Source organism: Aethalodelphis obliquidens, unplaced genomic scaffold, assembly GCF_003676395.1.
Source record: "Aethalodelphis obliquidens isolate GAN/ISIS:26980383/991018 unplaced genomic scaffold, ASM367639v1 scaffold1, whole genome shotgun sequence".
In the NCBI taxonomy this organism is placed as follows: Eukaryota; Metazoa; Chordata; class Mammalia; order Artiodactyla; family Delphinidae; genus Aethalodelphis; species Aethalodelphis obliquidens.
This window is the reverse complement of record NW_020837945.1, coordinates 5,515,716-5,645,768: the sequence shown is the minus strand read 5'-3', so window position 1 is coordinate 5,645,768 and position 130,053 is coordinate 5,515,716. Positions and strand designations below refer to the sequence as shown.

At 44.2% G+C, this 130,053-nt stretch overlaps 1 protein-coding gene across 1 annotated transcript; it reads left to right on the top strand.

Annotated features, from left to right (window-relative positions):
• Positions 1-53,677: 53,677 nt before the first annotated feature.
• Positions 53,678-109,538, top strand: PCP4 (Purkinje cell protein 4). The gene is made up of 3 exons (XM_027123769.1): positions 53,678-53,739; positions 80,251-80,302; positions 109,134-109,538. Exons 1-3 carry the CDS (start codon positions 53,731-53,733, stop codon positions 109,259-109,261), a joined length of 189 nt encoding a protein of 62 aa, XP_026979570.1. The 5' UTR covers positions 53,678-53,730; the 3' UTR covers positions 109,262-109,538.
• Positions 109,539-130,053: the final 20,515 nt, after the last annotated feature.

Below are 130,053 nucleotides of genomic sequence, written 5' to 3'. Positions count from 1 at the left end.
AAAATTGGATGTGGGTTCCACTCCTGCCTAGGATGGAGAAAGCTGGAAAGAACATCACCCAGACGTCCATGAGAAGAAGCCAGATAAGCTACAAAATCATAGCTTTTCCTGAACCCATCAGAGGGGTAATCGAGTAGCCTGAATTCCCAGGGGGCAGAGTCTCTCCCCTGAGAATAGTCAGGACACAAGTGCTGCATCAGAACAGAGAGAAAGTCACCTCTGCCATAAAAGTGTTTCAAAGAAATCAGCAAAATTTTGACTAGTCGTTACAGGCCTAGTGTGGACTAGCATGGCAGCAGAGAGACCCCCAGACATCATGGAGCTCACACTCACCCCCAGACTCTCTCCTATGGAGCTCTACCTGGGACTCTCCAGGTAGATTGGGTGTGAGGCTGGAAAGAGCCTCCTTGGTGATGCAGGCCTGCAGACAATCTAGGTATCATTGCAAGGGTAGAGTGGGCAAGAAGTTGGGGGGAGGGTCAGGAAACCCCACCCTAAGGCCTGATCCTTCACTCAAAGCCTTAAGCTTCTGGAAGAAGAGGCAGTGGGATCTGTAGCCTCCAAGGTGAATGTACATACCCACTGCTGCTGAGGAAAGGGGAGAAGACAGACCCTCTACCCGGGAGAGGGGCAGAGAAAGCCGTGGGCCTGGAATCCTACACAGGCTACTAGGTGGGTAGGGAGTGCTCTTGTGTAGGACTCCCTGAAGATACAGAGCAGCTTGACCTTCATGGGAAGAAGGCTCAGGGATACCCAAAAAGCTCCACCCTCAAGTCCCAAGCACAGAGGACCATCTGAGGCTGATGTTGGGCTGGGTGACAGAGATGCCGGGCACATCCTCCTGCCAGCCTGACAAGTACTGAGCAGCCAACAGCAGGCTGCAGGGGAGGGAGTGAGAGCCCCCAGAAGCTCAGGAAACTCAGAGAGGCAGCTGCACAGGGCTGGGTGAAAGCTGAGGATGGGGCATGAACACAGAGGAGAACCTTTCTGCACTCCAGCCCCCACCTGAACACAGAGCATCTTAGGGAAGTCAAGCCTTTGGTTCCATGAAAGTAACTGGATCAGTCAGCTTGGGCTGCCATAACAAAGGGCCACCGACTTGGGGGTTTGGAACAACAGAAGTCATTTTCTCACAGTTCTGGAGGCTGGAAGTCTGAGATCAATGTGTCAGCAGGGTTGGTTTCTCCTGAATCCTCTCTCCTTGGCTTGTGGACGATGGCTGTCTTCTCACTGTGTCCTCACATGGTTTTTCCTCTGTGAACATGCATCCCTGGTGTCTCTTCCTCTTCTTATAAGGACATCAGTCAGGTTGGATCAGAGTTCACTCTTTTGACTTCATTTAACATTTATTACCTCTTTAACTGTCCATCTCCAAATGCAGTCATGTTCTGAGTTACTGGGGGTTAGGACTTCAACATCTGGATTTTGGGGTGAGCAATTCAATCTACAACAGTAACAATAAAAAAAAAAAAACAAAAACTGAAACCCAGTTCGATCCTAACTAGATTTACTCAATTCCTCACACTTTTAAAAAATCACCTGTCATTATATTATAAATTCTTTCCCTGTTGCTGTACAATCTTTGTAGTTACCATGTTTAATGGCTACATAATATTTTTCTTCATGTGGTTTTGTCATCCTTATGCTCCTTACTGTTTTTGCACATTTTAAGTTAGTGCTGTATTTTTTTCCTGCAAGTAAAAATCTTTATGCACATGTTTTTCCATGTGCATAAATGATGATTTTAGAATCATCCCTTAGTATAGATTCTAAAAAGAGACATTATTGCATCAAAGGGCATGACCCCTCTCATGGGCTAAATTGTGTCTCCCATTAAATTCATGGGCTGAAGCCCCTAACCCTAATATGATAGTATTTGGTGGTGGGGCCTTTGGGAAGTAATAGGGTTAAACAAGGTCATAAGGGTGGGGCCCTAATCCAAAGGGGTTGGTGTCCTTATAAGAAGAGGAGGAGACACCAGAGAGCTCTCTCTCTCTCTCTGAGCAAACGCCCACAGAGGAAAGGTCATACAAGCACACAGTGAGACGACAGCCTTCTGCAAGCCAGGAGGAAACATCACCAGGAATCAAATTTCCTGGCACTTTGATCTTGGATTTACAGCCTCTAGAACTGGGAGAAAAAAATTTCTGTAGTTGGAGCCATCCCTTCTGTGGTATATTGCATGGCAGACTGAGCAGAATATTACAACCCATTTCCACACATGCATTACTTATCTATAAATGCCCATATTAAAAGTCAGCTGCTTTTCTTCTGGCTGTTTACATAAACTTCTCTGTGCCTACCCCTTCTGAATGGACTTTTCTGTCATCTGTAAACTTAAGATATTCAAATGCACTTCTCTCACTTAAATAGTTTTTGAAAATCTATGTCAGATCCTAACACTGATATCCCATAATTCAAAAGTGTATATTTTGTAACTTTAAGCTTATCAGTAACAAAGTGGTACCCTAATTCTGACATTTATTTTCTCTTTTTTTTTAGATCATCCCTTTCATGTACCAGGAAACAAACACATGAGCAAATGAACAAATAAGCAAAACAAAACCAAAAACACCCAAACACCCCCCAAACCAAAACACTCTAGAATTATAGAAATTCATGCCTAAAGCTTATAAATATTTTTTAATATAGAGATTTTTCCAAAGTATATTTTTATATGTTAATACATAAAGACTGTTATTTAAATACTTGTTGTTATGACATGATTCGTGTTCGTTTAAAAAATAGAGGAAAACTTTAATAAAACATTTTTCTATCATGTGAGTCAGCAAACACTGTGAGTGAGAGTTATATAAAAATTACAAATGAATAACTGAGGAGAGATTTACCACTGCTGGATGATCTGACTTTTAAGATAAACCCTTGATTTGCTCTGGGACATAGCTCTTCTGGGACTACAGATGTATCCTGCCAAATTTGCTTCAGAACCTTTATTTTGCTATCTTCAGTTGAAGAGTCAGTCAATAAACATTCATTGATTTTCCAAGGTTCCTTAGGACACAAAGAATAAGATACAGTGCACATCCAATTTTCAAGTCATTTGTTTGTTAAAGTCTTGTTTTAAGGCTGGCTGCTACTTGCCATGGTCTCCCTGTAGACTTGTGTTTGGGTTCTCACATGAGCTAATATTGTCTGAGAGAGAGAGACATCTTTGCTTCTTGGGTCTGTCTACTTTGTGTTTCTTCAAAGACTGGCTATTTTGCAGCCAATGTACAGGCCAGAACTTTCTGAGGAATTAGGGAAATTTTCAGATGATCCAAAACTGTCACTTAACAAAATTGGCTCCTAAATTCAGTTACCTCCTCACCCAGTTTCTTGACGACACACATAGCAAAATTGATGGGGTAGGGGGAGAGTTTTAGTGTGAGTCTCCTCCCCTACCAAAGGCCAAATAAGGTGATTCCACGAGGCGGGAGTTAGGGAGTGAGAGAGGGAAGCAGGGAAGGGGTGAGCCAATGTGCAGGCATGGATGTCACCAGTCTCATCTATAAAGCCAGCGGGGATGCTGTTGACCCAGTGAGGGCTCCTTGAGGAAGGGTACGGGAGTCCCCCGAAAGAACCCCCTGAAGGACAATAGGCTGCAGCACCTGTCACCTGCTCCATCCCAACTGATGGGGACATTAATTTCCTTCTCCTTTTCTCTCAGCTTCTGAGAAGACCCTGCAGCACAAACGGGAAAGACTAAAGGTGGCTGCCTGAGTCGGGAGTGGAAGGGGGCTGCAAAGTGCAAGATGAGTCTGAGGGCTCCCCTAACTCCTCACATCAGTGGACAGTGGGTCGAGGAGGTGGTACTCAGGGCACCAGAAAGCATCTGCCTCAGGGAGCCTCATCTCCCTTTTCCTTTTCCTATTGATCGATTGACTCCACAATCAAACAAGAGAAGATAGAGGAGGAGGAGAAGAGGAGGACTTGAAAAAGCTTAGATTTGATGAATATAACTTCGGTACCCAGATTTGAAGACTAAGTCTTTCTGCTTTATTGGCAAACCGCTGAGAAATTGTGCAGAGCTTGCAGCTGCTCTTTGATTGTGATAATTATAAGGAAATGAATGAATGAAGAAGCCCAGGGGTATAGATGAGCATGTGTCCCTTGTCACTGATATGCAAGTTGTCCTCTCCATGGTCTATGGGAGTAACTAGACCTAAAAATGAATGAGTGTAACCGGCTCTCAACTCATGCATCTTTTCAGGGCCAATGTGGGCAGGTGCAAGGGAAACCTGAAAAATGCAAAATTTAGATCTGTTCTCTGGAAAATGCATGACTCTAGGCTTCAATGACCAATGGAAGATCGTGGTGAGAGTGCGTTGGCTACAGTTGGTCATGTGTTCGGTTAGCATCAACGTACCCTTGACTTTTATTTCATCACTAAGATAAAAATACTTAACGTCTGTCTGAATGTGACATGCCATGATATAAAGATGTAATTGATACCTACTTAAAGGATTAAAACATAGAACAGATGGCTGAAGTAAGAGACTAGATAATGTACCATCAACTGTGTAAATGTTTGAATGAATGTTTTGAAAAGTGAGCTGTTAGCCTCATTACCAAGTAGCAAGTTTGTGATTGAGGACAGTTGACTTCAGGGAGTGGAGTCTGGGAGATTTTGCTGTTGTTTTCATATAGCAGTGAGTTATTTGGAAAAAATGCATCTCAAGGACTTTTCACATTTAGGAAGAGATAATGCTAAGGATAGCGAGACTGGGACCCCAAAGATGACCCAGAGATGGGACTGTGGTCAGCAGTCCATCATACATGTTTTCCAGAGAAGAACACATCCTTTAGGCAATTTAGAAAGAGTTGTTTTCAGAGGGCAGGCTGTTAATAATGTTGAATGAATGAGTAGAGAAGATGGTGTGTGAAGCAAGGAAGCCCAGGAAAGGTTGTACAAAGATAGTGATGTGGTGGATTGTGTACTGATTCACGGTGTGAGGGAGGGAGGTCTCCAAGGGGAGAGAAGTCCTTAGAAGAGGAAGGAACATTACCAGTGGGCTCGAGTGTAGCCCAAGAGATGTTCAGGCAGCAGAGAGGTGGTCTAGGGAGGAGCAGGTTCCAACGAGGAGCAGGGTGGAGCCCAGAGCAGAGAAGGTGGGAAACATTACAAAGGACCTGCCCTTGGGCTGGGTTTTCCATGATTCATGGGGGATGGGTTACTGAAGATCTTCTCAGGGAGAGTGTTTGTACGGCCAGGGTCTCCTCACATGACATTGACCACAAATCATCTTCCAGTCTGTAACCAAAGTCCTGAGTTTCACCTCCTGTTTTCTTGGTAGTAAGAGCTAGTCACTGGTGACCTGAGCAGAGTCTGCCTGGTCAGAGTCCCTACAGCCCCCTCCAAGGGCACAGCCAGTGATTCCTGCAGGAGGAGCTGCCTCTCTTGGGCTCATGTGTCATTGAAATATTTAAGGGGACCTCCCTCCCCCAGCCTCCCTGCCTGAGGATGGAATTAGAGCTGCTTAGTCACTTTCTTCTAAAAGGCCATCAGAAATCATCTCATCACTCTGTATGTACATCTCATTTAGGTCAGTCTCCATCAGAATGCCAAGCCTTTAAAGTGGTCTTTTTCAACCCTTATTTGTGCCCCATAAATTTCTTTATATCCCTTAATAGGATTCAGTCTCCCATCCCTTCCTTACCACTCAAAACCTTCCAGTGTATCTTCTGCAATCGATTCTGTCATCCTCAAAATCCCCTGAACCTTCAGTCTCTTCTCAGAAAGCTCCCTTCTTTCCCAGAATGAGATCTGCTCTCCCCTGAGGACACTGCCGTCCTTTTGAGTGGTGGCTGTTTCTTCTCCCATTCCCCATGGAGCACAGGTTGGGAGCTGGGGTAGCATCCTTTCTGCTTCATGTGGTTTCTCCCTGACCATTTTCTCCCTGCTTTCCTCGAAGATTCTGGCCTTTTGAGGTAATTGCCATTACCATATGAATTAGTCTTGGATTTTCCAGAGAAACAGAATCGGTAGAATATATTTGTATATTTATATCTATATCTATTTATATCTCCTATAATAGGATATATTATTATAATACAATATAATGTTTTGTATATATTATATGTTTTATTTTAAATATATAGTATATATTTCTCTCTCTATATATATACACTAAAATTTACTATATATATATTCTAAAATATGTATATATATTTACTCTAAGGAATTGGCTTACACCATTATGGAGGCTGAGAAGCTCCAGTATCTGCAGTTGACAAGCTGCAGACCCAGGAGAGCTGATGGTAAAGTTCTAGTCTAAGTTCAAAGGCCTGAGAACCAGCAGAGCTGATTTGTGCAAGGTCCCATCTGGATCCGAGTCTGAAGGTAGGAGTAGATGGCTGTTCCAGCTTAAAGACAATAAGGCAGAGAGAAAGGATTCTTTCTTACTCAGCCTTTTGTTCTATTCAGACCCTCAACAGATTAGACAAGGCCACCCATACTGGAAGGGCAACCTTCTTTACTCCCATCTACTGATTCAAAAATTTTTTCATTTTCTCACATATACCTTTACTTCTCCTGTCCTATATTTTTTTATTGGAGTATTGTTGATTTACAATGTTGTTTTAATTTCTGCTGTACAGCAAATTGATTCAGTTATATACATATATGTACATTCTTTTTTTTTTTTAATCTCACCAAGAAACACCCTTGCAGATACACTCAGAATGATGTTTAACGACATGTCTGGGTGCCCTGTGGCCCAGGCAAGTTGACACATAGAATCAGCCATCACACCACACTTACTTGTCACCATCCTCAGCTCATCTTTTGGTCACTTCTCCTTGCTCATTGAAGGTTTGAATACTTAGTTCATTCTTATTATCTGGGCAACTGTAGAGAAGATATTTTTATGTTTCTGTACAGTTAGGGTTTTCTGAGCAAATTTTATTGAAACTCGGGACCTGGGCTAAAAGAACAAGGCTTGGAAGATGAAGGGTGGTGAGACAGCGAGAGGCTTTCCTGAGAGATCTACCTGCCTGGAGGTGTGTGTTTACATTTCAAGGTGGGAATGGGACTCAGCACCTTTGCATGTCCCTGGGTTCTCAAGCTGGAGACACTCACTTCCTCTCCTTCTTAGAGTAATTTATTTACATTCCAAATGGTAAGAACCCAGGATCCTTTCCAAGGGGAATTTTTTTCCCAAGGGAGTGACAAAAATCCTTTCCTTGACCAATTTCAGTTGGGCTCCTGCACATTCTCCTAGACTCATCTGTGTACTTCCTTCTAGAAGCCAGTTTTGGCAAGACTCTTGCTAAGTCAGTTTAGCCAGAAGCCCCATCCTTGATATCTGAACAGGTTCCTCATCCTCCACCATCCCCCAGATGATGTCTGATAACTCTGTGCTGCCTCTAGCAAGAGTCTTGATAGGTTAGTTTACCCAGAACTCTCCCTTACCCCTGATGTTTCCTTTCAGTAATTTCACCTCCACTGTACCCACCCTGCTCCTTGGCTGTGATTCCCAATTGCCCACTCTGTACTCGGAGTTGAACCTGGTCTATACTGAGGCCTCTTTTTCCCTTTTGCAATAGTTCTGAATAAAATCTTTTTTTTACCACTTTCTTGTCCAACTCTGTTTTTTCTTAAATAGGAGATGAGTTTTAATTTTCTTTTTTAAGGGGAGGAGGGCTACGATACAACCATCCTATTAAACTACTCAGATGCATATTTCCATTTGCAACTGCAGTACGTGTATGGGAATATCTGATGTAGCCTTCATTGCATCACCCCAGGGGCAAGAATTGGAGTGTGGGATGGGGAGGGGTGTGATTATGATAAGTGAGTAAAATTAATTTATTCTTTCTCAGGGGACTCATATCTACCTCCAACTTCATATGAGAAAATATAGATACTGAACACTTCACATTGTCTTCAACGCTGTTCTAGGTTCTCAGTGATTCAACATTCATGACAAACCTACATGCAGCTCCTTCTCAGCTCCTTCCTTTCCTCACTGCTCACACACAGGTTTTCTCTGTTTCACCTCAAGCACTTGCTCTTTTGGTCATTCTTTAGACCTCCGTAATTTTAATTCTAAATATATTCATCTCAAACTCCTCACTTCTTATCTTTACGTACTTAAGTCCTGTGTCCCCACAATGCGTAGTCTACACCGGGACCACTAGTTAGGGTTAGGTCCTCCTTTTTCACTGAGCATTACTCCTTTTTTTTTTTTTTTTTTTTTAACACAGTTTAGAGTTCCTTGTCCTTACCTATAATCACTCCCTTGTGAACGCCCTCAGCTCTTTGCCCTTCTTAGATTTGCTTGGCAACTTCAGCCACGGCTGAAGTAAATTTTCTGACTATTTCACACCTGCTTCCAAGCAACCGAATGTGCTAGAAACAATTGCCAGCAGTGCTGACTGGTCCCACTTTGAATTCTTTACATCACCTCACGTAGTTCCTCAGCACTGCCCAGCTATCTTGTCACTTCCTCCATTCAATTCTTTCTATTACATCCAGAAAGAACTACTTCACAGTTTCTCCTCTCTCCTTGGAACTGCCAATATCCTTTTGCATCAGTCAGTTTTTGCTGTGTAACAAGCAAGTACAAAAATCCCTGTACTTGCATACAACAGTAAGAATTTGTGATCGTGCCTATCGATCTATGGATCAGCAGGTTTGCTTGTTCCATGTGTTCCTTCTTATTCTGGAGGTCAGAGAAACATTCTTCTCATGACAGTGGGAGAAATAAAGAGACGAGGCCCAGCTGGGCAAGGTCATTTCAATTCTCTGTTCATCTCACATTCACTCACATTCCACTGGCCAAACTAAGTCATAAGACCAAACCCCACATCAACATGGAGATGTTGGGGGAAGGAAGCAAGTATTTGCTGAATGATGATCACTCTCAATTGATGATCATGTTTTATTTCAATTGCCAGCCCAACAAGAGTCTCTGTCTGACTCGTGCCCTCTGCCTTCTCTCTTGTGATAAAGGATCTGCTGTGTCTAAACCCCACCCTCCAGAGTGCCCTGGATCCTCTCTCTTCTGGCTACTGCAGGTGGCTTCCCTGCACCATCAATTTTTCCTTCTCTCCTGGGTCACCCATCAGCAGACATGCTGACCAGCTCCCACACCAAAACATTGTCCTTCTTTGATTTTTCATCTCACTCTTGTCCCCAACTCAACCTGCTGTTCTTTATAGCAAAATTCCTCAAAAGAGTTGCCCCAAATTACAGTCCACTGTCTCACCTCCAAATTTCAACAAGCTTTTATCCTCCCGTTAGGATCACAGTGGTCAAGGTAACCAACAACCACCATGTTATCAAATCCAATGGATATTCTGGCATTCATCTTGCTTGACCCATTGGTGAGATTTGGTAGAGTTGCTCACTTCCTCCTTAAAATCTCTCATTTGGTTTCCATGAGGCTCCCTTCTCCCCCTCCTACTTTACTAACTTCTCTTCCCGTGTTTTTTTCTTGTTGTTTGTTTAGGCTTCTTCTCTTCTTGTCATGTCTAAATGTTGATTCATTTTGGACTGAGTCTTTGATTTTCTTCTCTATCTACAATCTCTATCTATAATCTCTCCATAGGTCTCAGGCTTTAAAAACCAGGTGTAAGCTGATAGTTCCACATTTTTATATTTGTCCTTGACTTTCCCCCTAAGCTTCAGACTTGTTATCCAAATTACTACTTGGCTTCTCACTTAGATGTTGAATAGACACCTCAAATCTACCTATCAGTGCTAAATTTCTCCCCAAGCCCACTGTTTCCCATGTCAGTAAGTGATGTCACTTGGAGTCAGGCCATCTGGTTTTGGTTCTCCTTTTCACATCTTTCATCCATTGTCTTTTTGGAAATATCCTTCAAATACATCTGGAATCCAACTATTGTCACCACTTCTGTAGTTGACAGCATAATGGCCCCCCAAAAATGTCCATGCTCTAATCTCTAGAACCTATGACTGTTATCTTACATGGCAAGAGGGACTGTGCAGATGTAATTAAGGTTGCAGACCTTGGATGGGAGATTATTTTAGATTATCTGGTGGCCCAATCTAGTTACATGAGCCCTTCAAAGTGGAAGCAGAAGGCAAAAGGTGAGTAAGAAAGATAAGATGTAAGAAGGACTCAACCACTGTTGCTGGCTTTGAAGATGGAGAAAAGAGGCCATGGGCTAAAGAATGTAGCAGCTTCTAGAAGCTTGGCACAGCCCTCATTTTAGAGCCTGAAAGGAAACAGAGGCCTTTCAGGTTCTGTACCCACAAGGAACTGAATTCTGACAACTCGAATGAACAGGAAGTAAGTTCTTCCCTACAGCCTCCAGAGAGGAATGAAACGTTGCCAACACCTTCATTTTAGCATCATGAGACTGTATGGGACTTCTGACCTAAGGAATTGTAAGGTAATAAATCAGTGTAGTTTTAAGGCACTGAGTTTATGGTAACTCATAACAGCAGCAATAGAAAACTAATACAACCTCCATTACTATCACCCTGTAGAAGGCACCATCGTCTCTCGGCAATAGTCTTCCCGTTGCTTCTACTTTACAAAATAACCAAAGTGATATTTAAAAATATAAACTAGATCATTGCCATTATCCTGTTTCAAAGCTATTCTTCTGCTCTAAAATCTTCTCAGCACATTTAGAAAAAAATTCCAAAATTTTTTATCATGACACACAAATCTCTACATGTCTGATGTCTATGTAACTTTATAATGCTGAATTCTTTCATGTGTCTTCTCTCTCATTTTGCTTCAAAGACACTGATCTTGTAAGTTCTAGAACATACCAAGCTCATCCCTGCCCCAGGGCTTTTATCTTTGCAGTAACTTTTCCCTTGAATCCTTGCTGTTTTTCCAGATATTCACCAGGTTTGTCCCCTCATTTCATCCAGTTCAATGGTAACACAGCACCTCCATGGACAGGACTCTTGGTCGGCCATATCTGCAATCATCCCATGTCCCACTCCTGCCACCTCTATTCCTTCATCTGTTATACTATTTTTGATAGCATTTATTAGTATTCAAAATGGGCATTATAGTCTCTTTCCTTTGCTAGTTTATTGTCTGTCTCTGCCACTAGAAAATAAGCTTCATGAGGGCCCCTAAAATTTTGCCTTGTGTGTTGCTGTTTTGTACATTGTTGGCTAGAACAGCTTCTGGCCAGTAATAGGGTTTTAATATATTTTTGTTGAATGAGTGAGGAAGCGCAGAATGTAGCTAGAGTATCTGAGTCTTTGAGTCAATGTATCCATCTCTTCTGCACTTCAAGGGCTTGGAGAGGGAATGGAGAGAGATGCTCTCCATTTTCCACATGATTACTTCTTTATCAGACATATCGACACACCAGTTGGCTCACTGGGTGAAGTATCTCTGCAGAGCTTGGAAAGAAGTGGGACTAGGTTGGGCTAGCACGTTGCTCATGTCCCAGCACAGCAGATTCAGAGCCCAAGGGGCAAGGAAAACAGGGGGAGCATCTGACAGTGTTGATCAGCTGCTGTCTCAGAAATCTGGGGCTCAGAGATGCAAGAGGCCATGGCATTTTGCTTGCTTCTTTGTTTTTTGGCTGAACTCACATGCTCTATGAATATAATGATGGCAAGAAGAAGGTTCTCCTCTCCTCCCATGTACAGGATGCTCTGGTACCATGCTGTTACAGCCTGTGGGAGAAGTCACTGAGTGTGATCTTCCAATTAAGTCACACATCTAGCATCTCTCATTTCTTTTCATTTTTTTAAAAAAACATCTTTATTGGAGTATAATTGCTTTACAATGGTGTGTTAGTTTTTGCTTTATAACAAAGTGAATCAGCTATACATATACATATGTTCCCATATCTCTTCCTTCTTGCATCTCCCTCCCTGCCACCCTCCCTATCTCACCCCTCTGAGTGGTCACAAAGCACCGAGCTGATCTCCCTGTGTTATGCGGCTGCTTCCCACTAGCTATCTATTTTACGTTTGGTAGCGTATATATGTCCATGCCACTCTCTCACTTTGTCACAGTTTACCATTCCCCCTCCCCATATCCTCAAGTCCATTCTCTAGTAGGTCTGTGTCTTTATTCCCGTCTTACACCTAGATTCTTGATGACTTTTTTTTCCCTTAGATTCCATATATACGTGTTAGCATACGGTATTTGTTTTTCTCTTTCTGACTTACTTCACTTGGTATGACAGACTCTAGGTCCATCCACCTCACTACAAATAACTCAATTTTGTTTCCTTTTATGGCTGAGTAATATTCCATTGTATATATGTGCCACATATTCTTTATCCATTCATCTGATGATGGACATTTAGGTTGCTTCCATGTCCTGGCTATTGTAAATAGAGCTACAGTGAATATTTTGGTACATGACCCTTTTTGAATTATGGTTTTCTCAGGGTATATGCCCAGTAGTGGGATTGCTGGGTCGTATGGTAGTTCTATTTGTAGTTTTTTAAGGAACCTCCATACTGTTCTCCATAGTGGCTGTATCAATTCACATTCCCACCAGGAGTGCAAGAGTGTCCCCTTTTCTCCACACCCTCTCCAGCATTTATTGTTTCTAGATTTTTTGATGATGGCCATTCAGACAGGTGTGAAATGATATCTTATTGTAGTTTTTATTTGCATTTCTCTAATGATTAATGATGTTGAGCATTCTTTCGTGTGTTTGTTGGCAATCTGTATATCTTCTTTGGAGAAATGTCTACTTAGGTCTTCTGCCCATTTTTGGGTTGGGTTATTTGTTTTTTTGTTAGCTGCTTGTAAATTTTGGAGATTAATCCTTTGTCAGTTGCTTCATTTGCAAATATTTTCCCCCATTCTGAGGGTTGTCTTTTGGTCTTGTTTATGGTTTCCTTTGCTGTGCAAAAGCTTTGAAGTTTCATTAGGTCCCATTTGTTTATTTATTTTTTTAAATTCCATTTCTCTAGGAGGTGGGTCAAAAAGGATCTTGCTGTGATTTATGTCATAGAGTGCTCTGCCTATGTTTTCCTCTAAGAGTTTGATAGTGCCTGGCCTTACATTTAGGTATGTAATCCATTTTGAGCCTATTTTTGTGTATGGTGTTAGGGAGTGTTCTAATCTCATACTTTTACATGTGCCTGTCCAGTTTTTCCAGCACCACTTATTGAAGAGGCTGTCTTTTCTCCCTTGTATATTCTTGCCTCCTTTATCAAAGATAAGGTGACAATATGTGTGTGGGTTTATCTCTGGGCTTTCTATCCTGTTCCATTGATCTATCTTTCTGTTTTTGTGCCAGTATCATACTGTCTTGATTACTGTAGCTTTGTAGTATAGTTTGAAGTCAGGGAGCCTGATTTCTCCAGCTCCATTTTTCTTTCTCAAGATTGCTTTGGCTATTCGGGGTCTTTTGTGTTTCCATACACATTGTGAAATATTTTGTTCTAGTTCTGTGAAAAATGCCAGTGATAGTTTGATAGGGTTTGCATTGAATCTGTAGATTGCTTTGGGTAGTAGAGTCATTTTCACAATGTTGATTCTTCCAGTCCAAGAACATGGTATATCTCTCCATCTATTTGTATCATCTTTAATTTTTTTCATCTGTGTCTTATAATTTTCTGCATACAGGCCTTTTGTTTCCTTAGGTAGGTTTATTCCTAGATATTTTATTCTTTTTGTTGCAGTGGTAAATGGGAGTGTTTTCTTAATTTCACTTTCAGATTTTTCATCATTAGTGTATAGGTATGCCAGAGATTTCTGTGCATTAATTTTGTATCCTGCTACTTTACCAAATTCATTGATTAGCTCTAGTAGTTTTCTGGTAGCATCTTTAGGATTCTCTATGTAGAGTAGCATGTCATCTGCAAACAGTGACAGCTTTACTTCTTCTTTTCTGATTTGGATTCCTTTTCTTCTCTGATTGCTGTGGCTAAACCTTCCAAAACTATGTTGAATAATAGTGGTGAGAGTGGGTAACCTTGTCTTCTTCCTGATCTTAGTGGAAATGGTTTCAGTTTTTCACCATTGAGAATGATGTTGACTGTGGGTTTGTCATATATGACCTTTATTATGTTGAGGAAAGTTCCCTCTATGCCTACTTTCTGCAGGGTTGTTTTTTTTTTTATCATAAATGGGTGTTGAATTTTGTCAAAAGCTTTATCTGCATCTATTGACATAATCATATGGTTTTTCTCCTTCTATTCGTTAATATGGTGTATCACGTTGATTGATTTGCGTATATTGAAGAATCTTTGCATTCCTGGAATAAACCCCACTTGATCATGGTGTATGATCCTTTTAATGTGCTGTTGGATTCTTTTTGCTAGTATTTTGTTGAGGATTTTTGCATCTATGTTCATCAGTGATATTGGCCTGTAGTTTTCTTTGTGACATCTTTGTCTGGTTTTGGTATCAGGGTGATGGTGGCCTCATAGAGTGAGTTTGGGAGTGTTCCTCCCTCTGCTGTATTTTGGAAGAGTTCGAGAAGGACAGGTTTTAGCTCTTCTCTAAAGGTTTGATAGAATTCGCCTGTGAAGCCATCTGGTCCTTGGCTTTTGTTTGTTGGAAGATTTTTAACCACAGTTTCAATTTCAGTGCTTGTGATTGGTCTATTCATATTTTCTATTTCTTCCTGGTGCAGTCTTGGCAGGTCGAACATTTGTAAGAATTTGTCCATTTCTTCCAGGTTGTCTATTTTATTGGCATAGAATTGCTTGTAGTAATCTCTCATGATCCTTTGTATTTCTGCAGTTTCAATTTTTACTTCTCCTTTTCCATTTCTAATTCTATCAGCTTGAGTCCTCTCCCTCTTTTTCTTGATGAGTCTGGCTAATGGTTTATCAATCTTGTTTATCTTCTCAAAGAACCAGCTTTTAGTTTTATTGATCTTTGCTGTCATTTCCTTCATTTCTTTTTCATTTATTTCTGATCTGATCTTTATGATTTCTTTCCTTCTGCTAACTTTGGGTGTTTTTTTTTTTTGTTGTTCTTTTTTCTCTAATTGATTTTGGTGTAAGGTAGGATTGTATTGCTATGAACTTCCCTCTTATAACTGCTTTTGCTGCATCACATAGGTTTTGGTTGTTGTGTCTCCATTGTCTTTTGTTTCTAGGTATTTTTTGAATTCCTCTTTGATTTCTTCAGTGATCACTTCGTTATCAAGTAGTGTATTGTTTAGCCTCCATGTGTTTGTATTTTTTACAGATCTTTTCCTGTAATTGATGTCTAGTCTCATAGTGTTGTGGTCTGAAAAGATACTTGACACAATTTCAATTTTCTTAAATTTACCAAGGCTTGATTTGTGACCCAAGATATGATCTATCCTGGAGAATGTTCCATGAGCACTTGAGAAAAATGTGTTCTGTTGTTTTTGGATGGAATGTCCTACAAATATCAATTAAGTCCATCTTGTTTAATGTATCATTCAAAGCTTGTGTTTCCTTATTCATTTTCATTGTGGATGATTGGTCCATTTGTGAAAGTGGGGTGTTAAAGTCCCCCAATATGATTGTGTTACTGTCAATTTCCCCTTTTATGCCTGTTAGCATTTTCCTTATGTATTGTGGTGCTCCATGTTGGGTGCATAAATATTTACAATTGTTATATCTTCTTCTTGGATCGATCCCTTGATCATTATGTAGTGTCCTTCTTTGTGTGTTGTAATAGTCTTTATTTTAAGGTCTATTTTGTCTAATATGAGAATAGCTACTCCAGCTTTCTTTTGATTTCCATTTGCATGGAGTATCTTTTTCCATCCCCTCACTTTCAGTTTGTATGTGTCCCTAGGTGTGAAGTGGGTCTCCTTTAGACAGCATATATATGGGTCTTGTTTTTGTATACATTCAGCCAATCTATGTCTTTTGGTGGGAGCATTTAATCCATTTACATTTAAGGTAATTATCGATATGTATGTTCCTATTCCCATTTTCTTAATTGTTTTGTGTTTGTTATTGTAGGTCTTTTCCTTCTCTTGTGTTTCTTGCCAAGAGAAGTTCCTTTAGCATTTGTTGTAAAGCTAGTTTGGTGGTGCTGAACTCTCTCAGCTTTTGCTTGTCTGTAAAGGTTCTAATGTTTCCATCAAATCTGAATGAGATCCTTGCTGGGTAGTGTAATCTTGGTAGTAGGTTTTTCCCTTTCATCACTTTAAATATGTCTTGACACTCCCTTCTGGCTTGCAGAGTTTCTGATGAAAGATTTTCTGTTAACCTTATGGGGATTCCCTTGTGTGTTATTTGTTGTTTTTACCTTGCTGCTTTTAATATATTTTCTTTGTATTTAATTTTTGACAGTTTGATTAATATGTGTCTTGGTGTGTTTCTCCTTGGATTTATCCTGTATGGGACTCTGTGTGCTTCCTGGACTTGATTAACTATTTACTTTCCCATATTAGGGAAGTTTTCAACTCTAATCTCTTCAAATATTTTCTCAGTCCCTTTCTTTTTCTCTTCTTCTTCTGGGTCCCTGATAATTCACATGTTGGTGCATTTCATTTTGTCCCAGAGGTCCCTGAGACTGTCCTCAGTTCTTTTCATTCTTTTTTCTTTATTCTGCTCTGCAGTAGTTATTTCCACTATTTTATCTTCCAGGTCACTTATCCGTTCTTCTGCCTCAGTTATTCTGCTATTGATCCCTTCTAGAGTATTTTTAATTTCATTTATTGTGTTGTTCATTGTTGCTTGTAACCTCTTTAGTTCTTCTAGGTCCTTGTTAAACGTTTCTTGTATTTTCTCTATTCTATTTCCAAAATTTTGGATCATCTTTACTATCATTATTCTGAATTCTTTTTTCAGGTAGACTGTCTATTTCCTCTTCATTTGTTTGGTCTGGTGGGTTTTACCTTGCTCCTTCATCTGCTTTGTGTTTTTCTGTCTTCTCATTTTGCTTACCTTACTGTGTTTGGGTCTCTCCTTTTTTCAGGCTGCAGGTTTGTAGTTCCTGTTGTTTTTGGCATCTGTCCCTGGTGGCTGAAGTTGGTTTAGTGGGTTGTGTAGGCTTCCTGGCGGAGGTGACTAGTGCCTGTGTTCTGGTGGGTGAGGCTGGATCTTGTCTTTCTGGTGGGCAGGTCCACATCTGGTAGTGTGTTTTGGGGTGTCTGTGGCCTTATTATGATTTTAGACAGCCTCTCTGCTAATGGATGGGGCTGTGTTCCTGTCTTGCTAGTTGTTTGGCATAGGGTGTCCAGCACTGTAGCTTGCTCGTCGTTGAGTGAAGCTGGGTGTTGGTGTTGAGATGGAGATCTCTGGGAGATTTTCACCATTTGATATTCCGTGGACTGAGAGGTCTCTTGTAGACCAGTGTCCTGAACTTGGCTCTCCCATCTCAGAGGCACAGCACTGACTCCTGTCTGCAGCACCAAGAGACTTTCATCCACAAGGCTCAGTATCAAAGGGAGAAAAAGTAGAAAGAAAGAAAGAAAGAGGATAAAAGAAAATAAAGTCAAGTAAGATAAAATAAAATAAAGTTATTAAAATAAAAAATAATTATTAAGAAAAAAATTTTTTTAAAGCAAAAAAACAAACGGATGGACAGAACCCTAGGACAAATGGTGAAAACAAAACTGTACAGACAAAATCTCACACAGGAGCAAACACATACACACTCAGAAAAAGAGGAAAAGGGGAAAAAATAATAAATCTTGCTCTCATAGTCCACCTCCTCAATTTGGGATAATTCGTTTTCTATTCAGGTATTCCACAGATGCAGGGTACATCAAGTTGATTGTGGGGATTTAATCCGCTGCTCCTGAGGCTGCTGGGAGAGATTTCCCTTTCTCTTCTTTGTTTGCACAGCTCCCGGGGTTCAGCTTTGGATGTGGCCCCGCCTTGTGTGTAGGTCGCCTGAGGTTGTCTGTTGTTTGCTCAGAGAGGACGGAGTTAAAGGAGCTGCTGATTCGGGGGCTCTGGCTCACTCAGGCCAGGGGGAGGGAGGGGCACGGATGCTGCGGGGCGAGCCTGCTGTGGCAGAGGCCGGCGTGACGTTGCACCAGCCTGAGGCGCGCCGTGCGTTCTCCTGGGGAAGTTGTCCCTGGATCCCGGGACCCTGGCAGTGGCGGGCTGCACCGGCTCCCCACAAGGGAGGTGTGGATAGTGACCTGTTCTTGCACACAGGCTTCTTGGTGGCTGCAGCAGCAGCCTTAGCGTCTCATGCCCATCCTTGGGGTCCACGCTGATAGCCGCGGCTCACGCCTATCTCTGGAGCTCATTTAGGCGGTGTTCTGAATCCCCTCTCCTTGTGCGCCCTGAAACAATGGTCTCTTGCCTCTTTGGCAGGTTCAGACTTTTTCCCGGACTCCCTCCCGGCCAGCTGTGGTGCACTAACCCCCTGCAGGCTGTGTTCACGCTGCCAACCCCAGTCCTCTCCCTGGGATCCGACCAAAGCCAGAGCCTCAGCTCCCAGCCCTGCCCTCCCCGGCGGTTGAGCAGACAAGCCTCTCGGTCTTGTGAGTGCTGGTCGGCACCAATCCTCTGTGTGGGAATCTCTCTGCTGTGCCCTCCGCACCCCTGTGGCTGTGCTGTCCTCCGTGGTGCCAAAGCTTCCTCCTCCGCCACCCGCAGTCTCCGCCCGTGAAGGGGCTCCTAGTGTATGGAAACCTTTCCTCCTTCACAGCTCCCTCCCACTGGTGCAGATCCCATCCCTATTCTTTTGTTTCTGTTTTTCCCTTTTTCTTTTGCCCTACCCAGGTACGTGGGGAGTTTCTTGCCTTTTTGGAAGTCTGAGGTCTTCTGCCAGCGTTCAGCAGGTGTTCTGTAGGAGTTGTTCCACGTGTAGATGTATTTCGGATGTATCTGTGGGGAAGAAGGTGATCTCTGCGTCTTACTCTTCCGCCATCTTCCTCAACTTCCGCATCTCTCATTTCTGATGACATTGCTGAAGTGCTGAGACATCAGGGGATGCGATGTTAAAAAAAAAAAAAAAAGAAAAAACCTATTCACAGAACAACTCCTTCATCTAGGGAGGTGTGGACTTGGGTCTACATGAGCAGCACAACTCCTCCAAATCACTGTGCGCTCCCCCCACCCATGTTTCAGGACCCAGTTGGCACTTTAGGTCTCAAGCTTCTGTTGCTTCTTCATTTACATCATGTATTTTCTAGGTTTTTTTTGTTTTTTTTTTGCGGTACAGGTTCCAGGCTCTGGACGCGAAGGCTCAGCGACCATGGTTCACCGGCCCAGCCACTCTGCAGCATGTGGGATCTTCCTGGACCAGGGCACGAACCCGTGTCCCCTGCATCGGCAGGTGGACTCTCAAGCACTGTACCACTGGGGAAGCCCTTTCTAGTAGTTTTGATCATCAGTTTTTTACTATGATTGGGTAATAGAAATTTACTTTTTTTTTTTTTTGTGCGTTATGCGGGCCTCTCACGGCTGTGGCCTCTCCCGTTGCGGAGCACAGGCTCCGGACGCGCAGGCTCAGCGGCCATGGCTCACGGGCCCAGCTGCTCTGCGGCATGTAGGATCTTCCCCGACTGGAGCATGAACCCGTGTCCCCAGCATCGGCAGGCGGACTCTCAACCACTGCGTCACGAGGGAAGCCCTAGAAATTTACATTTTTTTAAATTAAAAAAATACTTTGTCCTGGTCAAGTTCCTCTGCTGGTACGCTTTTCCTGGGTGATGTAGCATCTTGGAGAGCATGTTAACTTTAGAATTTCTATCTGTAGCAACCTACAGCTTAGGAGTCACGTGGGGCTGCAGAGGAGCCATGCCCTGTGATGCCTAGTGATACATCCTATCATTCATTGGAGCTTACTCTGTGCCAGGCTCTGTGCTAAGAACAGCACTTTATATGCACAATTCCTCCTCCTCCATTCTCTTTTTGATTGAGTCCAGCTTCTGCCCCCAGCACAGTATGGAATCAGCTCATGTCAAGGTCACCAATGACTACCATTTTGTCAGTATCAAAGACATCCACATGGGTTACCTCACAGGTCCTCTTGGAAGTGTTAGATCAAGTTGACCACTTCCTTCTCTTGGAAGACTTTCTTCTTTGGTTTTCAAGTTGATTCATTTTCTTGATTTTCTTCCTCCCTCAAACTGCCTTCATTATTGCTTGTTTTTACCAGATGACATGTTGGAAAACTCCTGGTGGTTGACTGTCCTTCTTTCTTCATTTATGTTTTCCCCTCAGGAGGTTTTTTATGGTCTCATGACTTTGAATAACTAAGTGCTGATGACTTCCAAATTGATGTTCATCCCTGACTTCTTCCCTGAGCTCTAATCTCATATATGCAACCACCCCCTTGGCATCTCCATTTCAAGGTCTAATAGGCTGCTGAACCAAAAAGTTTAAAACAGAACTTTTGATCCCTCACTATAAAATGAAAAAAATAATCTAGAAGTAATAAAATGAAAAAAATAATCTAGAAGTAATCCTTGCTTCTTCTCTTTCCATTATGCTGCTTCTCTTTTCATAAATGCATCAGCAAGTCCTGCTAGCTCTCCCTCCACAAGGTACTTCCCCAACCCATCCACTTGGCTCATCCCCACAGCTCCCAAGCTGGTCCAAGCCATCATCACCGCCTCTCTAGACAACTGCCCTAGCCTCTTCACTGGTCTTCTTGCTTTCACTCTAGCTCCAGGACACGTCATTCTCCAAATAGCAAGGAGAGTCTTTAGAAATGTAAATCAGATAATACTTTTTCCTTTGTTAAAACTATCCAATGACTTCTTATGAAATGGAGCAGGACCCTATGGGGCCTTCCTGGGACAAACCCCTGGCCCCCCTGCCCCATGTCTTCTGCCTGCCTCTTGTCTGTAGAAAACTTTAGCCAAAGAATACATTTAGAGAAGTGAGAAAATGCAGAAGTGAAGGAAAATAGTCAAACAGGACAAAATAATAATAGCTTAGTCATTACACAAAGTGAAGGAGTTTTAGTTCCTCCTCAAGGGCTATAGATAATATTCTGAGCCATATCCTTTGAGCTGTTTTGTAGATACTGAAACCTCCACCAGGTGGAAGAAGTTAACTACATGATGACCAGACTGTAGCCATGACATAGCTGCTCCACCTTACACAATTTCAAGAACTGGCCTCAAGGAAATGGGAAAAAACCAACCCTGAAACTAAAGATTAACTGTAGTTAAAACAATCAAGATGACACTGATCAGAACATCACATGACCAATTTCAAGATGACTGTCAGAGCTGACTGTGATGCTGTGCATGTAGCCCCCTACTTCTACCTATACACCCCTGAAACTCCCCTTTAATAACTCTTGTACCCTAATCAGCAGTGGGGAGTTGGCTATTGGACATGAGTCCAGCTTCTTTCCAGGTTGCCAACCTCTGGAATAAAGCAAACTTTCCTTTCCTACCAACACTTTTCTCTTGAGTATTGGCTTTCGAGCAGTGAGCAGCTGGACCTGAGTAAAGTAACAATTATACTTAAGAAAAAAATCCTCCAAGCTCTCTTAATCTGGCTCTACCTTACTTTTCTGACTTCAGTTGGCACCCCTACCCCTTCATCATGCATCGACATACTTATGCACTGTAATACCATGCTGCCAACTCCCCTGCCTACTTGTCTTCACTGGTCAATTTTGTTTCTATCTCAGGGCCTTTGTACTTGCTGATCCTCTGCCTTGAACACTGTTTCCGTACATCTTCACATCACTCAAGTCTCAGATTCATATCACCTCCTCAGAGAGGACTTCCTTGCCAGCTGATGCTCAGAGAAGTCCAGTAACTTGTGTGAGGCTGCTCCTCTAGTAAGTAACATGTTTGAGATCTGAGCCCAGGTAATTGAAATCCACATCCTGTGTCTTGACCACCATCTTCTCTGTCTTTATTCTTTCATAGTAGGGGCCAGAGAACACAGTATGATGCAGGGCTTGTTGCAGAAGATACAAGGGATGAAGGGAAGCAAAGGAGATGAATAAGGAAGAAGTGGTTCTGTGAGCATTTTTGGCAACAGCAGCAGAACTCAGTAACAGAATAATTGGATGTTGAGTAAAATGAAGAGTAAGACTGTTAACTCCTCAGTACAGCCAAGAATAAGATGCTAGATCATAATTCATAGATTACAGGATCAGGACTACAAAACTAAACTGCTGTTCTCAACTAGAGAATATTATTTATTTCCTAGGAAAGTAAAATACAGGTAAGAACCTAACTCATATTTGTATTGTGGTTAGCGCCTTATACTTAGTTTAACAACTTAGTAAATACCCTCAGCAATTTATCACAGTGTGGTGGTTATTCTCAAGTAAGTCCTTTAGTTTAACCTTACTATTAAAATAATCCCAGTGGGGACTGGTTTGAGTAGAAATACCTAAAACTGGTGACCAACATTGTCACAGGATTGGAATTGGAAAAGACCAGGGGAATAATAATAGGACCAGTGAATGTATCAACTCTTGTGTTAGATCATTTAGGTGTTCCTTATGGGTGCATCTCTACCCCAACCTTCCTGGGAGAGAGAAAGACATGAGGTTTCTATGATGGGGCCAAGAAAGATGGTAATTATATAAACACTCTGAAACACCAGCCATGATCTTTAGAGCATGTCCTGAGTTTAATAGTGTCTTCCCCAAATTCATATCCATCCAGAACCTGTGAATGTGACTTGGTTTGGAAATAGTATCTTTGCAAATATAATAAACTTAAAATTATTTGGTCTTAAGTCCAATATGACTAGTGTCCTTACAAAAGGGAAAATTTGGACACAGAGCCATACACATAGGGAGAAATCCCTGTGAAGACAGAGGAAGAGATTGGAGTGATGCATCTGAAAGTCAAGGAACACCAAGGATTGCTGGCAACCACCAGAAACTAGAAGAGCTGGAGGGATCCTCCCCTAGGGTCTCCAGAGAGCATGGCTCTATCAATACTTAGATTTCAGAGGTCTGGGCTCTAGAACTGTGAGGGAATCTTCCTTTATATACATCTAGTTTGTAGTAATTTGTTATGGGAGCCTCAAGAAAATAATACAGTGCATCTAAATAATTAGACATCATCAGATGCTCAATATAAGTAAAGATACCCCATAATCACTTTTTTGTGGGGTTATTGTTGAACCAGCTTATTCTTATTTTAAAACGTGATTTCTAGCAATCTATATGAACAGATGGTGCATTCACAGGGTTGTCAATAAAAACTTAAACAGGAATACGTGAAAAGCCTCCCTCCTTTCCCTGCTCCATTTCCCTTCTCCCAGGCAATATTTTTCATTTCTTTCTTGTGTAATCTTCCAGGAGAGTTTTATGCATATACAAATCATTCAAGGGCATATTCTCCCCCCATTTTTAAAGGAAATCATAGCATACTATATACTCTGCTTTGTACCTTGCTTTTTTTTCATTCAACTATTTATCTTGGGAAATTTTCCATATGAGTATATAAAGAACATCTTGATTTATTCTTACAGTTGCAAAAGTTTCCATTGTATGCTTGGAAAGATGATTTATTTAGCTGGTGCTCTCATGATGGCCATTTAGATAGCTTCCAATATTTTGCTATTATAAATGAGGCTGCAACAAATAACTGTATACATATGTAGTTTCATGTGTTTGTGACTATATATGTAGGATAAACTCCACAAAAGTAAAATGACATAATCCTAAGGGCATGTGCACTTATTGTTTATAAAAATTGTTTCATTGTGGTAAAATATACGTACCATAAAAGATACCATTTAAATGATTTTTAAGTGGCACTAAATAGAGTGTACATTTCAGTGGCATTTAAGTACATTCACATTGCTGTGCAACCATCACCACCATCCATCTCTAGAAATTTTCATTTTCCCAAACTGAAACTCTGTACTCATTAAACACTAACCCCTCATTTCCCCCTTTCTCTAGCTTGGGAAACCACCATTCTACTTATGAATTTGACCACACTTGTTACCTCATACAAGTGGAATCATATAATATTGTCTTTTTGAGCCTGATGGATTTCATTTAGCATAATGTCTTCAAGGTTTTCTCCATGTTAGAGTATGTGTCAGAATTTCTTTCCTTTTTAAGGCTGAAAAATATTGCATCGTATGTATATACCACATTTTGTTTATCCATTCATCCATCAAAGGACCCTTGGGTCATTTCCCCCTTTTGGTTATTGTAAATAATGGTGCTGTGAACACTGGCATACAAATATGTGTTCGAGTCCCTGCTTTCAATTCTTTTGGGTCTACACTCAGAATCAGAATTGCTGGATCATATGATACTTCCTTGTTTAATTTTTTGAGGAAATACTATACTGTTTTCACAGAAGCTGCACCATTTTACGTTCCCACCAACAGTGCACAAGGGTTCCAATTTCTCCACATCCTAAGATACATGGTATCTTACTGTGATTTTGATTTTTTTCATTTCACTGATCATTAGTGATATTGAACATCTCTTCAAGTGCTTATTAGCCATTTGAATATCTTCTTTGGAGAAATGTATTTTCAAGTTTTTTACCCACTTTTTAATTTGTTTGTTTATTTTCTTGTTGTTGAGTTCCTTATAATTGCATTTATATATTTAAAAAATCATAATATTTTTGTAATATTTTTGTCAAAAAATATATAACCGGCAGTAGTTATATCATTCCACTTTCCAGTTCATTAATTTAATTAAAATTTAATAAGAACCTGCTATGTAGCAGTTACTATTCCCGGGTTGATGAAACAAAAATGAATTAGAAATCATCATTGTCTTTGCAGAAGTGGCAGATGAATAAATAAATGATCATAACAGTGTTCAGTAAGGGCTGCCTGTCATGGGGGAACACAAGGAATCTTCTTGGGCATAAATTAAATCAGGAATGTCTTGGGCTCTATTGCATGAGTCCAATAGAAGAATGTTACTCTATTAGATAGTCATATATGAGAACCATAAGAAACGTTATTTGCAATGTCTCCATCCTAAAGTTATCACTTTCCCATAAACTCTTCAGCTACAAAATGGTACAGAAAGTGTGGCATGAATCTCACCAAGTGAACATTACTAGAGTAGAGACTAATTAATCTAATTAAATTTTTCTTGAGCACTTACTATATGCCCAATACTGGGCTAAGGCAGGGTCAGAAAAAAGCTCCTCTGATCTTCTCCATGTCTGCCTTGTACTAATGTCCACCTCCTAGGGCAGGACTGACAAAAATATGGCATGTGGCACCCATGGTGTCTGTTGCATCGCTAATTGATGGTGGTCTTTTCCCACTTTGCATATGGCACCTGTGACTCCAGGCAGACACTACCAGCCAATAGGAGTAGGCTTTGGAGACTAACCCCATTTTCTATTTGGCTGTTGATGGTCTCTGTGTATAGGAAATTTAGGGGTTCTCTATTAATGTCTGCTGTTTCGAGGAGAGAAAAACTGGGGGCTACCAGAAGTGAAATCAGAGAGCCTGTCCTCTCTGGGCCTAGATACTGGTAAGTCAAGATTGCCACCTCTTTTGTTTCTCTTCCTAAATTTATAATTTCTGTTTTCATATTGCATTTTTTTCATATAAATGTATAATTTTATTTTTTTCTTCTAGTTTTATTGAGATATAATTGACATACAGCACAGTATAAGTTTAAGGTATACAGCATAATGATTTGACTTACACATGTCAGGAAATGATCACCACAGTACATTTAGCGAATATCCATCTCATATAGATACAAAATTAAAGAAATAGGAAAAAAAATTTTTCCCTATGATGAGAACGTGAGGATTTGCTCTCTTAACAACTTTCAAGTATAACATACAGCAGTGTGAATTATACTTATCATGTTGTTAAAGGTATTTCTTTTTCCTACAGGTCTTTCAGAGTTTTTATTTTATTTTTATTTTTTTTGCATTTTAAGAGTGAAAAATTCAATGTACTTACCACTGGAAAAAAAAACTATTGGAAGGCAAGCTTTGATCTGATTGATGAGTTCACACATTTCTTTGCGTCTTGTTCATCTTTCTATTCTCAGCACCTGGGACGTGATAGGACCTCAGAGAACATGAGCTGGATGAATGACAATTTACAGGAAGCTGGAGTCTGGAGCCTCCCCCTTTGGTGAAATAACGGATGTCCAGGCAAGGAGGAAAACTGAGACTCAATGACTGCTCCTTGGGAAGTATAATTCATTCATGCATTCATTCAGCAAATGTTCGCCCTTTAGACTAGCAGCACAATCCCCAGCCTCTTGGAGCTTCCAGTCTAGGAGGGGAGACAGACCTTAGACACATAAACACGTAACTACAAACTGATCAATCAGGAAGGATGCAGTTTAGATGGTTCCAGAATTGGCTGGTGCAGAGGTGGGTGGGGCTCTGTGCTCAGTCACTTACTTTGCCGTCCTCTGAGCCCTGACGTAGGTCCCCTGTGGGAAGGACCAAGGGCACAGTGATCAACTGTCCAGGCTGCCTTAGAGGCCACGGGTTTTTAAGTGTGAATGGCTCTCCTCCACAAGTGAGAGGTCTGTTATCCAACACCCTCCACAGACACAGCCAGAGGTGAGACCGGAGTGTGCTTTCTAACACCATTAAAATTTTATCCGCTGAGACTCCAGTTCCAAAGAGGCAATAAACTAAATATTTAAGAGCGCCTGAATTAAAATTGACAGACGGACCCAAAGAAGTCTCCTACTTTGTAATTATAAAAATGAGCATAGCTTCCACTTCATGAAAACGTGCACTGACAGGCTTTATTGGTTTTCATTTTATGGTGGCTTAGGTAAATCTGAGCCCTTAGAGTTTGGATTTTTAAAAATTTCATGAATATAGTGACTCCATTCTCTTCTTTTTTTTTTAAACATCTTTATTGGAGTATAATTGCTTTACAATGGTGTGTTAGTTTCTGCTTTATAACAAAGTGAATCAGTTATACATTCTCTTCTTTTTAAAGCTTCAATTTCTTTTCTCCTTTTTATGAAATGATGGGCCAGTTTCCAAATCCTCCTAAGATTTTGAGATGCTTATTCTATTCGATTGGTTTCCTTTTTTGAGTGCTCTGTTTCTCTTTCTTTCTCTCTCTCTGCAAAATATAAAATTTGAACCCTACAATAAAATCCCTAAAATTAAACGCTTAAAAAAAGTTAGGGGCTTCCCTGGTGGCGCAGTGGTTGGGAGTCCGCCTGCCGAGGCAGGGGACACGGGTTCGTGCCCCGGTCCGGGAAGATCCCACATGCCGCGGAGCGGCTGGGCCCGTGAGCCATGGCCGCTGAGCCTGCGCGTCTGGAGCCTGTGCTCCACAACAGGAGAGGACACAGCAGTGAGAGGCCCGCGTACCGCAAAAAAAAAAAAAAAAAAAAATTTAGAACCTGTATTTTCTTTACTAACACATTCCATGAAGTATTTGGAGGATAAGACAAAGGAGACCAACTAAAGCCCTCTCTACCAGTAAGGATGTTATGAAGATCAAAATGTTTAAACATTTAGTTGTTAGTAATCTTCCTGTCACGTGACCGCAATATTGATTTCAAGGAAGTCAATACTCTTAGTTTCCCACTTGCTGTTGTACAGTCGAGTTTACCCCTTGTGTATTTTTCCTGCCTGATCGCTGATGTTTGTGGTCTCTCATTGCTTCATTGGCTTTGGACAGTGTTTCCCAAATGTTTCTCTCAGCATTCTCCTTGCAGAAGAGAGAGATGTGTGTCCCTGCAGTTCTGGGGGATAACCCAGAATGACTTACCAAAAGCACAACATTTTTGTGTAATTTTCTATTTCAGTTTCCCACTTACCCCTATGATTTACATTCTTATCACATTCCCACTTGTTTTAACATAAAAATGTCTATTTCCCCAAACCCTCAAGTCACACTGATGCTTTGGGATGCTGTGTTGAGCAGGTGTGCCCTACAGGGGTGTGTCTGAGGGACGGGGGGTACTTGACCCAGCTGAGCTGCACAGTGTCTGGGGATGGGATTCAGCATGAGGTGTATTGAGCTTTCCATGCGGCAGGGTAAGGAACAGACCCTGACCTTCTCTTGTGGCCCCAAGAGCCTAGCAACTGATTGTCCTGATGGCTTTTTCAATCTCCTTCTGCATTTCCAAATGCCTAGTCCTTCCTAAGGTTTTCTTTATTATCCCAGCTAGAGGCAGAATCTCCCCTTCCTTAAAATCCACGTGGCAAAAGCAAAGCAGAACAAAATGAAAGGAGGAGACAGAATTAGATGGAAAAGGATGGAATTAGAAAATCCTTATTTTGCAATCATGACTATAATGGAGTCAGGTAAAGGTCATGGGATGAAAAATTGTTGGGGAACAGGATAGACACATGGTCTCAGAGTAACACTCCCTGGGTTATTCATTAATTACAAGGGGAAACATCCCTTCCCAGCCCAGCCATCTGTCAGCATCAGGGTCATGGGAAAAGCTGACTTCACCGGCTCTTGCTCTGATGCAAGATGAAGGGCGCAGCATCAAATATTTAGCATTCTGGCCCAAGTTGTTTTAACCTGAATCTAACATTGAGGACACAATCAGACTCAATCAGACTGTAGGGCATTCAACAAAGCAACCGGCCTGGCCTCTTAAAAAGGATGTTGCAAACGAAACAAAAATAAAAAAATACATTGCATGATCCTTGAAAAGGTCTCTGATGGCTGGGACATTTGAATACGGACAGTATATTTGATAATATCATTTATCGGTGTTAAATTTCTTGGATGTGACAACGAGATTCAAGCTATGTAGAAAAATATCCTTTTCCTTAGAAGAAATATTTGGGGATAAAAGATTTGGGAATGAAGTGTTATGATGACTTCAACTTACTTTCAAATGATAAACAAATAGGGAGGGGGTGGACTCAAATGTTGGGAGGATTTAATTGGTGAATTGGGGTCAAACATACATAGGTGTTTGTTGTAATCTTTGACTTTTTCTGTAAGTTTGAAGTTTTTCAAGCTACTGCAGGAAAAACAAACCCACATATCAACATAACCATCTACAACTCTCATTTGGCGATTTTAACCTTGTATTCCAGTTGTTTGTGGGTGTTCTACTGTCCCTAATGAGATGTTGACTTTTCTAAGATGAAGTCCCATCTTGTACATTCCATAGGCACCCACAGAGGCTAATTCATGGCTTTTCACACTATATGTGTTCAATAAGTGTTACTTACATGAGTGCCAGAGTACTAATCCCTTGTACACTGAATGAATGAATGAACCTCTCTGCTACTCACCCTAGGGCAGTAAAATGCTCAGTCTCTGTTGCAAAGGGTAAGGAATTTTAACCTTCGAGGGTCATGAGCATCTCGTGAGTGCTTCTGGTATGCAAGCCTCACATTTAGAATGCCGGACTTCTTGGCCTTGAAAGCCTGACCTTCATCTGTACAAGACAATGGGATTTGTGTGTGTGTGCGCACGTGTGCGTGTCTTGTGTGACGGTGCTGCCCAAATAAGTTGAGAGCTCTGCAATAACAATGCTTTTATAATAGAGGAGAATGGTACAAAAAGTTTCATATAATAAAGCTTTTACGAAGTGATGTTTTAAGGATATTGGGCATGAACGATAGGAAAGAAATGCACATTGAAGTTAGAGCAATCATATTTTTCAGAATTACATATTTATACAAGGTTCAGAGTGCTGTGTATTTTTCTCATGTTCATTTGATTTGGGAAGCACTGGTTTATCTTCTAGAGGGGCTCGGTGATGGAGAGGAGGGGCTTTAAATCTTCACATGGCTTTAACTATGTTTTACTGAACTCATCATGGATGGGGATGGAGGCATAGTTTCTTCACTGAAGGGTCAGGTTGATTTCGGGAGACTGCTCCTCTCCCCTTAAGAGGACAGACTTTCTTCAGTGTGGTTCCTTCATGAGGCTTGGATGCTGAGAGCTTCCAGGTTGGTCTGGATGCTGGTGGAGAAGGTTACTGCTGCTGAGACCCCAAGGGGAAGGGTCAGCATTGTCCAGGGGGTGCTCAGGAAAGCAGACTCCCCACCTCTAGTTTGGTCCAACCACCAGCCACATGGGCAGTTGACCGCCTTCCTAGCTCACCTGCAAAGCCAGCACCTTCCCAAGGTGAGTGCTATTTCTACTTGGTGACAACGTAGTTGGTCTCACCCAATGAAAGTATGTCATTCCCATTACACGACCTTTCATTGCCCCATGCAAAACAATGAGCCCTGGCATCACTGTGTCCAGGAGTGTCTGGCTTCTTCCCAGGACCAGCTTCCATTACAGGCGCCTCCTCGCTGGCTGTGAATGGGTCTCTCTTTGCCCACAGGGAGGAGGACACTGCTCTAATGAGATTGCTTTACTTCCAAATCTTCCCCAGTGATTGCGCAGTGGCAGCTACACAGGATACCATAAAGCAAGACCACAGTTCTACACTATGTATCACTCTTTCTTGTTGTTTTTCCATTTTGATTCCATTTTGATGTGTTGATTCTACTCTGGGGCATGTAGAGATTCTTCCCTTCTCTGCCCCTTTTGTGGACCAATGGGGCAGGGGAGGAGCAGATGGGTGTAATTCCTCTCTCATTCTGGGTCCCACTGTGTCCCAGTGATTGACTTCCTTGAATATTTAAATTTTCCTTTATATTCATTTATTTGAACAGGAACCCCATTTGCATGACTTGAATATGAAAGCAATACAAAAGTGTACACTGAGATGTCTCGAACTTGCCCTCAATGACCATTCTCCACCACACTCTTCCTGCCTGCTCAGCCTGGAAACTGCCCCATGGAGCACACTGACCAGGCCTCTTGACTCCGTTAAGTCAGAGGGAGATGCTGACAGAGTTTCCTGAAGTTATTCGTCCTGGGTGGTTAACTTCCTCTGCTGCTTTGTTAATCCTGCCTACACTTGGGTACACAGTCTCGACAGTAAACTCTTTTCTGTTAAACCCATCTGAGTGGACCAACAGCTTGTGGTCAGACCCAGGTTGACTGAAGGGTGAGAAAGCAGGGCTCAGAGAGGTCACTCGGCTCTCTCAAAGTCCCGCAGCTCACTTGTGGAGCAGAGCTCTGCTATGGACTGGATGCTTGTGTCTTTCCCCATCCCCAAGTCACATATTGAAGCCCTAATCCACAATGGGATGGTGTTGGGAGGTGGGGCCTTTGGGAGGTGATTAGGGTTAGAAGAGGTCATGAGGGTGGGGTCCGTGATGGGATTAGTGCCCTTATAAGAAGAGAGAGAGACATGAGAGCTCTCCCTCCACAGGCATGCACTTAATAAAGGGCATATAAGGATGTAAGAAGGAGGTGGCCCGTGCAAGCCAGGAAGCAGGTTCTCACCAGCACCTGATCTTGGAATTCCAGCCTCCAAAACTGTGAGAAATCAATGTCTGCTGTTTAAGCCACCCATTCTGTGGTATTTTGTGGCCCTAGTAACTAAAACAACCCCAAAAGCCAGGAAGTCATGTGTTTTTGCCTGACTTAGGACACTCTGACTTCCTGAGGAGGGCATTGGGGTCAGCAGGGTTTTAGGTTTCACCATGAGATGGTCTAGAATCAGGAAGAAGCCTTCGCCCTGAGGTGGCTCCGTGGAGATGCGAGGCCATCAGCAGGAGGCTGTAGGGCAGATTCTCAGAGGGGGCAGCAATGGGGGAGGTGGAGGGGACACCTGGGCAGGGCTTGAGGACAGCTGGCCCACGTTGGGGGCAGACTCCAGGCTGAGGGACCCGCTCATGGGCACAGAGGGGAAGATCTGTTTGGGCACATTTCCCCTCCTTCTGAGAATGAGTGTCTTTGAACGCAGTGGGTGGCTGCACTCTGGCTTCACCTTTGCAAATCTTTCTCCTCTGCCCTTTGGTCTGTAAGGCTCGAGCCCTGGGGAGTCCTCAGTTCTGTGACCTCAAAATGTGCTGGGGGTCCAGCGGAGCAGCTAAAAACTGACCTACATTGAGGTCTATCAAGTGAAAGAGGATGTTTTTGCTATATTCGACCCAGGTTCTAATTTATTCATGGGGTGGGTGGCCTCTCAGCATGTTGCCATCTGATACGGCTTCACCAGAGGAGCTGAAAGCCTTTGACCTCCCTGCAACCCCCATTTTCCATTCTCAGTGGCTGACTTACTCTTATCAAATAAACGTTACCAGTTCAATTTTCCATCCAAGGAAAGAAAGGAAGGAAAGAAAAGACTGGTTCTGAAAAAAGTGAAGAATGTCTCAGAAGGAGAGTTTGGAGAGAAAAAAATCACAAAGTATAAATAACACAGGAAGAGGGGTAGAGAAGCATTTCTCTCCACTGGCCAGCTCTGCAACATGAGATCTGTTAAGGTGATGAGGGGAGAGGTTGCCTTGTTTTCCTACCTGGGAACATTTTTCTTTGAGCTCTAGCAACCTCTGAATGTGGAGAAAATCCTTCCTGACTTTGTGGTATTCCTACCTGCATTTAGAAAGCCAAGCTCTGTGGGGGGCAAAGCAGGAATAAACTTAAGAAAAGAATGATCTGGAAGGGAGTCTAGTGCAGGACCAGCTTCCTAAGGTGACCAGCCTGCCAACAGCTTCCCTTTCCACTGGGGGACGTGCCCCACCTCCTGAAGTTTTCTATAAAGGGGCCTTTAAATCTTGAATGCTCCAACAGGAGTTGGGTATGGCTGCCCTGACATTCAAGCTTCTTGAAACCCGAAGGGGAGAGTAGGGGCAGAGGAATACTTTTATCATCACCCCTTTTCTAAACTGCAAGAAATAATTATCGAGATCTTTTTAAGACACATTAATTCCCTTGTCTGAATAGAGATTGAAATTTGTTAACCAATAATTAATGTCTCTTTTACCTTTTAATTAAAAGTTAACTGCAAGTGGAAAAGTGCCAAGGAACTTTCTCCCGCTGTACCCAGGCAATTCACACACTCTGGGCTTTCCTGACCTGCTGGCCAGTTGAAGGGCCAGAAGGTGGCCTTTGTATGCAAGTGATGAGGACCTTGGGAAGCTTGAAAGAAAAGCTATTTCTTTTATGCAAAATGATGCAAAAGGTAAGGCTGAAACAAGAAAAATGAAAATCATCTCCAAGTCCACAATCCCTTCAGCTACCAATCGCAGCCCCACTTCCTTGCTTCTGGAGAGGAGAGGAAGGCTTTGTTTTGTCTTCCTGGGGATGACTGTTGAGTCATCACAGATGACTTTCTCTAGCTTTCTCCAGCATCTCCTATAAAGGGAAGACAGCTGGCCACCATGCTCTAAGGCTCCACTGGGAAGGTGCCTCCTTTTCGCTCTTCTGGTTGTCACGAGCTGTCACAGATAGCATTTAACTAAAATTTCCCCAAAGGATACTGTCTTCCCATCATTGTTTATACCTTAGTTCATGGCATGTGCTATATATTCTGTCCAAGGTTGGAGGATGGGACACAAAGTCCTTACCTAGAAATTATTTTTTTTATTGTATTTTGCACAATACAAGTTTAACTTACGTCCTTGTAGGGTTCATATTTACCATTTATTGAGCTCTTCTTAGGTTCCAGGCGCAGTGCTAAAGCCCTGGGGTGTCAGTCTGAGCCCTATGAAATTGCAGATATTCAACTGCAATTGACCTACGAAACCAGACGCTTCCCATGGTTTAACCTAATACCTAATTTCACTTAATCCTCACAATACGTTTATAGGGCAAGTGTCACTTAATTAATTTTTTAGGTGGTGAGGAGCCACAGTTCAGGGAGGTTAGGGTATTTGCTTAATCTCGCAGAGCCGGTAGGCTGGCAGAGACAGCTGTCTTATACTAAATAGCTTGCAGTATTTTGCACCTTACTTAAGGGCTTGGGAGCCCTCCCTGTGTGTTTCAAGAAGTTTGGACTGAAAATAAGTGCTTTTCAACAGGATGCAGTGCTGTGCTCTGAGGAAGTACTTAAAGCAAAGTGGGCAGGTTCAGGGTCACAGTGACCAGGAGGGGCCCCTTTGGCATTTACTGGGTGGGCCAGGGGTGCTAAGCATCCTGTACAGTGTGGCGTGGTCGTGACCCAGGATCAGTCATTTTGCTCCAGGGCCAGTTGCTTCCTCTTTAGGAACTTGGGCTCCACAGGGCGTCAACCCCAGGTTTCCTTGGCGTTAGAATCCAGTCACTCTGAGGCTTCAAAGGGGGCGTTTATTTCTGTGAGTAGCTGACGGGCTGTCTGACCAGCCCCCTTTTAAGGACGTGCTGGTCCTGCCAGGCTCAGGGAGGGCTCCTGGGGAACATGATTCTGGTACGTGACCACATCCCAGGCATAGCTGATTTATCCAGGGGTGTACCCCACACTGGGCTGATTTCTGGGAAATCTGACCACACGTACACACAGAGACCAAATGTGGCTGGAATCACTACACGTGAACTTGGGCTTGCAATGGTCATCTTCCATCCACGTGGGCCTTGAGTAGCCGAGAAGCCCAGTTTGCAGTGAAAGAGGGTAGAAGCCAATCACTAGTGCTTCCTGGTTCCCTAGCAGCCTCCACCCCCCACCCCCAGCCTTCTGTGTTCATCCTCATCTTGCCCTTGACTTCTAGGAGGCGGGATGCTTCCCTGCCATCAATCCTCTCGGGCTTAAGCGAGCTGGATATGGTTGTTACTTTTCAAAACCAAAATAAGCCTGAGCAAGAGGACTCTCTCTGCTCTACCTCTGCACACACAGGGGGATGTAAAAATGAGCATGCTTCAGACTCCCTCTTTAGAAAATACAGTTAAACCTCACGCAAACGTGAAGATGCTCATCTAAATTTGACTCCACAGGAGGTTAATATTTTTAGAGTAGAAAAACTTAGCTTTCATGGATCAAGGTGAATTTTCCATACTTAAAAAGGCAAATTACTTGTGACACTGAAAGCTGTTATTAATTAAAACAATTTATAAAGGAAAAATTCTTGGTTTCCCAACTTAAACACATTTTTTTTTCTTGAAATCCTTCTTTGAAATCGGTGTTGTTATTTAACTGGAAGTGGATCCAATATTCACCTGTTTATTGTGTGGCTGATTTTAATAAAATGGACAAGCATTATTATAGTTGAGCTACAGTTCAAAGTAAGAACATGGGTGCATTCCACATTGAATAACTATGACCTGGGAATGTTTTTCATCCCACTGATCTTTTTGTGGGCATGGGGAGCAGCTACTTTCCTTGCATTTAGATTGTTACCACTTAAGTATTCTAGCTTAATTATTTTCAACGTTTCATCTTCATAAAAATGACAAAACTACTTGGAAGTAAGAGTTTCAACATCGACTAACAGAATTATATGTGAAAAAGTTCCATCCTCAGATGCTGAAAGGAATGATGACAGCAGGAGACATCTATACTACACTTCTTTTCTTTTTTTAATTGTAAATATCAGATCTCATTGTTATGAAAAAATAATGTACTTAATTTATTTAAAAAATGGATTGTACCTGTTACACAATGGGAATCAAATTCTCAGCTCATCAGGCACTTAGGGAAATTCTTTGAGATGTGAGAATTTTCTGGAACTTTTCTTCTGGAGTTGACTTTCGAAGTGAATCATCAGGAGTATATGATGGCATTTATGCATTTTTAAGCTTCCTTCTTCGTAATTATGTCTTAGTCAGAATACCTCATCTATGAGCTTAGTAACTCTGCAGCCACTGTGGGGAGAACATTGCATTCGTCCTCCCCACCCGGCCAGCTGCTTAATTAGGGAATTAAATTTTTCTAAAGACTTTATTTCACTGAATTGAACTGACTGAGATTTTTTTCTAATTTTTACTATATTGGTAATAGGTTCTTTGGTGGGATTTAGTATTTGGAATTATTTAAAGCAAGTGTTCATATTAAATGGAGTGAACTTACTTTTTATGCTAATGCTTTACTGTCTTGAAATGACTAAAATGACAGGAAGGTTTTGCAGGAGATCAAATGTGGACAATTTTGCTTTCATCTTGCAAGATTCTAGCACAATTTCCCAGCATCTATTGACATATGCATTAGGTCCAGAGAGTGGGCACCATATATAATTCTTTCATGACCCATTTAAATGCTGTTTGACTTAGAAGGTGCCACTGGGAATACGTTATGATTGCTTACTTTCTGTCTGCCCCTTTCTCCAGCCCTTGGGACACACACACGCGTACACACCGCCCGCCCCCCACTCCAGATCTTTGTCCTGAACAACACTTGGTACAAGGAAAGGGCTCTATTAAGGGGTTTGACGGAATGAGACAGTGGTATCCATCAGGTTATACACCCAAGAAGAAATTTGATCAAATTTTAAAATTTTACTACCATATAAACTATTTTTTTTTTTCTCTTGAGGGAAAACAGGTGGATTGTCTGAACTCAGGGAATTGAAAGTTATATCGTGGGTGAGTAACAACAACTAAACCACCTGTTCCCTGGTATTTTTATTTCCGGATCACTTGGGGTTTCTCACATAGACACTGTCTGAGATGCAAGACTCATTTCATCCCACATGACCCCGAGGACTTCTCCTGGGTGCTCTCGTGATCACGGGCTGAGCGTTTGTAGTATTTACGAATCCTCCTAAGCCTTCTCTAGCCTCTGACGGACACTTCCCCCGATACCAGTGCGTCCAGGCATGTTATCATTACAGGCTGCCATGCAGGCAGCACACACATTTTGGAGTCATGCTGCTTGTTTCTAAAAACAAACCTTTACAGTTACTAACTGTGGGACTTCAGGCGAATTACCAATTTCTCTGAACCACAGGTTCTTTATCTGAAAAAACGAGCTTACTAGAATTCCCTACCTTATTCAGTTTTGTGAGCGCTAACTGTAATGAGGCGCCTAAGGGGCTATCCAGGCGGGCTTCATCAGGAGGCAGAAATCACACCAGTTTTTGCTCAGATTGGAGTTGGTATAAAAATTGATAATGAGTAGAGTTGTTGACTAGGGACCAAAGGAGCAAAAAGAAAACCTTAAGGTGTCCTAGAGGAAGCAAGTGTGGGAAGCAGCTCCCACCCTTGGGGCTGAGGGAACAAAGGGAAGAATTGGGATTATTAACACTTAGAAGCTTTAGAGGAAGGGCCTCGCGGAGCTGAGCTTCAGACCTCTGAGGATGGGGGTGCAGCGTGGCTCGGGCTGGTGTGTCTGGAAGGAGCCCGGTGAGGCTTGTTCTGCAAACATAGGCAAAACCACCAGGGAGATCCAGCCAGGAGGAGTTGCGCTGCTGGGGTGAAGAGGTGCTGCCACCGACAGGAACAGGAATCAAGCAGGAAGAGCAAGAAAGAAACGGGAAGGAACACATCTCTCCTTCCTCCTCCATCCTTGAAGCATCCCTCCCGTGCTCCCTCGTGGCTGACTCTGGAAACGAGTGGCTGGCCAAGCTGAAGTGTGCATTGCAGAGTCCCACATAAAGGATCGTGGAGCAGAGACATAGGAGGGAGAGCCTACTAATTCCATCCCCTTTGCGATCAGTTTCTACGAAGTGAACTAATTGTATTTTCCTGTGTTTTTGGTATATGCCAGGTGAGTTTTTGATGCCAGACGCTATGAATACCAGATTGCCGGGTGCCGGGCTTTACTGCATTCTTCCAAAGAGCGTTGGGTTATTTTTCCGGCACACGAGTAGGTCACCTGTGGATCGGTGTGAGTCTTCTGAGCCTTGCTGTCAGGCTTTGTTATGTGAGCCAAGAACAGTCTTTACTCTGGGACTGGTTTAACGCTGTCACTAAGGCATGGGCCGTTGAGGCCTTGACCCCATGCCCAAGATTGCTCCTCTTTGCCTGGTGGGAACGGGCACGGTTTCCAGTTCCGTGGGACCTCCAGGGATTCTTCAGGGGCTCTTCCCCAGTGCTGGGAGGTTTCTTCCACTTTGGCATCAGGGAGTGACTTTTGCATAGATCACTGTTCCGTCCAAGATTCAAGGGAAACTGCAGATCTCTGCAGCTCTCTCCCTGCTGCAGCCTCTTTTCTGCTTTGCGGTCTTGCGAACCTCAGTCTCCCCGGTGCCCTTGGCTTCACACTTAGTCTTCAATTCCTAATTAATCACCCAGCCTTGCCTTATTTTTCTCCAATCCTTGATTTCCTCAGCAACAGCCAACACATTCTGCTGTCAATATGGTTACGCTTTCCTACCTACGTCTTGAAAGCCTGACATGCATCTCCTTACCCTGCATGCTCGCTTCTGCAGGGGTAGCACCCCATCTCACCAGGGTGAATGCTTCAGCCACCGTGTGGCTGCACCCCAGGGGCCTCCGCGCTCCACCTGCTGCCGTTGGGGGTTCTCCTGGCCAGCTGGCCAGCAGGTGGTCCAGCTCCCAACCCCAGGTCAGGGTCTGCTTTCTCCCGTCACAACTGTCTGTGTCAGGTTGTACCTGTAAGTAGACTCTGAGGTGGAGGTTAAAATATTCTCAGGGTGATCGAGGGGGTGTCCTGTCATCATAGCCATGTGGGAGTTGTGAGTGAGAAAGGGCTGCCTGGCATATCAGTAAACAAAGGATGTCGCAGCCATCACACTACTACAGCCACCCCCTCGGTGAGCCCTGAGGGAACTCAGGAGGGAGACAAATGGACTGCCCACTGCCCAGCTCTCAGCCACTGCAGCCGCCCCCAGCTGTGCACTGTGAGGGGATTCAGGATAGAGAAAAGCAGGATACTGGCCCTAGATGGTTAAGGTGCATATCAAAGGAGTGATTTCAATGAGCCCAGACTCTTGCATCTCCCCATACATAGAAAAGCGCTAAAGTCATTAACTTGAGATATCTGGTTTTCTTTAATTAACAGTAATCTTTTGATGTTCTGACTACCTGGTCTTTGTTGCAAAAACTCCTGTATATCCTGGATCCTCCCTGACCTCTTCAGAGCAGTCTTTCAGAGTGATCTGAGATGCTGCGTCCCAGGCTTAAATCCTCAGCTTTGCCTGCCAAATAAAATGTCATTCTCAATTTTTAGGTTGTGCTTTTCTTTTTTCCAGTCGACAGAGTGAAGGCCAGGGTGGAGCAGAGGGGGCATGTGGGCTGTGATTCCAGCAGATCCCACAGAAAGCTTCAGAGCTGGGATGGGTAACCCTGCAGAATTGTCCTGAATTGCGACAAGGGGGCCAGGCCCTTGTTGGATGTGGCTGTGTCTCCGGCATGGCATAGCGGCTTTGGGTGAGGCAGCTCCCTTGGGTTGAGAGCAGGCTCCCCGGGGGACTGAGTACAGGGCTGAGTCCATCACGACCACCGACACTCAGCAGCCGGGGAATCAAGCTTCCGTCCTGGGAGGGCGAGGGTCTGGGGTGCCCACTGGAGCGTCCTCCGTAGAAAGAACCTCAGCCATGGTCCAGTGTCCAAGTCTGCTTGAGCTTCCATAACACAGGACCACACACTGGGTGGCTTAAACAACTGACATTTATTATCTCACCGTCTGGAGGCTGGAAGTCCAAGGTCAAAGTGTCAGCAGGGTTGGTCTCCTGGGACCTCTCTCTTTGGATGTAGATGCCATTTCCTCCCTGTGTCCTCACGAGGTCATCCCTCTGTGTGTGTCTGTGTCCTAATCTCCTCTTCTCATAAGGACTCCAGCCATATTAGATTAGGGTCCATCCATATGACTTTATTTCACCTTGATTACGTCATTAAAAGCCCCATCTGCAAGTACAGTCACATGGGTGTTAGGACTTCAATGTATGAATTGGGGTTTGGGGCGGGGAATGGGGGCCACAATTCAGCCTGTAACGCCGGACAAGTGGCATGGCTCTGCAGAATCACTGATTTGAAAATTTGAGTACAGTTGTTGGAGAGTGAATTGGAGGAGTTCACCTGTGTAGGAAGGAAAGACAGGGAGAATAATTAAGGACGCAACAAAGCACGATTCTGAATGCTGTCACAGCTGCCGAGATGGGACAGCCCTCCCAGCAGGCCCCAACGTTGGCCTTCTGAGAAGGGGCTCTTTGAATACAAACACCCACTGACCTTTCCATCAAAGAGCACGCTGCAGGGTGTGGCACGGTGGCTCTGGGAGCTGTCCAGGAGGTCTCATCCCGGGGACCGACTTGGACATTTAATTGGGCTAAAAGGGACCACAGGTGGTAAGATGACCTTTTCATCTATAAGCAGGGAGTGATTTAAAAATCTTTTTTATTTTAAAGATTTTTTTTGATGTGGACCACTTTTAAAGTCTTTATTGAATTTGTTACAATATTGCTTCTGTTTTATGTTTTAGTGTTTTGGCCATGAGGCATGTGGGATCTTAGCTCCCTGACTAGGGATCGAACCCTCAGCCCCTGCACTGGAAAGTGAAGTCTTAACCACCGGACCATCAAGGAAGTCCCTAAACTGGGAGTGATTTAAACCTTGAGAACAGTAGCAGCTTCAGGTAAGACTGTTGCACTTGAAATTAGAAGAAGAGACAAGAGAGAGGGTCCACAGAATCGTGGCAGAGGGGTTTGACCCGTATGTGTCCGTCTCCCATATAATCCCCCTTTCTCTTCTGCTGGTGGAGCCTTTTGAAATAAAGAGTGACCTCACCACGGGTCAAGGTGGGGTGGAAGGTTGGGTAAGTAAACTCAAGTTATTTTAGCTGAGACAGAGAGATATGGGGTGGGTGGGAGAGAAGAGAAAGCTCAAAGATAACAAACTTGCAATGCCTTCCAGAAATAATAAAATGTACACATATATCATCCAGAGTGGCCAGTTAAGGGTGACCTCTAGAGCAGGGGTCCCGAACCCCCGGGCTGCGGACCAGTACCAGTCCACGGCCTGTTAGGAACCGGGCCGCACAGCAGGAAGTGAGCAGCGAGCGAGTGAAGCTTCACTGCCTCTCCCCACCGCTCGCATTACCGCCTGAACCATCCCTGCCCCGTGCTCCTCTCCCACCCCACCACCAGTCCTTAGAAAAATTGTCTTCCACTAAACTGGCCCCTGGTACCAAAAGGGTTGGGGACCGTTGCTCTAGAGCACAGAAGGTGGGGAACCCACATGTTGGGCAGGGGCGAAGTAGCAGGGGCACGACGGCAGGTGTGCGATATTTACTAAAACCTTGGAAGGCCATTACCGAATATTTCTATTAATCTATGTTTTTCTTTAAAAAGGCAGTAAAACACAGTCATGGAGGTTTACCACAAGTCAATCTCTTGCCAGCAATTAATTAATTAATTAATTAATTTACAGTAGGTCCTTGTTGGTTATTTATTTTAAATATAGCAGTGTGTACATGTCAAGCCCAAACTCCCTAATTATCCCTACCCACCTCACCTTCCACCATTCTCCCCTGGTAACCATAAGGTCATTCTCTAAGTCTGTGAGTCTGTTTCTGTTTTGTAAAAAAGTTCATTTGTATCATTCTTTTAGATTCTGCACATGTGATATCATATGATATTTTTCTTTCTCTGTCTGACTTACTTCACTTAGTATGATAATCTCCAGGTCCACCCATGTTGCTGCATATGGTATTATTTCATTCTTTGTAATGGCCAGCAATTTTTTGAAATGTTTTAAAAAGTTGTCTTAATAGCATAGAGATTTTTGAAATATCCTCTTTTCTCCTTTTCAAAAGAGAAAATTCTTACACATTAGCTTTGGAAAGTGAATCTAATTTTATAGAAAAAAAAGGAGTTTTCTTTATATAGCAACATTCACACTCAGTGACCAATAGGATACTTATTTGTTGGAAAGTAGTGTTGGGAGCTGACGCCATGCTGGGCGGGGTCAGTGGAAGAGTGTGCTGGGTGGGATGGTGTCATTCTCTTTCAAGAGACTTAAAATCAAGGAGAGACTAGATTTGTGTAAACAGCAAACACATGAATGAACCATTGTGATAAAGAAATGTTTCTAGGAACGGTTTGTAGAATTAGGTTGCATTTGCACTTTTGTAGATACAACCAGGGTAGCCTCCCAGCTCTGGACCATGTGACATCCAGAGGTTGGCAGAGGGCTGGGATCTGGAGGAGGGATAAGAATTCAAGGCAGCAGGAAACAAGGTGGGGGATCAAAGACAGGAGCCCGCTGGGTCTGCCCATTAGGGTGGGGATGCTGAGACTTGGGGGTGGGGACCTATATTCCCCAAGGGACCAGTGTTGACTTCTGGTTGGGGAGCAGTAAAGGCAGAAGGGAGGGGGAAAACCAGCCACTGATGCTGAGCTGACGAATCCTCCATCACGGGAGGATGGCCACATTCTCTGCCCTGAAGCCTTTCATGTTCAGGGATTAGGACGGCACTGCGGTTGCACATGGAGTTCACAAAAAGCCACAAAAGATGAAGTGGTAGAGAAGCAAAGGTGGAGAAATGAAAGAGGAGGTGGATATTTTTAAAACTCCCACATCTCCTGCCATTGTACGCAAGTGATGCATTGGGTCTGAAAGTCTGAGGAAAAGCCTTAGGTCATCAGTATATAGTATCCCTCTAAGTAAGCCCAAAGGAAGATTTGAAAGACCGCCTGGTCCAAATTTGCACCTTCAGGCAGGATCATGCTTCCAAGAAGATGAAAATAATCTATCCATATTGTATAGTTTTTCATAAATTATAGAACCACATGTCTGTATTTTAATTCAGCAGGGCTGAAGGATTCCCCCAGGTCTAATATAGGAAGCTGTAGATCTAATCCTCCTGAAGTTCCTTCAAAATTTATTTCCCAGCTCAATATATTTAGTGTATATATTTTTGCTTATGTTGGCAGATGTGAGGTTTTAATACTTCTATATTACCAGTGAAGGAAATGAGACACTGAGGAATGCAGAGGTGTGGCCAAGGTCATAGGGAAAACGATTGCTCCTGTCAAGGATTAAAGTTCTAAGCTTCTGGTTCCTGGCTTCATCTATCATGTAATATGGTGTTTGGCTGATCTGACGAGGGTCATAGGATAGGGTTGTGTTGAAGCTGTTTAAATAAGACTGGTCCATGTAAGAGTCAGCAATGTCTGTGCACATCCTAACAGGAGGTAAGGGGAGTGGGGGTAGGTGGCAAGACGGAGCCTGGGAAGTTTGGAAGGAGTGAGTAAGTGATGTGTGTGTGTGTGTGTGTGTGTGTGCGTGTGTGTGTGTGTGTGTGTGTGCGTCCTATCACTGCTTCAAGCAGTGATTCTCAAACATGACTGCGTATCAGAACGACATGGCAAGGTTTATTGTTTATTACCCTTGTCCTTGGGGAGTCCAAGAGGAGGACCTTTGCCATCCGTGGTCTCATGGCTGGTTGGGGCACCAGTGCCCCAAGTGCATGGATGGGGCTGGCTGAGATTTGTGGTCCAAGAGCCCACCTGGGCACGTGAGAGAGGAGCACTCTGTGTCAGGGTGCCCGTGGAACTGGCCGCGAGCATCGTGGAGATGTGTGGGGTGCACACACAGATGCGTCCTGTGTCACCCGTGGGCACTGATTTCCCACGGGCAGCTTACTTCGCCCTCTGTGGACACACTCGGCATTGCCTTGTGTTTTCTTTCTTTTTTTTTTTTTTTAACATTTTTATTGGAGTTTAACTGCTTTACAATGGTGTGTTAGTTTCTGCTTTGTAACAAAGTGAATCAGTTACACATAAACATATGTTCCCATATCTCTTCCCTCTTGTGTCACCCTCCCTCCCACCCTCCCTATTCCACCCCTCTAGGTGGTCACAAAGCACTGAGCTGATCTCCCTGTGCTATGCGGCTGCTTCCCACTAGCTAGCTATTTTAGGTTTGGTAGTGTATATATGTCCATGCCACTCTCTCACTTTGTCCCAGCTTAAGCTTCCCCCTCCTCGTATCCTCAAGTCCATTCTCTAGTAGGTCTGTGCCTTTATTCTCGTTTTGATCTTAGGTTCTTCATGATCCATTTAAAAAAAAATTTTTTTTAAGATTCCATATATATGGGTTAGCATACAGTATTTGTTTTCCTCTTTCTGACTTACTTCACTCTGTATGACAGATCCTAGGTCCATCCATCTCACTACAAATAACTCAATTTCACTTCTTTTATGGCTCAGTAATATTCCATTGTATATATGTGCCACATCTTCTTTATCCATTCATCTGTTAATGGACAATTTGGTTGCTTCCATGTCCTGGCTATTGTAAGTACAGCTGCAATGAAAAATTTTGTACATGAATCTTTTTGAATTATGGTTTTCTCAGGGTATATGCCCAGTAGTGGGATTGCTGGGTCGTATGGTAGTTCTATTTGTAGCTTTTTAAAGAACCTCCATACTGTTCTCCATAGTGACTGTATCAATTTACATTCCCACCAACAGTGCAAGAGGGTTCCCTTTTCTCCATACCCTCTCCAGCATTTATTGTTTGTAGATTGTTTGATGATGGCCATTCTGACCGGTGTGAGATGATATCTCATTGTAGTTTTGACTTGCATTTCTCTAATGATTAATGATGTTTAGCATTCTTTCATGTGTTTGTTGGCAATCTGTATATCTTCTTTGGAGAAATGTCTATTTAGGTCTTCTGCCCATTTTTGGATTGGGTTGTTTGTTTTTTAGTTATTGAGCTGCATGAGCAGCTTGTAAATCTTGGAGATTAATCCTTTGTCAGTTGCTTCATTTGCAAATATTTTCTCCCATTCTGAGGGTTGTCTTTTCATCTTGTTTATAGTTTCCTTTGCCGTGCAAAAGCTTTGAAGTTTCATTAGGTGCCATTTCTTTATTTTTGTTTTTATTTCCATTTCTCTAGGAGGTGGGTCAAAAAGGATCTTGCTGTGATTTATGTCTTAGAGTGTTCTGCTTATGTTTACTTCTAAGAGTTTGATAGTGTCTGGCCTTACATTTAGGTCTTTAATCCATTTTCAGTTTATTTTTATGTATGGTGTTAGGGAGTGTTCTAATTTCATTCTTTTACATGTAGCTGTCTAGTTTTCCCAGCACCACTTATTGAAGAGGCTGTTTGTTCCCCACTGTATATTCTTGCCTCCTTTATCAAAGATAAGGTGACCATATGTGCGTGGGTTTATCTCTGGGCTTTTTATCCTGTTCCATTGGTCTATATTTCTGTTTTTGTCAGAACCATACTGTCTTGATTACTGTAGCTTTGTAGTATAGTCTGAAGTCAGGGAGCCTGATTCCTCCAGCTCCATTTTTCTTGCTCAAGATTGATTTGGTTATTTGGGGTCCTTTGTGTTTCCATACAGATTGTGAAATTTTTGGTTCTAGTTCTGTGAAAAATGCCATTGGTAGTTTGATAGAGATTGTATTGAATCTGTAGATTGCTTTGGGTAGTATAGTCATTTTCACAATGTTGATTCTTCCAATCCAAGAACATGGTAGATCTCTCCATCTATTTGTATCATCTTTAATTTCTTTCATCAGTGTCTTATAATTTTCTGCATACAGGCCTTTTGTCTCCTTAGGTAGGTTTATTCCTAGATATTTTATTCTTTTTGTTGCAATGGTAAATGGGAGTGTTTTCTTAATGGGAGTGTTTTCACTTTCAGATTTTTCATCATTAGTGTATAGGAATGCAAGAGGTTTCTATGCATTAATTTTGTATCCTGCTACTTTACCAAAGTCATTGATTAGCTCTAGTAGCTTTCTGGTAGCATCTTTAGGATTCTCTATGTAGAGTAGCATGTCATCTGCAAACAGTGAGAGATTTACTTCTTCTTTTCCGATTTGGATTCCTTTTATTTCCTTTTCTTCTCTAATTGCTGTGGTTAATACTTCCAAAACTATGTTGAATAATCGTGCTGACAGTGGGCAACCTTGTCTTGTTCCTGATCTTAGTGGAAGTGTTTTCAGTTTTTCACCATTGAGAATGATGTTGCCTGTGGGTTTGTCATTTATGGCCTTTATTATGTTGAGGAAAGTTCCCTCTATGCCTACTTTCTGGAGAGGTTTTATCATAAATGGATGTTGAATTTTGTCAAAAGCTTTCTCTGCATCTATTGAGATCATATGGTTTTTCTCCTTCAATTTGTTAATATGGTGTGTCACATTGATTGATTTACGTATATTGAAGAATCCTTGCATCCCTGGGATAAACCCCACTTGATCATGGTGTATGATCCTTTTAATGTGCTGTTGGAGTCTGTTTGTTAGTATTTTGTTGAAGATTTTTGCATTTATGTTCATCAGTGATAATGGCCTGTAGTTTTCTTTCTTTGTGACATCCTTTTCTGGTTTTGGTATCAGGGTGATGGTGGTCTCGTAAATGACTTTGGGAGTGTTCCTCCCTCTGCTCTATTTTGGAAGAGTTTGAGAAGCATAGGTGTTAGCTCTTCTCTAAATGTTTGATAGAATTCGCCTGTGAAGCCATCTGGTCCTGGGTTTTTGTTTGTTGGAAGATTTTTAATCACACTTTCAATTTCGGTGCTGGTGATTGGTCTGTTCATATTTTCTATTTCTTCCTGGTTCAGTCTTAGAGAGTTGTGCTTTTCTAAGAATTTGTCCATTTCTTCCGGGTTGTCCATTTTATTGGCATATAGTTGCTTGTAGTAATCTCTCATGATCCTTTGTATTTCTGCAGTGTCAGTTGTTACTTCTCCATTTCTAATTCTATTGATTTGAGTCTTCTCCCTTTTTTTCTTGATGAATCTGGCTAATCAATTTTGTTTCTCTTCTCAAAGTACCAACTTTTAGTTTTATTGAAATTTGCTATTGTTTCCTTCATTTCTTTTTCATTTATTTCTGACCTGATCTTTGTGATTTCTTTCCTTCTGCTAACTTTGGGGTTTTTTGGCTCTTGTTTCCCTAATTGCTTTAGGTGTAATGTTAGGTTGTTTATTTGAGATGTTTCTTGTTTCTTAAAGTAGGATTGTATTGCTATAAACTTCCTCCTTAGAACTGCTTTTGCTGCATCCTATAGGTTTTGGGTCATTGTGTTTTCATTGTCATTTTTTTCTAGGTATATTTTGATTTCCTCTTTGATTTCTTCAGTGATCTCTTGGGTATTAAGTAGTGTATTGTTTAGCCTCCATGTGTTTGTAATTTTACAGATCTTTTCCTGTAATTGATATCTAGTCTCATAGCGTTGTGGTTGGAAAAGTTACTTGATACAATTTCAATTTTCTTAAATTTACCAAGGCTTGATTTGTGACTCAAGATATGATCTATCCTGGAGAATGTTCCATGAGCACTTGAGAAGAATGTGTATTCTGTTGTTTTTGGATGGAATGTCCTATAAATATCAATTAAGTCCATCTTGTTTAATGTATCATTTAAAGCTTATGTTTCCTTATTTATTTTCATTTTGGATGTCTGTCCATTGGTGAAAGTGGTGTGTTAAAGTCCCCTACTATAAGGGTGTTACTGTCGATTTCCCCTTTTATGGCTGTTAGTATTTGCCTTATGTATTGAGGTGCTCCTATGTTGGGTGCATAAATATGTACAATAGTTATATCTTCTTCTTGGATTGATCCCTTGATCATTATGTATTGTCCTTCTTTGTCTCTTGTAATAGACTTTGTTTTAAAGTCTATTTATTCTGATATGAGAATTGCTACTCCAGCTTTCTTTTGATTTCTACTTTCATGGAATATCTTTTTCCATTCCCTCACTTTCAGTCTATATGTGTCCCTAGGTCTGAAGTGGGTCTCTTTTAGACAGCATATATATGGGTCTTGTTTTTGTATCCATTCAGCCAGTCTGTCTTTTGGTTGGAGGATTTAATACACTTACATTTAAGGTAATTATCGATATGTATGTTCCTATTACCATTTTCTTAATTGTTTTGGGTTTGTTTTTGTAGGTCCTTTTCTTCTCTTGTGTTTCCCACTTAGAGAAGTTCCTTTGGCATTTGTTGTAGAGCTGGTTTGGTGGTGCTGAATTCTCTTAGCTTTTGCTTGTCTGTAAAGGTTTTAATTTCTCCATCGAATCGGAATGAGATCCTTGCTGGGTAGAGTAATCTTGGTTGTAGTTTCTTCCCTTTAATCATGTTAAATATGTCTTGCCACTCCCTTCTGGCTTGCAGAGTTTCTGCTGAGAGATCAGCTGTTAACCTTATGGGGATTCCCTTGTGTGTTATTTGTTGTTTTTCCCTTGCTGCTTTTAATATTTATCCTTTGTATTTAATTTTTGATAGTTTGATGAATATGTGTCTTGGCTTGTTTCTCCTTGGATTTATCGTGTATGGGACTCTGTGTACTTCCTGGACTTGATTAACTATTTCCTTTCCCATATTAGGGAAGTTTTCAACTCTAATCTCTTCAAATATTTTCTCAGTCCCTTTATTTTTCTCTTCTTCTTCTGGGAAACCTATAATTCGAATGTTGGTACGTTAAATGTTGTCCCAGAATTCTCTGAGACTGTGCTCAATCCTTTTCATTCTTTTTTCTTTATTCTGCTCTGCAGTAGTTATTACCACTATTTTATCTTCCATGTCACTTATCCGTTCTTCTGCCTCAGTTATTCTGCTATTGATTCCTTCTAGGGAATTTTTATTTTCATTCATTGTGTTGTTCATCACTGTTTGTTTGCTCTTTAGTTCTTCTAGGTCCTTGTTAAACGTTTCTTATGTTTTCTCCATCTATTTCCAAGATTTTGGATCATCTTTACTATCCTTATTCTGAATTCTTTTTCAGGTAGACTGCCTATTTCCTCTTCATCTGGTAGGTCTGGTGGGTTTTTGCGTTGCTCCTTCATCTGCTGTGTGTTTCTCTGTCTTCTCATTTTGCTTAACTTACTGTGTTTGGGGTCTCCTTTTCACAGGCTGCAGGTTCGTAGTTCCCGTTGTTTTTGGTGTCTGTACCCAGTGGCTAAGGTTGGTTGAGTGTGTTGTGTAGGTTTCCTGGTGGAGGGGACTAGTGCCTGTGTTCTGGTGGCTGAGGCTGTATCTTGTCTGTCTGGTGGACAGGTCCATGTCTGGTGGTGTGTTTTGGGGTGTCTGTGACCTTATTATTATTTTAGGCAGCCTCTCTGCTAATGGGTGGGGTTGTGTCCTGTTTTGCTAGTTGTTTGGCATAGGGTGTCCTGCACTGTAGCTTGCTGGTCGTTGAGTGGAGCTGGGTCTTGGTGTTGAGATGGAGATCTCTGGGAAATATTTGCTGTTTGATATTACTTGGAACTGGGAGGTCTCTTGTGGGCCTGTGTCCTTAACTTGGCTCTCCCACCTCAGAGGCACACCCGTGATGCCTGGCTGGAGCACCCAGAGCCTGTCATCCACATGGCTCAGAATAAAAGGGAGAAGAAAAAGAAGGAAAGAAAGAAGAAGACAACATGAAATAAAGTAAAATAAAATAAAGTTATTAAAATAAAAAATAATTATTAAAAATATTTTTTAAATAGTAAAAAAAAAAAAAAAGAAACAAGAGAGCCACCAAACCAAAAAACAAATCCACCAATAACAAGATAACAAGCACTAAAAACTATACTAAAAAAACAAACAAACACCAAAAAACTGGACAGACAGAACCCTAGGACAAATGGTAGAAGCAAAGCTATACAGACAAAATCACACACAGAAGCATACACATACAAACTCACAAAAAGGGGAAAAGGGGAAAAAATTATATATCGTTGCTCGCAAAGTCCACCTCCTCAATTTGGGACGATTTGTTATCTATTCAGGTATTCCACAGATACAGGTACATCAAGTTGATTGTGGAGATTTAATCCGCTGCTCCTCAGGCTATTGGGAGAGATTTCCCTTTCTCTTCTTTGTTCAAACAGCTCCCGGGGTTCAGCTTTGGATTTGGCCCCGCCTCTGCATGTAGGTTGCAGGAGGGTGTCTGTTCACGCCCAGATGGGATGGGGTTAAAGGAGCCGCTGATTCGGGGGCTCTGACTCACTCAGGCCGGGGGTAGGGAGGGGTCCGGAGTGCGGGGCGAGCCTGCGGCAGCAGAGGCCGGCATGATGTTGCACCAGCCTGAGGCACACCGTGTGTTCTTCCGGGGAAATTTTCCCTGGATCCCGGGACCCTGGCAGTGGCAGGCTGCACAGGCTCCGGTAGGGGAGGTGTGGATAGTGACCTGTGCTCGCACACAGGCTTCTTGGTGGCGGCAGCAGCAGCCTTAGCGTCTCATGCCCGTCTCTGGGGTCCGTGCTGATAGCCACAGCTCGTGCCCATGTCTGGAGCTCATTTAGGCGGTGCTCTGAATCCCCTCTCCTCGCGCACCCCGAAAAATGGTCTCTTGCCTCTTAGGCAGCTCCAGACTTTTTCCCAGACTCCCTCCCAGCCAGCCGTGGCGTACTAGCCCCCTTCAGGCTGTGTTCACCCAGCAACGCCAGTCCTCTCCCTGGGATCCAACCGAAGCCCGAGCCTCAGCTCCCAGCCCCGCCCACCCCAGCGGCTGAGCAGACAAGCCTCTCGGGCTGGTGAGTGCCGGTCGGCACCGATCCTCTGTGCGGGAATCTCTCTGCTTTGCCTTCCGCACCCCTGTGGCTGCGCTCTCCTCCACGGTCCGAAGCTCCCCCGCTCCGCCACCCGCAGTCTCTGTCCGCAAAGGGGCTCCTAGTGTGTGGAAACCTTTCATCCTTCACAGCTCCCTCCCACTGGTGCAGATCCCATCCCTATTCTTTCGTCTCTGTTTTTTCTTTTTTCTTTTGCCCTACCCAGGTACGTGGGGAGTTTCTTGCCTTTTGGGAGGTCTGAGGTCTTCTGCCAGCCTTCAGTAGGTGTTCTGTAGGAGTTGTTCCCATGTAGATGTATTTCTGGTGTATCTGTGGGGAGGAAGGTGATCTCCATATCTTACTCTTCGGCCATCTTGAAGCTGTCTCTGCCTTGTGTTTTCTAAAACAGACACAACCTCACAACTTATTAACAAGAGATAACTGCTTTACTAAAGATGCCCTGGGGAATGAATAGTGTTAAACTGTGGGGGACATGGCAAACACTGATGAAATCCCCTTTAAGGTCCTTCTAGCCTTTCCCCAAAGGTCCTCTCCAAGTGCTTGCTAGGTTTTCTATATGTTTGCTTGAGTCACCATAACAAAGCACTGCAGGATGGGAGGCTTAACCAATAGAAAGTTACTTCCTCTCAGTTCTGGGGGCTGGAAGTCCAGTATCAAGGTGTTGGCAGGGTTGGTTTCTCCTGAGGCCTTTCTCCTTGTCTTGTAGGCCATCTTCTCTCTGTGTCTCCACATCTTCCCTCTGTAATGGGACTGTGTCCAAATTTCCTCTTCTTATAAGACACCAGTCCTATTGGACTTGGGACTACCCATATGACCTCATTTTACCTTAATTACCTCTTTTGAGACCCTATCTCCAAGTACAGTCACATTTGGAGTTATGATGGGTTCAAACCTTGATACATGAATTTTGTGGGGGACACAATTCAGCCTATATCATCATCCATCCATAACCTTTATACCCCCCCCCCCCAGTTTGTCCCAATCAATTGCATGCTCTACTCAGTAAAGCCACAGCCCACACTCTGTACACCACCAATCCTGGCCCCTCCCCTTGGGAACATCCGCTAAAGTGTACTTACTGATCCCTAAATCTCAAGCTGTTGCAATTCTATACGTGTGTCTGTGGGAGGAGAAAATCCGTGTCTGCACCAGAGCCAGGGCAGCAGAGCACAGGCTGGTTCTTGGTGTCCCTTCTCTTGTGCCCTCTGCCCTAGCACAGCCTGCAAAACCATGGGACGCCGCCAAGGTTGCCGCTGCGAGAGCTCCCCCGCTCCCTCAAGCCACCGGGTGCTCACAATTCCCAGCCACACAGGCTCCCCTTCGGAGGGTGTGGTTCTGCTTCTCAAGGGCAGGATGGAGCCCTGCTCTCCCTCCTCTGGTCTGTGGTGCATTTGCGGGTAGCACTGCAGTCCCATTTCTCCACCTTGACCTTCCTCTTCCCAACTCTAACTTTCTAACCCGCTGGGGAGTCCTAAAAGCATCCCACCTGGGCCCTCCCACGTGTGAAATTGGGAACAGGGGGCGGGAGGAAGGAGGGTGAGAATTTAAGGAGCACGCTGTCAGGATGTGCCAGCAGGCAGATGCTTTGATAGCTTGCAAATGATTTGTGTGGTTAGGATATGTGCATGTATGCATAATTTATATATTAAGTCCATTTCTGTTGCTCTGTGAAATAGGATTTATTATAATGAATGCACCAATCTTCCCATTGAAAGGGGCCTTTCTACAGACACAATTCCTACCTAAAGTGGCTATAAATTAAGAAGATGGGTTCCCACAAGCCATAGGGGACTCGTGTTTCTTGCTGCTTCGTGGTTCTGCTCACGTGTGCTCACAGGGCACAGATGAGGGCTCGGACCCAGCGCTTCTGCCTCAGCCTCCTCGGGCAGCCTGTGCTCACAGGTTTTGAAGTTTCCATCCGGTGCTCGTGCTGTTGATTGTATTTACCTGTTCTGGTTCCATCTTGAAATGTACATTCTGGTTCGAACACTCCCCAAAGAACCATGTTCAAGCCTCTTCTTTGATGGCGTCCAGAGGGGTTCTGTTCTCTCCTTTCACTGTGCTTTTATTCTTTGGTATGAAGCTCATCAACCCCCTCCTGGGAACTGGGGAGCTGCCAGCAGGGCCAGGACCAGGCTGGCACAATTCCGGCACCCAGGGCGCACAATTTAAGGAGGCGCTGATTCTCGGGTTTGAGCAAGTGCAGCGTCAGCATGTGCATGGACCTGAGAGTGAGTGCCTCCTTAAATCTTGCACCTGCCCTGCGGTCACCACTTCTTACTTTCTCCTCCAAACTCAGGAAGTAGCTTCTGTGGATCCAACAGGTCGGGTTTCAAACAGTAGGTCACCCAAATATTCCCAGGTCCCACCAGGGCATCTGCATCCCAGGGTGGCTGCGAGGCAGAGATGGTGGGACTCCACCCCGGAGCAGTCACCGTGGGCCATTCCCAGGCAGTAAGGACAATCAGGAAAGTACAGGGAATGGGGAGAGAATTAAGATTTGCCATGATTGTTGGGGTACAGAGCTGGGGGTGCCCACTGGCAACAGAAAGCCTGGACAAGGAGGGCATGGAGGTGGCCTGAAAACCCCCTGGGGCGTGAAGTGAGGGAGGAAGGAGCCTTGGAGGAGGAAGTTGAAGGGAGATGCTACTGAGGTGATGGAGGTGATGGAAGCCAATGCAGGAGAGTCAGAGATAGGGCTGTGACTAGCATTGATTCCAAGAGCAGCTGCTGATTGAATGTCTGTGTTCTGGGTGAAAGGTGAGGCCCGTGGGGCATCTGAGGATCATATAGCTGTACCCAGGTCCTCCTTTATTTATCTATATGAGCTATTCCATAGTCACCACTAGGGTATGTTTGTATTTCCGGTAGGTCCTCGGCACGTGAGAAGTTACTGTTATCCTTCGGAGGATCTGCCATGAGAAGGCATCGTTGTTACCACTCTGAGGCTCCTGTGCTTGAATCTGGCCCAGCTGAAGCCGGCAAGTTGCAGGAAGGACCAAGGAGACAGGCAGTCACACGCCTCTCAGTTCTGTGCATCAGCCACATTCTCATCTGTGACGTCTGCCTTGTGAAAATCAAGGGCCCACTCGGATGCTTCTCAGGGTCTTAGGAGTCCAGACCTGGGCAAAAGGATCTTCACAGCCAGGTTGGACGGGCAGATTCCAGGGTCAAAGCCATTTTCCTCCTGGCTCTTGTGAGGCTATGACACCCAATAGGCAAAGCTGGGGGAGCTGCTCTCCTCTGAGGTCCCAGCGTGACTCTCCAGGTCCATGACCCCACTAGAGGATGAGTTTCTGGGGTGCAAGCAGGCTGGCAGGTTTGGGGCTGGAGGAGGAGTGGGGCATGTTCAACTCTGAAGGCTGAGACTGTGCTACAGAGGATGAGGAAATGGCAGCTCCTGAGAAAACCAGGAGGGGTGTGGAACGGCCGGCACCGGCATTTTCAGAACTGGTCTTCCTTTGAAAAAAAAATCCCTTCTGTTCACCCACATTGAAAGTGCATTTTCCACATGTCTAAATCCTGTACCCCTTGAAATTATGTTCAATGGCAAACCTGTGATGATCCGTGTGCCTCTGACTTTGACTATTTTGTCATCTGTGGTTTCCTTCCCTCCCTGGCAGGACTTGGAGATGTGACCGAGCCCGCCTTCTTCCTTTGCTCCACTAGGTGGCCCTGGGAGCCCTCAGATATCTGCCAGGCGTTCAGACAGGTGAATGAATCTCATTGGTTCATGGGAGGCATGATGCCACTGGGCAGCCCTTTTTAAGAGAAAAGCCAGGACCGGGGAGCTGCGACCCCTGAGCAGTGCTCTCCGTGTGGCTGGTAGAGATATCGGAGCTGCTGTTACAGCATCATGAGTGAGGTGAGTGGGGCTTTGACTCCTGGAGGGAAACCTGGGGGTGAGAAGGGGCTCAGTTAGGCTCAGAAAATGTAGAACACTTCGACCCTGGACCCATTTGCTTGGGAGACTGACTCTGTTCATATGTGGGTTTGCATGGCAAGTGCAGACATTGGTTAAGTTTGCAACTTTTAAAAATTCACCTTAGGTAGAGAAAGGGATTCATTGTTTTGCTTGTGATTTAATTGTGACTTTGGAAAGTGCTTTGGGGTCTAGACCTCAGGAGAGAAAGCTGAGTGTTTTTAGTCCCTTGTGAAGATTTGCACTCTTGCAGCGTGTGTGTCTTCACGTGTTTTCCTTGGTGGGTACCTGTCAGAATGTGAGCAGGCAGGCCAGCTGGCGAAAGTCAGCCTCAGAAGAGAAGTGAGGGAAGGATTGCATTGCACGGCCATGTGGAAGCATTGCCTGTACAAACTACATCTGCAGTTAATCAGAGTAAAACCAGTAGAGAAATGCAAATTGTATGAACCACAAAAAATCTGCGCGTATGGCCGTGTGGGTCTAAGACGGGAGAAACTCTGGCTCCAATCTTCAATTGAAAGTCACTGCTCTGTATCTGTTTATCCAGAAGAGTTTGTTGGGGCAAACTGACAGCTCATTGTATTTTTTAAAAGATCCTATTCTCTGTCTTTCTTTCCAAAAAGGCAGTTTTGGGGTTGTACACCAACACCTTCTAATTCCACTTGGTAGCTGAGATAAATCCACTTTCATATCGTTTTGGCCAGCACTTAAATCATTATTTTAAAAAATCTTTTATTTTGCCTTTTTTTTTTTGACAGATGGGTGATCCTCTTTTTTTTTGAAATCTACAGTAAAATTAACAACTTCAGAAATAAAATGCCTCTTCCCTGCTTTCATCTCTCTGATGGGTGACTTTTGATATAAACATGACATGAAGACGGAGCAGGCAAAGCGTTATAAAATTTAGGAACAGGGTTTGGGCTGGAGCCAAGGGATCGGGCAAGAAAGAGTGTGAGCGTGGATGGAGGATGGGGAGGCAGAAACCTTCCAGCAGCAGCAAACCTTCCACCACAGCAGCTCCTGTTTGCCCAGTGTCCCCAGTACCAAGCATCCAGTAACCTTATTTGAACTTCCCCACGAGCCTGTGAAGTAGGTGCTATTATGATTCCCAATTGATGGATGAGGAAACTGAGGTTCAGAGAAGTTCAAGGTCAGCTGGCTCAAAGCCACCAGCTAGTGAAGGGCAGATCCAGGACGTGGGTGGGTCTTGATGTCCAAATTGCGTATGGAATTTTCTGATCCGTAGGAACAATGCATGCCAGAGAAAGCGAAAGAGGTGGAGAGTGGGGAGCTGAGGCCAGGAAGCTGGGGCTCTGAAACAGAGACAGGGCAATGAGAGCCAGGCCTTCTTTTCCTGAACGCTCAGGTGAGGGGCTTTCTGTAGACTGGACAGAGATTTCAGTATATTCTCTGTTTGCATCGGCTCACCATACTTGCAAGTAGAAGGGATGGCCGTGTGGGGTAGGTTTTTTTATACAACTTAATAGTTTCAGATAGAAGAAGGGCTTAGAAGCCTGTGTAGCCCAGGGGGCTCCCCCTCTTCGATCAAGTTAGCTAAAGGGGACTCTTCGGGAGTGGGGATCCCCCCGTTGGCTCTCCCCTCTGGCTGTCACCCATCTTCAGCAGAGGCTCCTTGTCCCATGCCACACTCATGAGCTTTCGAGAATGCCTCAGCTTGGCAGTGTCACTTAACTGTGGGTCCCCAGGGAGACAGCAAACTTCCCAGAGCTCACCCATCATGAGGATCACAACCTCGTTTCTGCTGAACATGTAATTAGGGCAGCTCTGCAGCCGCAGCCCCGCCCCCCAGCATTCCGTCAGAGGCCTTTGCGGGCTCTTCCAAGAACTCTGCCCTCTTCCTTAAATGTTGATAAAATCCCACAACATGAACATCTCACACCTTTGCCCCCCTTTGCTTCCCTTCCAGCTCTCTCCGCCTTTCTCCCTCCTGCACCCATCCCCCCCCCCAAGTCACGTGCAGCCCCCGTGACCAGGTCTGCAGCTCATCTCCAAGTTTCTGGGAGCGTGCCCCTCGGAGGGCAGGAATTTGTCCCTTGACTCAAACTTAAATCTGCTTAAAACATTTAATAAAGTTGAACAGAAGCTCCTTTTCCGGGTAGAGGACGGGATCTCTCCCCCCTTCCCCCTAAGCTTTTCTTTAGTTGGATGACTTCCATGTGACTTCTAATTTTAATAATTCTCAGGCGGGGATGGATTTCAGATGATCGTTTACTTACCCCAGAGGGCCAAAGCAATGGATTTTTTCAGACTTTCCCCTGACCTCAGGATTTATTTGGGTCTGATGGGCACAGAGTTGCTGCTCCAGCTGTCAGGGTATAGTGCCCGCTGCAGAAATTCCCTAGCTCACAGCTGGGCTGGGAGGAGAGGTCCCGAAAGGGCCACAGGCTCCCTGGGGTGAGCTCTCTCTTTGAGTTCTTGCAGCCTTTGGTGGGGGGACTGAGCCTGGAGCTGGTTTTAAACTGGGTGACTTTACGACCACACATCTTTTTCCCCTTTGACAACGCTTTTTAGGGGTAAGTGGCATGTGATTGAAAAGAGCAGCTCAAGTATAGCAAGGAAAGTAAAGTCCAAATCTAGGGTAACGTGAGAGAGTGGAGGTGGTTTGCAGGGGTGTCTAACTGGCATTTCAGTATTAAAGTGTGTCAGATGCGCCTGGAACAATCTATGAAATGAGCTGGAAGACAATTTAGCCGGGATCAGGATACAGGCTTCGGTACGTTCACTGGATCAAAAATCCTAAACACCAAGGTTGAAGTTTACAAAATGTGTTCTCACCTCTTCCCTGCCCAAGAAAGAGAAAGGCTCCTTTTTTTTAGTGACCTAATAATACCATTTGAAAAAAAGTTCCACCAACAATGACAATCAGTTCCATCTTCTCATTCAGGTGTCTGTTTTTAAGTTGCTTTTTAAAAGAACTTATTTAGGAGAGCCAGGAGCAAGATATTAATGCATAAAGGCACACATTTGGAGAGTGGATTTAAAAAATGACACACACCATCGCCCTGTTTGTGAGAGGATGGGGGAGTTCCCGGTTGCATAATGCATCCGTTGACAGCTGTGAATTAGACTTGAGACTCCTTTGGGAAAGCGCTCTCCTGACGCTTCCCTGTTGCTGTCCACAGTCTCTTTTCTTGCATCGGCTTGGATGGGATGTTGCAATTTGGTGCCAGGTTTCTGGGCCTTTCTCGCATCCAGACATTGGCCACGACAAAAGGACCACACCTGTCAAGGCATGGTTTGAACACACCGAGGAATTTTGTGGGTCAAATCTTTAGACCCACATGTGTATCCTTAGCACAGAATCAGAAGCTACTTGCCTGATACATTAAATCTCTAAAGCAAGAAGAAAGCAGTGAACAGTGTTGCTCTGGACAGAGATTGCAAGGGAAAGCTATGCCCACTTATATTGGGGGGCGGGGGATGGAAAAGACTTGATTTTTTTCCCGGAAGTAGCCATTGGTTTAAAAATCACGTATGACACGGGTTTAGGGCTCATCTACTCAGCTCTCAGGGTAACCCTTTGGTGAGAGAAATAGTAAGATGAAACAGGCCTAAAATGAAAATTAGTATAGTTGTGTGCTTCCTATGATGTAATAGTGAACTGAAACAGATGCTGACGGGTGAGTAATAGGTTTGCAAGGAACAGTATAATTTAGACCAGTTAAGCACGGATTCTGAGGGTAACTGTGCACAGTGTAGATTTTGCAACTGGCCCCAAAGGCTTAGCAAGAGAAGGTCAAATGAAAATGCAATTCCTTATGTAATTTTAACCTCATTTGGGGATATGCCTGAGAGGAGATATAGGAAGATCCAGCAAAATCCATATGGTTTTGCTGGATCACACATCGATAGATGCTCTCTCTACTCTAATTGGGAACAATAGGTCTAGAAAGACACCAATTGCAACTTGGGTTCGAGTTTCAACATTTCCTAAGTGGGAAGAGGCCACAGTGAAGCAAGAAAATGTGTTTGCTGGGCTGGTGATGGTAATGGATTATTATAAGATTGATTTCCCCCATCCTGCATTTCATTAACGAATGCTGTGGGATTAAGTCTCACCGTTTTTCTCTTTTGAATTCTAAGAGTGACAGAATGCAAGATGTATTTTTTTTTAGAGAGAAAAATTGAATAAATGACTCACAATTGATTTTATTAGGGGTTTAGTAGAATAGTGTGATCAAGATGAAGAGGAAACATGAGCTTTTGTAATGGGAAGTGCCTCGAATTTATGATGAACACATTCTCTGCATTATTTTTTAAAATTCTAATTTCTGCTCTCAGTGCTTTATCAGAGGTGTTGTCATAGGTGGAAAGAATTCACAATTTGTTTGGGGTCTTTCTGTTCTTGGTCCACTGGGCACTCTGAACTATTTGAACACCTGAATGGTATCATGAACCCAAGCCTGGGGCTTTCCATTAATTTAGAATGACTTTCCAGAAAGGGCTTCATAGAGGGGGAAAAGAAAGATTTTATGGGATGCATATGCACAGGTATATATTATATTTGATTGATATTTTTATAAAACACTGCAGTAAAGATCACGCTGTTAAAGTATTATCTTGATTTGTCTGGGCTGCTGTAACAAAGTACCACAGACTGAGTGACTTATAAACAATAGAAATTTATTGCTCACGGTTCTGGAGGCTGGCCGTCTGATACCAGGGTGTCAGCATCCTTGGGTGAAGGATCTCTTCCGGTTGCAGACTTCCCACTGTATCCTCACCTGGTGGAAGGGGTGAAGGAGCCTTCTGGGGTCTCTTTTATAAAGGCACTAATCCCATCCATGAGGGCTCCACCCTCATGACTTAATCACCTCCCAAAGACCCCACCTCCTAATGCCATCACCTTTGGGTGTTAGGATTTCAGCATGTGAATTTTGGGGGACACAAACATCCAGACCATAGCAAGTATTATGGGTTGCATTTTATTTATTAGAATTATCCTACCTAGACTTTGAACTTCCTGAGTCATCCACAGACCTGGCTCCTGGCTTGGCACTTTGTAATGTTCAGTAGATTAATCTACTGGATGAATCAGTAGATTTCAGGTTGTGGATTTATCAGTTACTGTGACCAACAGACCAGCACCCTCTTCTCTAAATGTTGAGATTTGTGGTCCAGGTGAGTTTGGAGAGCAAAAAATTCTCTCTTTTGTTGTTTATGGGTTTGAAACCTGTGTTTGCCATTTAAATCCTTTTAAATTGGAAATGGGTGCATTGTTATACATGCAAAATAAATACCTTCACGGCAGGCAAAGAAAAGGAGAAAAACTTAGAAGAATCTCAATAGAAAGAACTCTTGACATTTGGGAAAATGTCAAGGAAAATAGGGAGCTGAGGGAGGGATGGAGAATTCTAATATCCTTCAGTTTGGGGTTATTCTACATTGAGATTATTTTGATTCAGACAAGTTCTGTGAAATTCAAACAAAAAGGGGTGGTAACCTGAGGGGCAGAACCCGTGACTACCTTGAAAAATGGCTGATGTATTGAAATAGAAAACCAATTTGACTGGGATTAGAGGCGAATAAGAACTAGTCCAAACTGATCTTTAGCAAGTTAGCTCCATATGCCCAATCGTCATCAGCCAAACTGTGAATTCTGGAGTATTGTTGCAGGCGCAATATATCTAGCATACAGGAGGCAAGTTGCATATTTAAATATTTTAATTAATACTTAAAAATGAAGCACCAATGTTAGTACTAATTAAAACAAATATTTTAATTATAGGTGCATATTTAAATATTTCAAATTAATTTATATTTGAAATAGGAATACAGGACAATTCATATGCTAAAAGACATCAATTCATATTTGTCCTCCTGGGAAGTAGGACATTGAATTGTGCATCCAGGCTGCTGTGCAGTCTCGTGGGGTCTGTCTCCACTCTTTTATTGTCCCCAGGCACAAACTACTTACCGTTCTTCCAGTCTTTGGAATGAAGTGAGGTATAAATAAGGAATGGGGAAACATTTTCCATTCGATTTGGTACAGGTGCCCTTTGGGTACAGATAGGAGAATGTTCTATAGCTCATTGCTTTGTGTCATAGGCCAAGCAAGCTTGCCACATCTGGCAACGGCCCAAACCCATAAATCCAACATCCATTTCTGGGCTGTTTTACATGAACCATTCAGTATAAGTTACATATTCCAGGCATCAATCTGCTTGAATATTGTTTGTGCCTTGCAAATAGCCCTAAATTTATGCTTCAGAATCTCACTAAATGACTTCTTGTTCCATATCTGAAAGGGAAATGCTTGGCCATATTTATAACATTGCCAGTGGAAAAGTCAAGCACCCACTAAATGCCATTATTTTATATTTTACTCTTAATCTGCCACTTTTTAAATAAAAGGAAGACAAATTAGAATCATAAAGCAAGAAGGTAATCATCCACACATTGAAAACGCTCCTGCAGGACATCTAAAGGGAAGAAGCCCCAAAGTGTGAACTGCCCCACTCAAATAGGGCAATTTTCATATCATGATGGAGCTATAAGGAAGAACAGGGAGTCCTTTGCTCTGGGAGGTTTCAGCCTCCAGTTTGAGGACACTGGTGGATTTCCTAAGACTGAAATATCTCAAGTCATCCATATTGCAGTCCTTCATCAAATGGCCTGGAATGTCTTTTGAATGTTAGTTTTCAGATACTTGCTTATGGAGATTTGATAACTGAGTTTCTTTCTGGATTGACGTGAGATTACACTTTGCTGGCTATTACGATCCAAAACTGTTGTGGAGTGGCACGGTGAAAGAAATGGTCATCTGTCCCCATAACACTGCACTTGTATCGTGGCCAAGGTTCTAGCAAAGTGACTAGTTATTTTAATTTTATACGATGCATGAGAAGAGGACCCCAGAGACTGACAATACTCATTAACATTGGTCTTAACCAAACAAGAGAGTAAAAATATAGCGAGGAAATACGTTCTTTCTTTTTCCCAAGATCTTTTTGAAATTTTTTTTTTAGCCAATACACTTTTCTGTCAGTCATGTGGTTAAATTCCAATATTTAAAAACTAATTAAGAAATTACACTTGTTTTAAAGATTAAGATTCCTTTTTTTTTTTTCGGTACGCGGGCCTCTCACTGTTGTGGCCTCTCCCGTTGCGGAGCACAGTCTCTGGACGCGCAGGCTCAGCGGCCATGGCTCACGGGCCCAGCTGCTCTGTGGCACGTGGGATCTTCCCGGACCGGGGCATGAACCCATGTCCCCTGCATCGGCAGGCGGACTCTCAACCACTGTGCCACCAGGGAAGCCCTAAGATTCTTACATAAATAATTTCCTTACTAAGTATTATCCACTGTTTCCTCAGGGGTTGTTAGAAAAATATCACTTTATTTTCTTGAGCCTGGCAAAATGGATAATTGTGCCTAGGCTTTTCTTTTCCACATTTCCGCACGCTTGTTTGATGTGCAGAAGAATCCCTGAGGCCGTGAAGTGGTCAAATTCTGAGCCTGAGAGCATCCACTGTGATGGTCTCCTCATTTGGGAGGGTTGAGAGGTCATCAGTAGACACAGGTGTTGACACAAACCTGCCCACGTTCAAGGTGGCAGAGTGTGTTGAACCCTCTATAAAGATCCTCTCTCTTCATGAGTCTCAAAGAGCTGTAGATGGAGATGCAACAAGCAAAACTTCAAACTATTATGCCATGGGAACACATCCCTGAAACAATTCAAGGTGGTTTGAAATGATTCTGGTCTCTCCCTAGTGAAACCATCGCTATCCTGCCCCTTGCTTTCTTTGATTTTTCACCATTAGCTGTGGTAATTCTAATAATAAACATCCACAAGTACTTAAAAACTAACATTCAAAGCTTATCAGCTTTTGGGGAACCATTTCCTCAGTCATCCTGCAGATCCGTGACAGAGCAATGGAATGGTGTACACAGTGACCGTGGGTATCAATTCTCAAGAAGAGTGAACCCTCTCAGGGAAAAAATTGGAGCATGCGTGCACAATAATTTTTTATTAACTTATTTTAAAATTATTTATTCATGCTAATGTGCTCATCTCTTAAGTGCAGTTATGAAACATACCAAAAATAAGCATTGAAAAGAATGACAGAATGATGAAATAAGCTATACTTTAGATATCTTGCTAATTGTGATGGCTTTATTAATCTTAGTCAAAATTTCAAGGCACCGTATATACTTGTGAGAGATAATTGGTGATGGAAAACGTGGAAATCTATAGTTCAAATAGTCTTGGTAACTAATAGTCTTGGTAACTGCACTTCTTTTTTTTTAAAAAATAATTATTTATTTATTTTATTTTGTTTATTTTTGGCTGTGTTGGGTCTTTGTTGCTGTGCGCGGTCTTTCTCTAGTTGCGACGAGCAGGGGCTACTCTTCATTGTGGTGCACGGACTTCTCATTGCGGTGGCTTCTCGTTGCGGAGCACGTGCTCTAGTAGATGTGGCACATGGGCTCATTAGTTGTGGCTCATGGGCTCTAGAGCACAGGCTCAGTAGTTGTGGCACACAGGCTTAGTTGCTCTGCGGCATGTGGGATCTTCCTGGACCAGGGCTCAAACCCTTGTCTCCTGCATTGGCAGGCGGATTCTTAACCACTGCGCCACCAGGGAAGCCCTGCGCTTCTTTTTGAGCTGAATTTGTTGAGTGTGATTTTTAAGCTTGTATTGGCACTTGTGAAGATATTCTAATAGGAGAAGTGTTAGGTAGCATTTCCATTGTTTCCCTGTTGCTTTTGCTGGAAGTATTAATATCTGTGAAAATTTTATGCAGGAATTTTTTTATTCCTGTAAAAAACAGAAAATTTACCATCTTTCTCATTTTTAAGTGTGTACTTCAATCGTATGGTTTATTTACTTCGTTGTGAAACAGATCTCCAGAATTTTTCATCTTGTAAAACTGAAATTCTACCCATTAAACAACTCCCTGTTCTCCTTGCTCTATCCTCTGTTAACCACCTTTCTATTTTCTGTCTCTATGAATTTGACTACTTTAAGTACCTCATATAAGTGGAATTATACAATATTTGTCTTTTTTTTTTTTTGTAACGGACTTGTATTACTTAGCTTCACGTCCTCAAGGTTCATCCATGTTGTAGCATGTGACTATGCAGGAATTTTTTAAAGCCACTTACCTACTGTGGTGCGATTAGGTTGGTTAAATGTAGGTGTATAAATATAAATCCTCTTACTGGAGCACAAGGAACTGCAGTGCAGCATGTGGTGATATTCCAAGAGCAACTTAAGAGTGAGGGAGTCATAGAAATCAAAGTCATGGTTACCAAAGGGGAAAGTGGTGGGAGGAGGATTAATGGATACATACCACTATATATAAAAGAGATAAGCAACAAGGTCCAACTGTATAGCACAGGGAACTATATTCAGTATCTTGTAAAAACCTATAATGGAAAAGAATCTGAAATAGTATATATATATATATATATTATATATAATATGTATATATAAAACTGAATCATTTTGCTGTACACCTGAAACTAACACAACATTGTAAATCACTATACTTCAATTAAAAAAAAAAGGGAAAAAAAGAGGGAGGGTGTTCTGGACAATCCTCAGTCGTAGGATTTCCACTGTTTCCCACCCACCAAATGATGATGTCGATATCAATCCAGATAATAGCTACTGGTAACATCTAATTTCTTTCTTACTGATCTTAGATCCTAAACTGATATACATAGACATTCTGAAATTCTCTTCACCACGCATAGTTGTAAGAGTTGAGCACCTTGCAGCCCCTGAGGTGCCATCCATTCTGCAGTCTGTGTCAGTGGTGCCCTCTGAAGTTGTGCAGTGCACAACCTGTGCAGCTGAACGTGGTGGCCCTGCCCCTTCCTGGGGCGCAGCTGGCCTGCTTAAAGACCATTGACCCAGAGAAAGAAGGTTGTTTCTACCGTCCTGCTTAGAATTAAAGGAGGCCCTATTGTCATTTCATTCCAGGTAGTCATTTAAAATAGGGAACTGAGTGCCCCAAGGCTAATCCTGTTCAAAATCACAGAGATTCTTGAGCAAAAGTCAGGCTAGGTTTCACTTACACATTTCCTATCCTATTAAATTTCTCATTTTCTGACATATCCTGGATACAGCCCAATTTCTTTTGTACCTGTCCCAATTCCATTTAGGACTTGGACATGAAACATATTAAAACTAATATTGTCCTGGATTATTTTTTTCCGAGTCAAAAAAGAACAACCACAGAAATCTTGACAAAGTTATTCTTTCCTTCACCAGGGCTTCCACTTTGTTTCTAGAGGTTCACGTATCCAAGCCGACCCCCTCACCCTCCCACCCCAATCACACCTGAAGTTGGTAAATGTCAGTATTGCTACTCTTGTACAATATCTCGTAAAGATCTCTGTTCACAAAGTTTCCTTCTGCACCGTCCAGCAGAGTTTCCTTGACTTTGAGTTTACACCAGTGGCCTTCATTCCTTGCCTTACCCTCCTTGGCTCTGTTTGAAAGTGCAAGACCATTCTAAACCCCCAAAATCAAACTCTTAGAAAATGTTTGCTCAGGCAACAGAGTCCTTTTCTATGGCAAAACCATTGCACGTACAGGCAGACCTTGGAGATATTTTGGGTTCAGTTCCAGACCACTGGAACTGAAATAAAGTGAATATCTCAATAAAGGGACTCACGCACATGTTTTTGTTTCCCAGTGCGTACGAAATTTACATTTACACTGCACTGTAGTCTATTATTAAGTGTGCAATAGCATTATGTCTAAGAAAAAGTACCTACCTTAATTAAAAATGCTGTATTGCTGAAAAGATGCTATCATCTGAGCCTTCAGTGAGTCATACTCATTTTGCACAGGCACATCAAAGATGACTGATCAGAGATCACCATAACAAATATAATAACGAAAAAGTTTGAAACATTGTGAGAATTACCAAAATGTGACAGAGACACAAGGTGAGTAAATGCTTTTGGAAAAATGGCGCCAGTAGAGTTGCTTGACACACTGTTGCCACAAACCTTCAATTTGTAAAAAATGCAATATTTGCAAAGTGCAGTAAAACGAGATATGCCTGTTATTGGTATTTACTTACCCTCTCAAATTTGTTTGCCTTCTAGATTATGAACATTTAAAAGACAGAGACTGTGTCTTTGACACTCTTTCATCTCCCCAGCACATACCATTCAACCCACATTGATGGAGAATCCATTATATGTCGGACATTGTGCTGGGTGAACGGACCCCTCCCCTCAAAGAGCTTATAGGCTACTGGGGGAGACAGAGTTCACATAAAATTAACTGGACGACAGGGTCCATACAGGGTACGGGGCTACTCATTGTATAGACCAAGTGCCAGGGAAGCATTGGTTAACATCATTGTGCAGACCTGGAAAGGGGAAGAAGGATGTGACCTGCAAAACCTTCCCAAAGAGTCAATGCTTACAAAAGTAGGGGCTCAGTACGTGTTGGCTGAAGAATAACCACCATAACTAATGGTTAATCTTAAAAGTCATCTATGTTAGAACCTCACGCGGATTTAGCAATCTTCAGGTCCAATGAATGGATACACGTCTATTAGGATACTATTCAGTTATCCCTTGGTATCCTAGGGGGATTGGTTGGTTCCAGGACCACCCTGCCCACGGATGGATACCAATCCAAAGATGCTCAAGTCCCTTATATAAAATGGCATAATATTTGCATGTAACCTACACACATCCTCCCATATACTTTAAATCATCTCCAGATTACTTATAATGCCTAATACAATGTAAATTATGTCAATAGTTGTAAATACAATGTAAGTGCTAAGTAAATAGTTGCTAGCATGCAGCAAATTCAAGTTTTGCTTTTTGGAACTTTCTGGAATTTTTAAAAAATATTTTAAATCTGCAGTTGCTTGAATCTCAGATTCAGAACTGTCGGATACGGAGGGCTGACAGTAGTTGATTTCTAACTCCTGCTTAGTGATGTAAATTGCTTTAAACATGCTGGACATTTTCTTCATCCTTATTAATGAATAGTTGGGTTCTACTGACTTGTCATATCTTTCTTTAAAAGTGTTAAGTGAAAATAAATCTGTTCAGTACTTTGGAAGCAGATTACATGAGGACAGTCAATACGATTTTTGGAATTGTGCATATTGTGTTATTTTAAAAGTTCCATATTCTGATTGTGAGAAATGCCTAAGTGAATTTAGATATGCCTGTAATCTATCTTCTGTGAGGGTATTAACATTTGTCCATGGCAGAATATCATTGCACGCTTTGTATCTCAGAGCCCCGGGGGGCTTCTTACTCATTATTATTACTTTCTTGTCTTTGGAGTTCATTCAGGGCGTGGGCTCATCCCTGTATTTATAGCTCAGTTCTCACATATGCATAAGTCCTGTTCAAAATACCAAGATAATACAGTGTCACATCACAAATATTATTTCTGGCAATGTTCTCTACCTCCAAAATGTGGGCCATTTTACTTCCTCTTGATGTCGTCTTAAAATAGATGTAGCCATTTGTCAATCTGTACTTCCACCAAATACCTCTTGCAAGTTCACTGTTATTTTTTCATCTAGATTTTGTCTTTCCCAACTTCAGAGCAGATTCAGTTCATTTGCGGGGCACTGTTTTGTGAATTTCCACATCACCCTTTTTATGCTGAGTTCTTGCTGAGAGCCAGATTTGACTGAAATGCATGCAAGAGCTTCCCCACAGTTGAATTTTGGATGAGGATTTGGAATTCTCACCTGACACAAATATATATGCCGTGTGATATAACTGTAGGGTCACAAGCAGGGGCCTCAGGGGACCTTGCTCTGCTCCTGTGTCCCTTCAGTATTACAACAAGGAAGCAGGACAGGGGCTGAAGAGTAGAGCAGATTCCCATCAGAAACGAGGCCACTTAAAAACAAGCCACAGCTCTGTCATCTTTTGCTCCAGTCCACCTCTACCATAAACCTCTTTCCAGGTGACAGGAGCTCAGAGCTGGGCAGTCTAAGTGAGCCTGTCACTGGGTGGTGGGGAGAAGACCAGTGACACGATTTGGGGGGGCAGTGAAAAATAGAAATGTGGTGCTCCATGTTGAACATGATGAAGAATTTCGAGAACGTGATGCCAAGTGTGGGCCCTTTAAGTGAGGGACCCTGTAAGGGACTGCAAGTGTCACAGGGCCACAGGGCTGGCCCTGTGAGGTGGGGGAAGGAAGGGAGGTGTGGAAATGGGGGCTGCTGATTGCCTTTTAGTGAAAAAAACAAAACTAAAAATAGAACTACTATATGATCCAGCAACCCACTACTGGGCATATACCCTGAGAAAACCATAATTTGAAAAGAGTCACGTACCAAAATGTTCATTGCAGCTCTATTTACAATAGCCAGGACATGGAAGCAACCTAAGTGTCCATCGACAGATGAATGGATAAAGAAGATGTGGCACATATATACAATGGAATATTACTCAGCCATAAAAGGAAATGAAACTGAGTCATTTGTAGTGAGGTGGATGGGCCTAGAGTCTGTCAAATAGAGTGAAGTAAGTCAGAAAGAGAAAAACAAATACCGTATGCTAACACATATATATGGAATCTAAGAAAAAAAAAGTTCTGAAGAACCTAGGGGCAGGACAGGAATAAAGACACAGACATAGAGAATGGACTCGAGGACATGGGGAGGGGGAAGCTGGGACGAAGTGAGAGAGTGGCATGGACTTACAAATACTACCAAATGTAAAATAGATAGCTAGTGGGAAGCAGCCGCATAGCACAGGGAGATCAGCTCAGTGCTTTATGACCACCTAGAGGGTGGGATAGGGAGGGTGGGAGGGAGACGCAGGAAGGAGGATATACGGGGATATATGTATATGTATAGCTGATTCACTTTGTTACAAAGCAGAAACTAACACATCATTGTAAAGCAATTATACGCCAATAAAGATGTTAAAAAAAAAACAAATCAGAGAGACAGAGTGCTGCAACATAATTCCCTTATCTCTTTGCCGTGCTTGGAGCTTTTTATATATGGTTTTCCCCTCTCCAAGTGGAAGCTTCCGGAATGGCCCACACCTGACCATGGAAGCAAGGTGGCTTGAGGGTCTTAGCTACAAATCAGATGCAGCTTTCATGCCAGCTTGGAGGAACCCCACCCAGGGACATGCTTGAACAAGGAATCGATGATGCTGTCTGACCCCGTGGGACTGTCATGAGGTTGGAGCCATAAAACTGATTCAAAAACACTTGGAAAGCATATATTTTTTAAAGACCATATAAATGCTAAGCTATAACCTCAATGTGAAAAATTCCCCTGAGTCGGATTCCAAACGTCTTTACTGAGTGAGGTTGCTGGCTCTGAGGGGCCTGTTTCGTCCTGAGACTTTTCCTGCACTTAAGCCTTCCGTCCTCACCCTTTTCTCCTTGTGTGTGTGATGTCAGGGGACACAGAGGGCAGGTGTGTTATGCTTGTCCAATTAAGGGAACATTTTTGGGCTTGGGAAGTACAAAGCTCTAACCATAGTAAGAACCAGGTGGGCGGGTATGAGACAGGTTGGTGGCGTGAGCTTCCTTCATTTTTAACAGCCCCGTCCCTGGAAGGCAACCTTCAACTAAATTACAGCTGGGTTTTGTTTTCCAGCAAATTAAATTGTTCTGGATTTCGGAGGGATTTGAAAATAAAATTTGGAGCAATATTGCTTGTGAAGAAGGCAGAGACGTTAGACTGAGCTGGTCAGTGCTTCTGGGTGGGTGGGGCCTGTGTATGTTTTGTTTTAAGTGGAGAGAGTGCTAGAAGTTTCACCTCCCCAGGGGGCAGCTGATTCAATGGCCCATGTAGCTTTTTTCTTTTCTCATTTTATTTATTTATTTTTGAAGCACAGTTGATTTACAGTGTTGTGTTAGTTTCAGGTGTACAGCAAAGTGAGTCATTTATACAGACATATATATATATATATATTCTTTTTCAGATTCTTTTCCCTTACAGGTTATTACAAAATATAGAGTTCCCTGTGCTCTACGGAAGGTCCTTGTTGTTTATCTATTTTATATATAGTATAGCTTTTCTGCTGTCTTCTAATTTCTAATTCACTTCTTGAGCTGTGACAGCTGATTTAGGACAAAGCCTTCCCCTCTCTTCCAAAAGTATAAAACCTCAGACTTTTACCATGTTCTGAAGCTATTTTTGTTTTACTTGAGTGGGGAAAACATCCCTGGCTGCTTCTTTATTACCAAGAAAGAAAGACACTAGCTTCTGAAGCCTGGAACAGCCCCCTTTTGGAGAAGCCCACGGAGTAGCGAGTGGGGCTGGGTCAACGTCTGCGCTCCGTCACGACAAGTCAACGTACAGGGACCGAGCTTTGGCTTTTTCTTAGGACGAGTGTCCAGGCAAGAGTTTATGAAGCTAGTTGAACGTGTGAAAATAAACCGGGACCCCCAGACAGAGTGAATTACGGAGAGAGAGCTGTCTGCAGGGTCCTGGAGCCCTGTTCTAGCATCTTACAGATCCTTGGGGCTTCCAGAGATGGCCCAGGCAGGTTGAGTTGACTGTGGCTGTATGTGGACCCCCACGTCCTTTTATTCAAGCTCAGACTTGGGGAGAGTCTGCCGATTGGGTGAGAGGCACACACGATGTAAGGGGGTCACTAGGTCCTTCCAGCTTCCTTCCACCTTCCTTCTCTGGTCATCGTCTACCCTCCTCCTGCATCTTCTCTTTCTAGAAAGAAAATAAATCAGTGATTTATACCAAACACACAAATGCATCCACAGCAGAAACAGAGGCCCAGGGAACTTCAAGTGAAAGTAACAACAACTAACAGGCAGAGGCTGCATAGTTTATGAAAAAAAATGAACACGCAGACCAGTATTCTGTCTTTGGATTCTCATCATAGCCATGTGAAATACGTGCTTAATTTAATCGCATTTATTTTAATTCTCCACGAAGAAGAAACTGAGCAGGTGAAGAAGCAGCTGAATGAATTCACTTGTTCAGGGTCCTTCAGCCACATTTGAGAGCTGGGTTTCCTCGTTCCTCAAACTGCTGAGCCCCGTATGCCTCCGTTACCTTAACTTACTGCAAGTTGAATATGATGGAAAAGAAGGAGGCATTTGTCTTTCCATGCCTCTTTTACCATTACTTGGCAGTCTGACTTTTTTCTAGGGACCACATCTAGGTAATGTGACTATTTGTATCTCATTGAATTCTCACAACCTGATGAGGTCGGTGTATTGTTACGCCCATTTTATAGAAGCAGAAACTGAGGCTCAGAGAAGTTAAGTGTTGTGAGCAGGGTCACACAGCTGCTAAGTGACAGGGCTGGAGAGCCTGGACAGCCTGATTCCAGGGCTCTCTTTCTTTTCTTTTTTTTAAAGTCAGGTTTATTAAGGTATATTTTATATATAGTAAAATTACCCTTTTTAAAGTTGTACAGTGGATGAGTTTTGACATGTTTACAGTCTTACACTTGCGATATAGACTATCAGACTATATAGACTATCAGACTCCCAGAAGTTCTTTTGTTTCCCTTTGGAGTCAGTCCCCTGGCTCTACTCTTAGCCCCAGAACCCAGGTTCTTCAGTATCACACCTTAAATAAAAGTAAGCCCAACTGGTTATGCAAGGTGTTTACAGTGTCTAGAGAATAGCACGATCACATAGATGAAAATAATTTAAATCGTATATTGCAACAATTTCCAAATGGTGCTTTACAGTTGAGAGCTGATGTATTAGAAATGTAAAAAAAATGACCAGGGAGGGGTGACGATCCGGGTCCTTGTCAATCACTCCGGGGTCTCACAGAGCAGACAGGGTATGCTGTAAAGTAGGGGGTGCTCAGCTTCCGCACAGCAGCCTCAGCGCAGTCTCCATTTGGGTGTCTGTCCTGGCCCTTAAACTGACGCTCAGCATTGCTACCTGATCCCACTCGTGGGGCCTGGCTCTGGCCAGGCTTCTGTGACCACGCAGAAACCAGCGAGGAGCTTCCAGCCAGCAGGGCCCCTCTGCCGTCGCTCTGCCCTGCATCACTGTCTGCACCCGTGTGGCTGCATACAAGGACGTCCGTGATGCAGCTGGGAAAGCCCTGGCTCTGGGCTGATTCTGGGTCATGCCGTGTGGTTTAAAGAGAACACTTACCTTCTTTCGAGCCCAAGACAGCATCCTGCCTCCGTGCACTTCGGGGTTCAGGAGGGAATTCAGCCCCCTCCCACAGAATGGCACACCCATGGAGAGCAGGCACCCAAAGGGATGCGGAAGGAGGACGCCCCTGTGCTCTCTGGCACCAGGGTCCAGGGCACGTGGGGCAAGGCCAGTGCAGAGCTTTCTTCTATGTGCATCTAGAGTTCAGCCCAAGTGGAGGACTCTGTTCTCTGACGTGCTGCTTATTTGCATTATTCGTTTGCCAGGACTGCCGTAACAAATCCCACAGACCAGCTGCCTTAAACCATAGAAGTATATTCTCTCTTGGTCCTGGAGGCCATGAGTCCGAGGTCAAGGTATCAGCAGGGTTGGTTTTTGCTGAGGGCTGTGAAGGAGAATCTGCTCTGGGTTTCTGTCCTTGGCTTGTAGATGACATCTTCTCCCTTTGTCTCATCATACTGTCCTCCCTCTATGCATGTCTGTGTCCAAATTTCCCCTTTTTATAAGGACACCAGCCTATTGGATTAAGGCCTGTCTTAATGACCTCACTTTAACTTGATCACCTCTGTAAGGACCCGATCTCCCAATCAGGCCACTTTCTGAGGTCCTGGGGGTTAGGGCTCCAATTCTGGGGACACACAATTCAACAAATAACACTGCAAATGTGGTGGTGCCTTCCACCCAATTTCAAAGACCATTTGGAACCTTCCATGCCTTTCATTTTCAAGGAGAATTGACAGCAACACATGTCATCGTGACTCTTTGTTGAGCTAAGTTGAATAAATGAAGCAAAGTGATTTTATTGGCATATTTGAGGTATGTGGATTTGAAAATTTAGAGGTATTTACTGCAAATGAATTTAATAGGACATGAACTCATCCCACGATGAACTCATAGGACTCATCATCGCATCTATGAAATTAGAGGATCCCATACAGAAGCCGTTACATAGCAACTATTCTTTAAATTGCAACCTTTACCTGTTGTGAAATTGTATGGGTGGTATATGCCATTTTTATAAAACGGAGGCTATATTTATGTATGTCCACACAGAAAAAAATGGGAAGCAAATACTCTGGAATATTTCAAGGAAGATTACCTAGATTAACTCTGAATAGTTGGATTATAAGTAGTTTTTTGCTTTCCTCCTTGTGTGTTTATTTTCCAAAATTTTCTTTTCTTGGAAAAGAAGATGGGCACAGAGGAGATTTTTAAGGGTAGAAAATACTAATTTAAAATATATGGCTATAGGATAAAGTATAAAGCAAATTTCAATAAGGCAAACCACCAATCCCTAAAAATGAGGGATCTTTTTACCGTAAAGGTCAGGATGAAAATGCTAGAAGCTGAATACGGTATTTAAGGCGGAATTATTTGTCTTTCAGAGGTGAAAGCAGGGGGCGGAAGAATTAGGAGGAATAATGAAGGTTAATGCATTTGTCATGCAAGATCCTGTCATTTTCTTTTTAACCAACTTTTTGGCTTTCTTTGAAACCCCTGCAGCTGAAGTTCTCTTCTGAAATTGGTTTCTACACCTTTAGGGATTAAGTTAGTGGATTTTTTGAATACTCAGTTTTTGGAATGTTACCAGGAGAAATATAGATGATTTTAAAATACTGGTGGCAAGAAATTAAATCAATTCTGTCCTTATCACAAAATGCTGGCAGAAAAGACTCTTCTGCTCTTCAGACAGATTCAGGGCCTTTGATTTGGAAGGGGCCTTTCATGGTGTGCCTTTGAAGTCACTGAGAAGCCACTGGTTTAATGACTGTGGTGGCTCTGAGCACCGTCAGCTACCTGCTGGCTGACCCAGCTGTTTATCTTATTTCACTGCACGATCGCTGTGATTTCGCATCTGTGTCCATTTAAACTCTGATATTTCATCTAAGACACTCACGATTTTTCGTCAATAAGACATTATCTATAATGCCGTAGAAACACGCCTTAATATAATACCATAGGAACATGCCTTTTTTGTTTCTTTATAAACACAGTGATCAAAAAACACCTCAGAAGGGTGGGCTGAGATCTTTGGGGCTGGTTCTGCATCTTGTCATCTCTCCTGTGAAGGATATTGACCCTGGTAAGAATATGCGGTATCTGAGCCGTCACGGTCCCTGTGTCCCTTCTACGCCAGACACGGAGATAGGTGTTTTTCCTCTTATTTATGACCCATCTGAGGCTCTGCTTGTCACGATGCTGCCATTTCAGGGGCTCCAGGATCCCTGAACCCATTAGCAGTCTGAATATCAGGATGCAACAGCACAAAAGGAAAACAGTGCCACACAAAAATAACTTCAGAGGAAATGCATCATTGGGGGATAGACGGTGTGAAGTAGCACTTGCTAAACAAGAGCTTCCAAGCCACCCTGAGGATGGGATGGACTTTTCTTTCCCTCTTTTGCCAAATCTCTGCAACTCCTTGGTAGACAGAGTCCAGCAGGGGCCAGATGTTGGGGACAGAGGGGAAAAGGTTAAAAGATGCCTTGAAACATGTATTTTCCTTTCCCTTGATACAGAGATGCCATCCACTTGATATTGCCCAATAAATAGTGCCTCTACTGGAAAACTCCTTCACTGATGGACAGACGGGGAGAGCACACTTGCTGCATGTCAGGTCCCTACCTGTGACAGCAGGAGCCAGAAGTTAGCATCTTTCCTTCTCAGGAGGGAACAGAGACTCGATAAGGGATTTCCCCAGCCATGCCCAGCTGGTGGGGTCGCTGGGACTCATGGTCCTCCACAAGATGTGGAACCCCCCTTGCCCTCACCCACCCCAGTGTGAGTTGGGGACCCTTTTCCGTGCCCCTGATCTTGGTCATCTTTGGTCAAGCTCTTACCCACCATATGAGATGGTTGGTTTAGTCTCTGTCCCTCTAGGTTATGAGCCAAGCAAAGTCAGAGGACGTTCCCTTCTCCTGGGGACCCTCAGGGCCCGGCCCAGTGCCTGCCTCATAGAAGGAAAAGTAAATTGTTAGTCCAGGAGCGAGTCACCCCCGGGTTGCTTCCGGGCCTCTGTCTGACGCTAAATCCGTGACCTTCACTGCCCATGGTTTTGTGCATTGGTGAATGTACCTAATTTTGATAATCTGCTTTTGAAAAGAATCTTTCATTTCTCAGCCTGGGAGACACCAGAGTCCTCTAACTGGGGAATTTTCCTAATGCAGCCCCAGTGACAGGCTGACTCCAGGACTCTGAGAAGCCCATTCACTTCCCTCCCCTGATGGCTGGATAACAGGACTGAGAAGAAATGCCTCTGTGAGCCAAAGGCTTCTGTGGGTCCCTCTGTCCTTTGTCCCCTGTGGACCTGGCTCCATGAGGGTTGTCGTCTTTTCTCCAGTGTTGTCAAAGCAAATGCATGCCTAGGGAGAGCTCGTTCCAGAATTTTGTGGCACAATGGGCGAGTTGCTTGGGAAGATGGAGGAAGAAGGGGTGGAGACTTGGGGGGACCCTGGGGACCTTGGGGATGAACGGGGACCCTTACTGCTTCAGAAGGCACTTCGTTCCCCAACTCTAAGGGGCCTTTGGAACTGGTCACCCTCTAGTCACATTGCACCAAATTAAGCATCCAGCCAAGTTCTAGAGTGAAGACAGGTTTATCCACTTAATAGGTATAGATTCAGAAAATATTCTTGGACTGTCCGTTGTGCCCCAAATTTCACCTGCTGGAATTCATTTCATATTTCATTCTTTCCAACCTTCTAGAATGAAAAATAAATATCTTTTCATGGGAACTTGTGTCTTATCCTAAAGATGAAAACAATATATACTGGCTGAATGATTTCCCAAGTAGACATAATCTGTCCAGGGTTCTGAGTTTGCATTAATGAGGAAGCAGGTTTTTGTGATTCCGTGTCCTGTGCGACATATGACTGGCATACCCAGTTTTATGGGTATCAATGGCAAAGTATGAAAGATGAGACCCTCCATGGCAGTATTCTAGAAATCGTATAATAAAAACCCACAGGGCTTCCCTGGTGGCGCAGCGGTTGAGAGTTCGCCTGCCGATGCAGGGGACGCGGGTTCATGCCCCGGTCTGGGAAGATCCCACATGCCGCAGAGTGGCTGGGCCTGTGAACCATGGCCGCTGAGCCTGCGCGTCCGGAGCCTGTGCTCCACAACGGGAGAGGCCACAGCAGTGAGAGGCCCGCGTACCGCAAAAAACCCCCAAAAAAACAAAACCCACAGAATGACAGCACAGATTCATGACTCACAGTCATAGCCCGTGAGAAAGTTGCGGATGAAAAGTTTCTAAGGCCGTATTAGAACAATTTTCTAAATCCTTGAAATGACTTGACTTCTTGAATCTTTTACTTGCTTTGGGGAAACATGTGGCCAGTCCATGGTAGCGCTGCACAGGAGCCTGAGGGAATTTCAGTGGTACGAGCTACCTGTCTTTGTGTACAATGTTGCTATTTTCTTTATGACTTTTTGCAGTACTTTTGACTTTCTAAAATATTGCATTAAGATATTATTTGCCTTTTTTCAGCTTTATTGAAGTATAATGGACAAATGAAATTGTAACATACTGAAAGTGTACAACCGGATAATTTGACATATATATATGTTATGAAAGGATTCCCACCATTGAGTTAATTTCCACATCCATCACCTCACATATTTACCTTTCTGTTTTTTTTTGGTGAGAGCTCTTAAGTTTCACACTCTTGGCAAATTTCAATTTTATAACAGAGTGCTATCAACGACAGTCAGCGTGTTATGCATTGGACACTCAGACCTTCCTCATAACTCGGTTTGTACCGTTTTACCCGCGTCTCCTGTTTCCCCCGCCCAGCCCCTGGCAGCCACCATCCTTCTCTCAGCTCCTATGACCCCCAACCCCAGATTGCACATATAAGTGACCCCAGACAGCGTTTGTCCTGATTAATGGGTTTCTCGGGGCCCTCTTAAATTCTGTGCCCAAGGCGAATGCCTCTCTCTCCTAACCCACTGGTGATTACTCCAAGAACTCAGGTTTTGTGATGGATTTCACAAGGAAGAGTAGAGGACTGAGAGGTGACAGCACATGGAGGCTTGGGATGGACACGCAGCAGGCTTGTGTTTGAGACTGTCTGTGATGGGCAGGACGCCAGCATGCTTCCTATTCAAGCCGGCATCGTTGAGACAAGTATTCCTGATGTGTGCACGGCCTCTACGTGTAGCACCAAAGGGGTCAGACACACTGTAATGTCCACTCTGAGCTCAAAGTATAGGAGGAAATAGATCTGAAGCCGCCTACGTGCCAGAAAATAGGCATGGCCTCTTCCACTAGTGAAGCATCTAATATGAAAGGACCGTCCGTGACTTTGCAACTTGGTGGAAAAGAGCCACCCAGCCAAATTGATATGTGAGTGAGGCACCTCTCTCGTGTCACTTGAGGCCCCTGTGGGTGGCCGGCTGGCGTGGGCTCCGCAGACTTCAGGCAGGTCTGAAGTGACAACGTGTCACCTCCTGCCCATACCGTGCGTCCCCACCTCCTTCCCCAGGGCGTCCTCCTTTTTCCCGAGCAGATGCCAGGTTGGAGGCACGGCCCAGACTAGAAGCATTAGGAATTAAGTTCTGTGGCGCATGTCTTGGGTCAGTGCAAGATGGGAGCTGGTGGATCCCGGGACACAGTTCAAGCATTGCCGGAGGGCGCAGGCTCGGGGTCTGGGTGCGCCTGGCGGCGCCAGAGGGATGACGAGTCCTCGCGTGGGCTGTCTGGGCCCCACTCCCCCACTCCCGCCTCATTGCTGGCACCTCCCTCCCCAGCTGAGTTGTAGCACTAACGGCTCTTGCCTCAGGCTCTGCTCTCTGAGAAACCAAACTGACCAAACTAAGACATGTTCCTTGTTATTTTCCTGTAGCCTTTGGTGCAAGGAGGCTGTCAGGAAAAATGACTTCAAAAGTCATACTTGTCATGATTTAAAAGCATGATTTAAAATCATACTTTTTTTTTTTTTTTTTTCGGTACGCGGGCCTCTCACTGTTGTGGCCTCTCCCGTTGCAGAGCACAGGCTCCGGACGCGCAGGCTCAGCGGCCATGGCTCACGGGCCCAGCCGCTTCGCGGCATGTGGGATCTTCCCGGACCGGGGCACGAACCCGTGTCCCCTGCATCGGCAAGCGGACTCTCAACCACTGCGCCACCAGGGAAGCCCTGGGCTCCTTTTAATTGGGGTTTTTATTAGACTCTGTAATGCTATCCTCGTATTAGTTAACATCACCGAGGAAGGAAACCTCCCTCCCGAGACCCGTGGGAGTTGCCAGGTGAGGGTTTAAGGGCTGAGGACCCAGAGAAGACCTCCCCCGGCCGTTGTTCTGCCTTAATCCCTCACATCACCTCACAACCGCTCTGCAGACACCCCAGCATCATGCAAGCCTCCAGCTTGTGCTGCAGAAGAAGGCGACTCTGATGCTGTGTGTAATGTTAACTTCTTGGGCCGTGTCCTTAGATGGGGACCTAGCATTTCCTGATGGTGAAATGGGCGCGAGATAGAAGGAGGGGTTTTTAATGGTGATGCATTTTCTCTTAAGTTATTTTTCTCTGTGGTGCTGTCTTCTTTCCCTCCATGTGGAAATCTCCCCACCTGCTGGGGTGGGGCCTCAGGAGGATATTGGGGGAGGCACAGGCTCAGTGGTTCCCAGGGCAACTCTGGAGCCAGTGCTTCTGGGTTGGAGCTCAGGCTTTGCCACCTCCCTGCTGTGTGACCTTGAGCAAGTCCTCTGTGCCGGGGGATACGATGTGTAGGGTGATGCTGATGAGGACAGTGGTGCTACCTACCTGGTTAGGGATGCCGTCAGAATTCACTGATGCCCAGGACCACTTGGGGCATGTCTGGCTTTAGCACCTCGACATCCAGCCTGACTCAGACCCTCTCCAGGTACAGATTCAAGGGAATTTCAGCCACCTCACCTGGTGATAAAAAAAAATCACGTGATCACGTGTGTTGACTGCTGTAGACCCCAGGAACAGGAAAGCTATTGGATGTTCCCCCACTGCTCTCAGCCTTGCCTTAAAAATGTCTCCAGGTCTCAAAGAATTCTGAAATGAGGTGCTTTCAAAGACTACTTTTTTTTTGTCAGGATCATTTTCTGATCCGAGACACCATCTCCTTATGACATCTATCAGCTTCATTTTACCTTCATCATATAAGACCTGACCCAAAACCCCTATCTTAGAAATCCTTAAAAATGAACCCCTCTTCTCCCCTGTGCACACTTCATCTTGGTGTTCTTTAGGTTTCTAAAAGGTGATCTTTTATGGAACGAAGTATTCACAACATTTGAAAAATGTCAGTGTTTAAGGCATTTAAAGACAGTGGGGCTGGGTGTGCACCTATTTTGTACTTCTATGCCATTGAATTTGACTTTATTCAACTCTAAAACCCTGTCCTTTTATTCCGTGGAATTCACTTTGTTTTCTGAGTTGTCTATGAATTACGTGAGGAAGGCTGGAGGGGTTAAACCCTGGAGCGGTTCAGCCCCCAGGGGTGGCTGCTGTGCCTCTAGCTTGATCTTTCACGATGGTGATCAGATTTCCATAGAGCAGCGAACTTACCAGCTTTGTGTTTAAAAAGAGGAGACAGAATAAGTACAGGCAAGAAGAAAGTGGCATTTTTACTTGCAAATCGACTGTATTTAAGAAAGGTGTAATTTGGTTTAAATCAAGATGATGTGTATTACAGGTTGAGATTTTAGATAATGATGCCATGACGTGGGGAGCTCAATGGAGTTTATTGACGATCAGTTGATGCTTGGCCAGATGCAGCCTTCTTCCTCCGCGGGAACATGGGCAGGTCTGGATTCTGAAAATTCAAGAACTTCCAAGTGAAATATGAAGAAAGAACCCACACTTATCTAGCCTTTCCTTCCACTTCCTGCCAGAGAAAGGTGGTTTTTCTTCTCAGGACGAGGCAGAGCACCCCCGTGACCCCGTGAACTCCCCCGTGGGTGGGAGTTTGAGCTTCTTGTTGACTGAGATGGGGTGTGTGTGTGGAGCGCGCGTGTGTGTGTGTGTGTGTGCACACGCGTGTGCGGCATGTGTGTGGTGGGGTTGGAAATAAACGGGAGGCTTGGCTTTGCCTCTCTCTCGAGTTATCAAATGTACCAGGTAATAAGCGTACACAGGGATGGTTAATTTTGTTCACATAAGTCTATATCATTCATTCACCCTGTTTATTTACACTAATCAGAACTTGAAAGCAAGATTTTCCCAGATGATCCGGCTTCTGTTAATCAAGTGTTGGTCAAGGACCTGGGAATTTCTCATGACAGCCCTGAGCAATATTGGGAACTGATGATTTTTTTTTTAATATTGCTTTTAGGCTGAAGTCTTGGACCCAAATATAAATTTTAAGGGCACACTTATCCCTGGTGGAAGTCATCTATACTGATTTTCTCCTTGGTCAGCGCCTTGCCTCTCTTTCCATGATCCCATCAGGTAGTTACATAACGATGACAATTCCTGAAAGACACTGACCTTGGCAAGGAAGTCCAGTCTCCAGTGGTAACTTCCATCCAATTAGCTACATGACCTTGGACAAATCAGGCTCCCTGCCTGGCCTCATTTTCTTCACCTGAAATTTAGAGACTTTACAATCATTTTATTTTTTTTCAACTCGAAGCATATTTTCTGATAATGACCAGAAAATTGGATTAATGAAATACTTCTCTCTCTAAGGACTAGAACAATTCCAAACATCATGTTAATTAAAGACAGTCGCTGGGTAAGCCTCAAGGAAACATGCTTATACGTTTGCATATACAATACAGTGCACATAGCTCCCCAGACCACATATCCAGAGAATCATGCCCAAAGATTCAAGACTAACCATAATATATTCATACTTTTGGTCGACCTGGTAAAATGAAAACACACAGCTGTTATCAACTGTTATAAACACGGACAGAAAAATAACTCAACAATAGGAGAAACTCTATTGACATAAGATTTTTTAGTTGATTCCAATTTATTTGAAGATGAGGCATTGAACATAGTGAATGGAACAAAACTATAGCAGTGTAATGGTTGACAAAAGGGACAGCTCTGATCTCGCGGCTGGCACGAACTCTTGGCTGTTTCCCTCATATTTTTGATGCTGTTCTGATCCATCAACAGTCTCCTCTCTGGTTTCCTTGTGACTAGTGACTAGTGACTGCATGCATAGAGCAGTGGATCTGGTCCGGTGGGGTGGTGGTCTGTGACGTTCCGGTACATCCTTTCACGGGCTGATCTTTTCCTGGTCTCACGAGCATCATGCTTTAACCATCTGAGCTAAAGTAACATAGAACTTGATATAATGCAAGAGATATTTGAAGCAATAAGAGAGACGAAAATAATCCTGAAAGTGTCTGATAACAATTTCTTTCTTTTTTTTTTTATAATGCCTTTAGCGACAAGGAGCTGGGGCAACCAATGGAAAAGACAAGACATCTGGTGAAAATGGTAAGACCCCATGAATAGTCCAACTACTTACTTTTTTCCCGTCTGTAGCCTTGGGCATATGGCAGGTGCGGATCATAACTTCCATCCTGATCGGCTACTCTATACGTCTGCACTTTGGTTTGGAGTGGATTTTAGCAACTCAAAGTAAGCACCGTGGTCTGGTTTTACAAAGAAAACTGAGCTAAATGCAGTGATGAGAACACTTTCCCTCCCAAAGGAGGACTCCCATTTTGGGCAACATGGTTACAATGCAAATATCGTTCTCTGTTTTCTTCATTAGGGTTGGTGAGAATCGTCCGAGTTGGTGTGAGGATAAAATGAGATCAAATGAGAGAAGCGCTTTGAAAACTGTGAAAGGCTCAACTTCACAGGAAAGGAGGGTTAAAACTCGCTTCTCTCTCCCTCGTACACAGAGCGCGGTGCTGGACCGGGGGAGGTCCTGGCTCAGTGTCACCGCAGGGATTCACCAGCAGATAACAATAACTAGCAGAGACCAGAGCATTTGCCTCCTTGATTCCAGTCTCCACCTCAGCCTTAAATTGTAGGAATGATCATTAAATTTTATGGATGGGGAAACAGACTGGGAGCAGAAGAGCTGGGATATGGCCAGGAATGGGAAGAGTGTGGACTTGGAAAGAGACAGAGCTGGGAGGAAGCCCAGCTCCCCAGCTTTAGCGGTTGTGATAGAGGGTGACTGGTCATAATGAAAAATCGCCAAGTAAGTGCCGAGGTTTAGTTATGGTTCTGGTGGGGTTAGGTTCTGGGTGTTCCTACTTTTTCTTAGTTACAAAATGAACACACTTTTTACGGAAAACTACTCCTGCTTCCTGCTGGATGGAATTTAGGCTGGTGTCCCTCCAATTGTGGATAATGCCAATCTCAAAAACCAGCTGTAAAAATTCCTTAGAGCCCTGAAAACAACTTAGGGTCCTCAGTCATGAGTCTGAGTGCGGCCTGAACAAGACTAAGGTACTAGAATCTTTCTCTGTGGTGCGCTCATCTGGGGCCTTGCTGACTCAGCTGCCTGTTTGGCACCATCGTACTGGACAGGGTCTGTGTGGTGGTGACCGCTGGGATGAAATGGTCATTATATTAATAAGCAGAGGGATTGGTGCCCAAGAATGTCCTGATCAGACCTGGGGGATTGAGGAGGGTGGGGGAGGAAATAAATTCTTTCATAAGCCTTTCACGATGCCCACGGCGTTTCTCATCTTCTCTGTGTGGGCTGTGGTGGGGGTGGGTTATTAACAAGGAGGTCAGGAAGCAGAGAGGAGCAAAATGAGAGCTGCTCAAACAGAGAAGGAAGGACGGCCACACGGGTGCTTCCCGGTTTGCTGGGTTCACAGATTCATATCCGTCTCATCATTGGAGTTCACAGCCATGGAATCTGCCAACCTTGGAATCATTGAATTTAGAGTCAAAAGGCTGCTCAGAGATGCCCTTGTGCAGCAGTTCTCAAACATTTTCCTCTCACAACTTCTTTCCATTCTTAAAAATTCTTAAAGACCCCTAAGAGCTTCCATTTTTGTTGGCTATATCTATTGATGGTTCCCACATTAGAAATTAAAATGGAGAAATTGTTAAAGGGTTTACTTATTCATTCATTAAAAATAAAGTGACAAACCTATGACATGTTAACATAAGTAACATTTAAAAAATAAAAAGTGATGATATTTTCCAAGACAGAAAAAAAAAAATTTAGTGGAAGAGTTTTGTATTTTTGCAAATCGCTTTCATGTCTGGCTTCATGGAAGATGGCTGCTTCTCCATTCAATCTGTTGTAATATCACGTGTTGTGTAGCCTCTAGAAAATTCTATGGGAATTTTCTATGTGCACCTATGAGCAGATGAAAATTTAAAAAGCTACTAATACCTTAGTACCATTAAAAAATAATTTTGATTTTGTGGGTTCCCTCAAAGGAAGGAAGTGCCCCCAGGGTACCTCATCCACACTTTGAGAACTGCTGCTCTAGGTAACTCCCAGGTCATACAGGAGTTATGGAGTCTGAGATCAAGCAGAGAGGCAACCAAGGCAAGGCTAGGTCCTTTGTGCTTGATACATCAGCAGCGCTGTTTTCCCCTGGCATCCACGGGTCCTTCAAAGCAAGTCTACATGCTCTGCTTTGCACCAGAGGGAATTACCAGCTGTTACAGAAGACACTACTTTCTGCTATTCTAAGGCATGAAATTTCCTTCAGATAAAAATTGATCCACTCTAGTGAAAATTGCGTATGCCTTTTCTGGAGCTATAAAAGTTAATAGAAAGAAAAATATTCTAGGTGCTATGGATAAAACTTTTCTTTATGTAATTCTAGATATTAGAGGATATTCATTTTTGAATAGAAAAAGTTAGAGATTATTTGATAGCTATAAAATAAAGGTGCTGTATACATTCAAATTGCTATTAACATGTTCTGTCTTAATTTCAGATAAAACTGCTCATGTGTGATATACGTACATGGTATTTTATTATAATATTAAGTTTGTGCTTTTGCCTCTAAAGATGGACAAAGACAAAAGTCAGTAACAATCCAACAAAGATTGGGGTAAAGATTTCTAGAAATGGTCTAAAATATGTTTTCCTAAAAATCTAAGTTGTGTAATTCCTTATTCTTAAATTCATAATATGAGACGATTATCTTGGAATTTCTGTTTTAACCTAATATTACATTCCATTGAAATTCAGATGATTTTACTCTGTCATCACGGGTATCTAGAGAGATCTTTTATCTAATGTATATTTCCTATTAATACAAATGAAGCTGCCTACACATGCGGAAGGAACAGGGACCCATGAGAGCAGAAATATAAGGCGTAGACTATCAAAATGTTATAAGGTTGGGATAGTAGTCAATTCATTGTAAAATGAACATCCCTCAATTTTGTTAGTTGACTACAAGCCAAAGTGTTCTTATTTCAAATATTATGAATTTATTTGAGATCTGTAACACAAAGCAATGAAGACTATGGTAGTGAATTATGGATGACTTGAAATTCTAAATTGGATCAGAGAAGACACAAGTCAGCTACATTAAAACCCCAGCGGGATCTAAAGTCTTGGGCTCTGCTGAAATTTTATTATATTGAGTATTATCTCAAAAGAGCCACTGGCTGGGGATCTGGATTCTCTTAAGATTTATTTTTGTGTCGCTGTTGTTGTTGCCGTGGTATTTGACATATATCCACCCCGTACTATCCAGAACAACCCTGAAATTGTCCTTATTCTCCAGGACACCAACTTCTGGATACACAACCCAGCAAATCCGGATGTTCCTCATCTCACCTGCAGCGTGAAGACATTTTTTTTTCAGAAATATTAGGGTTGTATTATGTTTTAATTTAAAAAATAAATTCATTAGGATCTTGTTGGTTCAGGGATTTTCATTCCTATATGAACAAAGTACCCTTATGATTTGAGTAGTTTAGGCTAAGGACTTAATTTGTTTCTAGATATAATGCCCTACTTGAGTGAAACAACAGTTCAGACCTCCGGTTACAGTTCATCTGCTACATTAAATTCAAACATGTTTATAAATACAGACACTACCATCTGAATCTAGATTATTCACCAGTCGTCACCAGTTTGGACACAATCAAAAGATTTTTTTGTAAGACAATAATTTCACTGGGTCTCTTGATTTCTATCTTGATAGTCATCTTTCAGAGAGACTCTAAGAGTTAAATTCCTTTATTGACCTACAAAAATAGGAAAATACTGGAAGTAGAGTGGTTGCTGGGAGACTTCCAATCCGAAGGAAAGATTATAAGTAATAAACTTCTGGTGGAGCTTACTTTCAGAGCTTGGAGGCTTACCGAAGCTAAATTGAATTTCTAAAACTGGAATGGATTTCTTTTGACTTAGTGAACTGTGATATATTTGTTTCCAAGAGTCTGTCTTTGGAGGTGAGAGGCATGTGGACATACCTGAGTTTGATAAGAGAATCCCCCCCCACCCAATCCAGGCTGTAGGTAAATGCCCAGAAGGAAGGTATTGTTCTGAAATACCATGGGGCTCACCGCCATTGTAGTTTCTTTGAGATGTGAGTAGCCGAGCAAAAACTCAGCACAACTTGAATAGGGGCTTCTTCTTTGGAAAAGAGGTCATGGCTTGAGAAATTTCTAGTAGGTGTGGGATTATGCTAGGAGCACCTAAGATTTGGTTTGCTTTGATATGATTATACAATTACTAACAATGAATAAGATCAAATGTTGTTGTACTGGGTACTCTCCTCTCCTTGATTTGAATAAAACTAAAAATCATACACATTTAAGTTTATCTCACCTTTGGATTTGAGGGAACACACACACACACACACAGAGTAATTTTGTTTTTCTGCTATCAAGTAGGTAGAGAGAGATTTATTCAGAAGGACCGGCATTCATAGGCAGAGAGATACACTAGCATTTATCTGAGCCTGACTTTTCAAATAAGAAATAAAATTCAAATAGTTATTCCCAAAGCACTTTACACACTGCCCACCCCCTTTCCCCCTTGGCTCCAGAGCGCGCAGCAGACGCCCCATTTTTTCCCTGTGGTATTCTTGATGACCTTTCTATGTCTATGCATCGACTTGGGCAGATTGTCTGGGGGTTCATTTAGTCTATCACCTCTCCTTGGTCTGTGGAAGTGTGTGGGGCAAGGTCTTGTGTGCAAGGATGGAAGATCCACTTGGAGTAGAAAGGGACTGCTTTGGGGCCGGGAACAGAAGGGGACTTACTGTGTGTTTACTACCGCACCCAAGAGAGAAGTTCAGTTCTGGCAGGAGGTGCTGCCGGGCTGGTCTGGTTCCCTGGGCCCAGGGAGATTAGGATGGAAGGCAAGGGGGGAAATGCAATTTCCAGAAAGGCCATGGAGGGATCATCTCCTGTAACTGCCTGCGGTGGACACATGACTCGGTTCTGCTTCTAATACCAGATGGGATAAATCAGAGTCTGAGGCTGGATGGAGAGAATTTGGATGTGTGTCGGTTCTGCAGGCTGCTCAGGGTTCTGGAAGCCAGGGGGGGCTGTGAAGCTCTCCTCCACCCTGAGGATGTAATATGCCAATTCTGCATGAATCTCAGTACGAGTTTAGGTGGAAACTTACCGCGCTGAGCCTCTAAGCCCCTTCAAACAGGGAAAATGATAACCTGGAATGTTGAGCTGCCACAGGTCTCAGAAATGTGCAGGTTAAGCTTCCAGAGACTGCATCTGGCTGTGGGAAAAGCACCCCCCTGAAGTAATCAATCACTAGGGTGTGCAACGACTCCCAGGCCAAGAAGCTCTAAACCGGTTTCCTGTTAGAGCGCTAAAACCTGCGTGAAGTCTCGAATTCACCTGGACTGATGTATTGTGTGTGCTGCCCTGAATCCCGAGTCACACAGAGCTTTCGAGGTGAAAAATCAAACGGTTCTGGTCTCTGTCGGGGGTTACTTGGCCCTTTCTCCCCTTCTTTTTCTGCATTTGAAGTAACCAGAAAAAAAAATCGAAACAAGAATGGATGAAATACGAACACGGCTTACAAGTACTATTAGCAGGATGTGCCCTTTGTGCTATTGGCTCTGAACTCTCTAAAGAATCTCTGTTCCGGAAGGAAGATATGGATACACATGTTTGCTTCTGATATTGATCCAGATGAGGAAGGAAGGAAACTGGAATTGCTTATGAAGCCTGGCTTTTAATCAGGGTATCCACACACACCTGGTCAATGGGTAATATCGTTCAACAAGTGAATCGATTCTTTGTGAAGGTTATTTTAGGGATTAGTGCTGACAGGGAATTTATTACTGCCGATCTTAGTTACAAGGGTGATTTCCCCCCTTCAGGCTGAGCGTTATAATAACGTCAACGTGCTAGTAATACCCTGGATAAACACGATGCTTCTAATTCAGTGTCTTTGGAGTAAACATGCTTGAAGCATCGTTAATAGACACGGAGCCTTTTACCTGCTCTTGGTTATAATTCTCTACGTCTTTAGGCGTTTGCATAGTTTAAACTGCTCTCACACACGACCGGTTCCGTGGCCGACTTGGGAGGAGGGTAGGGGAGGTGATGTCAGGCCAAGTTCCTTGAGAAGTCAGGTGATAGGCCCCAAGGTCACATAAATCACAGGAAAGACAGCAGGTCATCTGGACTGCCATCTAAACACACCAGCTTGTCCCCAAGTTCGCTCTCTCCTGAGTTCTCCTTGACGGGGAGTCTTGGGTGTAAACTGGCCACTGGGGTGGGCTGTGGTCTGAGCCCATAGAACTGAAGGAAGTTCACAGACTTGCACCTTGGCCAGGCTGGAAACCGTAGTCTCATCAGCACCATCTTTTCATCAGTTTACTTAACTGTTCTCTGGCAAAGAGGTGTGATCACAGGCTGATTACAGGGACAGCCCTGCTGATTTTCAAAACTAAACAACTGAAGCGATATTCTAATTTGTAGGCTTATCCTTATTTCCTCTTCCCTTCCCTCCTCTCTTCCTGTCTTTTAGAGATTATATGTTACAGCTTTAGACTAACTGAAGATAGAATTTTGTATCATATGGAGAAGGCCCATATGCTTTAGCGTTATAAATTATAACTGTTAGTTATAAATTATGCTGAAAGAATTGCTAGTGAAAGATCTTTTTAAGCCTATGAAGTAGCTTGTACCGGGAAAATGATGATCCGTCTATCCTTTGCCCCAATCAGGAGATAGGAATATTTCCTATTCTGCTTATCAGTTATTTGTATGGATGTAATGCGTCTCAAGTGCTTGAATATGTTTTGCTCTTTTAAGTAGGTGATACACTCATAATTTTATTTATAGAATTAATTTGCACAGCAAACAGCTTTTCAGAAGAGAGAAACAACTAGAATTTCAGCCTGAGCTACATTTCAGCCTGAGCTAAGATGGTTGAAATTTGTAGGGTTCCTATCAGTGGGTGTATCTGTGATTACAAAGGCATGTAGGAATCCTTTTGAGCAACAGAGTGAGCTGAATTGTCTTCAGAGACTGGACCTCCTCTTAGGCTGGACCTGCTGTCTTATCTGAGTTGTGCAGGAAAAGGAAATCTCCATGTCGCTGTGATCATCTCCTGGCATCCTTAGAGCACCCACAGAACTCACTCAGACCCGAGGGCAGAAGTCTCCCTGGGTCTCACCAGAAAGTTCTCTGCCAGCGATTCTAGAACGTCATTGTGGGGTGAGCCCCGGGGGACTGTTGTGTGTTTCTGTAAAATCCACGCAACACGATTGATGGGTTTCGTCCAACATTCTTCATCAGTAACGAGTTGGAGTTTCCAATCAATCCTAATTAATTGCCATGATTTGGCCCTGAATTCAGACGATTCAGTCAAGAAATGGTGCTATTTCACTCCAAGTACAATTTTTTATTCTCTCCTAAGTGGGCCCCTCGTGCTCAGGAAGTGACCACTTTTCACTAACTTTGGCAAGCTGAGGACAGACTGGCTCTGAGTCCTCTTTTAAAAAAACTTTTAAATTGAAGGATAACTACTCTACAATATTATATAAGTTACAGGTGTACAATAGCAATGGACATTTTTAAAGGTTATACTCCATTTATGGTTATTAGAAAAAGTTGGCTGTATTCCCCGTGTTGGACAGTATACCCTTGTAGCTTTTTTTACACCTAGTAGTTTGAACTTCTTACTCCCCTATCCCTATCTTACCCCTCCCCCCTTCCTCTCCCCACTGGTTACCACTAGTTTGTTCTCTATATCTGTGACTTCTTTTCTGTTACATTCGCTAGTTTGTTGTATTTTTTAGATTCCATGTATAAGTGGTGTCATAGAGTATTTATTTGTCTTTCTCTGTCTGACTCATTTCACTCAGCATAACACCCTCCAAGTCCATCCCTGTTGCTGCAAATGGCAAAATTTCATTCTTTTTTATGGATGAATAGTATTCCACTGTGTGTGTGTGTGTGTGTGTGTGTGTGTGTGTGTATCTCACATCTTCTTTATCTGGAATCCTCTTTTTAAGAGTGACTTCAAAATGTGATAGTGGGTTTAGCTGGCCCTGCGCTAAAAGCTAGTCTAGCAGACCAGCAGCATCACTGTGGCTTTGCCTCACAGAGGGCAGGTGCCTCCCACTTTGGGGGGAGGCAGGAGAACAAAGGCCGTGGATCACCACAGTGGAGTTTGTCTCGAGGTTGGCACGGTGTCACCCAGCCACAGGCTCTAGAAGACAAACCTCTATAAGCTCATCCTCAGCTGTTCTCTGATTGCTGCCTCTTTACATCTTTGGCTCTCTGCAAAGGACAGGGCTGGCTGTATCAGTTGTAGGGTCCAGGGAATATTGAAAGCATGGGCTTCTTCTTAAAAATTATTAAGCAGATCATTCAGTCCAGCCCTGGCTATTCTGAGTGAGGGTCCCTGCGCACGTTGCCTGCCGTGCAGCCGGCCCGAGGGGTGCCACAGACAAACTCCTTTTTAAAAACAATTCAATATGTATCATTCATTTCACAATATGTTTTTTCCCAGCACTTTCTAAATTGCTACCCTGGTTTAAGCACAGCAGATAGATAATGGGAACTTTTTAGTATGAGAACTGATTTGCATCTAATTAATTCTCCAAGTCAGGGGTGCAAAACTTCCCTTCTCTTTATATGTTTCCTTACCTTTTAATGGCCTTGGCGAATATTCCTGGATCACTTTGTATATTGGTTGTGACTCTGTAGGATTTCTGGTTTGGGTTCTGGCTTTGAAGAGGATTAGAGATGGCTACAGAGTCTTCAGCTGGTGGAGAGGGAGTTCTAAATCCCCTCCTCCTGCTTTGGGGCAGCTGGGACTCCTCAGGCCAATAGCACACAGCAGAGGGGAGGCCTGTGAGTTTCCAGGCTGGGACCTTAGGAAACTGGCAGCTTCTGCTTTTTCTCTCTGGGAATGTTTGCTGTGGGAGAAGCCGGTTGCCACTTAAGAAGTTGTGCTACCTTAAACCATCACGCTGTGAGGAAGCCCAGCTAGCTCGTGGGGCAGCCATTTGGAGAGATGCCCACCCAGCCAGTGACTGTGCCAGCTCTCCCCACCCGGCTGACAGATGTGTGGGTGAAGGTCCTCGGGTGACCCCAGCCCCAGGGCCTTCTGGCTGCAACCGTGTGGGCATCTCCGTCCAAGAGGAGCTCAGCTGAGCTTGCCAACCTACAGAACTGGGGGCAAAGAATACTCAGATCTTGTGCCTAAGCTGCTAATTTGGAGTGATTCATTCCCCGGGAATAGTTAACTGGGACACACGTAACCCACTCATCTTTGCTAACCCATCGGTTGCTTCTCCTTCACTCACTCTGCCCTCCTTCAAGTATATCCTGGATCATTTTCTTTGCCGGTTAGTATAGCATCCCTTCAGAATGCAGACCTTTGGGTCCTTAATAACCAGAAAAGCGATGCTGCAAAACACTCTGGACTCTAGCTTGGTTTTGCTCCTTCATTCATTCATCCATTTATTCAGGAAATATTTGCTAAGCACCTAATATATGTTGGAGATGGTACTCAGAGCTGGGGATGCGATACTTTAGAAAAGCAATGCCGGGAGAGTGAGGTCGGATGTCCTTAGTAACGAATGTATCAGTCATGGTCCCGGGAGGAACCAGAGGGCACCTTCCATGTGAGTAATTCGAGGAGAGTTAACTACCAAGGGACCATTTGCAAAGGTGCGTGCAGGGTTCAGGGAAGCCCACAAAGAACAGCGTAACACCTCAGACTAGAAACCGCAGGGCCTGCAGGGAGGCAACAGAATCCAGAGAGGGCGCTGTGTGCAGAAGCAGCCTGACAGGGGCTGTGGTCTTCTGAAGGACATAGCTAAGCCTCGGGCAGTTTTGCAAACGTCTAGGGTTGCCAGATTCAGCAAATAAAAATACAGAATGCCCAGTTACATTTCAATGTCAGATAAGCAAAAAAAAAAAAAAAATGTATAAGTATATCCTATGGAATATTTGGAGCATACTTATGCTAAACTTGTTTTTTGTTGTTTATCTGAAGTTCAAATGGAACTGAACAGTCTGTATTGTATCTGACAACCCTAGCAGGGAAGGAGGCAAGGGAATAAATACCCAGATCTCGTTCTGTCTGTCTTCTGATTGCCTCTAGGACCACCCTTGGGATGAATCCAACCAAAGCCACAGCACAATGGTTAGGGAAAGGGTGGAGAGTGAATCAGGAGGGGCGAGAGGTGAGAACTGCCTTGCATCTTACCCCTGCACTTCTCCAACTGGGCTGTGGGCCAGGTCACCCGTGCCCTTCTCAGTCTTCCCTAATTAAAAATGTAGCCTGTTATACTGTAAGTGATTGCAGCTTTACAAAGACAGAGTAGGAGTGATTTTTGTACCCAAATTCTGGATTGGTTTCAGGACAAAAATAAAAGGAAAGAAAAGAAAAGCAGTCCATCAATATCATCCTTTTATTTTAACTGCGGTGTTGTTGGTTGGCTTAATAATTCTAAAAGAAGGAAAACTGTCAGACCTTTTGGGAAAGATGACATTTTTGACATTCTTAGAGCAATTAGGCTGTCCCTGTAAAGGTTAATGTGTGTTCACACAGTCAGTTTTAGCCTCCCAGCTCAACTCAGGTGTCATTCAAGGGTCAAGGGAGGTGGCCAGAGATGGGGGGTGCCTACCGGGAATGCAGCCAGGACGGGGGTGAGGCTGGACGTATCTCAGTCCAGTCTCAAGAGAAACCTTATGGAGAGGCCAGCCAGAAAAGGGGGTGGGGGGCAGAGCAGGCCTGGTTCCCCCCTGAAGTCAGGGTTATTGGGACAGTAGGGAGAGGACAGCAGCTTACAGCCTCCTGGGGTTTGGGGCCACCAGGGCCCAAATAGGGATGGGGCATGTCCAGGCCCCCTCCAGTGAACTGGGGCTGGAAGCCACACCAGTTTCCAGAAAAACTGCTTTCAGTGTGCATGTGGGATCTACTGTGTCAGTGGGTAACTCAGCCAGCCGCCCTGGCCACCAGAAAGGTGGGAGAAGGGGGGCTGCCAGGACTCCAGGTGTCCCCCGGGAGACCTGGACAAACTTCCGTCTGGCCTGGGGCAGGAGTATTGATCTGGGATGGACGGCACCGTGCTCTCCCAGCCAGCGCTGCAGATTAGAGATGCTAACCTTTGCCTTCCCTGTCCTGGGGAGGCATCAAAGAGCAGATTTGCTTTCATTTTGGTCCCTCTTGGATTCCTGGGTCCCAGAACTTTGAATTAAACTTCAAACTTGTGACTGTGAGATCAGCTGCTTAAAAGAATATGAGAAATGACCATCTCTTTCTTTTAATTAAGTACAAACCAGAACCCAAATCTTCATCCCTCCCCTTCCCCACACAACCAGGGAGATTGTTCTTTCGGGCACAATGGTGAAGATATTCCCCAAAGAAATGAGGATTTGAGCCCCTTTAATATAAGCCAGACTTTGAAACTTCAAGAGGGAAGAAGCAAGACTGTGGGATCATTGAATTTAAAAGATAATTATTTATAGACTTCACTTTTTCCAGCATTAAGGTGAAGGAATATTTATTATTATTATTTACAGAAATTGCCACTTATGAGTGAGAAGACCAATTACTTGCATATTTCTAGATTTAATTTAATAAGACATTAAAAAGTTATATTTTTCTTGAAGATTACCCCCTTTCTCTCAAAAAGCAAACTAAAGAATAAATGCTTCTTATCAACCCTCTGGGATGCTTTTGGGTTCTTGCTACAGCTGTCCTGTTCCAGCTGCCACTTTCCTTCTTCCTGTTGGGATCTAGAATTGAGTCGACCAATGATCAACTGAAATATGTATTGATTCGACAGAGCCAGACCTGGGGGGCCGCAGGGGAAGGATGGGAAATGGGCAGATGACGAGGTGGCCTTCCTCACAGTATTTATGAGAACACTCCTTCCAGGAACTTACGATTATGCGAAATGGAAGTTCGCTCTATTTCTATGCTTGGCAAGTGGCTTCTTCAGTCTTTCCAAAGCACATTCTTTTCTCTCTACCCTTCCCCCCCGTCCCAGACCCTGAAGATAATTGAAAAATTGAACTGCACTCTGTCATTCATTTAGAAAGCAAAATCTCCTCGGATGTCAGAGGGATGCTTTCGTGGCTTTGGTGCTGATGCGAGGGAAGTCACTCTCCCTTTAGACTCGTCCAATCACAATCAGCTCACAGAGCCAAGCATCCTACATGGCAGGGCCCATTTCCCACAGCACAGTGATCACTAATCGTGCTCATCACAGTGAGATGAGGCTTCTTGTCTCTGGCCTTCCTTAGGCTTCGGGGCTTCGGGGTTTCGGGGTTTCAGAATTTCAAGGCAAACATGAACCTCTTGGCAGTTTGAATTGATGTGCGCTCACCAAAATTCAATTTCTCACCAGCCCATAAAGACCTTGTTTTTATAGTGAGCTTTAAAGATGAGCTGGGTCATCAGACACAGCCCATGGCGATGCCTGTTGTAGATGACAGTGCATTTTCTGGCTGCTCTAAATGTTCCTCCCAGGTAGTCACGCTCAGTAATTGTTTCCTAGGAATTTCAAAAGGAATAGAGAAATGTTTAGCATCAAATTTTTGCTGGGTCTATCCATGGAAGAGCTGACACCACATCTGCCTCCTCTGCAGGGCTTTTCCCCTTTCAGTCGATTGCTTTTAAGGTTCTTTACTTTTTAGCCATTCCCCTGATCGCAGAGCTTTTGAACCTGCTCGGCGGCGTGGTCTGGCCTGAACACCCCTTCTGTGTCTCAGTTTTCTCGTGAAGCGGGTGGGGGAAGGGTGAATCCCCAGAGTCTCTGATCCCTCTGCCATTCTATGGTTTGGCCATTTGCTGGCGGCTCATTCACAGTGAAGCATTTCACTTTTTTGGTCCCCATGTCCTCTTTGTGGGACGATGTTCTCTTTGGACTCTTGTCTCATTTGGCTACATTCTGATTCTGTCTCTTTTCTGTACACATCGAGGGAATGTTGCCAGTGAGTCCAAAGAAGAAATGAGATGCTATTTCTTGGTGGAAGCAGTAGAGGGGAAAGAAAGTACAGTGGACAGAATCTGAATCAGATTGTCACTGGCTGTGGACATGTGATAACTAACGTTAACTATCTCAACAAAATAGGTTAAAATGGAAAAATACGGGCTTTTGTCTGGACAAACTGCATTTCCGAACGTGGCTTATTTCCGTGGATGTTTCTGTGGTGTTCATTCAGGTTGACAACGAGGCTGCCCGGCTGGGGACCGGCCTCCAGGCGAGGACAGGTGTAGACGACAAGAGTCCATGCATGAAAGGGACACAAAGAGGTGGGTGGCCTCCTAGGGCGAAAATGGGCACACCTGTGCGCATAAAGAGGCTGCTGTCAGTGCTCCCTTGACCCCTGAAATTAAATTGTTACTGTGATTTTGCAGCCAGAAGGTATTGCAATTTTCTTTTGAAACTTTATAACCATTTCCCCTGTGGGCCAAGCAATGCCACCATTTGCCCTGCATCATTGGAATGGTATGTGAGGTTGTCAGCGGTGTACCCTCCCCAGCCCCATGGCAATTGAATATTGAGTTGCAGCTACTTCTGGAAAATGTCTCACTTGCATTTTCTATCAATCCAGCCCATTGACATCTTACATGACAACAAGGCGTGCAGGAACGGCACTATGATTTTGAAATCATGAGCTAGATTAGTGTAGGGAAGGCTAGCGTAGGGAAGGCTAGCGTAGGGTCTTTGAAGGCATTGTGAGCGAGCTGCAGATAAGATGTTCAGTCTTTCAGTCTTTTTCTGTTCACACACCTCAGAGGTGAACAAAACAGAACAAAAATCTTGCCAATTCCGTATCTGGGCTGGAAGCAGCCTCTAGGTTGCCCTGGCCATTCACAGCTGGCAGAATAGAAGTCCCTGCTGTGTAGGTTTTCAGTTCAGCTTAAAATGACTTTAGTGAAAGGACAGATGCTATGGCTCTGGGAGCACATTGTTCTCGAGCAGATGGTTAGACTTTCTCTCCCCCCAGCATTAGACTGTTAGACTGTTAGACTTTTTCTCCCCCTAGCATTCTATCTAAATTGGTTTCTCTCATCAGTTTCTTGTCATCAGCCTCTACTTAATGCTCCCTTGAGCTGCTGCCACCAAAAATGGATATTTTTTCACTGCTTCCATTTTTAATCTAGACAGGAATGCTTCTACTACCTCCGTTGATAATTAGAATGCTTCAAGGGACAATATTTTCATGCTGGTCCTTTGAAAAATTATGTGTTATTAAAAATTTATTTCAAAATTAAATACTGTTTTGATTATGTTGCCTGACACTGGAAATTGTTTTCTTTTTGGAATTCTTGTAAGAAAAATATTCTGCTTTATTTTTGGTCTGTAAGGACTTCTGGATGGCGGGGGAGGGGCCAGATGGTCTTTGTACAAAGTTCAAGGCCTTGCTTTCCTGTCACAGGGTCACATAAAGCCCTGGTTAAGCAGGGCTCGTGGGACCGAGCACAGCCCACATCTGGATTCTTCCCAGGTGTTCTTCACCTGAACCAATAGAGGACTCTGGGGCTTTAGCACATTTCCACTTACCTGGGAAAGCACGTCTTATTCATTTCTTCTTGGGATTCCTCGTCAGAACATTATTATTAAATAATGCTTAAAACTAAAACCCAAACTCTACTGTGAGCTATTCCTCCCGAATCTGAGACGCTCTGTGTGATTGAGGTACCTCGCCCAGAAATCACATCACTTTATTCTTCCTTGGGTGTTTGATTTTATTCTCTTTTTACATATATGTGAACCCATCTTCCCGGTAAGTAGAATAACGAAGCCCAAAGCTTAAAATGGCTCACATCCTAAAAGCTCTTTCCAACAAATCAGCAAGCACTTGGTCATGGGCTCTTAAGATAGTGTCACTTTAAAAAAGCAAACAGAAGTGATGTGTTTTTGCCTGAAACCTACAAAATGGGGTGCGGAAGGAAGACTGACACTGTGGGATCAAGAGACCAGAATGTGTTGAGTCTAAACCCACGGGCCGGCAGTTCCTGGAGCTGAATGTGCATCTCTGTTGACATGTAAAGACGCATTTGTGAACAGAGGCTCGCACCGCGATGCAGAGCCCGTCCCTGTCTCAGGACATTTGTGAAGCACAAGGTGCATCACCAGATGGGGAAATCAATGCTGATGGCAGCCTCGGGTTTAAGCTGTTGAGCTGTAATGGGGATTGATCCGTCTGGCTGCAGCTGGACCTGGTAGGTACCGAGCTCTGGCTATGCTTCCCAGACCTGCTTTCAAAGCTTTGCTTCCGAAGTCAAATTCTATATACACGATGGACACATCTGCCCAATAGTCTTGTGCGTCTAAGAAATCTTGTAATCCCTGCAAATCTGCCAAGGAAAACACCTGTCCGCCTGGATTAAAGGCGCAGGTCTGAAGAGCTGGAGCAGTATGTGTCAGGGGAGAGAGCGCACCACCTTGCTCAGTGGCTGGCGGGGGTGGGGGGGTCCAGGAAGGATGCAGAAGCACCTGTGACGCTGCTGGAGAAAGGCCTCTCTAATCTGTCAGTGCCTGCTGCAGAGAGCAAAGGGGAGGAAAAGAGAACCCCGGGTCCAGAGTCTGAAAACAGCTTTGGTCCCTCTCTGGCGTCCATGTGATGATTTTCCAACCCACAATGCTGTTTGCTTTCCACGTCATTCACAAAGCTTGGCTAATTTCATGAGAACCCTAAGGCTTGTCTGGCCTTTGTCCTCATCAGCTTTTCTCCTCCGGCTCAGAGTTCTGGAATGCATTCCATCTGCCTTAGCACCTACCTTCCCCCCACCCTTTTTTTTTCCACTTTTTATTTTATATTGGAGTATAGTTGGTTAACAATGTTGTGTCAGTTTCAGGTGTACAGCAAAGTGATTCAGTTATACATACCCATGTATCTATTCCTTTTCAAATTCTTTTCTCATTTAGGTTATTACAGAATACTGAGCAGAGTTCCCTGTGCTCTAAAGTAGGTCCTTGTTGGTTATCTATATTAAATATAGCAGTGTGTACGTCAATTCCAAACTCCTTTAACTATCCCTTCTCCCCACCATTATCCCCTGATAACCATAAGTTCCTTCTCTAAGTCCATGATTCTGTTTCTGTTTTGTGAATAAGTTCATTTGTATCAATTTTTCTTTTTTAGATTCTGCATATAAGTGATATCATACTATGTTTCTTTTTCTCTGTCTGACTTACTTCAGTCAGTATGACAACTTCTAGGTCCATCCATGTTGCTGCAGATGGCATTATTTCATTCTTTTTTATGGCTGAGTAATATTCCATTGTATATATGCACCACATCTTCTTTATCCATTCTTCTGTCGATGGACATTTAGATTGCTTCCATGTCTTGACTACTGTTTACGGCACTGCAATGAACACTGGGGTGCATGTATCCTTTTGGACCATGTTTTTCTCTGGGTATGTGCCCAGGAGTGGGATTGCAGGGTCATATGGTAGCTCTATTTTTAGTTTCTTAAGGAACCTCCATACTGTTTTCCATAGTGGCTGTACCAATTTACATTCCCACCAACAGTGCAAAAGGGTTCCCTTCTCTTCAAGCCCTCTCCAGCATTTATCGTTTGTGGATTTTTTGACAATAGCCATTCTGATTTGTGTGAGGTGATACCTACCTTCCCCCTTCAAATCAAATTCTCTAGAATGATGCAGTGAGGGGAGTTAGAAATTCGATGGGGTCAAGGGAGGTTTTTTACTATTAATTAGGTGCATTAATGCTGCTTTGAAGCTACTTGAACATGTCCCGTGATTATGGTTGCATTTGACTTTTCTTTCATTTCAAACTTAGGAACTTTAGAAAATTCTCTATATTGGTGAAATTTTCAGAATTTAATCCTTTAAAGCTGGTATTTTGAAGTTTAGACGCTGGGGCAAAAGTGAGTCTGAGAAGGTTCCACCCTTCTGAAGTGGTAAAACCAGGTAACATAAATGAAAGGAAAACCCTCCAATTATTTCAAAGCTCTGAAACAAAGAGAAAAAAATGGACCTGAGGCAGAATGGAAGGAGTGGGCCAAAACCTGGTTGGGGAGAATGCCTTCCTAGGAGCTCCACCTAGCTCATGTTCATTTCTTAAATTTTCAAGCACTTGAAAAGCTACATACTTTCAAAAGCTAGAAGGGGAAGGGTATGGCGAGAGAAGCTGATGCCCCATGAGGAGAAAAGGAGAGATGAAGCAGGGAAACCTGCGAGTGATGGTTGGCAAAGGTTACTGGATATGCAGGCAATATTTCTGCAAAAACCCCTGAGGTTTTTAAAGTATTAAGTGCTATAAAGAAATGGCCAGCCATATCAGAAATTGGATAGATGTATATATCAGAAGAACAAGCATGTAGTTAAGTGAAGACAATGAAGCCATACTATGCACAGGGATGTGTATTTGAATTTGTTATCAGCTTGAAACAAAATGCTTTTAAATGAACTATACCCTTATAAGGACATATGTGTTAGTAGATGAGGTTTATCTATAAGCAGCTGAAACCCTAAGATAACAACGGCTTAAACAAAAATGGTTATTCCTCTCTCATACAAAAGGAATCTAGAGGTAGGTAGTCGAGGGCAGTCAGGATAATTTCAAGGAACATCAAGCATCTGTATTACTGTTTTGCTATCCTTAGCATAAGGCTTATGGTCCAAAATAGTTGCCCGAGCACCAGCCATTTCATCTGCATTCCAGCTAGTAGGGAGCAGATAGGAATAAGTAAAAAGGGCAAAGGGTTAGCTTTCTTTTAATGAGATTTCTTTCTTTCTACTCACATTGCATTGATCAGAACCTAGGTCACCCAACAGTAAGGAGGATAAAAAGCTTATTCTGGGTAACCATGTGCCCAGCACCAAATCAGGGGTTTTATAACTAAGAAAAAGGGGGTCAATAGAGGCAAGAAATCAACTCGGCCACAACACATTTCTACTAGTGGAGTTTCTTGAGCACTTACATACCTGGCTGGCTTGCATGGAGGGCAGGTCTAAGGTGTTAGATGACTCATAAGTTCTCCACATTCCCCTTACCCCTAATCAGCTTGAAGTCTTCAGAGTGTGAAGGAGGGAAAACGGGGGCTTTTCTGAGAGGTCTGCTGTTAAGTGAGTTAGCTGCTGATTCCTGGGAAGGAATTTTCACCACGTACTCCGAAGAGGAAAGAAACATCTGAAGTGTGATCCTTGTGTCCGACAGGTTCTTATTTACCTACTTTCATTCAAGTTATTCTCCAGCACATAGTAAAGAATTTTCTATGTAAATAAAATGAAAGCCTGCTATCTGATGTCAACCCTTTCCTTACACAACTCCCCTCTCCTCCCACAGCCCCACATAAGCTAGGTGTGCCTGTAGGAAGGAGATGGTGGCACAGACAGCAGAATCCACTCTTGCTAGATTCAGCTGAAAGGGGTTTATTACAGGTTATCGGTGCCTTGCAGAATTTCTGGGAGGCAGAGAACCCAGCCCTGGCTGTGCACAGCCAGGAACAATGCATACGGAAACACTCAACCACACGGCAAGTTCTTCCAGCAGAAGCCCTTCTACTGCTGCTGCTGCCCGGCCCTTGGAACTGGGCACAGGATGCTTGATGTTTGCCGACTGCCCTGGCGAAACACTGTGGATGCCTCTGCCTCTGTGTCTGCCGGACGGGGCCTCTTCCTATGTTTGGTTGCCTCCGCTGGGTTCACTTCTGCCTTCTCAGATCCTGCCACGCTGCACCTATTGGGCTGGCCCTTCGCCTGGGTGGCAGAATTCTGCTCCCAGGACACCTGTGGTGGAGGGAGAAGGTGGAAAGAGAGGGTACTGGGCAACCCAGCCTGTAGGCCCCCATCTATTACCACCAGGGGATAACCCTGAATTTGTCATTGCTCTTTACACATTACAAAGCAGCCAGTGCACACTCTCTTGTAAACGTCTTGAGACAGAAACAAGCCTTGATTCATGATCACGCCCATTTCAAACACAGGGGAGGATGTGAACCTCAGAAAGGCAAATCTGACCACACTCAGTCAGTTGGAACTTGAATTTGAGGCTTCTCTAGCGAAGCCGTTTCTTATCATACCTCATCGCCTTTATTTTTTTCCTAGAAAATGGAGACATTTTGGCTAGTGTCATGGGCTGAATTATATGTCCTAAAATCCATCTGTTGAAACCCTAACCCCTAGTGCTTCAGAATGTGACTGTATTTAGAAATATGGCCTTTAGAGAGGTAATGAAGGTAAAATGAGCTCATTAGGGTGGGCCTTAATCCAAGATGCCTGGTGTCATTATAAGAAGAAATCAGGACACAGGTACACATAGAGGGAAGAGCGTGTGAAGACACAGTGAGAAGACGGCCGTCTACATGCCAGGGAGAGAGCCCTCAGAGGAGCCAAGCCTGCCCACACCTTGACCTTGGACTTCCAACCTCCAGGACTGGAGCCAATAAAAGTCTGCTGTGTAAGCTGCACTGTCTGTGGTGGTTTGTTAAGGCAGCCCTAGCAGACTAATACAACTAGGAAACCGATTTTGCCTTTCCAATAGAAAAACTTTTTTCAACGATATTTATATCGTTTTTTGGTTCTCTTCCTAGACTTAATGAGTTTGGGGAAATTTTTGGTCTCACCAGTGCTTATTCTTTTCCATTGATTCCCACAGATGTGCACTTATCTGATTACCTAAATGCCACAGCTGGGTAGTCATCTGAGCAAGGTACATCCAGGTAGGGGCCAGAGAAATGGGATTATGGGAGAGAGAGGCTTCATATTACCAAAGCCTGATGGGAACAGTGGAGGCTGTGGGTTTCAGAAGGCCTCTATTTTAGGACAAAAGAGAATTTCTCTCTCTTGGAAAAAGCTGTAAGTACCAAAAGGGTGCTAACTTGGTAAGTGCAAAGTTAGGAGAAATGGGAAATGTGTTTTCATTTGATGCGAGAGAGAACACTGCAGTTGTGGAAAGCCACCCCCTTGCCTGCCGCCGCTAATGCCTGACCCTGCTCATTAGTCTCTGCCGCTTAGCACAGAACTGGAAAATTGCAATTCTCCGCACCAGCAGCCTCCATTCAATAAATCCTGAGCCAGCGGGCAGGAGCGAGAAATCGCCCAGAGCTCGGAGCTCGGAGCTGGCTTGCTGGGATTCCACGCTCCCGCCCGGCAAGGGAGGCACTGTTTTAACTCAGGAACAACTGGCTGAGGATGCTGTGGCCTCTTCCTGTTCATTTCCAGCTTTTTAAAGAATGTGTTGTCTTTGTTTTTATTGGCGTTTCATGAAATGGCTCTCTGTGTCAACATCGTGATGAACTAGGTATACCAATTTATTTTTATTATTATTTTTTTCCCAGGAGGAATTGACCTTTTCCCTAACATTAGCTGCCTTGTTCTCTGGATGTATTTTGACCCAATTTGAGGCTTAAAGGATAAACATTCCAATTCTTACTTTTCTTATTTGTCCCTTTACTTTTCCTGCCTGGAGGGCTGGGTTTGGATCCTTACGAAGGAAGCCATGCTGGCTGTCCTTGGGCCACTCGGTGGTAGCCCTGGTCCGGAGAGGGTCAGTGGCCAGCTCTCAGAGTCCCCAGGAGCCCGAACACAATGTGTCAGTTAGCTTACATGTATCGAGGGCAACCCAACTGACCGATGTTAATTCTTTCCAAGTTAACATTATTCTTTGAAAGAAGGTAGGACATTCTAAGAAATTTGGCATTAAAATACCCCATTTGCAGGGCATACTAAGTTAAATGCCTGTTATTTCTTGATGGCGCGCTAAACTTTAGGTCCTTTTATAGTACGCTCTGTGCTTTGCCTCCTAATCAAGGCAAACTCCTACTCAGGACAATTCTATCCCAATTTACTGCTTATGTGCAAATTTCTGATCAACAGGATTAGGCCTTAGGAGGTAATATGTTTCTAGAAAATAAATCCTAAAATATGGAGGGTTATAAATGTGTAAACAAAAGCCTTTACCTGTGTGTGTGTGTGTGTGTGTGTGTATGCGCGCGCACGCACACAAGCCCCTGGGTTCACGAATTACTGCCAGTATCTTTAGGCAATGACTTTGCCTCATTGTAAGCAAATGTGAGAGTTCCTTTGATTAAGCGTGGTGGTTAATATGATATATTTTGGAATGATGCTGAATTTCCAACTTTTAAAATCATATCCTGAGCTGTTGCAGGATCCATGAGTAGCTCTGTTATACCTTGGATGACTACATGTCTGTTAATTTCTACAGAATTTATGCTAATTATTTGAAGTCTGCCACTTTGATGGTAACTGCATGGATGAAGAATAATTTTTCAAAAAGTGTTTTCTCATTGGTGAAGGGCCCCTGCCCCCCGCTCCCAATCTGGGCAGGTGGGTGTGAGGTTCGCTTTGGGTTCAGGCCTCCTCCCTCCACTCTGTCCCCTTCCCAGAGACCGTACCTGGCCACCTTAAAGCATGCACACTCGCTCTCCCACTCAGCGCCCTGCTTTATTTTTGAAGTTTCTGAAATTCTAATACTTATCCATGAATTTACCTTTTTATTTTCTCTTTTCCCAGGAGAGCAGGGTTTTGTGCTTGCGCTCTGTTTTCTCACAGCGCCTAGAACAGTGATGGGCCCGTACGAGGCCTTCCAGGTCATTTGTCGAACGACAGAATTTGGTATAAATTCTCCTGGACCACCCAGTAAACGGGCAGACTTTCCAAACTGGTAGCTGGTACCATGTGTTTAGACTTGGACTATTTAAGATTTCTTTTTCCCCCTAAGCAACATTAACTGGTCCATACAGAAGGCTGTCATCTTGGCCTCTGTCTAAAGCCCTGAAAGGAACAACATCCTGGGGAATAAAAACAAGACCTGGATTCTGAATCAGCCCATGGCCAGCACTCACTGGGTGCTCCTGGGTGAGGCACCTTATGGTCTCTGAGCCTTTGTAAAATGGGGACTGTGGATATCCCCCGCAGCTCTCATAAACGTTTGCAGAAGCCAAACAAGGCACAGAATGCAAAGTTACTTTAAAACCTAGAGAGCCCCAAAGTTAGATCAGGTCTGAATTGTGCCTCCCCCCAAATTCCTATGCTGAAGCCCTGACCCCCTGCCGCCCCCCACTGCCATTGTCCCTCAAAGGGTGACTGTGTTTGGATATAGTGCCTTTGAAGAGGTGATTCAGTTAAAATGAGGTCATCAGGGTGGGTCCTAATCCAATCTGACTGGTGTCCTTATAAGAAGAGAAAGAGACCCCAGACCATGTGAGAACACGGCAAGAAGGCAGCCGTCTACAAGCCAAGGAGGGAGGCCTCAGGAGAAACCACAGCATCTGACACCTTGGTCTCGGGCTTCCAGGCTCCAGAACTGTAAAAAAAAAAAAAAAAAAAGTCTGTTGTTTAAGGCACCCAGTCTGTGGCATTTCATAATGGCAGCCCTACTGGTTAATACAGCTGCTCAGTAAGAAATTTTGATGGGCTGTAGGGATGATCTGTGTTTATCAGTTCACACTCTGTGTTTATCACGCAAAGAGGATTGTAGTCTATCAAACCGTTCTCCCATTGGATGGATTTTCATGACAGCATCGTAGACTTGTCATATCCATTTGGGATTGTCTTTACCCGGTAGCAGTTCCTTCCTTTTATATTTATGATTCTCGATTTTCCATTGGCCATCAAATGATCTGTAAAAGAAAATCCACTTACGTCTAGGAAGGAAGATCCATTTAATGCTCAGGGAAGACTGGTTCTTAACATAACGACATCTTTAAGAAGGGCTACCTCAACGTTTCTCTTATGATATAATAAAATGAAAACCAGCAGGGCCATTCCCTGTCTCAGTTTCTGCAAGGAAAAGGCAATATCTCAGGAAAATGGTGTAAGGAATACCTAGAGCCGTGCAAAGTATAAATCTGAATAGGACTGGATGTTTTCCTGGTGGGGAGGTCATGGCAGCGCTGAATCCCGAGACATCCCAAGCCCCAGGGAGCACCATTTTTTCATCAGGCTGGGGCCATCGGCAGTGCTCTGTGTTGTGCCTGGGTTGTTTGATGAAGTGTCTTCCCAGGGAGGAAAGTCTAATTGCTTGGGACGCTTTTGCAGCTGTGCCTTTTGTTCTCAGAGAGAAGATAGATGGGGACACGGAGAGATGGATAACGGGTAGGTAGACGGATGCTGTGGTGGAAACAGTCAGCTGTCCCGCCTGATAGGTTTTTTTTTGTTTTTTTTGTTTTTTTTGCGGTCCACGGGCCTCTCACTGTTGTGGCCTCTCCCGTCACGGAGCACAGGCTCCGGACGCACAGGCTCAGCGGCCACGGCTCACGGGCCCAGCCACTCCGCGGCATGTGGGATCTTCCCGGACTGGGGCACGAACCCGTGTCCCCTGCATCGGCAGGCGGACTCCCAACCACTGCGCCACCAGGGAAGCCCCCGCCTGATAGGTTTTAATCCTCACCTCCTCAGACTGCCTCATGTCTCTGAGACCAGATGCTCCAGGCAATGGGCCTGAAGGTCTGTGGGGGGCCCTGGTCCACAGAACATGGCAGTTGGGGTCCTACTCACACCTCCTGAGCTCTACTGTCAGGAAGTGGGTTTTCCTCTCATTCTCCAGGGGAGTTGGCAATTGCTATCTTTTTGTATCACACCAGGGGATTGGAATAAATAATCTGTTGACCATTCTCCTGGTAAGCTTTAGAATTCCTTCGTGGAGGGACATACAGAAATGATCAAATTCCAGGACCCCAGACAGGTACAGGTGATAAGGACTGCTCAGCCCCCGGCAGGTTACAAGGCGCTCAGGCTCAAAAGCCACCGCCAGGAACTGAGCGGGATGTGTTTTGTCCACGTCAGGCATCGGGACCCTGAATAAAAACGTCAGGTGCAGCCCACCCAGTGCAGATGTGAGCGGCAGCAGAGGACAAGCGGGGTGGCTGCAGGGAGATCTGGAAATGAAGACGGCTCAGGTCCCCTGCACAGCTCACCGAGGTCTACTGTCCCTTCTGATGGAGAAGCTGTGCAGAGACCGGTGCCCTCAGGGCCTCCCAGCGGCAGGCACTGGCACCGCCCTTCTTCTGCGCTCTCCCAGGTGTCTATTCACGGGACCTGGGAGTCCTCTTTAGGTGGAGGAGTCCCTGTGCTTTGTGCTGCTGAGCAGGGACCGTCCCAACAAACACAAGCCCAGCAAATGCCACAGGCCACCTGAGGGGCCTGATGCCTTGACGCCCCTGCCGGGCTGTGTTTGGAGGTTGCATGGCCGGCCCTGCTGGACAGCATCCCTTCCCCTTCGCGTTGGGGCCCAAGCACCTGTAAGTCTCACCACTGAGCAGATACAGGGCCCTGGCCGGGCTGGAGAACCACATGACTGTCCACAGCCGTCTCTGATGTAGCAAGGCCTGCCTGTCACAACTGGGCCTGCATGCAATTTACACCATGGCCTGGATTTGCACATGACACTGGTGACTAGGAGCAGCAGGCTTTTGAAAAGGTTTTTTAAAAATTCTTTTGGTCGTGCTGTGTGGCTTGTGGGATCTCAGCTCCCAGACCAGGGACTGACCCTGGGCCACGGCAGTGGAAGCCCAGAATCCTAACCACTAGGCCACCAGGGAACTCCCGGAGCAGGCTTTTAAAAAAATATTTTTACTTCTCCATTTTTGAGATGAGAAAACTGAGACTCAGAGAAGCTAGGAACCTTCCTGAGAGCCACAGAGCAGGCAGAGACACCCCCAATCCACCTCGCCTTGACCCACAGCCCTGCTTCTGCCAGCGGCCTCATCCGGGCCGGGAGGGTCTGAGGGTTGGGAAGGAGTCAGCTCCATCCGCCAGGGGGCTGGAGGGCTCTGTCTGCCTGACGTGAGGCCTGCCTTTTGTTTATTCTCTGACATGGTGCTGGTGGCAGGTACTGCTCTGGGCATGGAGGGGCTTAGCCCACCCGGGGCTCCCTGGCATGAGAATCCACCATCAGTGGGAATATTGGAAGATGCCCACCTCTGCACGCCTGGGCACCCCTTCTCCCACCAGGGCCCTGACCATCCCCTATAACCCTTTAGACAACGCTTCCTGACATCATTCCAAGTGGCCACATTTTCCATCCGAGAGAGGAACCTCACCTCTTCCTCACATGTCACCTGAGGTCAATGCCCCACGGAGGCTTTGCCGTGGCACCTCCCAGTCTCCTCCTCGAGAGGCCATGTGGTGGAAGAGGGGCTGAGGACCCCCTGCCACGTGGAAATGAAACGGTTCCCACCCAGGGTGAGTGACTTGGTGTAGTCCTCCAGGAAAGGCCTGCACTGGACAGCCGCCTGCCTTATTGATTAACGGACTCACTTGCAATCATTGGTTACTCATGGAACACCTACGATGTGCCGAGCCCTGGCTGAGCCACTGGAACAAGGCAGGTGATGTCCCTGCCCTTACGGAGCTCATGCTGTAGTGGGACAATGGACCACAAACTAGGGAGGAGAGCAGGAAGTAGAATAAGATAGTGATCGCCCCAAGGAGAGCCACAATGCAGTGGGGGGAGGGGATGGGGTGGGCCCTGGAGGGAGCACACCCTCTTGGGGCCCTTCCTGTCCCCAGTGGGCATGGCTGAGGTCCTACCTCTGGGTCTCAACTGCTGCTGGTGATAGGCATCTCTCCTCTGCCCTGGAGTGACGGGGAAGGGAGGCTTTCGTATGGCCACCCTGCACCCTCCGTGGTCACCATCACCCAAGTCATGGGAGAAGAGCCTTGGCAGGCAGCTTGATGACTGAGAGTTCTGCAGGGCCAGGGGCTCTGGGCACTGGCAGTGGTCCCTCAGATGCTCTCCTCCATCATCCCTTCCCTCCTGCAGAGTCTGGGCTGCTCAGAGCTCTGCTTTTCTAGCTCCCAGGACCACATGGACCCATCTCCAGGCCCTCACATCATTTGCATTGAACACTGTGCCACCGATTCTAATTAGCTGTCCCCTCTCCACCACAGTCTGTGTCCCCCTCCTGCTTTGCATGTCCCTGGAGGGCTCAGCAGGAGTAACCATGGCAGACCTTCCCCAAGACATGCTTGACTCTACAAAGTAGAGAGAGTAACGATTCCTGAAATATTAGTGGTTTCTTTTTTAAACACTGGAATACTTTTCAAACGAGGGAGAAATTGATAAATCACTTTTGGCTGAAGATATAATTGTGAAATTCATTTTTATGACCCGCCCTTACTGTCTCATTATACATTCCCTAAATATACATAATTTTCCGTATCTTCATTTATCATGTGTCAAAAAATAATATTGCTGTTTTCTTCCATTATTGTAAAAGGGAAAAGATAAAGCAGGCTATTCAAAAGCTTCAGGCTGCAGCAACATTTTAAATCTGAAAAAGAAATCTCCCATCTTCTGTTGAGTCAGAGCTCATTTTCCCCCTTTGCAATCACGGTACAGTAGATGCAAGGGTTCCTCCGGGAGGACAGGGGCTTGGGTCTCCAAACCATCTTATGACAATCTTGGTACAGAAGCTGCTGCTTCTCCTTCCTGCTGTGGGCAGGTGAGCTGGAGCCATCACATTTCAGGTTCACTAGATATTTGCACTTTAGTCCCGGGGTCATGTGATAACATTAGTGAAACGTTTTTAAAGGATGAACTTGAGGTTCAGGAAACTCCTATCCCTCCTAATGGCCCTGCCCCTTAGAGAGTCTCTGAAGAAAGGGCCCTGCAGTGTGGAGTAAAACGTGGATGGCTACCCGATGCAGTAAGAGACAATCCCACTATTCTCCATATCATCTGGGTTCTCATGGGTTAAAAAAGATTGCCCAAATAGTCCCTGGACATTGGTGCACTCAAAATCCCTGCATTTAGGGGCCTCAGCAGTCAATCTGGGATAGAGGAAAACAATTCTGCTGATTTAGGTCATGGACCGATCAGTCCGGCAAGGCTTACAAAGCCAGCATCCTCTCCTCCCAGATGGAGGTGGGATTGGAGGGCTCCGGGCAGAACCTGCTTAGTCTCTGGGAAAATTGAGAGGAGCCTGCTCGAGGATCTACAAGGGAAATGTCACGCAACCAGATGCATCTCTCTCTCTCTCTCTCTCTCTCTCTCCCTCTCTCTCTCTCTCATCTATCTACTTATTCTATCATTCTATCTATCTATCTATCTATCTATCTATCTATCTATCTACCTATCTACCTATCTGTCTATCATCTATCTATCTTTTCTAACTACCTAGCTATCTAGCTAGCTATTTATGAGAGGGAGGGAGAGAGAGAGAGAGAGAGAGAGAGAGAGAGAGAGAGAGAGAGAGAGATTGTGTGAGAGAGAACAGGACAGAGTAAACAGGAGAGAAGGAACCTGTCTCGCATATATTCCCAGTGTCCTCTACCCTCTATGCTGGGGGCACTGCCTGAATACTTTCATCCAAGGGCACTAAGACAGGCATTGAAGAGATGGACCACATTTAGGTTAAGTGATGAACTCAGGCTGCCTGGTGACAAAGTCAAGGAATAGAACCTTGTCCCTGCTCCCTGGCTGGACTTCCTCTCCTGCCTCAAAGGCCCCCGATTTTCCCATCCCCAAGCTAGACGTGCTCTTCACACTGTCCGGCCCCTCTGCTCCAGGTGTGAGCCCAGGGTGGCAGGGTTGCTCTCCGTCCAGGTGCCGAGGTGGGTTCTGCCCCCAGTTCTTCCTGGAATTAACCTCAGGACCTTGTTTGTTACTTCATCTGAAGCCAAGTAGCTGGATCTCAACTCTGCCTGCATCTTGGAATCACCTGAGAGGCTTTTTTAAAAAGTAGGGCTGTCTGGCCCTACCTGCAGGGACGCTGATTTATCTAACTTGGTCTTGTTCTCAGGAGCTTTTCTGCTGTGGCCATACAAAGAGGCAGCCCTGAGTCTGGGGTGGGTCCTTGTGTCTGTATTAAAAAATAATGCCTTTGGGACTTGCCTGGCGGTCCAGTGGTTAAGACTCTGTGCTTCCACTGCAGGGGTCATGGGTTTAATCCCTGGTCCAAAAAAAAAAAGCAAAATAAATAAAGCCTTTAATGATTCTAATGATTAACTTTCACTAGACCGAAGGAGTGATTAGAGGGTTTTATTTATCTGTTTGTTTTCAGCATTTAGCTGGAAAGGTCACATCACACAGGGACAATCAGCACAGGTGATCACTTCGCTTTGGCTTGTATCCTATTTTCAATGATCGTAACCGTGAATGAGTTCATTCCTCTGCCTTAGCAAAAAATGCAAAGCCTACCTTGTTGGAACAAAATGTAAGACTTGTGAAAGTCCAGCTTGATTGTGAAGGTCGAATGGTGTCATCCATCTGTGACAATGATAAAAAAAAAGCCCTAATTCAATAAGTAAATCTCATTGGTAATAGAAGGGTGTGTGCACAGAAACTCAGTGACTTTTTTAGCTCCAGTGGTTGTATCTCTGGGTCCATATCTGTAACACTATTTAAATTGTATCTACATGAGAAACCAGAGGAAAGTAACATCATTGCTAAAATTTAAAAAGAAATTTTAATTGAAATATAGTTAATTTACAGTGTTGTGTGAGTTTCAAGTGTACAGCAAAGAGATTCAGTTAAACATATATATATATATATATATATATTCTTTTTCAGATTCTTTTTCATTACAGGTTATTACAAGATATTGAGTATAGCTCCCTGTGTTATACAGTAGGTCCTTGTTGTTTATCTATTTTATACATAGTAGTGTGTATCTGTTAACCCTAATGTTAAATGGGGCCATAAGAACAGAAAATCATGCACAGAAGACATCTACGATGTTGCGACTGTGTCTTTGAGTTTCATCGTCCCTCCCTCACAGGCGTAGAGGCCAAGCAGCCAGAAGATGCTTCTTCTGAGCCCGGAGGAGGTTCAGGACGCACTCCACAAGCTTGTATTTTGCAAACTAGGTCTTGTGCTGGGGGTGGTGCCACATGGTGCCCCGGAGGCTTTGTTGATCCAGAGCTGCTGTCCGTCTTCCTGCTTGCAGCTCAGTGATTGCCTTATGTTTGTGTTTTTCTTGCTCCAGATGGGCAGAAGAAGGTTCAAGAGGAGTTCGACATCGACATGGATGCACCAGAGACAGAACGCGCAGCAGTGGCCATTCAGTCTCAGTTCAGAAAATTCCAGAAGAAAAAGGCTGGGTCCCAGTCCTAGCGGGAGAGCCCCTTCCTAGTCTGCCTGAAGTCACCACCTTCAACCACCCTGTCAAGAAATTAAAAGAACAACACCTTCGAGGGAAATCATCTGCACATGATACCCACGTGCACCGCAGTCCCGCAATGCATGTACAGAGACCCGTGATATTTATACCCTTGTAGGAAGGCATAGACTATGCAATTGTGAGCGGCTTGATATCTGTTTATCTCCAGTACCATTCCTCTCGCAACTGATTATTTTCCTTGATGTAATAAAATGGAGTTGAGATGCATGATTCAAGTGTCTGCCTCCACTTCTCCCTTTATATTAACTTGGGAAATTACCGTTGCTAGAAGTAAGGCTAGATGTCTATTTTCTTCTCCCTCTAAGGGTTAGAGCCGAAACACGGTGGGTGCCCTCTGTGAGGAGCTTTCCTGCTGAGAACGGAAGATGCGTTCTCAGCTGTGCCTGTCTCATTTGGAGAGTTCTAACCTCTGACTGGCGATGGCGATGAATTTTCTTCTTATGATTGGATTAGAGCCCTGGATCCTGGGGTGCTAGAGAGTCAGAATGTTCCCTGGGGAATTAAGACTCATCCAGGAGAACAAGAAGGGGGAGGGCGATGCATCTGTTTAGGGGCAGTCACCCAGGTTTACACAGCAGGCGCATTTTGCATTTCGGAGCTCCGCAGGGGATGCCCCCACTATTGAGGGCTGGTCTGCCGCTCACCAGCAGCTCTCCGTACCTGGGGTGCTCCAGGGCCAGGTGGCTCTCTGGCCTGCCCTCCCATCCCCCTCCGCAGCTCCTGACACCCCTCAGGGAGTGAGTTGCCACCTGTTAGGATTATTTAGCACATCCTGCAATTTGGAGAAGTTCTCTCCCATCCCAGCTCTTCCCCTGCAAACCTCGTAGGTGAATTGCTTCCCACACCCCAAAGGGTAGGCAGGGAGGAGAGGGCTGTCACATGCAGAGAACACTCCTTCGAGTCAAGAGCCAGGGGGCGGGGTGAGTGCCTGCCTTGGGGCCCCAGGTGGCAGGAGGCACCCGCCCCCGAGACTGGCTGTTGGTTGGAGCTGTGCCGCATGAGAACCTGATGTGGAAGCTGCATTTCGTCTTCATTCCTTTTTCTGGACAGTTCTCTGGGGCTGCTAGGGACAGGGCGAATTCGGGCTCCTCTGATGGGTTTCCAATTAGACAAGCACTAGTTAGGATCATTGGAGCACTGGCAAGCAGCCAGGGCTTCTTGGGACTCCTGATGACCTGTGGTCCCCGCTGAAAAGAGGACAGTGGGTTGAGGGAGCTCTCCATAGAAAGCTTCATTAGACAGCAGGGGTATGAATGTGACGTAGTCTTCTTTGGAGTTCCCTGGAGCATCAATGTAAAGAAAGTTGGGAACAAAACAAGCCCTTAAGGAATTCCGACGAATTCCCTCTACATCCCATCTCACAGCAACCCCATTGCTCCCTCATTCTCTCCAATATTTCACATAAAGGAAGTGGGATATCCTCTTGCTGTATGTGTCTGGACCTGATGGCCAGCACAGTTCAACAAATCTGGAAGCAAATCTGGTTTTATAGTGAGGATACTCCCCCAAGAGGAGACTTTTCGTGCAAAGTAGGGAGTCCTAGGGAGGGGTTCTTCCCCAATATTCTAAGGGACAGGAAACTCTCCCTCCCTCCCTGACAAATCCCCATGAGAGCAAAAGGAGGGGAGTAGGGTGAGGGCTGTGACATTTGGAGAGACCCCTCAATGATTCTGATACACCTTCATTCCAATCACAGGACAAGGGTGTATCTGACTTCTTGTGAACCACAGGGATGAATTTAATTTTTTACTTCCCAGGTGGATTCATGAGAGTCTAAAACTCCAGCCAACAGCAATGGGGCGGGGGGGACTCCAAATGTACCTCCCTCTGCATTGAATTGGGTGTGTTGGGTCTATGGATTCGTGGAGCCAGAGGAAAGAGCAGTGGCTCATGACTCCCACCTTTGGAGGGCCTTTCTGCTCCCGTGGGCTGCAGTGTTCATTGCAGAGAAGAGGATGGAACTTTCCTCTCCAGGGTGCACCTGAGCTGGGCTGCACATGGTGTCAGTTGCACTTCATGCATGTTTATTGAACTCCTACTACCTGTATGTACTTGGTGCTGTCACGGTGCTGGCAGGCTGGTGGGGAAGAGGCACCGATAAATAGACAGTAAAATGGGGAGATTCATACTGCAGTGCAACAGAGAGAAGACAGCTCATCCAGGCCTGGAGAATCATTCAAGTCTTCCTGAGGAATTGCCACCCTCAGCAGCCATCTGAAAGATGGTGGGAGTTGTAGTTAAATAGCCTGGGTGGTTGGCTGGTGGAGGAGAGTCAGGGCAAAGCCCAGGAGAAAGAGGTGCTGAACTTTGCAGACCCAGAGATTCGATGTATTAGCACACCCCAGCTTGGGGGGGGGGTGTACTGCTACCCAAACTTGGGCAGGCCAGGAGACAGGACCCCAGCACTCGGGACTTGGAACTGGATTCATCTCTGACCTACAGGTCGGCCAAGTGACCGCAGAGAAGTTTACCTTGAGCAGCTGGTTTCCTTACCATCAAGGTGATGATGAAATCTTCTTGGCAAGGTAGATGGGAAAATGTTAGGGATTTAAAATATCTCCTTGTGGGTGTGTGATAAATGGAAGATTATTAATGATAAACCATGAGGTAAAGAATCAATCGTCACCTCCATCACCAGCATGCTTTTTCTTGAGTCAACCCAATTCATGGGACTCTGCTTCTCTTGGCTGTAGCCAGCTGGGCCAGTGGTGGGCACCTGACCCAAGAGGTGGGCTCTGACAATCGGAATCTTTTCCTCGTGAGTTTGAACCAATAGTCATGGGACCTGAGCCAGTTAATGGGAAGGAGATATTGAGTAGGGGCTGAAGCTGGTATTGTGGCAGGTTAAAGCTGCCCCAAATTCTTAAAACAAACTTTTTTTTTGCAAGAAGCTGCAAAAGTTCATGTGGAGAGAGATGCAGGGGGATGCATAAGAGGATCCAAGACCCAAGATATATGGGCCCACGAGGGATGGGAGGGCAGCCTAGGTTGACTCATTTGGTTGAAATGAGCAGAAACCCACTCACATGAACTAAAAAAAGAAAGAATTATTCGGGTCTCACAGACATCCAAGAATAGAACATCCAAGACATGCAGGAAAAAAATAAAATGCCACAGACAAGCAGAATTACACGAATTTATAACTAAACTGGGGTACAGTGAGGGAAGAACTGATGTGTTTATTACATTGTCCTTAGAGTGTTTTATGACTTTCAGTCAAGTTTTACAGTTTTCTTCATATAGGTCTTGCAGATTTCTTTCTGTTCTATTTCTAGGGATTTCATAGTTTTTTGGTCCTTCTAAATAGAATCTTTCCCCAAAGTGTTCTCTGGCTGGTTTTGCTGTTTTCTAGGAAAACTACTGATATCTGCATATTTAACTCATTAACTACTCATCTTACTGAACTACATAATATCTGATCATTTTTCAGTAGATTCTTTAAGATTTCCAAGCAGACAGTCTTATCTATGATCTATAATTAACAATATTTTTTCTCTTCTTTTCTATTATTTTTAGCTTCCTTCTTTGTCCTTTCTTGTCTTCCTTACACTCCATCCTTGTGTTTTGAGGGAGGCGAAGGGATTTTTCCATCTCAAGTGACAGTGAGAGACCATCTCATGCATGAGGTAGGCATCTCCATAGGTCATTTAATTGAGTTGTTTGATTTTAACTTCATGCAGTTGTCTTTTCTCAAGTCTTGCAAGCCTAGTATTGCACCTTTGAATGCACACATTTTGTATACCCTGAAGTTTAACCTCGATAAATTAGTATAATTGTAGGGGAAGGTTAGATAGAGGGAAAGAGTTTATGATTAGAGTTCATTTAGAATTTGTGTTTAAGGTGAGGATTCATATTAATGGCATGTTAAGGAGTTTTCACTTGACTCCAATTCAAATCATGGATGATCCAGGTGGGGTTTCTCAGTCACTGTGCAATGTCCAATATCCTAGCTTGGGCTGCTATAACATAATATCATAAACTGGGGGGCTTAAACAATAAATATTTATTGCTCACAGTTCTGGAGGCTGGAAGTCCATGATCAAGGTGCCAGCAGATTTGGTTCCCCAGTGAGGGCTCTCTTCCTGGCTTGCAGGAGGCATCCTTCTTCTTCTTTTAAAATTTATTTTATTGAAGTATAGTTGATTTACAATATATTAATTTCTATTGTACAGCAAAGTGATTCAGTTATACATATGTATACACACACACATACATATACATACATATATATGTGTGTATATATATATACATTCTTTTTCATATTCTTTTCCATTACAGTTTATCACAGGATATTGAATATAGTTCCCCGTGCTACACAGTAGGACCTTGTTGTTGATCCATTCTCTATATAATAGTTTGCATCTGCTAACCCCACACTCCCAATCCGTCCCCCTCCCCCCTTGGCAACCACCCGTCTGTCTCTAAGCAGACGGCCTCCTTCTTGCTGTGTCCTCACATGGTGGAGAGAGAGAGCTCTAGTGTCTCTTCTTCTCTTATAAGAGCACCAATCCCATCATGGGGGTCCACCCTCATGACCTGTTCTAAAGCCTGTTACCTCCCAAAGGTACCATCTCCTAACATGATTGCATTAAGAGTTAGGGTTTCACCCTATGAATTTTGGGGGGGCACAAACATTCAGTCCACAACATCCACCTTCTCAGGGGCAGGGCTCACCAGCTCTCCCGAAAGTCCTTTACCGTAATGTGATTGAACTGAATAACACACTGGCCTTGCTCCACAACCCCACTGATCGACCACCTGGCTCTGATGTGTTCTCATTGCCACTGTTTCCTCTCAGTTGCTGCCTTGTCGTTTTCCTCACAGCTGTGACAGTGGACTCTGCTCAGTGCCACGTTGCCCTTTTGGAAATAGTTTCTTCTTTTGCTAACAGATGCTTAATTGAATATCGGTGACTGTTGCTTTGTTTTATGTGACCTCCGTGGGAGTCAGGGGTGGGTCTGCAGGGCAGGGATAATGATGGGCTTGCATAGGGCCTCATCAGGGTTTATGGATAAAATGACCAGAGGATTGTCAAAAGTACAACACTGAACTAGCCCTTTCTCTGCTCCTTGCCCTGTAAAGCAGATGTGAATTATGAAGATTTTGAATCCCCGAAGCTACCATTCTCGTTATTTCTATGTGCCAGTGTTGCAGGGTCTCTGCTGCTTGAGAGTTTAGAAAGATGCCATCACACGAGTTGTGACAGCTCACAAAGGGTGGATGGATGGAGAAGGGCTTCTCTGTTAGTGCTTTTTGGGTTTCAGGGAGGGTTTTTTTTTTACAGCCCCTCAACTAAAGAACCATTTCCTAGCCCACCTGCAAAATGAACTGAGGAGTTCCAGTGAGATGACTGTCTTGTCCCAAGCCAGGCTGTCATTGACTTATGAGATGGATTCCTGCACAGAGACACCTGGTTGCAGGTGAAAGCACAGTTAGACTGGGAGAAGTCTTCCGTGCCATGTTCTCATGTGTACCTTACCAATGCCAGAAGCATCACCCTGACTACATGTTTCCCTCTGGTACTGCCACGGCCACCCGCGCCCTAGTCCTCTAACCATCCACTGTGCTGTGGAAGCCACACACGGAGCATATCCAGCTCGAGACAGGAGAGCTTGTGCCCCACTCTCTAATGATCCACTGTCCAAAGGTCTGGGTTGACCTGATAACTGGGAGAGAGCCTCACCACTCACACTGGGATCACTTCACTGTTCCTCTGATTCCTCCACTTTGCACCCGCTGTTCTCTTTCTAGAACATTCCCCTGTAGCAGCCAGAGTACTCTTTTAAGCATGTGAATCTGATTGTGTCACCTTTTCCTTGCCTTATTGTCCCCACACTTAAAGCCTTGCACCAGCTTCCCTGTGCTCGTAGGATAAAGCCAATCTCCTTGACGTGCCCTCTCCCCTCACTTTCTGGATACTTCAGCTTTTCAGATGTGCTGGCCTTCCTCCCATGTCAGGGCGTTTCAGTCTGCCCCTCAGTCTTTGCATCTGGTTACCTCCTACCATGCTTTAGTTCTGAGCTGACAAGTTACCTTCTGGAGCAGTTGAGGTAAAACTAACTGCTGGAAGAGCTCAGCCCCCAGATCCAGGAGACCACACCCAGTAGAAGCTTATTTCTTACTCAGTGCAGAGCCTGAGGCAGGTGTTCTGAGCCATGGCTGTCCTCCTCATGGAAGATGGCATCAAAGGTTTGTAAAGGGCCAGGCCCAGAAATGACTCAAAGCAGTTCCACTGGTCTGAACACAGGCACGTGGCTACACATATTTTCTAGGAAAGCAGGAAATTTGTCCACCTGTGTGCTCAGGAGGTGGAGGAAACACACCACTGTTTCTGGTGCAACTCCTCCCCTCACACCCCCACTCCACACATAAGGTCCTGTTCTTGAAGGCTCTTATTACAGCTTCACTTTCACATACATTTATGTGCTTCTTTGATCAGTGTCACATCCTCTGCTCAGCTCCGTGAGGTCAGGGACATCCATTTGATGGCAAGTTAGTTGCTTGCTAAATATTTGCTGGGAGAGTGAATGAATAAATACATATCCAAGTTGCATGTACTCTGAAGAAATCAGCTCCCATTGTATTTGAGGGCATGAAGATCCATATTTGAGAGACATAAAGGAACCCTGTGGTTTCATTCAGTCAACAGCCAAGCAAGACCTTGATTTGGTCAGAGTTCAAAATCAGCCTTCATGCTTCATTTTTCTTTCTTAAGAGGGTCTTAGAAAGGCAGTCATGTGGTAGATTTTTTAAGTCAGCCCAGCGGACAATGCGTAGACATACAATAGAATCAGGATAGATGGGCACCAAGACCTGTACATTTCTAGGACACTTCCTTCCAAAAAATAAAAATAAAAAAGCAAACAAATCCCCAAGCCTGTGGTGGTTGCGAAGACAGCAGGTGTCTGAACACTGCAAATCCAGGATCCTGCTTAGCAAATTTTTTGTCATTCCTTCCATGTGGAATGAAGCTCCTCCTCTCCACCTACCCTCTCAGGGGAGCAGACCGCCCTGCACCTGTGGTCAGCAGAGCCAGGCTTTTGCTCCAACTCAGTTACTTCCACCGGTGTTGTCCTGGGCAAGAACCATAACTTCCACTGGCCTCAATTTCCCCCTCTGTAAGGTGGGTTTAATAAAGTCCCCAGGGTGGTAGGGAGGGAACAGAGTCCCTTCTGTGTGTCAGGCTGAAGCAAGCCACTGAGCACTTTATACATATATTATCTCATTGAATCTTAATAATCTTATAAAGTAGGTGCCTTATCCCCATTTTACAGATGAGAAAACTAAGGCTCAGAGAGGCTCAGGAAATGCTTAGGGTCATGCAGTTAGTGAGGGGTGAAGTGGAATCTCTCATCTGTGTCTGACTTGAGAGCCTGCGGTCCTTGACACCTGTATCACTCAGTACAAGGCATCAAATACCAATTTCTTATGCACATAGGGTGGCTTTAGGGGTCTACAATCTTTAGTGGTCCCCATGATGCCTCCCTCATTCATTCAAGCCCTTAGGAGTTCCTTTTGCCTCCGAATTCCAACAGAGGTGGTAGATAAAATAATGGCTTCCAATGATGCCCATGTTCTAAGCCCCAGAAAATATAAATATGTTACCTTAGATGGCAAAAGGGCCTCTGCAGATGTGATTAAGTTAAGGATCTTGAGGTAGGGAGATCATACTGGTTGTCTGGGAGAACCCAACATAACCATGGGGTCCTTATCAGAGGGAGGCAGGAGGATCATGTTAGAAAAAGATACGATGATGGCATAGAGGTTGGAGTGATGCCCTTTGAAGACGGAGGAAGGCTCTGTGAGCCAAGGAATGCAGGTGGCATTCAGAAGGTGGAAAAGGCGGAAACAGCTCTTCCACCAGAGCCTCTAAAAGGAGCTCAGCCCTGCCCACATCTTGATTTTCAATCCTTAAAATGCATTTTGGACTCCTGACCTCCACAGCTGTAATAGTAAATTTGTGTTATTTCAAGGTACCGGTTTGCTGTAATTTGTTACAGCAGCAATAGGAAATTCATACAGTGGTGTTTTCTGTGCTGTATCTCTTGTACCTTAGCACTTGGTGTGGTCTTGTAACTTACCTGCTATGCATGTGTTAATTATTATCGCACTAGCTAATGGAGAATCCCTTGGCAGGGGGAGACCACAGTTTACCCCTCTCCATGAGGACAGTGCAGACACATCAGCACGTCAAGTAGAAATCTGTTGAGGTCCAAGATGGTGGCCCAGTGATGAGGCCATTGAGATGACCGGCAGATTACCGTGTCACCAGGGTGGGTCTCTGTGGATGGAAGCTGCATAGCATCGTCACACCCATATTTTCTGTGGGATCCCCCAAGGTGGCAGGTGTTGATGGCTGAAGTGACCTGGCAGCATCACGGCATCAACAGCTACCAAGACCGCAGAACTGTGGGCAAAGGCCACGCACAGGCGTGTCCTGCTGCAGAGGTTGGCCTGGGGCCAGCACTGGCTGTCATCGCAGATCTTCTCGTGGTTCAGGTGTTGCTCAGGCTCTTTTGTGTGTGATCTGTTTGCAACCCAGCTAGCTGGCAGCCTTTGCAGCACTAGGGCACTGAGCCAAGCTGACGAGCACAGTGGCCATGGGAATGGCTTTGCTGCTGCAGAGCTGTGAGTGGGGAGGGGGCAGTGCAGACTCTGCAGCATTTGTAATTTTCCCCCAACGTTGCCACCCTCCCGCTGCAGTGTAGCTCCAAGGGCATCCTCCTGGTGGAGCTGAATGTTGGATGGGAAAGCAGGACTCGGGATCCTTTATGAATGTGATAACCTACGAGGGGGTGTGTGATGGTGATTCCAGGGAGCTGTTTGAGGAGTGTGTTTGGTGACTGTCTGGGTCTAAATGAACTTGCGGGCTCTCAATCCAGCACTCACTCACTCGGTCCTCTCACCCCCATCTACCGCTCCCTTATGTGCCTTCCTGTTCATAAATCCAAAAGCGTTCAATGCTTCAAGCCACCGGGGGTGGGCCGGGGGTGGGATCTCATCCACCCGCGCATTTCATAAACAAATAAAGCAAGGCTCCGAGAAATGGAGTGGTTGGTCCATGGCTGCACCACCTGGACCCGGCCCAGAGTCCTAAAGGGCCAGCGTGTCTCCCGAGGAAGCTTAACCCACAAACAGGGCTGATTCAACACATCCCCGACTTTCCATCAGAGACACGAGGCTGTGCTTTCCTCCAGCCAGGCCTCAGGAGGCCCCCCGCGTGCTAGGCTACACAACCTTTTGCTAAAATTCCCTGGGAATGGAAGTGGAAGAAAGCTCGGAAGCAAATAACATGGTGTCTCTCCATCGCTATTACGGTCCAGATCTCAGAAAAGCAGAGGGTAGGGGATGGCAATCGAGATTTGAGCTCAGCTGCTTTAACCAAGACCCCCAGTAAAAGTGGCTCCAACGACAGGCTTGTCTCACCTGTGACAGTCTGGGTGAAGCCTTCCGGGGCTGGGAGAGCAGCTCCTGGGATCAGAAACACGTTCCTTCTGTCTCGTTTGACTCCATCCTGAGGACTTGCCCTTTCCCTTCTGGTTTAAGATGTATCACCATGATGTCCACATTCCAGTTCTAGGAAGGGGACACGGGACGGACACCTGGGAGGATGGATATAGAGGGGTGGTACATTCTCTGCCACACAAGGGTCACCTTTGGTGGCCTAACTACGGAGATGGGCATCGTATATGGACCAAGTTCCCTGGACATTTGCTGTCTGTCCACTTCTTTTGGTATGTCTGGTCTGGGGAGTTGGGATTGATGTGGTGAGACAAATGGTCTGCGTGTCTCCCATGTCTCCTGGCCCTGGTCACTCCAGTTAATGCTTATGGCCTCCTGCAAGCCTCTGCTACTCCCCGGGGCCTTGTCTCAGCCTGCATACAGGTCTCGGTGGTGATGGGGCATCACTGCTACTCAAGGCAGTCCCTGGCCAATGCCCAGTGGGGGGCTAGAGGACAACCATCCTGGCTCCCTTGCTCCTCGGGTGGGGTCACTCCGAGGCTGTACCATCCTGCCTTCCAGAGATCCTGGTGGAGGTGACCTCCAATAGCACGTAGTGACCTGCTCGACCACATTGCTCTTTATTGGCTTTACTCCCTTCTTGCCTCATGTCAGCACTTCCCCGCCCATGCTGCCTCTGATAACCAACCCGTGAAACGACCTTCATCCAAATCCTTGCCTTAAAGTTTGCTTCTGGGGGAATCCAAGCCAAGACTGTGAGACAAGGGAGATGTGTGGGCATTTTTAGCCAGAACTCCAGGTTCCAAGAATTCTGGACCATATGGAAGATATGTTTTGTTTATATTATACGTTTTACAACCTCCTTTTATGAAGAAATCAGCTTCTTAAGAATTAAAAAATGGGAAGAATTGACTTATGTTTCTGGAGCAGCCTCACCCGCTTCATCACTGGAACTTCAGCCAAGAAACCCTCCCTCTCGTCCTTGGGAATTTCCTGTGCATGCTCCTCTGCTTTTTCAGGTCAGAGAACAGGAAATTCAGGTCGTTTCAGGGATGCTGTCTCCTTTATTGATTTATTATGACTTGGCGCTCAGGTCTCTGGGACATGGCTTCTGCATCTCAGGATGAACAGGAGTAATGCTCTCTGCATGTGTGCATCCATCCCTCCCCCCAGGGATGCTCCCCAGGGCCCACTCTCCCTGCTCCTTCCAGATGTTCCCTTGCTTGTTTTTGTGGAGTCTCGCTCGGCCCCCTTACCCTCCAGGCTGCTCTCCAAATGATCCTCGTTCCCTTGCATTTGGTCCAGTCTTGCTCCCTCAAGGCTCTCTGCCAGAGGGTTACTGCTTTCCAGGAGGGTCCTTGATGTCTGTGACAATAATTCTCTGATGGACACAAGATCTAGGTATCCTGGCTGCACAGAACAGAGCCTGTCTCCCTGCACCTATGCTGTCCTAGGACCATGATAAGCTATTCCAGTTAAAATCAGTTCCATTTGGGATGACACAGATTGCACTGTGGCCCCTCAGAATTTCCTGAGCACCATCTCTCCTCTTTTCCTATAGTTTCTAAGCCCTAGGCTATGATTTCCCAGTTTTCTTAATGGACGATCTGACAAACTGAGTTGTCTTCTGGACAGATTATACCATCTTTATCTTGCTTTAACCTGGATGCCTGAGCAGTGTTGGCTCAGTCCTGGGTGTGCTCTTGGGTTGGCTTTGGCCTGAGACCACACTCCTCCTCTATGTGAGGTCTCCCCAGGACATCATGTTAGTGTTTCTCCATGGGGTCCTGGACTTGACAGCCCTGTTCTGTAATAAGGGGTCTGACTATGTCTCTGAGCCAACAATAGCTCCAGCAGGTTTTGAAGATAAGGTGGGACCAGCAGAGTTTTGAGTGCAACTGAACGAGAAAGACCCAGAACTTTTTTTTTTTGGCAATGACTGCCAGGGAATCCCCAAGACCCAGAACTTGATATACCACTGAGGGTGAGGAGGGAGAACCGCTTGCCTCCTCTTCTGTTCAACTTCCCTGCTCTTGGGTTGCTCTTCCTTTTTGTCTCACCTGGATTCCTACTTTTGATCTCTTCATCATAATAGTTGTATTGCTCAGGGTAATTAATGCTAGCTGCTGTAACAAACAACCCTATATCTCAGCAGTTCAGTATACAAGAAGCGTGTTTCTCACTCCTGTACAATCTGATGAGCACTGTCAGCTCTCCCGGGCAGCTGTCCACCCAGGTGGCGACTCAGGGATTCAGGCTCCATCTCTTGGGTGAGTCTGCTCTCCTTGGGTCATTTGCTTGTGAGAGAAAGAGCTTGAGTGCTTACCTGGTGTCTTAGTTTCCTAGGGCTTCCATAAAAAATTGACACTAACTGGGGGCTTAAAACAACAGAAATTTATTGTCTCACAGCTCTGGAGGCCAGAATTCAAGATCAAGATGTTGGCAGGGTTGGTTCCTTCTGGAGACACCGAGGGAGAATCCATTCCATGCCTCTTTCCTAGCGTCTTGTGCCTCTGACAGTTCTTGAGTTTCTTTGGCTGTAGACACATAACTCCAATCTCCGCCTCTATCTACACTTGGACCTCTTCACTGTGTATCTGTGTTCTTTCTTTCACTCTCTTTCTCTTTCTCTTCTCTTACGAGGATACCTGTCATTTGATTTAGGGCCTACCCTAGACTCAAGGTTATCTCATCTCAAGATCTTTGACTTCATTACATCTGCAAAGACCCCTTTTCACAGATAAGGACATCTTCACAGGCTCTGGGGGTTGGGGACTTGGATATGTCTTTTTTGGGAGCTATTCTTCAACGCACTACACAAGATTTGTTTTACTGTCAGCCACATTCCATTGCCCAGAACTAGTTGCACAGTACAGCTCTATTTGCAAGGGAGCCTGGGAAATATAGTTGTTCTGTTTGCTCAGAGGGAGGAGACAGAGGTGGTGGGCATCTGGCCAGTCCCCAACATTGGCTAATACTCAAGGGAGCACTTCCTCTGAGCCAGGTGCCCTGCTAAGGGCTTTGCAAGGACAATCTCATTTTAATCATCTTAATTCTCACAAGAAACTTCTGAGGTTGATGCTCTTTGTTATCCAGGTAAGTAAACAGAAGCACAGAGTCCTCTGAAAAATGTCCCATGTCATTTGTAAATGGGAGAACCGTTGTTTTCATCTGAGCAGACTATTTTCAGGGTCTGTGCCTTTAGCTCCTATGACAAAGTCTCTGGCAGCCCTGATGCCTGGCTGTTGGTCTTTGTGGGCACAATTGTTACCCTCTCCCACACGTCCCCTAGTCTGTTCTCAGACCCATACTCATCACTGGGCACTGACTTGTCTGGAGCAAAGTGCTTAGAGGGTGACATGCTCTTTCCTTCACTCTGGAAAGGGTCTCATCTTTCTTCTCCCCACAATGACTTGTTCAAGGACACCTCAATGGACAATGATGAAACAGCCAAAATTCTTACCGTCTAGGTCCGCAACCGGATGACACCAATCAACGAGGATGACAATGCAGATACCCCAAGTTGATTGAAGTAAATGTTAACAAGATCATCTGTCAAAGAAGAAAAGCTGGCTAGTGGAGCATAATATGTTCCTCAAGCACAATTATTGACCTTCAGGTGAGAGGACACTGAAAATTTATTTCTATTTTGGCTGCTCACAGAACTGCATTTCAGCATCTCTAGCATAATCTGCATCAACCTGCAAAACGTCAGTTGGCAGCTTGTTTGAGGTGGACAAACTACCTTGTCTGAATAGAGCCATGCAGCATATCTGTAAGCAAAAGGGCCTTGGATTCACGGAGGGTGGGGAGGAGGGGACCAGGGTTACTGTCTCTCTCCCTGCTGTCCTGTCTGTTCTGGAAAATTTTCTGCTGGCTTGCAGAAGTCCAAAGAGCGAAAAACATGCTTGTGTAATTTTGTACTTCATTACGAATATTGATCCAGATCTGTCGTGTACACATAGACACAAAGATATAAATATTTGTTTAAGGAAACAAAGTCCAGGAGAGGAGTGAGATTGGAGGAAGGGTAAGATTGAAAAACAAAATCCAAGAGAAAAAAAAAGGGAAAGAGAGGAAGGGAAGAGAAAAATAGGGGGAAAGAAAATAATTTCCCTCTAGCTTGGTTTTGAGGTAAGAGAGAGTACTTCTCTCCATGCCCTTGACAAGGGCATAGTTAGGGGACACGCCTGCTAAAAGTTATGGCAAATCTGCTCTCAGTTACTGTAGATGCAGTAGATTTCATCCTTGGAGCTGGAGTGCCGTGGTCCATCCATGGATGGGGGAAGGGGGCACCTGAGGGTCTGAGTTGGCATCAGTTTACTTGGTACCTGCTCTATAGGAGGCATTGTATCAATTCTACAGGAACATAGAGAGAATGATGTAATTAGGTACAAATCTTTCTTTCATGTCTGCTTTGATTAAGCATAATGTTAAGACATGACCATCTGTCTGCAAGGAGCTTGATTTTTAATGGATGTGATGGACATGCCCACAAAGAAGGTAAAAGTGGCATGGTCTCTGAAAGACACATAGATGAAGAATGGGAAGGGAGTGAGATACATTTCAACCCAAAGAATCCTTTGTGGCAAAGTATGGGTCTTGAAGAACACACAGAAATTCGATGTGTGGAGATAGGGAAAGGGACATTCCAACAGGGGCCGCCACAGAGGCAGGAAAAGGCTTTTTGGGATAATAGCAGCTGTTCCAATTTGGGAAATGCATAGGGAGCTTGGAGTGGGGTGGTGGGATTGAAACCTAAAAAGGTAGGTGAAGGCCAGGCCAGATTACAGATGGCCACCGGGGCAGGGATGGCTAGCTGTTCACCAGCCTGTCTTCTTGTCTTGGGCATGAAACCAGGCTACCCTTCCCAGCCTTCCTCACACTTAGATGTGGCCATGCAACTGAGTCCCAACTAACAGAATGGGCAGGAGCCACATGCCAGAAAGGGGAGCAGAGACTATGGGTGGGTGGAAGGTGAGCCTGTCCAACTGCATTACCACTTCCTACCTTGCCAGCTGCTGCTACCACCAACAACAACAACACCAACACCTCCACTACCATCAACACCAACAACACAACCATCACCACTATCATCACCACCATTGTCACCTCCACCACTATCACCACCATCACCACCAACACCATCAACACCACCACCACCATCAACACCAACACCTCCACCACCACCACCATGACCACCATTGACACCACCACCACCATTATCATCACCACCATCACCACCACCACTACAACCAGTAGCACCACCTCAACTGTCAGAACCACCATCACTATCACCACCATCACCATCACCACAACTACTGCCATTACTGCTGATAGGAGTTTCAGGTGCACACACTGTGCCAGGTATTGTTCTAAGGACTCTCACGTTTTCTCTCATTTAACCTGGACATTGACCCCATGAGGTAGGCACTATGATTAGCTCCATTTTGAAGATATATTTAAAACCATTTGTTGTGTTCTAGACCTTAGGGATTTTAACTTATCTATAGTTTTAAAGTTCTTTGAGATCAGTTCTTAAATATTGGTATTCAGGTAATAGTTTAGGCTTTGTTTTCTTAATCATGCTCATCACAAATCTTGCAGCCTTTCACTTAATCTTGAATTGTAGACCAGGGTTTTCAAAGGTAAGCACATTCATCTGCAGAGAGTAGAAGAAGGGAAAGATTGAGAGGGAGGCAAATTCTCATATTCCATTTAGAAAGTCCACATGTAACATCTGAAACTGAAATGCTAAGAGCTATATAAACATTGTTTTAATCAATTTTGGTATTTTCATGATTATGACTGTGTTAACATAATCCAGAGCTGAGTCATTTAATGTATTGTCATTGCATTTTCTTTCTTTCTTTTTTTTTTTGGCAGTACGCAGGCCTCAATGTTGTGGCCTCTCCCATTGTGGAGCACAGGCTATGGATGTGCAGGCTTAGCGGCCATGGCCCACGGGCCCAGCCACTCTGCGGCACGTGGGTTCTTCCCAGACCGGGGCACGAACCCATGTCCCCTGTATCAGCAGGCAAACTCTCAACCACTGTGCCACCAGGGAAGCCCATGTCATTGCATTTTCTTTCCCTGGAGCTAATAACTGCCTAATTTTTTCTTTGCTTAGGTTTCATGTACTTATCACTATTTTAATCCCAAACTTTCTACCAAAAGTGTATCTATCCTCAGTATATTCAAATTCCTCAAGTCATCTGTATTTTCCTTCATTATTTTTTTCTACATAGTGCTCCATCTTCTTGCTGCAATAGGACTGCAGAACAACTTTCATCCTGGCTTGTCCATCTATCTACCTCTCAGGTACTCAAACTTTCTGCTGTGTTGGGGTTCTTGTCTTCTAGTTCTCATGTGTTACTCTTTCTTGGTTAACTTCTTCATGTTGATGGAATGTATCTTTGGGTTCCTACTAAGACAGAGTGCCAGAAGATATAGTTTTTGAGACCATGCATGTTTGAAGATGTGTTTTTCTTAACTCTTACAATTGAATGATAGTTTGGCTAGGCATAAAATTCTAGGTTGTGAATAATTATTTTCAGATTCATATATTGTTTTTTTCTGCCACCTTTAATGATACATAATTTACAGACAATAAAATTCATTCATTAAAAGTATATAGTGGAGAAGAGGAACCAAGATGGTGGAGTAGAAGAACATGCTCTCACTCCCTCTTGTGAGAACAACAGAATCACAACTAGCTGCTGGACAATCATCGACAGGAAGACACTGGAACTCACTGAAAAAGATACCCCACATACAAAGACAAAGGAGAAGCCACAGTGAGAGGATAGGAGGGGCGCAATAACAGTAAAATCAAATCCCATAACTGCTGGGTGGGTGACTCACGACTGGAGAACACTTATACCACAGAAGTCCACCCACTGGTGTGAAGGTTCTGAGCCCCACGTCAGGCTTCCCAACCTGGACGTCTGGCAAGGGGAGGTGGAATGCCTGGAGAATCAGACTTTGAAGCCTAGTGGGATTTGATTGCAGGACTTTGACAGGACTGGGGGAAACAGAGACTCCATTCTTGGAGCACATACACAAAGTAGTGTGCGTATCGGGACCCAGGGGAAGGAGCAGTGACCCCAGGGGAGACTGAACCAGACCTACCTATTAGTGTTGGAGGTTCTCCTGCAGAGGCAGGGGGTGGATGTGGCTCACCATGGGCACAAGGATACTGGCAGCAGAAGTTCTGGAAAGTACTCCTTGGCATGAGCCCTCCCAGAGTCTGTCATTAGCCCCACCAAAGAGCCCAGGTAGTCTCCAGTGTTGCTGCCTCTGGCCAAACAACCAACTGGGAGGGAACCCAGCCCCACCCATCAGCAGTCAAGCAGATTAAAGTTTTATTGAACTCTGCCCACCAGAGCAGAGCTCAGTAAAATGTTTACAGTCAGCTCTACCCACCACCAGTCCCACCCATCAGGAAACTTAACACAGTCCTCTTAGATAGCCTCATCCACCAGAGGACAGACAGCAGAAGCAAGAACTACAATCCTGCAGCCTGTGGAACAAAAACCACATTCACAGAAAGATAGACAAGTTTAAAAGGCAGAAGGTTATGTACCAGATGAAGGAACAAGGTAAAACCCCAGAAAAACAACTAAATGAAGTGGAGATAGGCAACTTTCCAGAAAAAGAATTCAGAATAATGATAGTGAAGATGATCCAGGATCTTGGAAAAAGAATGGAGGCAAAGATCGAGAAAATGCAAGAAATGTTTAACAAAGACTTAGAAGAATTAAAGAACAAACAAAAAGAGATGAACAATACAATAACTGAAATGAAAACTACACTAGAAGGAATCAATAGCAGAATAACTGAGGCATAAGAACAGATATGTGACCTGGAAGACAGAATGGTGGAATTCACTGCTGCGGAACAGAATAAAGAAAAAAGAATGAAAAGAAATGAAGACAGCCTAAGAGACTTCTGGGACAACATTAAATGCAACAACATTCACATTACAGGGGTCCCAGAAGGAGAAGAGAGAGAGAAAGGACCAGAGAAAATAGTTGAAGAGATTATAGTTGAAAACTTCCCTAACATGGGAAAGGAAATAGCCACCCAAGTCCAGGAAGCACAGCAAGTCCCATACAGGATAAACCCAAGGAGAAACACGCCAAGACATATAGTAATCAAATTGGCAAAAATTAAAGACAAAGAAAAATTATTGAAAGCAGCAAGGGAAAAATGACAAATAACATACAAGGGAACTCCCATAAGGTTAACAGATGATTTCTCAGCAGAAAATCTACAAGCCAGAAGGGAGTGGCATGATATACTTAAAGTGATGAAAGGGAAGATACTACAACCAAGATTACTCTACCAGGCAAGGATCTCATTCAGATTCAATGGAGAAATCAAAAGCTTTACAGACAAACAGAAGTTAACAGAATTCAGGGCTTCCCGAGTGGCGCAGTTGTTGAGAGTCTGCCTGCCGATGCAGGGGACGCAGGTTCGTGCCCCAGTAGGGGAGAATCCCACATGCTGTGGAGTGGCTGGGCCCGTGAGCCATGGCCACTGAGCCTGTGCTCCACAGCGGGAGGGGCCACAACAGTGAGAGGCCCGTGTACCACAAAAAAAAAAAAAAAAAAAGAAGTTAACAGAATTCAGCACCACCAAACCAGCTGTACAACAAATGCTAAAGGAACTTCTCTAAGTGAGAAACACAAGAGAAGAAAAGGACCTACAAAAACAAACTCAAAACAATTAGAAAATGGTCATAGGAATATACATATCGATAATTACCTTAAGCATGAATGGATTAAATGCTCCAACCAAAAGACATAGACTGGCTGAATGGATACAAAAACAAGACCATATATATGCTGTCTACAAGAGACCCACTTCAGACCTAGGGACACATACAGACTGAAAGTGAGGGGATGGAAAAAGATATTCCATGCAAAAGGAAATCAAAAGAAAGCTGGAGTAGCAATACTCATATCAGATAAAATAGACTTTAAAATAAAGAATGTTACAAGAGACAAGGAAGGACACTACATAATGATCAAGGGATTAATCCAAGAAGAAGCTATGACAATTATAAATATATATGCACCCAACATAAGAGCACCTCAATACATAAGGCAAATACTAACAGCCATAAGAGGGGAAATCGACAGTAACACAATAATAGTGGGGGAGCTTAACACCTCACTTATACCAACGGACAGATCATCCAAAATGAAAATAAATGAGGAAACAGAAGCTTTAAATGACACAATAGTCCAGATAGTTTTAATTGATATTTATAGGACATTCCATCCCAAAACAGCAGATTACACTTTCTTCTCAAGTGTGCATGGAACATTCTCCAGGATAGATCACATCTTGGGTCACAAATCAAGCCTCAGTAAGTTTAAGAAAATTGAAATCATATCAAGCATCTTTTCTGACCACAATGCTATGAGATTAGAAATAAATTACAGGGAAGAAAAACATAAAAAACACAAACACATGGATGCTGAGCAATATGTTACTACATAACCAAGAGATCACTGTAGAAATCAAAGGGGAAATCAAAAAATACCTAGAGACAAATGACAATGAAAAACCAATGATCCAAAACCTATGGGATGCAGAAAAAGCAGTTCTAAGAGGGAAGTTTATAGCTATAGAAGCCTACCTCAAGAAACAAGAAAAATCTCAAATAAACAATCTAACCTTACACATAAAGGAACTAGAGAAAGCAGAACAAACAAAACCCAAAGTTAGCAGAAGGAAAGAAATCATAAAGCAGAAATCATAGAGCAGAAATAAATTAAATAGAAACAAAGAAAACACTAGCAAAGATCAATAAAACTAAAAGCTGGTTCTTTGAGAAGATAAAGAAAATTGATAAACCATTAGCCAGACTCATCAAGAAAAAGAGGGAGAGGACTCAAATCAACAAAATTAGAAATGAAAAAGGAGAAGTTACAAGAGACACCACAGAAATATAAGAGACTACTACAATCAACTCTATGCCAATAAAATGGACAACCTGGAAGAAATGGACAAATTCTCAGAAAGGTATAACCTTCCAAGACTGAACCAGGAAGAAATAGAAAATATGAACAGACCAATCACAAGTAATGAAATTGAAACTGTGATTGAAAGTCTTCCAACAAACAAAAGTCCAGGACCATATGGCTTCACAGGGGAATTCTATCAAACATTTAGAGAAGAGCTAACACCCATCCTTCTCAAACTCTTCCAAAAAAATTGCAGAGGAAGGAACACTCCCAAACTCATTCTATGAGGCCACCATCACCCTGATACCAAAACCAAAGATACTACAAAAAAAGAAAATTACAGACCAATATTACTGATGAATATAGATGCAAAATCCTCAACAAAATACTAGCAAAGAGAATCTCACAACACACTAAAGGGATGATACACCATGATCAAGTGGGATTTAACCCAGGGATGCAAGGATTCTTCAATATATGCAAATCAATCAATGTGATACACCATATTAACAAATTGAAGAATAAAAGCCATATGATCATCTCAATAGATGCAGAAAAAGCTTTTGACAAAATTCAACACCCACTTATGATAAAAAACTCTCCAGAAAGTGGGCATAGAGGGAACCTACCTCAACATAATAAAGGCCATATACAACATGAACCTACCTCAACATAATAAAGGCCATATACCACAGCAAACATTATTCTCAATGGTGAAAAACTGAAAGCATTTCCTCTAAGATCAGGAACAAGAAAAGGATGTCCTCTCTCACCACTATTATTCAACATAGTTTTGGAAATCCTAGCCATGGCAATCAGAGAAGAAAAAGAAATAAAGGGAATCCAAATTTGAAAAGAAGAAGTAAAACTGTCACTGTTTGCAGATGACATGATACTATACATAGAGAATCCTAAAAATGCCACCAGAAAACTACTAGAGCTAATCAATGAATTTGGTAAAGTAGCAGGATACAAAATTAATGTACAGGAATCTCTTGCATCCCTATACACTAATGATGAAAAATCTGAAAGAGAAATTAAGGAAACACTCCCATTTACCACTGCAACAAAAAGAATAAAATACCTAGGAATAAACCTACCTAGGGAGACAAAAGACCTGTATGCAGATAACTATAAGACACTGATGAAAGAAATTAAAGATGATACCAACAGATGGAGAGATATACCATGTTCTCGGATTGGAAGAATCAATATTGTGAAAATGACTCTACTACCCAATCTACAGATTCAATGCAATCTCTATCAAATTACCAATGGCATTTTTT

Bases quoted from the DNA above. Each gene is read 5' to 3' on its own strand.
- PCP4 (XM_027123769.1), top strand. The intron at 80,303-109,133 runs GTAAGACCCCAT...TTCTTGCTCCAG, and splicing joins CAAGACATCTGGTGAAAATG to ATGGGCAGAAGAAGGTTCAA.